Raw genomic sequence first — 107,431 nt, 5'->3', positions numbered from 1 at the left:
ATAGACGGAATCAGCCCATACATTTTCAACATTGTCTTGGAAAACGCCGCTGTCTTCTCATTGACTTCAGCATTGGTTGTGATTCTTGGATGTTGTAATAGGTCGTTAGGCCTTTTATACCACAGGCAAACAATAGTTATCCTTGGAACTTGGCGTGCAGTGTGTTCAACCAGAGACCATATAATAGATGTAATATAATATTTAATATTTATTAAATGGTGTCTGGTTTAACGGAACAAACGGCTTCGGGATGGGGAAAATGCGCAAAATACCTTGGTTTCGCGCGCAGGTTCTTAATTATTCTTAGCTGAGAAGTTAAGAATCAGATCTTTTACTTTCAACTTGTGTGAGTCGCCTCAATCCATATTGGCAAACTGGGCATCATGGTTGTTCAGAAGTGACAATATGTAAGTAGTCTTAGGGTAATGATGATACAGGTCAAGGAGACCGTCAGGTATCTGACAACTCGAATGATCAACATGAAGAGTTATACTTGTGGGGAACGGTTGGTCCCTATATGCCCACGATGCAGAAATTAGCAATCAGATCAACTCTGTCTGGACAGTTCATATGCAAGGAGAGACAGACATACATTCGCATGTATATAGCGTGTCAGCCTAAATTATCCAAGATACAATGTACTGTTTGGATAGATAAACAGAGCGTGTTCATTATAAAGTGGAGATGACGGTGTCATGGTGTCCCTTGATGGTGTTATCGGTTGTCATTTCATAATGTCATAAACGAATATAAACACTTTTATAACACTGTAAGTTCAATCACTATCCTGGTAATAAAACATATCATTAACATATAAGATCTTCAGGCCAAGTTTGTAGAATACATCCATGCCAGACAAAACCCATGCTGAATCCGAACATGTAGGGGAATGGCTGGCGACGACAAAACGTTGAAACGAACAAAAACGTAACTTGCACTCATATCTGTAGTGAATTGCTTAAACGTACATTATACGAAATCATGAAATTGTGTATCACTTTGAGCTAAATCTATGACTGTACCTTTCAAAAAGTCACACCAGTGGTGCTCTACATGCATTGCTTTAAGCCACCATAGACGACAAGACAATGAAAAGACTGGCAGAAGCTCAAGGACACAACACCATCGGCGTTTCAAGAACGGGCATCGCGGCACGAGGCAGCAAGGCACTTCAACGTCCACACAGGCCATCTAAAACATATGAACCCGATACAGCAATACTGGTAGAGTTAATGACAGATCCCACTTCAGGTCGACCTGGAGTTAACATCGCAGCCCAGGATCTCTACATCCGGTTGAGGACGAACTCTGAGGCGGCAAATAGAGTCATTTGTGCCTTATCACAGTCTCCCGTGTAGCTCTTCGAATATAATCCAAGCAAAGGGTCTCAGCTACTGCCACAACCTACACATTTCTTTGAGTGGCATTTAGAACCTGGTACGGGGAACAGGATGGAGTTTTGATGGATAGACAGCTTCTTTATGGCAAGGAACCAATTGTGTCAACCAATTTCAGGCATTTCTGATCACACCTAATCCCACCCGAAGTACACCAGCGTTTGGAACAACACCACCATCCTTGAAGACAACCGGTCAGAATGTAATATATAAGAGACTTCTCAGAGGCTATCAATATCAAGCTACTCAAACCGACAATCAACAAAGATCAGGGTTATAAAATACTTACGACATCATCTAAATAAGACTTGTCTAGATGAAGTTTCATTTACCATTTGTCCATCAGGTTTCTAGACTTATAAACATGGTATCACGCTATACATCAACCCCGTTAATTGTATAAACTGCAATATCCTTCAAGCACATGCTTCCCTTGACCACAACGCTTCCCTTGACCACAACGCTTAAAGCATTGCAATGTGTAAGTTCCGTTGCTCTAACCATGACTTAATGATTGAGTTCGGAAGATGTTGGAATCTTGACGCTAAAATCGTCTATGCCCATTCTGAGTTGACCCACTCATTGAATCAGAATTACACTTCTGTCTTGAATGTCCATTTTATCACGACCTGCGATCAGATCTCTTGCAAGAAATTCATTTTCTGTCAATCTTGCAACGAACTTATTTCATTATTTACATCAAGAAACAAAGCTGTCATAAACAATGATAATTGTGGATAAATAACCTCTTTAATTTCACAATAGATTCTTATACCCTTTCAAGCACACACCTCCTTGTGAAAATAAAGAAGTTGATCATACGTAAGTTTTGTTCTCACTATACCACCAGCTTCCAAAGTGCCACCATCATAGACGTCTATCCATAACACGTCTACCCTGTTCAAACGTCCACGTGTCGGTGAAGTGAATAAGACTATGGACAGACCGGCCACTGGACCAGCAGTTCATATAAACACATTGTTACATCAAAGATACGTCACAGGCCTTGCGTGATCCGAAAGGTCATAATCAGCGGACCTTGACTCGGAGCGTGATGGACAAGAGGACGTATTCACTGATAGCAGCTACTGGATTTTTAATATTGGGATGCATATTGAGTCGATCAGGGGTTAGTTTTTGGCACTAATGCAGACCCCGAAACAAAAAAACATCGAGCAACTACACAGTACTACAACTACAGGTGTTTGTGTTTGTGTTCTTTCTTCTATGAAGGGATCCCCAATGTCTCCTACATTCTTCCTTAAAAATACGGGCATTTAGATGAATGACTGAGTGAGTTACTATTTAACGTCACATCGGCAATATTGCAGCCATATCGTGGCGGAATGAATGAATGAATGAATGAATGAATGAATGAATGAATGAATGAATGAATGAATGAATGAATTAATGAATGAACGGAGACAATCTAGAATAATGACATTCATTTCTTCCAGAGACTAATATGGAATGAATAGCCTAAGAAGAGAATAGCCTGGGGCGCTGCTGGAATGTCTGGATAAACATTTAAGAACACAATGTGGACCATGGTTCAACAAGGGAGATAATGCATGGACCACAGGTGTGAAACCTCGCGGCGTAGTTAATCCTTCCGCCTTTTCGACCGGTTGGAAGACATACTCTATCGCTAAATATGCAGATGACAGAGGGGTGTCGGTGGGAAGAAACAGCACTACCAGCTATTGTTTATTATAGAGACAATCATTCGCAATCAAATGGGACTATCTACATTTTATATTGTAAACATTTAAAAACTTAATGAGGGTAAATAAAACCCATAAAAACTGTTCCTCTTCGCCATTCTAGCTTCTAAATTCCACTATAGAGTAAAGTATACCAACAATTTCCCTGACCACCTTCCGACATCCGAGAAAACTGAAAAAATATTAAAAGTGTTAACAGCAATATAACTTGTAATGACATGTAACACCCCACCCCCACCCCCCAAAACAACCAGCCAAACAAAAAACAAAAAAACAAACAAAAAACACGCACCATCTGTGGAGTATTTTGTTTAACGGGAGGCGAAGAGTTCTGCCGAGTTATGCCCCTTAGAATATGAAGATCGAAAAGTCAAGCACTTCCGGGACATTGTTTGCAGCTTGAAAATGTGCGAGGTTGACACACATTTTCTGCTAATATTATGGTAAATATTTGCTGAAAATTAATTACACTGGCTAAACTGGCAATTTTATATGTTGTTTATCTTACTTCGGGGTCAGATGTTTGCATGACATTGGATATTCAAATGAATCTGGCTTTTTATGCGATTTTCAACGCCAGATTTATTGTCAAAACAATCACCAAATGTCTGTCAAGATGCATGTCATGAATACACGTGTTTTCTTATTTGGGCCTTAAAGATCGAACTAATTTTTACGATTTTCGTTGAAAAGCAGAGATTTACTGATCTGAATGAGCCACGATTGATCTGTTTACTGACTTTTGATCTACATTCACCTGTATGGTTTCAACCTTCACGGCCGAAATACGCTAGTTTAGAACATTAAAAACTAAACAGTTACTTGGAAGTACTCACTTAGATATTTGCACACATATGCAGTGCAACCATAAAGAACTGAAGTTACATTTTGAATATGACAATGCTTTCACATGCTCTTCCATTAGGTTATATTTCCATGAAATTGTAGCACCATTTTCTACGTGACTTATGTCATGTAAGCACATACACTGGATACAAAATCATTCATAACCTTCAATAATCACTCATTTGCAATCGGGTAATATCCCATCTTTCTGTATCTTAGTTTTCGGTAGAAATTTAAACCCTTAGGTTTATTAACATCTGCAAACAAATGTCTATTTCATGGTTATGATTAAAATTACACTAAAACCTAGTCATAAAGATACCCCCTAAATTGTGACTGGTGGATAGAAAACAATTTCATTGACAAATATGTTTGTTTTAGCCTGGGGTTCATTTCACTTAAATGCATAGCTGTCCTTATCAAGCTACATGCTTATTCATGCTACATGTAAATGCATATTTTGCCCGAATGTAATATTTTGTTATATTTTGGGGAAAATATTCATCTCTGTCAGGTATATACATTTGCTATCACAGGCTCTCTCTCATGTGCTACATAATTTTAGTGTGAATAGCTTATTTTGATTTCATGCATAATAGAACATATTGTTGTCGTATGTGTTTGCAATGAGAGTACAAGATTATCAATGGTTATTAGACATGTTATTATGGAGTGGTGAAGAAATGTGTTCAGATAGTTGCAATATGTGCAATATAAAATGTGTCATTTATCTTCTTTGGTGTAGTTTTTAATCATGTAAATGTGTAGATAGTATGGATATTTTCAACAGTGAGATAATTTACCATAATTGGAATAATGGCTGGGTTTTACGTGACATACAAATTTAGAGAATGGATGCAGAAAAAAAATCATTGCATCCTGAGAGACACACAATATTATTCACTGTACCCATACCACATCCATGACAAGCTGATATTGATAAGTGTTTGGTTGGACCACCAACCCATGTACATAAATGTTCTGAAAATATGAACATTGGAAACGTTCACTTCAGTGTTATTATTCAATATTATTAGAAATTTTATAATTTTTGTCCAGATTTATCCATTTGATTTTAATTTTTATGTTATCATTCTTGTCATTCAATAACTTGTACAAGTTCCAGAAGTCCAGATAAGATGTGCATCCACAATATGCATAGAAAATTTCCAATTACACATTGAAAAATATTTGTCACGTACCAGTTACGCATGTAAAATGTTGGATACGAAAAAATATTAAAACTTATGTATATGGAATATGCTTATAAAAAATTGCTTACATAATGAAAGAGACATTGGTTTCTGTCACGTACTGTTAGTATAGGATGAGTGTTGCAGTGTCAGATGGTCGATTTTTTATTAACTCATTTCCCTTATAAATTGGTCCTGATTTGTTTTTACAAGGCATGACATACCTACTGAGTAAACTTACTCAATGACATATACTAAGCTGAGTAAAATACCCACATATCTGAAAGAAGCGGGTACAGTACTCACATAAGCTAAATCTTATCTGCCACTCTTTGGATAACTATTTCAGTTTGTTTCTTAATATTCATCAATACAACTTGCAATTGTTTTTGTGTGCCACACAGAAATCGGTTGTCTGGTAGTCACATGTTTGAGTAACCCCTGTCAGGTTGACACTTGTAAATACACCAGGGATCATTTCACATACATGTTAGGCTGTCTAAGAAAACTTAAATGTTTCTCGGGCACATTTTTTTCAAAAGTGACAAGGGCAGTAGGACATTTTAAAAACATTTTCATAGAAAAAAGTGACGAGGGAGAAACACATTTTTAATTTTTTCTTTCAGAAATACATCTTGGGAAGTTTAGCACATATTAATCATGTTAATGAGTTGTAGGTTCAGTCACCCTCGTTCTTTCAAATACTCATTCTTATCGTGGACAAATGGATGATCGGGACATGGCCAAGTCAAAATTATTTTTTCAAATGGCTATGAAAATTGTTACGCACACAAATAAAAGTAACACGCAGATGCCTGAGAACATTTCACTTTTTTTATTTATATTTTATTATAATGCATAGATTTTGACAAAATGATTCAATTTCTAGATATTTTAGAAGAGGTTTATAAAGGTAAATAAGATGACAGTGTGAAAACCAAAAATACCAAATTTTTTGTTTGAATTATGATATGCTAAACCGAAGGCAAAATACTGTGGTATGCCCTTTCACTCGTAACAAATATATTGTGCAATGGTCTTCCTTGTTTAAGAGTGGTGGGATAGCCTAGTCGTTAAAGTCATCGCTCGCCATGGCAAAGATTCGAGGTTCATTTCCCCATTTGGGTACAATGTGTGAAGCCCATTTCTGGTGTCCCCATTGTGATATTGCTGGACTATTGCTAAAAAAGGCTTATACCTTAAAACTCACTCAGTCATTCTTCAATGTCTGTGGTGTGTTATGACATTATACTAAGGATGTGCTGTTCAAACAATACCAGTGATAAATTCACATTTGATGTTTTCAGTTTAAAGGTTTCAAATTCTAATTTGAAACCTATACCAATGCTTGAAACCAAATATATTATCAGATGACATTTCAAGGTATCAAGTCTGCAGGATCATGTAAATGTTTCTGACAGTGCCAGGGTGTGAAATAATTTCCTCATTCTTCTAGTCAGTCATGCTAGCTATGTTACCAGTGCATAAAATAATTCATAAGTCAGAAATTTGAATGTAGATACAAGTTTAATCATGAAGCTTCTGATAGGATGAGCGTTTTTATCAGGCCATAATCATTTGATTAAAAAGTGTGTTATTACTTAACAAGTTGGAGAGCGTGATCTGTTTAGCAAATGACGCCATGAAATTAGGGGCCAGTGACTATGAAGTTTACTAGCCACAGGCTAGCAGGCCAGTTGTTATATAGCACACTAATGCCTGTGGCTGTAAATACAGTATATCACATGATACAAAGTTACTATCGAGAGAATAGTAGCACTTTATCTGGCAGTTTACCCATGCAGGTTAAATCGACACAAAGACCTCCCGACACAAAGTACCCTTAAGTTTTACTTCACATTCTGGGTGAATAGTATAGGCATAGATAGTTAAGCTTAACAAAATGACCCATGAAAATTTACTTACAGTGACTGGCCCAACTGGAATTTTACTAGCCATGGGCCAGTAGCTGTTCCACACACTGGACTGGGCTGATGTTGCAGTGTCAAATTACACTTGTAGCTGATTTCCATTAATATTCATTCTGAAGACAACTCTGGTGATAATTTGTCATCAGTATTAATATTATCAACAAACCATTATTATACATTTATGAAGGATATTTGTATGTGTCCCACTTGTGTATTTTGCAGTAAACCCTAGAGAGTGCTGTATCAACTGTTATCTGTGAACTCATACAAGTCATGGAATCAGGCAAAATGCCTGGTGAAGGAAGTAAAAATAATGGTCATGATGCTGATGTTGCAGTAAAACGGTAAATATACGCACAACAGTTGTACAAATTCATAACATCAGAAATATGAATGTAAATAGCGACTATTCTTGTCGTAAGAGGCAACTAACGAGATCGGGTGGTCACGCTCGCTGACTTAGTTGACACATGGCATCGGTTCCAAAATTGCGCAGGTCAATGTTGATGATGTTGATCACATGATTGTCTGGTCCAGACTCGATTATTTACAGACCAACGTCATATAGCTGGAATATTGTAGAGTGTAGCGTCAAACTAAACTCACTCACCCTACTCAAACTGTAACTTTCTCCAAGTCATGGTAGTACTTACAATCTTTAGTAAACCTTTAGATTACATATTTCTGTTTGGTTTCTTGTTTGTAAGCACAATCTGCGATATTCCAGCTACACAAGGAAGGTCTTTGAGAAATCAAATCGTCAATCTTTAAACCTGTTCATGAAGAGCTGACAAATGTTTATTACAAATATTGAACATATTATTGGATGAATACCATGTCAACCACTGCAAGAAATTGCCGTCATTGCAGCTTGTAATGTAGTACTGTGCTGCCAGTACTGAATTACAACATTCATTTTACTACAGCTTCGGGGGCAGTGGGGTAGCCAAGGGTTAAAGTGTTTGATCATCACACTGAAGGCAATGTGAGATCTAAATCCTGTGTTTAGGTTAGGTGCACAAATCAGATATGGGTATAATAACGACTATATTTTGTGGTTTGAAAGATCAGCCATTTTCATAATATCTGAGACCTTGCATGCTTTTGAGGTAGTGTTTTTTTGTTTTTATGTTTTCATAATTTGAAATGCTTGACCATTTTTAGATCAGGCCGCTGTATTAAACGCAGTGCAAAATATGATTCGGATGATTGTGAACCTCTGGAGAAGGCGTCTGTGAATTTTAAGCCAATAAAGAGATGCCCAACAAAAGGATGTGCAGCAATAACTCCAATATGTTTTGCCAAATCTACAGAAAAGTAAGTAATTGTAATATTATTGTCTAAACCTGTGACCCCCAAGACCCCTGTTATGATCCTCTTTGTTGACTTGTACCCATTCTCATCTTACATGTTAACAAGCTCATCATTAAGTACTTGACATCTGAAATTGGTGTGTAAATTTGAACCCCTTGTAGTATGCAGCATCATTAGAAGTAATGACTTCAGATCCTTCAGATCATTTATAAACTATCAAAACAAGGAATATGTGTTTAGGGGTTACATAAATTCAAAATTTCTGTTGTACAAATTTGCTTGCCTGACAGAATTAAAAACACAGGACTGGAACGTTGTGCAGTGGGTTATTTCCACTTCAGTATGTGTGTGTCCACTCTGTCTGTGTTTACTACTACTGGTGTCTATTTGTGTCTGCAGGTGTTGCGGAAGTGGCTACACATCCCGGTGGTACCACATGTCGTCAGGGGAACACTTCTGTAATGAGTGCTTTGAACATTTCTACAGAGGGTATGTGTGAATTTTATGTGTGAATATTTTTCTCCAGTTCTGTCTTCTTTACTGCAACTGTAGATGCTCTAATCATGCTTATGATCACTGCTGTCCCCTCATTCTGGTGTGTGTATGTATGTGTATATGCATGTATACATGTGTGTGCATATATGCATGTATGTGTATATGTATGTATAAGAGTGTATGTATATATGTATGTATGTGTATATGTATGTATAAGTGTGTATGTATATATGTATGTATGTATGTGTATATGTATGTATAAGTGTGTATGTATTTATGCATGTATGTGGATATGTATGTATATGTGTGTATGTATTTATGCATGTATGTGTATATGTATGTATAAGAGTGTATGTATATATGTATGTATGTGTATATGTATGTATAAGTGTGTATGTATTTATGCATGTATGTGTATATGTATGTATAAGTGTGTATGTATATATGCATGTATGTGGATATGTATGTATATGTGTGTATGTATTTATGCATGTATGTGTATATGTATGTATAAGAGTGTATGTATATATGTATGTATGTGTATATGTATGTATAAGTGTGTATGTATTTATGCATGTATGTGTATATGTATGTATATGTGTGTATGTATATATGTATGTATGTGTATATGTATGTATAAGTGTGTATGTATTTATGCATGTATGTGTATATGTATGTATAAGTGTGTATGTATATATGCATGTATGTGGATATGTATGTATATGTGTGTATGTATTTATGCATGTATGTGTATATGTATGTATAAGAGTGTATGTATATATGTATGTATGTGTATATGTATGTATGTATACATGTGTATGTATATATGCATGTATGTGTATGTATAAGTGTGTATGTATGTATGTATGTATATTCGCATGTATATGTGTGTATGTATATATGTATATGTATGCATACATGTGTATGTATATATGCATGTATGTGTTATTGTATGTGTACGTGTGTATTATATATGTATGTATGTATGTGTATGCATACATGTGTATGTATATATGCATGTATGTGTAAGTATACAGATGTACATATCAGAATATAAGTATAAAATGTATGGTACCCACAACAGGAAATAAAGTTATCAAAAAATAAAAATATATTTTATTGGTTGGTCCTTGCCTGGCGGTCGACATTGAATTAATGGGTACAACAAGGACTGGTCGGATTGGAGTCAGTATAATGTCTGAATGAGGTATTCATGCTCAACTGCAGCTAAAGTCTGGGCTAGTACAAACAGCCATACATACACATGTATGCATGTTGTCATATGAGTGAATTATTCTAAAGTACAACGTTAAACCCCTTGTCAATTTGACCTTTGTGGAACAGGTAACTGTTTTGACGTGAGACGCACATTATCCTTTGATTATACTAAGGAGGATTTAATTCACATCATTGTCAAAAAAATTGATTCTCCATGATGGCCATCTTTCTTAATATTGATATCAGTGACATTTTCTATTTAGAAATACCTATGCTGAGATATTTTTTGTAACCATTAATATCAGTAATGGTTTTATCTCTGTTGCAGCCACAAAGATGGGTACAATGCATTTTCTGAGTGGAAAATGGACTGGTCAACCTATGGCAGATCAGAGCCCTCAACCAAGGCATTCATGAGTGACAAGATGCTGCCATATTGGTTACAGTGTAATAAGCCTCCTTGTCGACGTTGGCGCCAAATGACACGTGACGCCCATATAACAGCAGATTTGGTGCGCAACTATGTGTGTGGCATGTCACCTCTAGGTGTGAAGGTGAGTGTGGAGAGGCATTTCATTAATGTTGAAATTGTCTTCATGACACCTAAGCATGGACTGAATTGTGAGTGAGTGAGTGAGTGAGTGAGTGAGTGAGTGAGTGAGTGAGTGAGTGAGTGAGTGAGTGAGTGAGTGAGTGAGTGAGTGAGTGAGTGAGTGAGTGAGTGAGTGAGTGAGTGAGTGAGTGAGTGAGTGCCATCTTCAGTAACCCATGCTTGGTGTAAGAGGTTCAGGTGGTTGGTTGTGTCATCATACCAGAATTGCATAGGTCAGTGCTTATGCTGGATTGTTTGGTCCAGATTGTTTACAGACTGCCGCCATATGGCTGGAATATTGGTGGGTGAGCTGTAAAACTTAGTACTGTAGTACTGTGTAATTTCCTGATAAATATACTACATCTACCTTAACTTTGTGTTTTCCAGAAAGAAAAGCAGTACCAGGCTTGTTCAGTACCAGAAGATGAGGTAAGACCACATTTTGTCTTTGTGTTTTCTTGAGGTGCTATGAAGGAGCTGGGTTGGTGTGTAATTGAGTGGTAACACTCCCTTTTGTGTGGTGTATGCAGATGTGATACTTGGTGATGATTCATAGGCGGATCCAGAGAGGGGATGGGGGGGTGCAGGAGTGCGCACTTCCACTTTTGTTTTGAAAGTTTATCAAATGGCCATTGAAAACGGGGGAACATTAAGTGTGCACCCTCTGTTATCAAGAGAAAGAGCTGTATCTGTCCCGGGTCATGTTTGGAAGTCTCTAAATGTGACATACGCTCTTTTAGGTTTGCATTTATTTACTGGATGAAGAATTCGCATCATTTGTTCTGAACTTGTCATGATGTAATTTCATTAACAGTAGTCAACTGTTGTGCTGAAAATTCCCTCATGTCGTATTTGTCATCACACATGTCAAACGGTTTCTAGATCTTCTTCAGAAAGATGGTCAAAACATGTCTGCAGCTCACAAACACTGTGTTGCTTTCTGGCCCACAAAATCAACATTAATCACATTGCAGGTCTATTGTTATGTTGTCATCTCACAAATATTCCAGATCATTTTCTAACATCAGGAGTCCATACTCCATATTTTTTCAATACAGGAGTACTGGAAAACCTTAAAAGTACATTTTGAGCACTGAATGGAATATAATGGTATATCAGTAATCTTGTGTTTCATGTCATATATGCATCACAACGTTGCTACTCTTGTGTAACAAACAATAAAACAATACTTTTTCAAATAAATATATGTGTAAATGATCCTAAGACCATACACCACTGCTGTGGTTTGCTCCTACCATATAGTGCATACTATTTTGTCTGTACACATACCAGTATGACCCTTGTCTGGCGTGCTGATACCACTCAATGCTAGTCACATCATGCGATTGTTCTTTTGCAAGTAGACTCCAATTTACCAGGTCAGCACTTAAATAGGGTTTCTAGTCAAAGGATATTGATTGACCACTAAGTGAAAGAATCTTGACGGTGCAGAAAAATTAGTGTTGAATCATTCAGACAGATGCATTTATTCACAGTTTTTGTAGTTGTGATATGAATACACAATACCTTTTAGGATGATGTAATATACTCAGAGAAACAAATAAAGGAACTCAGGAAAATCAAACGTTCCTTTAAATATTTTCTAGTTTTCATCACCAGCTTAGAGTAGCTCTATGAAAGGAAACCTGAGAATAAATCAAGGAACACTGCCGTATAGTGGTGTTCCTTTATATATTTCCCTCAGTATATGTTATTTTCTGGATTACAGTATTATGGGTCCCTGTTTGTTGTAGCGGGTGCAGTTGCTGCGGAACCAGTCATGGTACTGCCAGCTGACCTACCAGGTGTACCTGCACAGCTTCCCAGGGGTGGGTCTCCTGGCAGACACATTCCCCGACAGTATTGGGCTCAGCTGTACAGATCCTGTCATCAAACAGCTCAAGTCCAAATCAGTTGGTAAGCAGTTGTTGTGCCCTCATTGTTACTCCTGTAGGTGACCCCCAGTGTAAATTTAGTTGTCATTGTCAAGTTCTTTACAGTTATACAATCCAGACTTCTGTTTAGACTCATAGGCTGTGTTGTAGCTTAACGGTTAAAGCATTTGCTTGTCTTGCTGAAGACCTGGGTTTGATTCCCCACATGGGTACAATATGTGAAGCTAATTTCTGATGTCCAGTGCTGTGATGTTGCTGGAATGTTGCTGAAAGCAGCATAAAACTCCCTCACTCTCCAACTTGAAATTCAAGACAACTGAAGTACTGTTTATAAGAATATTAAACCAAAGTATCATATCCAAGTTCTAATCTGTTCTACTACAGTTTGTTATATCATGAATAATCATGTCCACTGGAGATGTTGTGTATATAACAAGTAACAGCTGGCAGAAAAGACACTGATGTGTTCTCACAGAAATAACACAGAGCAATTCACTATGTGATATCCCATGGGTGGTATTTTTTTGTGTGTCCAGATTTTTCTGAATGTTCGGAGTATGCCAGACCATTCTCCCACCCAGAGGAACCTCAGCATGCTCTGAGTTTCCATGCCAGTATTATGGAGAATGATGAGATTGATGAATTTCCGGTAATGGCAAATGAACACTCCATCCTCTACCTGGCTCTCAGAAACTTTGTCATGGCACAGTGGGCACGCAACACCAAGGTAAACCCCCAAGATACTTTTGATAACAAGCATCCCATCATACTATGTCAGTACCTCATCTGCTAAGTGTTTTCCAAATTTAGGACAGACCAATTCTATTTCTTGTTTTACGGATGTTTGCCCTCAGAAAACTTAAAGGCAAGCTTTACTTTTTATTTCAAAAATAAGTTTGCATTCATCACACTGCTGGAAGTACAGTTTAACATTGTAATTGGATCTTATGTCAGCAATTACTGTGATGTTGTAATAACAGATGTTTGATTGGTTTGCTATGAATCTTGATTTACAGGAATGGTTGACACTGGATAAAATTGTTCCGGACCTTATCTGTCGTGGCATCACGCGTATCCGTTGTGTAGAGGATCTTGATCGTATCATCTGGTTTCTAACTCGGAAAGGTTACATTAACACTGGTCTTCTGTCACCTCCAACAGAACTAAAACCACAAACCAAGCTGCAGAAGGTTAGTTGATGCGAAACTTGTACACGATATGTTCGCGATTTTTACTGAAACTTCTTAGGTAAAGTGATAAAAAGTTGGAAAAGCATTTGGTAGGAGATTTATGACAAGTGTGTTTTTATTGTAAAAATGCACTTTGCAAATGTCTCAGATGTCTTGTCTGCTCTTGTCTAGAGTTTAAAACCAAAGGTAGATGTCTTTCATTAGAGACTCAAGAAATTTCAACTTTGTCTTCAGTAACACATGGCATTGTAACCCAGTTGCATAGATCAATGGTCATGCTGTTGATCACTGGATTGTCTGGTTCAGACTCAGTTATTTCCAGACGGCAGCCATGTAGTTACAATACTGCTGAGTATGGCATAAAAAACAAGAAACCAACCAACCAATCTTATTAGATCCAAGGGCTTTCCGGACGAATTTGAGATTTGAGATTTCTATTGAGCCAAGTCATGACAGGTAGCCTTTAGTCTGAGGATACTTTGGAACAGTTTATGAATGAAGCTTTTGATAGTGCAGTCCAAAAAATGTTTCTAACCATGCAAACTGAATTAAGAGTTTGTTTTTGCTGATTTTCTGATGTTGTATTGATTCCATCACCAGGAGGTGTTGATCATTGGAGGTGGGATGAGTGGACTGTCAGCAGCAAGAGCTCTCAAGAACTATGGTTGTAAGGTCAGTAGGAAAAATACAGAGCTTTATGCAACACACAAATGTCCAGCATTTTAGAGAATGTATTATTCAATGCAATCACAACACATCCATGATTTTGCTTTGTTTGATTATTTCTTTCAGAGCAGGTACATGTAGAATTTCATTCACCAGTCCATGTGATCATTAATTCATTACATGGTCAAAAGAAATTATTAGAATGTACAGTTCTATACAATCACTTCACAGGACCCCTAGTACTAGTAAATGGGGATGCCCGGGACACCCATGTTGCAATTCAAAACCCTGATGTCACTTGAAGTTTCATGATGTTTGACTGTTCACTTCATCACAGGAAACAATCAAATGTTACCCAAAAGCCTGAAGACCCAAAGCATAACATGACCTAATACGTCACAGCGGAATGAATCTTTCTCCATGCAGCTAATGTCCTAACCACCAATCAGGTAGAGTACTTGCTGCATACCTTTAAATAAGAAATATTTTCATCATTTAGAGAAACACCTGTTATACTGTTCTTGTAGGCGGTGGTGTTGGAATCACAGAACCGGCTTGGCGGGCGGGTCCATGATGACATGAGTTTTGGAGCAGTGGTTGGTCAAGGGGCACAACTCTTGGCAGGATGCTATAACAACCCTGTTGCGATAATGTGCAGTCAGGTAAGTGAAACTGCCCATCAAGCGAAAAGTTCAACCAGAATTCTGTTGAGAATTGGGAACTGTTGTACTTGAGACACCTGAGGCATGTATTTGATGGCACCATGTACTCTGTTCCCCAGAAAACAACTGCATATATTTCAAACCACCAGAAAGTTTTAATATGGCTGAGTGCAAGCATCCTCTGTTCAGGTGATAAAAGCTTCCATTACAGCAACTTTGACTGATATATGGCATAGAGGCATGACTGCTCTCCAACAAACATTTTGCCATCAATAGCTCTTAAGATATCCATGCCATGTTGACTTGTACTCTATGTGGCTGACTTGTACTGTCTGTTGCTGACATTAACTTTCTGTTTCTGATGTGTACTGTCTGTTGCTGATGTATACTCTGTTGTTGACATTTACTCTCTGTTGATGACATGTACTCTTTTGCTGACAAAGTGACATACTCTGTTTCTGATGTAGACTCTATTACTGATAACGTTTACTGCCTGTTTATCGTGTGTACTGTCTGTTGCTGATGTGTACTCTGCTGCCCACACGTACTGTCTGTTGCTGATGTGTACTCTTTTGTCGACATGTACTGCCTGTTGGTGATACTTACTCTCTCAGGCTGATGTGTACTGTCTGTTGCTGATATGTACTCTGTTACTGATGTTTACTGTCTATTGCTGATGAGTACTGTCAGTTGCTCACATGTACTCCCTGTTGATGTGTATTGACTTTTGTTTGAGTACTCTCTGTTGCTGATGTGCAATGCCTGTTGCTGATGTGTAATGCCTGTTGCTGATGTGTAATGCCTGTTGCTGATGTGTACCCTCTCTTGCTGATGTGTGCTGTCTCTTCCTGATGTGTGCTCTCTTGCTGAAGTGTACCCACTCTTCCTGATGTGTGCTGTCTCTTGCTGATGTGTACTGTCTCTCTTTGATGTGTACCCTCCCTTGTTGATGTGTGCTCTCTCTTGGTGATGTGTACCTTCTTGTGTACCCTCTCTTGCTTAAGTGTACCCTCTCTTGCTGATGTGTGCTCTCTCTTGCTGATGTGTACCCATTCTTCATGATGTGTGCTTCTTGCTGATGTGTTCTCTGTCTCTTGCTGAGGTGTATCCTCTCTTGCTGATGTGCTCTCTCTCTTGCTGATTTTACCCTCTCTTGTGTGCTCTCTCTTGTTGATGTGTACTCTCTTGTTGATGTGTGCTCCCTCTTACAGTTGTTTCATTCTCTATTGCTGGTGTGTATCCTCTCTTGCTGATGTGCTCTCTCTCTTGTTCATGTGCTCTCTCTTGCTTAGTACCCTCTCTTGTTGATGTGTGCTCTCTCTTGGGATGTGTACTCTCTTGTTGATGTGTGCTCCCTTTTGCTGAAATGTGCTCCCTCTTGCAGCCGTTTCCTCTCTCTTGCTGGTGTGCATCCTCTCTTGCTGATGTGCTCTCTCTCTTGTTCATGTGCTCTCTCTTGCTGATGTGTGCTCTCTTGTTGATGTGTGCTCTCTCTTGCTGACATGTATACTCTCTTGCTAATGTGTACTCTTTTGCTCACAGGCTGGACTTGAGCTGACACCAGTAAGGGAACACTGTCCACTCATCACAGAGGAGGGGCATGTTGTTACAGAGGATGTTGATCGCAGAATTGATTTCCACTTCAATGCAATGCTGGATATCATTGCTGAGTGGAGAAAGAACAAAGACATCACAGCTGATGTCAGCCTGTTTGGTGAGTTTGTGGACAAAGATTACATCGTCAAATAAACATTCACCACAAATGTAGAAGATATAATGTTCTAATATTTCAGATACCATGCACTGAGTTGGAAGTAAAGATATTGATACCATGTCTTCTAGTGCTGCTACATGATACCAGGTCATCACACACAATTTCATGCTTTCAGAAAAATTCTATGAGATGCATCAACAATTTGTGGATGAGTCCCAGATTATGTTCACAAAGGTGAGTATCAACTGGTGACATATTTTCAAGTTCTTTAAAATGAAGGTTTCAAGATATTCTTAGATTACTGAAAGGTTTAAATGATTTAATGTCTATTTAAATGTAACAGTGGCAGATGACACTAGTGGACACAGAGATTAATTGAAATAATCAAAGATTGGTTGCAATGACAAAATGAATAAACAGTCAATCATGCTTCCTCATAATTGAACACAAACCATTTTGGAATGCTTGTTTACAATAACAATATTTTTCACAAGGTTGGCTTTGTCTGTTATATTTCATAAGCACTACAAGCTTGTTCCAAGCCATGAGTTAATATATCTTAAAGACTCCAGGAAAGTCATGTTCCCAACGTACTATTCATCCTTTAAAGATCTGAAAGTTGCAAATGCATTTTGTGCAAATTTGCAGAAAATAAAAAAAAACTCTATGTTTTTTCTTTGTTTTTTTTGTGCGGACAATTTTGATATATGACACTAACCAGTTATTTTCAATGATTGATGGGATGTCATGAGCCAACCATCAATTATGTAAATAATAAACCAGTTCCCAACACTAGTTGACACACAGTATAAACACTAGATGCAGGTACATTCAGATGGGAATTTATCAGGAAGGTTTTATCCTAGTGTCTGCAGCAAATGTCAGTGCAGAGGTCCTAATTAGAACAAAATATATTTGCATTCATGGATTTATGGTTATACTTTTGTGAAGTAGATCTCTGTTTCACTGATCACACAAACTTACAATGCTTTAATGCTCAGCTTGTCTTTATGGTATTGATTGTATTCTCAAAACACATTTTAATTACCTGTGACTTCATGAAAATCACATGAATAGTCATGTTAATTATATATATTCAGTGAACAATCTGGGCAGGTATATGAATCCCTTTCGACCACAAAGCATTGTTTATTGTCCTTGTTGCCTTCATATGTAACAAATGAATGTTCATTAACTTCTCTCCTCAGCAAGAAGAGCAGGTTCTTCAGTTCCATATCAGTAACCTGGAGTATGCCTGTGGTGGTTCTCTTAAGAATGTATCAGCTCTCTCCTGGGATCAGAATGAGGCTCTGCCCCAGTTTGCTGGATCTCATGTCTTTGTCAAGGGAGGTTACTCTCAAGTGCTGAATAAGATGGCAGAAGGGCTTGATGTCCGGTTAAACCATCATGTGAGTACAAACAAGATGTTGTCTAATGTTGATTAACTGTTCATATATCGATAAATGTAAGTTGCCATTGTTGATATTTTAACAAGTCATAGATACACTGAAACTGTGATAATCTGTGCAGATTTGGTCTACTGCAACCCAAGCTTGTTGTAAGAGGTCATTTGGTTGACACATGTCAATTGCTTTGATAGATGCTCGTGCTGTAGATCACAGAATGGTCTGGTCCAGGCTCAGTTATTTACAGACCACTGCTATATAGCTGGAATATTTCTAAGTGTAAAACTAAACTCACCTTACTAGAGTGTTTGAAATCTATGATGACTATTTCAGGTATCTAAGATTGACTTCAGTTCCGATCCAGTTGTTGTGACCACTACCTCAGGTCAGGTCTTCCAGTCTAAAGCAGTGAGTACATCATATTTCATACTAACTGGAGTATCAGATCTGTAACAAGGTCTTCACTTCACACTATAAGTCCTTTTGTCTCAGGTCATAAATGTTTATGTTAGTCTTGTATGTCAAACAGTGTGTTTGGTGATGGGGATTTCATGTAGAGAGTTTAGTTGTGCCCCAAGCATATCTATGAGGTGCAAAGGCCAAAATATCAATGACAGGCTTTCATTCTAGCTTTAATCTGCACATGGGAACTTGTAAAAGTTAAAAGTTGAAATGAGATGAAGGAGAGGGTTGTGATTCAGGGGGGATGTTTTCTTGAAATTTCAGTTTCCTCATCTTCTTTGTATATGTTGTACAGGGAACATTTCAATGTTCTGGAAGCATTTTTACACCCCCGGCATGTAATACGGGGGGATATAGTCATCACCCCGTCTGTCCATCCCTCCGTAATCATTTTGTTTGCGGAGCATGACTCCATTAACCGTTCAATATTTTTAGACCAAACTTAATACATAAAAAAATCTCAACCTATAGTTGTGCCTTTTGCTATTTACAGAGTTTTGGCATTTTCTTTTTTGTTTGTTTTTCCATGGAACATTTTGGTGGTAGTCTAATGGTGGGGTGGGCTTTGTTTCCGGAGCAGAACTCAAAAACCGTTGAATATTTTTCTGCAAAACTTGTTACATACATCAGTCAGAACCTAAAGTGGTGCCTTTTGGTACTTACAGGTTTTTGTGATATATCATTTTCTCGGTTTCCATGGAAACGTTTCAGACTTAATCTCAAAAGTGAGAGGTGTGTTTCGTTTCCGAAGCAGATCTCAAAAACTTATTATTATTTGTCAGTAAAACTTGGTAGATATGTGTGGCAGACTCCAAAGTGATGCCTTTTGGTATTTACAGGTTTTTGTGATTTATTATTTTCTTGGTTCCATGAACACGTTGCAGACTTTGTTTCCGGAGCACAACTCAAAAACCATTTCATATCTTTCAAAAGATCTTGGCAGATATATGAGACAGATTTTGAAATGGTGACTTTTTCTGATTAGAGATATATGGCATTTACATTTTTCATGAATTCCATGGAAACAATTCAGACATGGTCTAAAAACACAATTAGTAACTGTCAGATGATTTGTCCTTTCAAATATGTTGGATCTGGGGGGATATGTCATCTGCTGATGACTTTTGTTGAAGGAATGTTTGTAAAAGTTATGTTTTATGTAACTTTGTGGCTTTATGTAACTTTAACAATTTATGGGGCCAGGGTTGGCTGTTTGACACAGAGATGTTGTGGATGTTCTTGAAGTTCCCCAAATGTATTTGTCTGCAGGTGATATTGTCAGTTCCCCTGGCTACTCTGAAGAATCATAAGATACAGTTCCAGCCACACCTGCCTGAACGTAAGCTGAAGGCCGTCATTGCCCTGGGAGCTGGACTTGTGGAGAAGGTACAGTCATAATGAAAACAACTTTAATATTCTTTAGGGCAGGAACTCAGATATGACATGTGAGTAGTGAACAGCTTTCTATGTAAATATGAACCCCTGCATACAAAACTTTTTATGGTGTTGCCTAGGTAACATGGTGTCTTGTTAGGCTACTGAAGAATTTTGACTGTGTATTGTTGGACTTTCATTACTGGCACTTATTATGAAATTATCTGAAGGTTTGTCTTGTTATAAGAGGGCCCTGGCCCTGGCACTTGTTATGAAATTATCTGAAGGTTTGTCTTGTTATAAGAGGGCCCTGGTGGTGTATACTGATGTGCATTAAACAATATTCTCTAGTAAAAGTTTAGTAATGTTTCTATCATAAAAGATTGATTTGGAATATACCCTATCAAAACAGTTTATCTGTATGTGTACTGTAGAAGTAATTGTGCTAGAATCTTTTAAAATTGGTAAATAACTAGTCCTTTTGACATAACAGGAGTTAGTCAGTATGGTCATATGCCAGGTTTAGCAATGTTCCAGCAATATCACAGCAGGGCACACCAGAAATTGACTTGGCACATTGTACCCATGGTGAGGAATCAAATCTGTCTCTTTGGTGTGACGAGCGAATACTTTATCCTCAAGGCTAATCCACCGCCTCAGAGTTAACAAGACAAGATTAAGTTTGGTATTGATAAAATATGGGGCTGCACAGTATTACCGGTATACAGCAATATGAAATTGTAACAATTATGTATCGTGATGTGTTCTTGATGTACTGGCATACCGACAAAGATCTGTTTGTTAATTTTAAACCATTCAGCACTGCAGGTAAGACTTCCACCAGTATATCCCCTGAATTTCAATGGTGAAAAATAATATACATGGATATTCTTTAACTGATTACTAGGTTGCATTGAAATTCGACAAGAAATTTTGGATCAAGAAAACCAAAGGTGAAGATTTCTTTGGCCATGTTCCTCCCCATGAGTCAAAGCGAGGACTGTTCAGCACCTTCTACGACCTGTCTACCTCAAAGGTGAAGCCTGAATAATACAGACCTGTGAAGGAGATAAACTGATTGCATCACATTGTCAGCTGGCACAACCATGTTTATCACATAGTATGCACAAGGGTTTCAAATGGTTTTAATTTTAGACCTTGAAGAACTTTGAATTACAAAAATAAGTACAAAAAATGCTTGTGAACAATGTGAATGACATAAGAAACATGTGATAATGCTGTCTGATAATGAGTGATATAAACTGACATATGATCTTGTGATTCCCCCTGGTTGCAGACCCCAGATTGTACAACTAATATCCTGGTAACACACATCACAGGGGATGCTCTCACATTGATAGAGGGGAAAACGGATACCGAAATTGTCCAAATGTGTGTAGCAGTGCTGAGGAAACTCTTTCCTGAAGAGGTGAGAAATGATGTGCTTAAGTTGTGGATGAGTGCAGGTATGTAATGAGGTGAGAAATGATGTGCTTAAGTTGTGGTTGAGTGCAGGTATATAATGAGGTGAGAAATGATGTGCTTAAGTTGTGGTTGAGTGCAGGTATGTAATGAGGTGAGAAATGATGTGCTTAAGTTGTGGTTGAGTGCAGGTATGTAAGGAGGTGAGAAATGATGTGCTTAAGTTGTGGTTGAGTGCAGGTATGTAAGGAGGTGAGAAATGATGTGCTTGAGTTGTGGATCAGTGCATATATGTAATGAAGTGAGAAATGATGTGCTCAATTTGTGGTTGAATGCAGATAAACTTAGTGATGGGAAATGCTATCTGTGAAAAACTATCTGTCCGTTTACCATTTGTGCAACTATTGATAGCTTTGTAATTGACTTCCATTAGTAGATATTCAGTGCAAAATGCAGGACGTATTAGATTCATTCACTTTGATTAAGAGTTATACACCTACCCCTGTTACCTATGAACCAGTTCATATTGATATACATTCATTTCGGAAGTGACTTCAAATGTGACAATTCGAGGAGAAAAAAGTATTGCAATAGTTGGTCACAATGGTTACATGCAGGGATGTAAAGACCTGAGAAGAGATGTGCTTAATGTGTGGGTGAGTGCCATGGTGTAAAGACCCGAAAAGTGATGTGTTTAGGGTATGGGTGAATACCAGGATGAAAAGACCTGAGAAGGGGTGTGCTTATGGTGTGGGTGAATGCTGGGAAGTAAAGACTTGAGACGTGTTGTGCTGAAGGTGGGGGTGAATGCAGGGATGTGAAGACCTGAGAAGTGATGTGCTTTGGGTGTTTGTGAATGCAGGGATGTCATGATCTGAGGATTGTGTTCAAATTTAGTACAGGGAATTTAGTATGGGGACATGTTAGAAACGGTGTGCTTCCATTCTAGGAGAGAGTAGAAATTTGAAGAGGTGGAATGTGATTATAAGCATTTTATGGGTTGAGAAATAGTGTGCTTAAATTGGGGGCATATGAAACATGTAAGATGATATGAAAGGATTGTTAAGTAGTGAGAAACAGTGTGTTTTAGTTTTACAAATATGAACAGAACTATGTGATTAAGTTGTTAGTTTTTGAAGAGGTGTAGAGTTATTTAGTTGTAGGACCGAGAAATGTGACTGAATGATTGATAAATGCAAATGACATTGCTGTGTAGTAATCTTCTTGTAAGGAGTGAAGATAAAGTTGCCATGCTGCCAATCCTCTGTTTTGTGTTGGCTAAGTGCCACATGCTTGCATTCTAATGCTCCAGTAAGTTATCAAGGCTGACCTTATGGAAAACCATTGCAGAATGTCCCAGAACCGACCCAGTGGTTTGTGACTCACTGGAGGGACCCGTCCAACACAGGCATGGTGTATAGTTATCTGCCTGTTGGAAGAGATGGCGCTGTCTATGATGCTCTTGCAGAGGATGTGGAGAAGAAGATATTCTTCTGTGGGGAGGTATGCATTTTTGTACTTAGTTAAAAGGTTAATGAAGCAACGACTTCGGACATATTTTTATAGAAATGATATAGTGGAAAATAGAGGTGGGTTCATGAAATAAGCCTGTGTTCTTTCACTACACTGAGTGAGTTTACTTTTACTCCGCTTTTAGCCACATTCCATTAATATCATGGCAGGGGACACCAGAAACAGGCTTCGTACATTGGCAAATCGAACTCAGATCTTCAGCGTGGCGAGCTAACACTTTAACCATTAACCTCACTGCCCCTTGACTGTATTGTCTTTCTGGGAGTTTTGAATGATTGTGCTCTTTTTCACTGTGAAGTGCAGTCTGATTGTGAACACATGACATAAAAAGCATTTGCTGGGGTTTTTAAAATGCACTTGTTCTTTCGAGAGCAGAACTTCAAAACCATTGACTATTTCTTCACCAGTCTCGGCACATAGATAGATCTGGTGGTGTACTGGTAGTTCTGAATTTTTCTCTATGAAATGTATTTTGTGTTTTCATGGCAACAATTTTGACTTTGACTGAATTGAGTGGTACTGCTCTTTTCCAGAGCAGAATTGTATATCGTTCAATATCTATTCACCAAACTTGGCACATAGATTGGTCTGGTGGTGCACTGGTGCCTTTTGGAACTTTTGGAATTCTGAATACAATAGTTTTGGCGTTTTCATGGCAACAAGTTGGACTTCAACTAAAATTGGTCGTAGTGCTCTTTTTTCCGGAACAGAAATCGTTTTCTTCCACTTGCAATGTAGTCACTGACTAGGTTGACACATGTCATTGTCCACATCCCAGTTGCTTAGGTTGATGCTCATGCTTTTGATCACTGCATTATCTGGTCAAGATTCTATTATTCACAGGCCGCTGTCATATAGCTGGAATATTGCTGAATGTGGCAAAAAACAAAACTCACCCTCTCTTATATAGATGCCAAAATATTTTACATAGCTGTAACTAGTTGACATACCCATGAAGAGTATTTTGCCATTGTAGGGGATATTGATGACTTTGTCTTCTTGTTGAACATGCCATGAACAATTATAGCACTAAGCATCACCCCAAAAAATCATTGTTTGGGCTATCATTAAAGTGTATTGAATCTTTTTATATGGAACTTCATGCTGTTGATCATTATGTATTGAATTTTTTTTCTTTTTCCTTTCATAGATATGATTATGTCAAAATCTAAGAGAACTGAACTTTTATTTTCCAGGCAACCAACCGCCAGTTCCCACAAACTGTGACAGGAGCCTATTTGAGTGGAATCAGGGAAGCAGAAAAAGTTCTCATGCAGATGATCTCATGACATCAATAGTGACCACTTACGATGAATATGTTGGTCATGTGACTTTATCATCAATCCGATTTTCAAGTGTATGTCATGATCTCCATTAACCAATCACAGATCAGAACTTGATGGTCATCTGATGACCAGTCAGATGTGTTGTTGAGGATCATGTATATTTAGCTTAGTAGGAACATCAGTGTAGCATTTGGTACATATCTAGTGTGGATATTTGTTTGCTGGTCACAACATGCTAGGGTATTGCCTGTAAGATGGACATTGTATACATGTATCCATATACATGTATCCATATACCGGTCATTTTATTTTTGTAATACAGAGTTGATGTGAAGTGGTAGATCTGAATGAAGTGCTAATGTGAAATGTTGTGAGCTGCTGAGGTGGCTGATGGACTCAGCTTAAGACTGAAAAGACCATGTTTTGGGAAAACAGTTGACTCTGAATCACTGATTATAGTCAGCTAACCAGGCCATGAATGGGTCACTCTTCCTTAGTTGTAAATGGGTCTAATGTAGATTGATACAATGGTTCATGGAAATCAGATTGTTGGACAACACAATTCCATTGTTTGCGACATGGACTGGAAGATTGTTAGAAGATGTCCACAACCTGGATTTATACTGGGAGTATGGCTATTTTTGTACTGTGTACAAATTCATGTACTGAAATATCTTGTGAAGCTGTGCAGACAAATCGAAAAGGAATGATTTGTTGCAGAGTGTGAAGAGATTCCTACGAAAAGGCAATAGGTTTTGAGCATTTCATTATGAAAAGAACAGGAATAAAGAACAGCTGAAAACGGTGTAGGTCCAGGGCCTGATCTACAAAGTAATTGTATTGATACAACAGGTAAGTCTAAGATAAGGTATGGCAGTTCTTGCTGTCACCTTTGTACTGACAATGAGGCCTTCTGTCAGCAAGGGATAATACTACGCCTACTGTCACAAAGCTGTTTGATAACAATTGTGCTGCAGTTCTACAGTTTCTGTGAAACTGGATGGAAGATAATGTTGATTGTCAGCCAAGTGAGTCAATGTTTCCAGTTGATGAAGTTTCCAGGGCCCGGTCCTATTTATTGTCATTCTATGGTTAATCCAGTGTTTTATCCATGTGTCATATTTCTTGTCTAGTGAATTTAATTACCATACATTTTTCTTTGTATGATCCCCCTCAGGATAATTTCAGCATGGCTGATCTTTAAAACATTTCAGTGCAATATGTAGGATATCTTTTGTCTGTGGCTCTTCTTGCTTGCTTTATCAGTTTTAATCTCAAACTGTTGAATGTAGTGTTAAAATCTGCTTCTTCCATGATATGGCTGGAATATTGGTTCCAGCGATATATATTCACCCGCAAGTATGGTGAGCATGGCACTTAAGGTGAAAGTGCTGCAATTTAACATGTAGAGTTTGTGTCTCTTAGTTTTACTAGAAACCAATAATCACAGCTTTGAATCACAGATTTGCCTTAAAGATTTGCATCGAGGCGCTCAGCACCATTTTCGTGGGTTATATTGAAGTGAATGTCCAAATGTTATTACTTTGGACATCATGTCAAGCAGAATAACCTTTATATATGCGAAAAGTGGTAGACCAACTCCCCCTTATATGAGGGTGCCTTTAATGGGCACTGTTAGGAAGGATTTTGGCTGCTGGTTCTGAAAAGTTGTCCATACCTTTCAGAATTGAGAAACAGTGTGACGAGTGCAGAAACTTGGCAATGTGGAATTGGGAATCAAATCCAGTTGACTCTGCCATCATGTTAGAAATTTGGTCTTGCCAAGTAATGCATTTCATTAAAATTACCGCAATGTAGCTGGAATGTTGCTTAGCGCAGCATTATACAGCAATGAGCCATTGTAATTATTCATTTGTGCTGGTCATAAGAATAATGATTTTTGAAAAAAATGTTTGATCCACAAAACAGACCCAGCTAATGGTGAACAAATGGCCCATCTAAAATACATCTCACTATATATGAGGACTGTCATTGTGTGATGTAGGCATTGATTCACCTTGTAGGCCTTTTGACTTTGACTACCAGGAGGCCCTTAGGTTCTTTCTGTCGTCGTTAGGTCAAAGGACCAGTGTTATATTCATTTTCCTTTAAACTGCTGCTACTAGCTTCAGCTTTGACATATTTCATTAGACCTTACAATAGCATCATAATCATATCAGTTAGTGTGTGGTGTATATTTTGTTTGTCAGTGACTAATAACTAGTCATTGAGTGCTATTTGAAACCCTCTTCATATGTACAAAATACAATATGAAATTGATGTGTGTTATGAGGTTCTTGAGAGGCATTTAAAAGTTGGTATTCTAATATAAGGCAAAATGTTATGGATATCAACTTCCTCTTTATTATAATAATCACAAAGAAGTTGACATCCGTAACATTATGTCTTATAACATAATGTGTGTTAATTTAAACAAATAACATGCGGAGTAGCCTCAATTAGTTCAAGTGGCTTACTCCCAAAGTCCACCTTAAACTATCATTAAAGCATAGTTTTATATGGCTAAGACTAATTGTTGTAGCTGAACTAAGTTGGACTTAGTTTGAATATTTAGAATTTGCCACTATTTGAACATGTTTTGCTGTGTGAACATCACTAGTGTACATAGGCCTTCTTTTATTATCCCTATTGATAAAGAGTCATACTCCATTTTACCTCTAGTATGCATAGTTAGAATCTATTAGTGTCAGTCATTGAGATTAAATGGCACTAGATGCTGTTATCATTTGATTAGAGGCAGTAGAACAGTAGCTGATGTTTCTTGAGTATCTCACATTGTTAGAACAAAATCTCGTGATTTTCTTGTATCGTCAAGGAAACTGAACAAGATTGTTGCCATCATATCTGATCAAGGACTGGAGCTTTGAACTTTTTCATTTTAAAGTGTTATTCTTTCTGAAACTCATCTACAAGGAAGTTTATGTCATTATCCTCCAAAGTTGAAATGATTTCAGTGGAAAGTACTTTTTTTGGTACTCATAATACCTGTATATCCAATTCATTTTAGGCTTCAGGGGCCAGATTGTATATTGCAACTGAACCTATTCAGTTTACTGTTTTGTCCAGGTGACACCATGTGGGTGACATTTAGTCTACATTGTGGATTGTAACCAACATTTGCACAAAATTATAATGGTGAGAGTATTTTAACTGAAAGAATTGCAAAAGCAATATGATAAGCAATAATGTGCTGTCCATTACATTACCATTTATAATAGAATTATTGTTTATATGATCATGATGAGAATGAAGATTGGGTTGTTATTTAAAACAATGCCAGAGGTTTGTGTTTTGAAATGTGAAAAAAATTATTGTAAAGATTGGTTCTTCCTGTTATTGTCTTATACCTGTTCCTGAAATGTCCATCAAATAATTATATTTGTCTTCAGACTTGCCAAGGCATCTGTCTTCATGCCTTGGATGCACAGTGTCAGAAATTAATTTGTGGAACATGCAAAAATATGTCTAGCTTTCACCAAAGGATGTGTTTTTCCCTAGACATTCCTAAAAGTCATTTGCCATGCTGAATCGTTTTTGTCTTGTTTGGCTTGTTTGAACGTCTGTCTCAACTGTTCACTAAGACTTCCTGTCAGACCATAATGATGTCAATTTATGAATCCATGTGTTATACATTTGCAGAGCAACACATAGGCTATGTAGTGAGGGCACTGTATCAATAGGACTGCCAATTTCATGGTATACTGCAAACCACTTTCCATTCAGAGAGGCTAGAAGAGCTAGGATAAAACAGGCATCATTTAAGTGTTAATTCCTCTAAATTGTCATGCCAGTGTTGTTCATGGCTGACACATGCATCTCTTCTCGAGTTCCCATCACTTGAATGCCTCATCATGCTTTGACTGGGATAAATTTAACTCCCTCACACGTCTTGATTTAAGTCCGCTGCTTACAAGCCAAGTTACAGTACATTTGAAACTATTTGAAATGATATACTGGCGTGGTGAGGTATCTCATTGGTTAAAGCACTGAAGACCCCGAGTTCTGTTCTCCACATGGGTAATGTGTGAAGCCCAATTCTGGTGTCCACAGCTATTGTATTTCTGGAATATTGTTTAAAGCAGTGTTAAACCAAACTCATTCCACTAAATTGAAAGACTGGCTAAATGCATTTTTCTTGTGCTTCACCTTGTATTCCTGTAACCATGTCCTGATGTGTTCTGTGCTAAAAACAATAGATGTCAGATTTCAGCTTTGGTTCAGCTATCATCTATTGGAGATTTTTTGATGAAATGATGTGTACAAGGTTGTTGAACTTGTATTTGTGGTAACAAAATATCCCACATCACCTTTACAATGATGTACCATTTCAAGATTTATTAGAACTTGGCGGTTGTAATGCGCTTTTTTTATTGTCATTTATGTACATAAAGTCATAAATTCGTAACATCCTAACTCATTGTCATACTGAAACCTAGCTGATCAGACATTTCTTAAGTGTATAATATGAAATTATCCGAACTGATTAGGATAAAATAACAATACAATTAACATATATTGGAACTAAATCTTTTCTGGCCCAAGTTTTTCAAAGAACAAAGCTGCAATATTTTGTTATCATATATTACTGCATTGTAAATTCATTTACCATATTTTCCATATGCAAACATCAGTAGATTTCCTTTTAAATCCACTGTGAATAAATAACTGAAGCATTGTGTTTGTTTCCTCTGGTCATTCATTTTTTTTCCAGAAAATTTGTCCCTTAGTCACCTTTGTGTGACCTATCAACAAACTATGTTTACATCTGGCAGAATTAAATCATCATTTAGTTGTCAAACCCCTTTTGCAATTAAGTTTATTAAATGACCACTGAAAACAAAGTGTGTCCCTTCCCCATAAAGCTGCACTCCTAAAAAGAAATCTGAATTGGACGTTTTTTTCTCAACGTAACATTAGCAAGCTGTCTGCAGGTTGTGTTTTTTATCATTTCCAAAAATGGCTAATTGAACCAATCTCCAGGTTTCATGTGTATAGAGCAGATCATGCCTGTTGAATACTGCACTTCATAACATTTGATGTATAAGGTGACACACTGACACTCAAACTCCAGAGACTGACATGAGCATCTATCTCAGCAACAGGAATACAAACATATGCCTCAATCATGTCAGTGAGCCCAACCATCAACCAGAGCATGAGTCGAGTCATACCATACCACCAAGCACATTAGAGAACATGACCACCAAGAAATATCCTTGTTAGTTCTAAGATCTTGGGCCAAATGTAGAGATATCATGAAAATCAGGCAATATGATACACCCAGCCTTATCACCCATACTGCATATCTTGACCTAGTTGAACACCAGTGCTTGTCACCACACATTAGACAATGTGATCAATTCCCAAGCAGTTTGTTTATGAACATGTGGACACTGTTTCAACAGTGGACTGAACCCAATTAGTCTTTAGTAACCTGATACCTCCTGTAGCTAGTTCCACATCAACAAGAATTTTTGGAGGGTGGGAGGTGTCATACCAATTACTGAATAAGGCATCTACTGCTGCTTAGAGATCCTAAAAGATAGGGACTTTTCTAGCATTTGGCCTAGGACTAAAATGACACTTGGGACAGATTCTTCAAAAAATCAAAGGGGTACTTTTGAAACAAAATTAGTGGAAAATTGCCATCCCTGCATAAGTTAAGTTGAAATAGAGCTGCAGAAATCCACACCTCAATGGAAAATAGCCATCCCTCAACCGATGCCAACAGATCTAAAGGGTTGAACCCATGATCCCCGACCTGCAATCTTTCTGGCAAACCATGCTCCCGATCAACTCTGCAAATTCCCATTAACAATGACAGCCTAAGTAATCAAGCCTGGGAAAAATCTTGTGACTGACAACGGATCCTGTCAGTTGCCTATTACAATGAGCAATGGTTGCTGAAAACGAATTGTTGACTTCTTGTGAGATGAAGACTTTGCAGAAACCCATACATCTTACCAAACAGTCTTAACACAAGTAAAAAAAGCGTTACTTACAAGTATGTAAGCACTAATTCAACCAATTACAACAAAACATTCAGATTTGCTTCAACCTTTATTAAGATGTTACATATTTATGAAGCCTGTTGCTGCTCTGTTGGCATGCTTCTGATGATGTCAGAATCACCTGAAATACAAAAACATGCATTTAAGTCATGTCCTTGAAGCAACAGCCATGATGAGAAAGACTTTTCATTTCAACTGGCATCAAGAAACAAATCAAAATAGTTAGGTCACCTTGCTTTCAGCAGTAAATTCGCTATGAAAAAGAACATGTCAACCATTCAATGCCAAATCATCCTACCTGGATCTGTGATACTGAGGGTGCAGACTCTGAAGTACTTTCCACAGGCAGTTCCGAGCTCAATATTGTTGCCAGAGTAGTGGTGAACGCCTGTTTTTGCCAACATGGCATAGTACTCGATCTCACTTTTCCTACAAAGGAAACGTTGCCATTATTATATTTAATAACAATCTTGCAGATCAGGTACATGAAAATCTAGAACTATCAGCAAAATACAGGTACTAAATATGTTTTGTTAGACTGTTTTTTTTGCTAATTTGTAAGCGACTGTACACCTGCTTTAACCAAACAAACCAAGTGCAACAACCCATGAATGACATAACACACTCCACTTTGCTGTTTCTGACAAGCAATGGTTTCTCTCAAACTGGGTCAAACATCGTCCCTTAAAAACAATCTGAAAAGAACCCTGATTTCTCTAATGAAATTTCCATTTCAAACATTTCATTTTCAACAGTTTAACTTACAAAGTTTGCCCAACGCAGAATCAACTGTGAAATGCACCAGGACATGTTTAGTCTCTTGTTTTACAAACCTGATCACCCAACACACGGGAGCAAACTTCAGATAGAAAGAAGACTAGAGTTAATATGGTGTGACTCCATCTTCGCCAAACCAGGCTCCGAAGTCAAATACAAAACCTACTAATTTATTATAAAATTAGGTATTTAAATTTTATTTTCTTACTGTAACATCATCTCTATAAGGATTTGTTTTTTTTTCAAAAAAAGTAAGCACTTACATTTTTTTTAGCATTTCCTGCCAAATGAGTCAGTCCATAAAATATATATAATGATTAGTGGAAGTACAAACACATGAATTCTTGAAGCATTTGAGTTTTATGAAGTGTAAAACCTGCCCTTGATCACTTACCTGAGAGGAGGAGTGTTGTTGGCAATGATAACCAGCTTGGCCTTCCCACCTCTTAAAGTTTTCAAAGTTTGCTTGTAGCCCAACACATATTTCCCACTTTTCATCACCAGGGCCAGGCGGGCATTGATGTTCTCTGCACTCTTTTTCTGTCATTGATGAAATAAAATCCATAATTAACACCATGGATTGGGTTAGAAAAATTTGACATGGTTGTCCTTACGTTTCCCCATCGACACTCGGATCCTGCTACAACTTCAATTAGCAACTGTCGATGTCAGCGCACCCCAGAAACACCAAATGTATTATTTTTCTGAAGACGTCAATTTATTTTTATGGTAAGTATCATAACCACTAAAATGAAGCAATCATAAGGTTATCCGGCGAAAATAATATCACTAACACACCTACAGTTGCGGACATCTCGCCACATAGCGTTGTGAAACACACCACGTGGTCATCATGCTTACCGATTTCTTTTGGGCAACCATTTTCGCGGATTTACTTCTCTCTGTCGGCTAACCCTGCAAAAAATGACAGTGAAAATAAGAAAACTCGCTTAAAAGTACATCTTTTATTTGGATTCTGTTTCAAATAGAAGCATCGGACTCTCGAAAAGCTTTCTAAGGTATGACCAGTCCCTTTCATTACCTTCCTCGACGAGCACCTTGCGCTAAAAGGACGTTTACCCACAATGCTCTTCACAACTCTCGCGAGATCTCCCTTCACATTCCTGTGAAGTATGATGGCGGCGTACTGTAACATTTCTGTGTAGTCTGTTTGATTCATTCTGTGCCTTTGGAGAAATAATCCTTGATCATCAGCAATATGTTTGTTTATCTGAGTAAAAAGGTAAGTTTTGTATACAGCAAAGTTAGTAATGTCTACAAATGCTTATTGGCATTGATATTTCTGTTTGAGTTCAGAATCCGTTGCCAATGAAGCTAACATGATTCTCTTGGCAACTGACATTTCCATTTCCTACTCTTCTGTCTAACAGTGTTTAAACTGGAAGTTATTCGGTTGCAAATTATTTTCAACATCGGAATACTTTTGCAACCGGTTACAGACACAATTAAAAAAAGATCGAATGCAACAGCAGGTTTTCGCTTTCACACAGCAAATCCACACACCGAATTGACTAAAGTGATTCTTATCGCTGTTTTTGATGCTGTGACGTTCCATGAGCACATTGTTTCAAATCAGTAATGGATATCATTATTCACTGGGGTATTTTGAGTTGAGGGCTTTGTTAGTGTGTGACTTGCAACGCCACATTTGTTTTCTACTATTTATTTACACAAGGAATAAGCACCCATGATTAAATGTCTTTTACAGATAGCTATTCCTAACAACACCCGACTGCGGTGTGTGTCATGGAACAAGGAGCATGGCTACATTGCTTGTGGTGGTGAGGATGGTCTCCTCAAGGTGCTCAAACTGGAAACCCAAACTGGTAAATATTAAATATTTGTTCATATTAAACGTTAAACAAATTATTGAAAAATTATTATTCTTATTCTACAGTATATGTATCATGATATTTGACATAATTTACAATTATCTCTTTAGTCTTTAGCAGTTAGACTTAGCAGTAAACCCATGAATTTGTTTTGGCAAGTCATAAGGAGAATAATGTAGTAATAGAAAGTATAATTCTATTTTTATTATAATACCACATTTATCCATCTTGTTTGTATTTGTTCACAAAATCATGATATTTGTAAATAACATTTTGTGGATATAATTTTCCTTTGAACTAACAGCTTGCATGACCATGCGCATCAGCATATTAGATTGTTAGAGTTATCACTATTTTCTCTTATCTAGGGAAAGACATGAAAGTGAAAGGCTTGGCAGCTCCAAGCAATTTGTCAATGAACCAGTCACTTGAGGGACACAGTGGTATGTAGAACTTCATTAGTGTATTAAAACATACAGCTTGACTAACAAGATCTAACCAATGAAGAGATAAGCATTTATGAACACACACACACATTAATTAGTCGTTATCATCACTCTCATTATGAATCTCTGGCTCATCCTATTAAAGAATTAATAAAAGAATTCACTGACACGAATAAAACACACACATGCATGCACACACTAATAATGATTTTTCATTGCTACAAGGAATTGTTTATCCTCATTGTGGTGATCTACAATGTATTTAATAATTCTTGGCATACTGACATACCTGCAGTGATTTGCTAGAAACTTATTGCTTGATGACATGGTAATTTTTATCTTTTGAGCAAGTGAGTGAGTGAGTTTGGTTTTATGCTGCACTGAGCAAATATGTTCCAGCTATTTGGCTATGGTCTGTAAAATAACTGAGCCTTGACCAGACCACACAGAGACCAACAACTTGAGCATCAATCTGTGCAATTGGGAACCGATGGCATGTCTGTGAGCCTGACTACCCAAGTCCCATTAGTCACCTCTTATGACTAGCATAGTTGCCTTTTGTGGCAAGCATAGGTTGCTAAAGACTTTTATCTTTTGAGACATTATTTTTTTATCATGGCCTCTTAGTCCTCTGAGGGGCCACTATCTTCTGTGCAGAGTTGCTTCCCTTGCTGGAGTCCTGTGTTGTCCTGACTTTTTTCTAGGTTGTCAACAAGATACTAATGCCCGTGGGTTTCACAAAAGTGGTAGACATCCAAAACCCACAACACCTCAGGCTCTTCTCAAACATGGTCAAGTTAAAACACAATTAGAGACCATGCATAATTTCTGGTTTGAGGGGTTGATGGCTTCTATGGAGTAGCATGTACAACATGAAAGCCACTCCCACCCTGCACCTCCCCCAAATAAAAATAAAAATAGAATTAAAAATAATGAAGAAAATTGAATAAGTAAGTGACCTTCCCTGCATGTCATGTACAAAATCAATGACACCCCTCTTATATGTGTTCAAAATTAATGACCAACCCCCGCTCACTCCCTCACTCCCATTATCAACAATACCTTACATATTTGGGGTACTGCTGAATGAGACATTAACTTTAACCCATGCGCATGCTGACTTTATGTCACAGCAGTTCAGTTTTTAGCAGCAACTGTATAGGTAGTTTAGATGGCGATCTGAAATCCAGCGTTTGCAATTTCATAACAGGTGCTGTCCAGTGTGTGACATGGAATGAACATTACCAAAAGCTGACCACAAGTGACCAGTATGGCCTCATCATTGTATGGATGCTCTACAAAGGTAACTGCCCTTTTTGCTCTGTCCCCTGTATCATCAATCTGTTCAAGAATATATTCATATTTATTATTTACCCTACCAAAAAAGTCCGAAATAATGGGTTTCTTTTATACAGTGGCAGCAGCTAGAATAAAGTAACGTAACAAGTAAGAGATGATTGTTTGGCTAATCACATCAAAGTCTGATAATCTCATCGTAGGTGATAATGATTAAAGTACATCCTACTTGCTTTGTCAATAGGCAGCCTGGTTGTAGTGGTGGTCACATTGCTGTGTGAACATTCAGTTTGATGCTGATGTTGGCAGGTTCCTGGTATGAGGAGATGATAAACAACCGGAACAAGTCTGTAGTCAGGGGAATGAAGTGGAATGCTGATGGACAAAAGATCTGTATTGTTTATGAAGATGGTAAGTCTATTGTTGTTGATGACATCATCACCATCATCATCATCATCATCATCATCATCATCCCTATATCATTAGATGTCTTCACTTGGTTTAAGGAAGGCATGGAATTAAACATGAAACTGAAACTTCTGTCTTTGTCATTTATCTGATGTTTAATGTTAAATAATTAAGGTGTGCCTTGATGCAAATACAATGGCAATCCCACCCAGGACTCCAATGCATGTCATTGCATTGTTTGTGGAATTCAACCGAAGTTTTCAGGAAGTTACAGCAATGCAGTGAAGTTGACAAACTATAAAACCGACCCCTCACCTTTTACATGTTTAACTATTTTATTTCATCTCTAACTCAATGATGTCCAAGTGACTGCTAGAAAATTAGTTCAGTACTTCAAATTGCAAAGTTGAATTAGACTCTGTGAATACACTTCAGAAAGTGTGCTGTTAAGACAGTGGTCTGTTTCAGGTGCTGTGATTGTTGGTTCGGTGGATGGGAACCGCATCTGGGGGAAAGAACTGAGAGGTTTGCAGCTGGCATGCGTTGAGGTGAGGTGCTCATTGTGTTACACTACACCATGGAGACACATCAATCCAAGTGCTGGGGTTGACCTGTTGTCAGTTTTACATCTACAGTTAATTTGATCACCCTATGTACTTTGTAGTTTAGCAGTTATCATATTAAAACTGTTCATTACATATACCCTTATTGTGATGTTCTTATCCTGCTTTGGGGATAGTGGGATAGCCTAGTGGTTAAAGTGTTCACTCATGCCCAGGTTCGATTCCCCACATGGTTTCAATGTGTGAAGCTCATTTCTGGTGTTTCATACTTTGATATTGCTGGAATGTTGCTAAAAATGCAGAGATGCCAAAAAATATGATTTTATTGTATTCATTACGAAAAAGAAACCCCAGAAAATACACAACTATGTTAGCAGTAAAATCATAGCAGTTTTAAAAAAGAATACATTAAATCAAATTATCAAATATTATACTTACCGTACACAATAAATTAAAACCAGTATCAAGCTATATGTGGATACTTAAAACTGATTTGGTTGAGTACTCTCTTATTAACAAGCACTTAGAATATTTTTCTTTAATAAGAGAACCCTTTGGAAAAGTTAGTACTAAATACTTTGGTCAAAAATACCAATTTTTGCACACGTATTGGGCCAAAATACTATTTGGCTTCAATTGGCATCTCTGAAAGACACATGAAACTAAGCTCATTTACTTACCCTTATGCTGCTTTGAAAGAGTCAAGATCTTAGGTACATTAGTTTGATAGGGCTGTTTCTGCAATCTAAACAGCCTCCGTGGTGCAGTGGATTATATACTAGTAGGCTGAGCCAAAACAACCATTGTGTATACTACTTGCAGTATTACTGTCAGTGTTTAGTTGAGTTTTCCATGCAAGCCTTTGCTGAGCATTAACATATGTTAACAATGTATGTTTAATGATCTTGAAACATACAATTATAATACATGTTTAAATTTGTAATGGATCTTATTGTGTAGGAGTAGAATGTACCTTTCATCATGAAGAAGTGAAAATTATTTGCAACATGTTGACAGAAACGTGCAGACCCTTTCTGACCATATTGACATTGCACAAGTGTATAGAGATTAATGGTAGTTACTGCTTGGGGGCTATTTTTTCATGTGGATCATGATACCAAGTTATCAGGCTAGTGTATAGCATTGATTATTTATCATACCGTAATGCTTTGTATTTGCATTCACATATGCTCTTGTTTCAGTGGTCCCCTGATGGCAAGAAGATCTTATTTGGAATGTTGAATGGAGAAGTTCATATATTTGACAACACTGGCAACTTCATTGTGAGTGTTTAGTTTGTGGCATTCCTATTGCAGTGTTGAGACCTGGGAACATCCGGCTTAGCAGTATTAGAATTGATCTTCAGTAACTTATGCTTGTCACAAGAGGCGACTAACATGATCAGGTGGTCAGGCTTTTTTGAATTGGTTGACATATGTCATCACAGTTGCATAGATTGATGCTTGTGCTGTTGATCACTGGATTGTCTGATCAAGACTTAATTGTTTACAGATCGTCGCCATATAGCTGGAACTGAATTCACTCACTGTAATGATGGCCCAGTAGTTTCAAGCACAGAAACTTTTGATCATGTGTTTGAGACTCAGTTCATTCTGGTTATGGTTTTAGACCTTTGAAGGACCAGGTCAGAAGAGGCCTTCAGCAACCCATGCGTGCCATAAATTGTGACTATGCTTGTTGTAAGAGGCAACTAACAGGATTGGTCAGCAGACTTGGTTGACACATGTCATAGGTTCCCAGTTGCGCAGATTGATGCTCATGCTGTTGATCACTGGATTATCTGGTCCAGACTAAATTATTTACAGACTGCCGCCATATAGCTGGAATATTGCTGAGTGCGGCGTAAAACTAAACTAACTCACTCACTGATTATGGTTTGTCAGCACCAACGTTTGCTTGTTTCACTAACGCAGTTCTATGCACAACCTGCATAACTTTGCATTCTCCTCACTAACCAAGATGACATGTTGTAATGTAAGTGAAATGCTGTTCAAAACAGTCAGTGAGTTACTCTCACATCTCTTCAGGGAAACTCATTTCATTTCAAATAGCAGGACCTTGAGCAAGCAATAGTTGCATGGATATGTGTGTGCTATATAAATATTCTATAATAATAAAATAATTTCAGATACTATTGATTGCCTGGAAACTGTGTTAGAGAAAAAATTATATATAAAAAGGTGAGGTGAAGTGAAATGTGGTTTAATGTCGTACATGTTTTACTTAAATGGCGACGTGCATGCATATAGGTGTGTGGCTGCTTGTACAAGCCTAGACTTCAGCTGGCTTTATAGTGCTAGCTCACTGAGAGACCAGGCTACAGTTAAACATGAATGCCCCACTGAGACACATTATACTGACTTCGAACCGATCATTACTGCCCAGCACTAGGCAGGGAACAACAAGTACCATATTTTAACATCTTTTGGTGTGACACATCCAGGGATCAAACTGTCCTGAAGTAATTGGTTGTATTTGCGTCCATGAACTGTCCCACATCCCCCCACTGTCACTGTTCCAGACCAAGCTCCAGGTACACTGTCTGTCTAACGTGACTGGCGCTATCCACATTGCTGGGCTGCAGTGGTATAATGGGCTCAATGGATACATGGAGGCTAACTGCCCTTGTTTTGCACTCTGTTTTGACAATGGCCGTTGTCAGATAATGAGACATGAGGTAGATGAAAGTAAGTACAAATCAGTCACTCACAGTTACATCAAAAATGGTAGGTTAAATACTGAATAGTAATAACAAATACATCATGGAAACTGAAGCTAGAGATACACTGAATGATGTTTGTTACTGCAAGTGGTAATTGTAGTGCTTACTTGTACATTTCAGTGTAAGATGGTATGTCCTGTAGTTGTTTCTACTGCAAAGATAATCTATGGTGTAAGTGAGCGCCTTCAACTAGTTGTGTGGACATGTGCGCTAGATAAAATATCCTTTACTACTATTACTCATGGTAATAAGCCTACAATGTGTCTTTTATTGGTTTCCCCTGGGCCAAGGATAGCTGAAAATGTTTTTGTGCTGCAGATCCCATCCTGATCGACACTGGTATGCATGTAGCCCAGATAGGCTGGAACCACTCGGGGAATGTGCTGGCCGTGGCTGGCTCCCAGCATGCAATGGGACAGGATAAGGAAGTCAATGTTGTCCAGTTCTACACACCATTTGGAGAGGTAGATAACATGTCTTCACAAACCATTGTATCAATATAGAGTGATAATACGTGATGTTGTACTTTTTCATGTTTACTGTAGTTTTTTTTATTGTTTTCACTTTTCAATTTTTTCAAACTTTGGTTAGGCTGTATTTTCATAACAAATTTACATTCATATTTTTGTATTGAATTGTGAAGTCACCTCCAGTAAACATCCAGATTTTCTTGTGGTGGTGGGGTATTCTATTGGTTAAAGCATGAGTTCATCATGCCAAACACCCAGGTTTGATGACCCATATGGGTACAATGTGTGAAGCTCATTTCTGGTGTCCTCTGCTGTGACATTGCTGGAATATTGCTGAAAGCAGCATAAAACTGAACTCACTCACCACTTCATGTTTTCCGCTCACATTGAGCTGACATGCCATGGAAATCGGTGTAATTATGTGATACTGTTACAAAAGTAGTCACCAAACATAGTCACTCACTTGTCCAATCTTTGTAGTGGCATATCATTTCTTTGTCTGAAGCCCATTTGTGGTGTCCCCACTGTGATATTGCTGGAATGTAAGCTATGTAAAAACCATACTCACTGACATATTGTTACTTGTAATCAGAAACAAAATGATAAGCTATGACTGGATATTTGCAGCACCTGCGGACGCTGAAGGTTCCGGGCAAGCAGATGTATGCCTGTTCATGGGAGGGAGGCAGCTTGAGGATAGCTCTGGCTGTTGACTCCTTCATCTACTTCGCCAACATCAGACCAGACTACAAGGTCATTCAATCAGCTCTTTTCCCCCATTAAGGACATGATTTTAAGAACATGTCCATTTTGCACTATTAGTTATAATCGTCCAGTTTACACTGATAGTTATGATCGTCCTATTTGCACTGTTAGTTAGAATCATCCAGTTTGCACTGTTAGTAAGAATCATCCAGTTTACACTGTTAGTTAGAATCGTACTAATTTGTACTGTTAGGTATAATTGTCTGATTTGCACTGTGAGTATAATTGTCTCTTTTGCACTGCTAGGTACAACTGTATTTTGCACTGTGAGTATAATTGTCTGATTTGCATTGGCTTTAGTGCATTATTCAGTGGAGATGCATGCATTCAGCTAGTAAATTAAGATCTGAAAAACATGATGCTCAAACTGAAAAGGTTCCATTTGGTTATTGCTTACAGTGTTGTCATCTTATTGTTTGTTTAATACAATACATATTTGCATACAGATGATTCACAACTAGGTTATAGTGTTATGTTTGAGTGTTAAACACATATATGCTGTGGTTTTGTACATTCTTCATCCCAACATGTGACTTGTGTTGTTGATGGAGCTGTACTTGTGTTCCAGTGGGGGTATTGCTCCAACACTGTCGTGTACTCCTTCACCAAGCCTGACCGCCCAGAGCACTGTGTCATTTTCTGGGACACAAAGAACAATGAGGTAAAACCTAAAGCCACAACTTCCTTTTTTTAATATGTTCAGTACAATGTATTTTGTGTCTCTCCCCTTGGTGCTGTTGATTGCTGGATGTCTGGTCTAGACTCGACTGTTGCTACATATTGCTGGAATATTGCCGACAGTGATGTAAAACAATGCTCACTCAGTCATGACCTTGAAAACAAACTCGACCCCCCTGTACAAATGTCTAACTTACTTCATGACTTAACTGCTTGATTAATGATAGAGGGTTGTGACCTGTAAAGGTTTAATCAAGAGTATGTGGTTTGATTGTGACCTGTGTTTTCAGAAATATGTGAAGTATGTGAAAAATCTCATTGCTGTGACAGCCTGTGGAGATTACTGTTGCTTGGCAACTAAAGCTGATGAGATAGCAGGCCAGGTATGTAGACTGGTATTAATGTATTGCAATGAAGATTGTTTTATTGTTTGATATGATTTCTAATGTTCAGAAATATGTTTTGTGCTCACAAAGGGACATAATCTTTACTTATCTCCACTTCTTAAAGACTACATTTGTGTTTCATGATGGTTCTCTGACAAAAAAGATGCGAATTATTTTGAGTTATTAAGAAGTAGATCAACTGTCAGCTCACTTCTCCCCCAGTACGTGTTGGTTCTGTGCAACTCTATCGGCACCCCTCTGGACTCCAAGTACATTGAGATGGACCCCATGTACCTGACAATGACCAAGACTCACATCATCACGGCATCAAAGGAGGCCTTCTATACATGGCAGTTCAAGAACCCCAAGAAACTGGCCACCCTGGAGATGGCAACCAAGAGGAAGGCTGGTTCAGAGAGGTGAGTATACAATAACAATATCGTAGACAGCTGCTTGTAGAGATACCAAGTATGAAGATGATTGCTCGTTACACCAAACATGTGGCACATGGATGGATTGGAATGTATTTAAAACTGTGTTGAAAAATATCAACAACTATGTGAAGTCATATTCCATGCTAGTATTTAGTACCAGCTTTGGGGATTATGGGGTAGCCTAGTGCTTAAAACATTTGTCGTCATGCCTAACACCAGGGTTTTGTTCTCCATGTGGATACACTGTGATAAGTCTATTTCGGGTGTCCCCCACTGTGATATTGCTGGAATATTGCTAAAATCAGTGTGAAACCCAGCTCTCTAACTAGTGCCAGTATTATCAGTAGTTTCTTATTTAAAAGGCACAAGTAGTTAACCCATCTGAGAAGCATCTCTTCTTTCCCCTATGTCATCTAGATTATAAATGTTGGTTTGTCCATGCTTGTGAATTTCAGTGTCAAGCACCTTGGTGAAGATCTTAGGCCAATAATAGTCGGTCTCGATCTTAAAAATTGACACTCCTTTGTGCAAGTGATAGAAAAATGCAAGGCACATGTCATCTCCCTTTGATTAGTCTATCTGACAATGGAAGAAGTTTTTAAACCAAGATACCTTGAGCAAAGTCTTAGGGTAGTGAGCATCTTGGTTTCAACTGAACACAGGATATCTGGCATAACACATGGCTGAACTTTGTTGATCACCATAAACAAGGAGTGCCCAGGCATCCTGTACCTTGAAACAAACACATCAAGTGATAATGTTTCTAGAATTTGTTGTTGGTCTATAAGTACAAGCTCACTCCTCTTCACATAGCTTGATGAAAGTCACCATTTTGGTTTCTCTACGATTGATTTTAGGTATTTGTCATGATCAACTTACACTTTGTGACTGATTTGGGTAAGATCAGTCAGTCATAATGTAATGTCAGTTTTAGGGGTTGGTGTAGGTCTCAGATCAGTGTAAAGACACCCTGCTCTTTTCTCTCATGCCATATTATTTCATATGGGACATGTCACACTTAAAGTTGTTACCATAGTTACATATCTAGGAGAATAAACTGTTGTTCTTTTATTGTTAATTTGTTTCCATGCACTTGTTAAGTGTTCATCATGTTACTCTCTTGTCAACAAGATGATGTTACTAATTGCCAAGAAAATCCACAATAGCACAAAAACTGCCGATCTTCGTTTTGACAAGTATTTTTTTAAGTTTTAAGTGTGTTGTGAATCTTAGTTGTTAACACATCCTATCAATTTCAGATTGTACCACATTGATGATATGCCATCGGGAACAGCTCCACAAGAAGATGTGGATTTCAGCAAGGCTTTCACTGTGAGTCACAATCATATATTCATGTGTCTGATTCTTTCGGGATTGTTGGGAAAGGCTTGAAGACCCAGGTTCGATTCCACTCATGGGTACAATGTGTGAAGTCCATTTTTGGTGTCCCCCTCTGCAATATTGCTGGAATGTTGCTAAAATCAGTGTAAAACCAAACTCAAACAGTGTTCATCAGAGCATTTATCACTTGATACTGTATGAATGTACTGTATTCTTGGCAACTGCTCAGGCTTGATTACATTGACTACATGAGTCCTGTGGTAAAACTTCTTAGACCATCTAAGGTAGCACAGGTAGCCATCCTGCCTAGCATTCGGCATTCATCTGATGAAGGAGCAAGGAAAAACCTAGAAACGTGTATGGGATAAAGAAGTTATCCCTAATATTTTGTCTTATAACATACTGCTGTTTATCATGGATTACGATAATTTCACCAACGTGGGAATGATATGTGTTAACTCAGATTCACTTTTGTTGTGAAACAACATGTCATGTTAAATATCAGGGTCCACTTGCACAAAGCGATCTTAGCGCTACAACTACCTTAAGCCTATGTTGGAGAATGGGAGTTATAATCATTGTAGCGCTAAGATTGCTTTGTGCAAGTGGGCCCTGGTATGGTTATTTGATACATTAGCTCAAATGTCTTTTTAATAACAGGGGCAGTAGGGTAGCCTAGTGGATAGCGTGTTGACTTAGCTTGCTGATGACACAGGTTCAATTCCTCTTTAGTGTACAATATAATTCACCCATTTCTGAGTACCTAGACCATAGATTGCCGGAATATTGCAGAAAATGGCTTAAAACAATGCTAAATTTAAAACAGTCAACTGAAATTTAACCTGTTCAGCTGAGGTTCTATTTTGTTTGTGAATCACAGTTTACAAGTCACCATGGAATGTGCTAGAATCATGTTGACCATGGTGTAAAATGTCATTCTTTCACTCCACTTTCTTAAGGTACTTCGTTTGCTATGACAGTGATGTTTGTGAGTTTTCAGTCATGTGATAGTTGCCTTAGCCTTCAATACAGCATGTCTTTTATTTGCACTTAAGATGCTGAAAGGAAAACTCCAGGTACACTCTTAATACATTTTGTTTTGTTTTAGTTTGGTGGACTTAGTGGTTTTTGTCTTGTTGGGTAGAGTAGTTTCACATCTCATAGAATCGTTTATTTTCAGCTAATGTGGTGGAACAAGAAAAAGGGCATGCTCTTAACACTTTCAAATACTTTTTTCACATTTTCATTGTATTGGTATGCTTTCTTTTGTAATATGCATAAGTTATCAAACATTTAACATTGTAAAATCCATCTCTACAGGTCAGTTATGAAGAAATAATTAGCTTTAAGCCTTTAGCAAATAGACTATGCAGATGTAGCCATATTCTTAGTTGCTTTTATTTGGTATTGACATCCATATGCATTAATTAAATAGAAAGAATCTTAGTGAAATAGGGTTACACTTGAATTGGTAACGCATGTGTTTAAGTAGAATCCTTCAGTGACATATAATTGCTGTTATTTGACATTATGTTGCTCCTAGTGTATGGTACACAACCCTGTGCGCTTAAAAAAATCCTCTGATACACTGGTATATAACCAGATAGTGGTCAAGTGAATATGAGCAGTCACCTAGTTGTGGATTCAGCAGTGTGCAGTAAACTTTGACAAAGTACTGTGGCTATGTGTCCCAGCTGTGGATGAGTACCTCTAAGGATGGGAGAGTTGCTATAACTTAGTGCACCTAGAGGCTGTTAGACTTGTATGACTTCCCAGGGATCCATTGATAATATGATGTGTAGTTGATAATGATATCCAATGATCGAGGGGGTAAAAACCCTAGCCAGTTGAGCATGTACTAGTTGCATGGGTATGTGCTCTGTATAAATATCCTGCCCTGTCCTTTTCTTATGCAGTACGCCAGTTCTTTATGTGCCTAGCTAGGATGAGTCACTGTCCTTTACGGACTGTTTTTGATTTAGAACATTTTTGGCAACTAATGGGATCGTGAGGTCAGGCTAATAAACTGCAGTATCCCAGTAGCATGGATTGATGCTGATGCTGTCGATCATGGATTGTATGGTCAAGAGTCAATTATTTACAGACAGCCACTATAGCTGGAATATTTCTTAGTGCAACTACAAACAAACAAAGCCAACTCACAATAAAACAAAGCATTATCTCTGAACAGTGATAACAAATTATTCCTGGTTGACTGTTGGGATAAAAAGGCAGTGAATAACACAGTGAAATGACTCATATGTGACTACAAGACCTTTAATGAAAAATTAGGGATTGGTGCCATTTGATGGCCCAGTCATCTGCAGCACAGTAAATCACTCTGCAGAGTTGCATCCCTTATCAGAAGCCAATGATTTGGGATTTTAATCCAGATTCAAAGTGATTCTGTAGCTAGATTTATACCTTGTGTTTAAAGAATGCTTCTACATCTGAGACCAGCATTACTTTGGATTTTCCTTCCACGTTAAGATGACACACTGTGACATATCAAGATACACTGTGATATATCTGGATACACTGTGATATATCTGGATACACAGTCATATATCTGTATGCACTGTGATATATCTGGTTACACTGTTATATATCTGGATACACTGTTATATAACTGCATGCATTGTGATACAGCTGGATCACAAGTAAACTGTAGCCCAAATGGGTTGCGCAGCATAGAGAAAATGACCAGTCCTCTTACATGCGAGCAAAGTGAGCAAAGGTTGGCAATGTACTTTCCTCGTTTTGGTTCGAAAAATATTTTTCATGTCAAAAATAAATATCGCCACCATCAAAGGTGGCCCATTACTTCACTGGGTTGTGCTCTCACATTTCCAACCCCATCTTGAACTACTCACTTGAAATATTTTTAATTAAACATTTTAAGCGCATCTCGTGGCAGATCAGACTGTTCTTTGCCTCCATTCCCAAATCCAGCTTCCGGTTCAACTGAGTGAAGGAACAGGAGGGTATTATTCCATATGGAATCCTTACAGTTACCTCCCCTGCTTCATTCCCCCATTACACTAGAAGTGGTTTTCTTTTTAGAATAAATGTTATGAAAATTCTAACAATAGCAAGAAGATATAAGACGAATAAACTCCAATGGGTTCATGATCAAATTAGGCTATATGATATTTCTTTTCAATTTCTGCTTATTCTTGTTCTGTCACTCTGTTCAACCGGAAACTGGTAAGGGTAATGGAGGCGAATAATGATCTGAATACCACGAGCTGTGCTTAAAAGGTTGAATAAAGCATATTTCAAGTGAGTAGGAACATAGGGTAGGAAATCTAAGAGCACAGCCAAGTGAGGAAATGGGAGTGTACCTTTCACCACATTCTCTTCCCACAGAGGTTACTTGTCATATCTTCCTACGAACCTCTGTTCTAATATGGCCATACTTCTCGGTTCTCATAAAATTCCCTAGTGACAAAAAATGGCAAAAGATTTATCTCCCTTTTTTTCTGTCCAATCAGAGCACATGTTACATCGAGTTAGTTCAACTTGACAAATGCAAGCAATGTGGAGAAACAAAAATGACATGACTGAGTTCTGTCTCGAAGAAACATTTGAGTATCACACTCGGGAAGAGGATCTAGTTTTCACAATGCATCCGGAAATTACCGAGATCTTTCGAACGATCACTTTTGAAACAAGGTCGCTGATTGCACTACTAAATCTGATTGCCTCCAATCATGAGTCTTGAACACTCGCACCATGAAAGGGTCGTATTAAAACAGAGGTTACATAGGAAGATGTGACAAGTAACCACTGTGAGAAGAGAATGCTTTCACTGTGGCAATATTTTATTTTGACATGAAAAATATTTTTCGATCCAAAGATAAGGTAGTGTGCTGCCAACCTTTGCTCTCTTCGCTCTCATATAACAAGACTTGTCATATTCTCTATGCTGCGCAACCCCATTTGCACTACAGTTTGCCTGTGACTGGATACATTGGAATATATCTGGATACACTGTGATATATCTGGATACACTGTGATATATCTCGAATAATGTTGAAGCAGTATAAAACTCTAGGGCTGTAACGATGTATCAAACTGTTAATGAATTGCAAATTCTCAGTCTCTGATACAGTGTTTCCCATAGGCACAAAAATTCACCAGTCCTTGTGACTCCTGGTGTCATGAGTGGCAGTCATGAACGTGATTTTGGGAGTCAACTTTTTTATCTGTGTCTGCTTTTGGCGTAAAATGTTAGGAATCATCATGATTTCCTTGTGTCATGAGCAGGGTAATTTTTTGAAATTCCGTGGAAATCTTCAGATTTCAGTACAAATCATTCGATCTTGAAATATGTAAAAGTTCAGAGAGAAACTATTTAGGTGGTAAGGTTCTGCTTATCAACGCCATGTACCCACATCTGTGTCTCATGTATCAAGTTTCGAAATTTCACTGTAGCCTCTTTAGATACATTTTGGCAGCCCCCCGACCCCAGCTGAAACCACTTTCACCTGTTGCCATCCCTGCATAAGAGGGAGTCATGGACATGTTTTTGGGAGTCAAATATGCAGTTTTTTTGTGTCGTGGGAAACACTGTAGCAATTAATGCATGGTAGAAATGAAAAACTACCAATTCACTTATAGTATGTCTGTCAATAGTTTAATAATTGACTTACGTTGATAAATGCAAAGGGCAAAATGCAGAATGTTTGGTACAGACTTGCAGTTTTGTCGAGTTTATGTTTTAGCACTTTAGTTGATCTGGATTTCAGGTTTCTTGTCAGTGATTGAAAGAGATTGAAACTTGTATTTGTTTTACATAAACTCTACATTCATTTGAGAAATGACATCAAATAGTATTGCAATAGTTGGTGGCAATAGACTATTGTTATTGCAATACTATGTTGCAGTGGACTCTTGCCAGCACAATAGTTGCTTCATCCTCAATAGTCACCCCTAAAAAAAAACGCCCACTCAAGGATTAACGATCTAAAAGTTGCAGTCAGGAATGTTTTGTGTCCTGCCAGTCAGAATGTGATAAGCATACCATATGCATGTACAAGTTATGACCAGAGTACTGCTTTCTGGTTGCCTGCATGACATTAATGTAATGAGGCAGTTGCTTTCAGATTCTGATAGTTTTAATTACTGGTAACAGTAAGAACCTTACTCAAACCTTGGAGTAATAGTTAATATTTGATCTTAATGTATTTCTTTCTAACGTCACAATATGGTTGAAATATTGCAAAGTAAAATTTTAACTGTTTGAATAATTTCACTGTAACTGTCTAAACAGTAACATAATATATTTGAGGCTCTTATAGGAGCATTACCTTCATTGATTGATGTAGGTAAGTATGAAGAGGTCCAGCCTTGTATGAAGTAATGTGACATGGTTTTAATGTTCCAGGGTACGGAGGATCCAGTCTGCTGTATTTGTGCCTCAGACAAAACCTTGTTTGTTGTGAGTACTAACTGTGGTAATACTATCCTGTGTTTATCAGTAATTTAGGATTTGAAAAATATCAATGTAAATAGTTGCAGGGTTATTTCTATACATATTTAACATGATTGTGCCTGAGATGCATGAGAGGAAAGATTCTTTTGTGATTTTGAAGTACTATGACAAGGATCCAATCACAGGGGTCATTTGTATGAAATGTACCACTTTGATACTTATCTAAGGGTCAAGATAGGGGGTTGGCTTATCTATGAGATTGGTTTATCTGCGGTAATAGTTTGTAACCTATATTTCATCCCAGTTAGAGGTTGGTGGGTTAGTCTAGTGGTTAAGATGTTTACTCATCACGCTGAAAACCTATGTTCTATTGCCCATATGGGTATGTGTGAAGCCCTTCTCTGGTGTCCTCTGCCATGATGTTGCTGGACCATGGCTAAAAGTGGGGTAAAACTAAACTCACTCACTCATCCCAAGTGGTGATGATTAAGACTTGGGGTCTTGTTATACAAAGTGATCCTAGTGTTTTGACATTTGTAACTCACATGCTTTATCATGTGCTGTGTGAAGTGGGGCTCTTGAGTATGGGTCTGGGTTCACGCCACACTCTAGTTACATCTTGGAATATGAAGCAGGGGTCCAAATTTAACTGACTGAAAAGTGGAGCGAGAGTCATTATGCATGGAGAGCAGTGAACAAAGTTTCAATTAGGAGATAAACATTATTTGATGGCCATTTGCTGGGTGTTATTTAGCATTTAAATCACAGGAATTCATTTGGAATCAATAGCAATGATGTCAACCATTTAAATGATGTCACTGCTGCTGACTGTGCAATATTGTAAACCAAACGTCACCTTGTTCTTAAATCTTTAGTCAGGGAATCAAATACCATTCAGTCATGTTTTTCAACCAATGAAATTAAAGACCATAGTGACTTTTGATATGCAATTAGGAAACTGGTTGTTGAGAGAGTGTTTTGTTTAAGGGAAGTTTTGTAGTCATAATATGGCTCCATGTGTGACTGAGACTGATCATATGGCTTGAAGAATGCCCAGGCATGGACTCATATAATAAGAAAATAATTAACATTACTTGTCAGATACAAGAAATATATCTGTAATTGTTTACAAATTTGATACTGCGTGTTTGAGATGCAGCTGCAGGTTTGTCACCTTGAAGTTTGTCTTGCCAGGGGAGGGAATCTGGAACACTGAACCGCTACTCCATGCCGATGCTGGCACTCACACACAAGTACGCTTTGAACTGCAGACCCCACCAGCTGGCCCTCAACTGCACCTCCAGGTTAGTAGATTCGTGGCATGCCCTGGGTGATTCTGATTTGGAACATATCAGCAGCAGAATATACTTTTCATGGGAGTCAACTTTATGGATCAGAGGCAGACTCAGTGACTTGGTTGATAATGTACTAACATTGTGGATGATTGCTCATAACAGCAATCACTGGTTTTTGTGATCCAGACTAAGTGATTTGAAGGTATCTATCATGTAGCTGGAATCAGTGTGTGAAATAGTTACCAAACTATGCCAGCAAGTCGGGCCAACTATGCCTGAAAGTTACAAGCCCACATAATAATTCACTAGACCGAAATTTGAATGTAGAAAACTAAACAAAAGATTGCAAGTATATATAATACAATAATATTGTCCACATGACACAGTTTTCATTATTGAGCAGCTAATATGATGAACATTTTTATCAGGCCATAATCTTGCATGATTTCAAGTGCACAGTTATAACTTAACAAGATGGAGACCATGATAAATTTCCAAAATGACCCCATGAAAATTCAGAAGCCAGTGGGGCCAGTGACCAGAGATTTACTGGCCTGACTGGATTTTTACTAGCCACAGGCTAGCAGGGTAGTGGCTATTTCACACAGTGGCTGGAATAGATAGGTAGAAGTAGTGTCATATTTCTTGCATCACATAGAAGCTATGTTGCCAATAGCTTTGTGGGTTTGTGCAACAACAACAAAAAAGCCAGTAAAGTAGACTTTTATTATTTTTGGCACATATATATGAGGATATACATTGGGGGCTAACTTGGCTATACTGTGTTAAAAACCTGTGGAGTGTAGTGGGTGTCCTGGTTGTTAAACCTGGACACGATAGTGAAGCTGCCTTGGGGGCTTAGCCGGTTCCTAAGGGAAATGGCTGAATACCCAAGCTGGCCCAAAGTTGGACGGAAACGTTGCTTAATGGAGGTACCGTTATCTGTATTGAAATTGGTATAGACCAATACAAGGTATGACAAATATAATAGATACTATGCTAGATAAGTATGTTACCTGGATAGGCAGTGGGTGTTAGGTATGGAGCCAGCATGGACTGATGGAGAACCATTGGCGTTGTGAGAACCTGTAGGTCAGGTGTGCAAGGCCCGTGGGCAGGCAGTGATACATATGGCAACTGGTAGAAAGCCAGCGCATAGGAGATTAGACCTGTATGGCAGCTGGTGTAAGGCCAGCGCGGAGGTATGTATTACCCGTATGGCAGCTGGTGTAAGGCCAGCGCGGAGGTATGTATTACCCGTATGGCAGCTGGTGTAAGGCCAGCGCGTAGGTACGTTTGACCTGTATGGCAGCTGGTGTAATTTCCAGTGCGTAGGTGGTATGACCCGTATGGCAGCTGAGGCGAGGTCAGCGTGTAGGTATGTATGACCTGTATGTACAGGTAGGTATTACTAGAATGGGATTGGTGGAAAGGCAGTAACTATATGAGTACTACCTATGACTGAAGGATGCGGAGGGGACGGATGGTGGAATGATAAAAACAATGGCGAGACGGAGTAAGAGGGTGATCACCTGGTAAAGTGGTGTATATATAGATGTAGTGACATATTTCTGGTACCGGGGAGTACAAAACTAAAGACGAAACATAGATGAACATGGAATGAATTATAGTAGAACTGCATCTGGTTGTTGCACAGCTAAAACATAGAATACATGGACAAAGACGCAAATAGAATGCATTATACATGACATGAGGTCTAGTTGCTGCACAAACTAAAATATACAATTTTCTTTATTTATCTTCACAAAAGGGAAATACATGTACATTAGTCTGGATGACCAATATACCCTAAGTCCTAAAAATAACACTTTTGGAACAACTTACCATTTGGATTATGTGTCACGTTGAGAGTTATTCTTTGTTGCTCCTACAGTCGGCTTGCCATCATCGACATTGCTGGTGTGCTGACCTTCTTTGACCCAGACACACGGGTGACAGATGAAGATGGGCGGGAAGTTGTAGGAGAACATCTCAAGTTTGAGAGGAAGGACGTGTGGGACATGAGATGGGCAGAGGTGAGGTCTTTACTAGAGTGTTCCATGCTGTCTGTTTAAGCATTTAAGATATGTCTTATCATTTCATTTACGTTTTACTCACATTTTGCCAGGGGTATGAAAATGGACTCCATCAGTTCATGTGTACCTAGTTCCTTTCTGGAGCAAAACTTTCAAACCTTTCAATACTCCCCTTCCACTTTCCTATATACAGGGATGAGAATTTTCTGCGAACCTGCGGAATTCCTCATATTTGATGACACTGTCACTTGTTCATAAAATATAGTATATTGGTTCAATTAACAAGACTCCAAAGAGGCCTAGCCCATTTTCCTCTGTTTTCACTTATACCTGTTCTCATTCCTGTATATATACACCAAAAACTTTGACATAATCATAACTAATAGACATATTCATGGAGAGTATTTTGCTATTGCAGGGGATATTGATGCGTTTGTCTTCTTGTTAATCATTTTATGGAGTTTCTTTTTACAGTGACATTGAGACTCCATAGTAGCAACATTCTTAGTAGTTTCAGCATGAAAGTTATTACTTTTTACATCAGCTATCATTTCGAATGAAGCCAAGTCTGATTTCAAAATGGGAATTTCAAAAGTATCTTTTTGTAATACAATATCATCACACACTAATTTGCACAAAGTTATGGTGTGTTCAAAATAAGTCGCTTTGCGTATTTCTGCACTCATCTCTCCTCAGCAAAGTCCTTTTTTTAATGTTTCCTGTCTCCCTACCACTGAGAACAATAACAAATAACAACAAATAACAAATAACAGTGTTTTGTGTAAGAAATAATGATCACCATCATCATCCTGTCATGTCTAGGACAACTCTGAGCTGTTTTCTATGATGGAGAAGACAAGGATGTACATCTTCAGGAACCTGGACCCAGAAGTGAGTACATTACTGATACCAACCCCAAAAGTTGGGAGACTTAAACATTGTTGTTAGGATGTCCACAGGTCGCTTTACAGAGCCTTTATATTTTTACTTAAGGTATTTTTACTTAATGATTACATCTAACTTTCCAGTTGAAAAAGGAACTGCTGAATGAGAGCATTGTAATGTATTGGGCACTCTTTTTAACAACCCAACCAAACTCATACCTTGTTACTGAGGTTTATAGGGAAAATCACAGTGATTAAAACATGTAGCAACATTCATATTGGTTATGATTATGCACAGTGGTCTGCAGGTCTGGGGACCTACTTTCATGGCTTGTTATCAGTCTGGCTTGTAAACATGATGTAGTGAGTAATATACATCCATCTGCTTACAAAATATGCTAGCACATGTTACCTGTCAAATCAAATATTAATTGTTGGGATTTCATTTTTTAAAGAGCACCTCATCCTCTTCTGATCCTCACATTATCATTTGTTCCCAAAAAATGTTACCCATCGGTCACACAGTAACACAGGGATACAGTGAAATGTGCATTATTATGAGTGTAGTGATCCCATGGAATCTGAGCAAGAAAGCAGTGCTACAATCCTTGTGAAACATCTACTTTACAAAAAAGAGATAACTCAGATGTCTTTCAAAGTGCATACCACTAGGAAATACAACTGAGACATTGCCATTTTTGTGACTATGTTGTGTTGATTCCAGGAGCCCATCCTGTGCAGTGGCTACATCTGCCAGTTCAATGACCTCCAGATCAAGTCAGTCCTGCTTGATGAGATCATGAAGGACCCTGAGAACCCCACCAAGGAGGAAATTGTTGAGATGGAGATCAAGGTAGTAGACGACTTTTGGACATGCTGAAGATGTATACTTAGATTCAGCTGGGTAGCACTGTTATAGTTAGCTATGGATAATGTACTTCCTCCTTCATTTGTTTAATATCTAAATCCCATGTCACTCCTGGGTCTACAGATCGATGAGTTTGAAATGTATGCACTCTAGGATTTTCACCACCACAATTCACTGTGGTTGGGTTGAAATCATTTATCAAGCCACAACAGTGTTCACAAATGGTGTTTCTCAGTAACAGGACATTTGGGTCCTGTCAGTTTCAGATGTCTGTCTGACTAACTAAAAATTAACAAGACATGCCAGATTGGTCCAAGGCTCAGGCATTTAGCACCACATTTATCTGTGAGTGAAACCATATACATACTGATCACAACAATGTTTAACCCAACACTCATTCATTCTGGTGCCATTCTCACTGCCTTTTAAGATGCTTATTACAAAATTTTCAGTCATTTTGAATGACATGGTTGATTTTTCTTCCAAATGTTCTGTTTAAAAGTCAAACAGTATGTATGAATGATGTTGGTTGCAGTCACTCCGAGACACTCGTGACTTGCTGGACAAAGTGGGCATAGCTGATGCACAGCAGTTTATAGAAGACAATCCACATCCCAGGCTGTGGTAGGTAGCAACTTCTGTCTATATTTAGGGGCATTGTTTTATTAAGAGCAAGTGTGCAGAGTTGTGTCCCTTATGTGTACCAGTATAATCTATTTGACATTTGTGCCCACTATGATACTTGGTTTGATAGCTCCAGCCCATTTTGATGAGCTGCACAAAATTTGTAACCATTAAAGAACCACATCACATCTGGAATACTGTGAAAGAGACATTAAAAACCAACTCGGCCATTCATTTGCAATAGGTGGCCTTGATCTGTGAAAAATCTTGTCCTAGCAAGAATCATTGCTCCAACCACTTTAATTTAATCAGGTTTCTTGAATTTTGATGTCAACTTTGATGTTAATGCCGGCAATTATTGGCATATTATTATTTAATGAAAGGATCATTCATTATATTATTCATTAGGGTTTTTTGGTCTGATAAGATGTAGAAAAAATTTGGTCTTCCCAACCTATACTACATATTTGGCTGATGTGATTTTGGAATAACATCACAGAAGACTGTTCAAGTGTTTTAAGAACAATGAATGTGACAACCTGCTGCAGTCGGCTATTTCCAGACTGTCGAACATTTGGCATAAACTAGTCAATCAGCATGAAGCAAACAATACAACATCACTTTCTTGATAACGGTGGTAGAACCAACTGTTATAAACAAGTTGTTCATCTATATATTGTTTTCCTTCCTTACCACTGCCTCTCAGAGAAGTTACTATGATGATCAGGGAGAAATACCCATACAAGAAATATTCCCAAATAATTTCCCCAGGCGGCTGTTGGCAGAGAGTTCTCTAGAGCAGCTGAACCTGAAGGTGGCGGAGACAGCATTTGTCAAGTGTAAGGACTTCCAGGGTATCGAGTTTGTCAAGCGACTAGGAAACCTACAGGTACATATTCTCAGTCCTATATATTTTCTGAATTCGAAAACTGTTCGGGCAAGGACATTAATATGTTATATCAGTACTACAATGTATTTGTGTTGTATTAAATGACGGATTATGAAACACTGTTTAACTTGGCTCAGATTTGATTTCCTGTATTTTAAGTCTCATTATTCATAGCAGATCGAAAACACTTGTACCTGTCTGCCAATGTACTGCAATGTCAGTTTCAGTAGACTTTTGTCTCAACATATATATTATATTATTGTATTGCTGTAACTGTTACTAGACATGAGTTCTAGATTGTTTTAGGTTTGCAGACCAGTGAATTGACCAGCGTACATGTTTCATTTCAGAATGAAACAATGAAGCAAGCTGAGGTAGCAGCCTATTTCCGCCGCTTTGAGGAAGCTGAGAAAATATATGTCGAGATGGACAGAAGGTAGTGTTATAGTCATTTACTATAAATCAGTTAACAGAACTGATAGTATCTTTATTGGTATGATATGAGAGCATGTTCAGACTAGTGATCTAAGATGCTGTGTCTTAGTTATGTAGGGTGTGACTGGTTGTTTATTCTTGTTATCTGTCTGCCCAGAACATTGGTTTATGAGCACCATAAAGTTCCTGTGGGTTTCAGGATAGTCATGAATGTAAGACCTGTATCTTTTTCAGGTTGCCTCACACTCAGCTGACATTGCTTTCTTCAGGTACAGCTGAAATATTGTCTGTATCTGCTTATTAGAGCTGCATGCTAAATAGTTCAGTCAGCCTGCCTGATCCTGTGGGGTAGAATTTGTTATATTGTTTATTATTATGTCCCATTTAGTGAACTACAATTCATTGAACAAAACACTGATGTTGCGAGCATTGTAGATGGCAGTTGTGGTTGGTGTGCTATAGACATATTGTTGGAGGTGTTGATGAGAGTTGCGACTGGTTTGTGTTAGACATCTTGTTGATGGAGTTGATGAGAGTTGTGACGGGTGTTGGACAGGGACCTGGCAGTGAATCTGCGTAAGAAGCTGGGTGACTGGTTCCGGGTGGTACAACTGCTGAAGACTGGGTCTGGAGGAGATGATCTACAGCTGGAGGAGGCCTGGAACGCTATAGGGGACTACTATGCTGACAGGCAGAAATGGTATGTTGAATCACACATGCAGTTGTGTTATGGGTCTTTCTCTGCTCAGTATTTTGAAACAGATTTAAGGCCGCGTGCATGTAAGAAGTGGGTTTAATGTTTTGTCAAATCCTCATTAGGGACACAATTTTTTGGTAACCACTATGAATGGAGTGACCAACAGTGTATACCATGAAGGAAATCAACAATAGATCAAATTTTAAAACCAGCATTGAGAATTGATATTTGACCTAAGTGGCCCTTGCCTTATATTTTCCATGATCTATGTGATTATGCTTTTTTCACTAAAGAATTTTCTTGGCCTAAGTGCCAAAAGGTCAGTAAAAGGTAAGAAAATTGCTGCTTTGTTTGTTTTGAGGTTATTTACTCAGATAAATATTTACAATAATCAAAATATCCTTTTTGATACACTTTGTTTTACCTCTGTATTATTTTGTGTAAAAGTTCACTGGTAAAACTAAAATTAGACGTGTATGAAACTGGAAAACAAAAATATATACTTAACTTCAGTATCATATGTGAAAGTGATGGGGCAATATCATTTGATGCATCATACGCATTTCCAGTGAGTGTTTACCCAAGTTACCAAGGAAAGTTGGTTACATATCTGTAGATACATCTGTAGTGACAGTATAATGGTGTGTGGTTCCAGGCAGCAGGCAGTAACATACTATGTGCAGGGCCGGAACCAGGAACGTCTGTCGGAGTGTTACTACATGCTGGAGGACTACTCAGGGCTGGAGAAGATGGTGCAAGCTCTGCCAGAGAACCACAAGCTGTTGCCAGTATGTGGTCATGTTCGTCACTTCAACAATTATCACAAGGAAACACTGCACTGGGGATTATTTGTTTCAGCAAGTCTCCTCAGTGGTTCTGGTTTTCCACTCCCCATGAGGGTGTTAAGATGGAATAGGACCCAAAACTCCATGGTTGTAATAACTTTGTGATCATGACATTTTGACATGGATGGTAGTGTGGCTTATAATTTGCATGCTTTCATCAACTTTAATGTTTTAATGGCTGCCATAATATAGCAGGAGTATTGCTGAAAATGGCATAAGCACCTTCGTTTTATCACACAGTTTAGAGTACATATGCATGTATACTGACAAAATTATATTTGTTTTCATTTTGCTTCAAAAAGACATATTTATGTGACTGTATGCCTGTAACGTGTTTGTTTTGTTGCAAGGACATTGCAGGGATGTTTGTCAGTGTTGGCATGTGCAAGCAAGCTGTGGAAGCCTACATAAGGGTAAGAGAGTAGTATTTAATCACTGATAAGCTTAGTTATGGAAGACAGGCTTACTTTTGTTTTACTCAAATGTTTATCCTAGGGTCCAGAACTGCTCTGTTATTGAAAATGGTAGGTCTAACAAGGTTATTTGGACCTACTGTTTTACATGTGTAGTTAAAACCACATTGTAATATTTGAACAAATTAATGTTTTGGAAAATATGTATTAAAACATGTTTCCCTAGTAGTAAGAATTTGGTATTTAAAGACATGTAGCAAGAATATGTTGAATGATAGGTTCGGTATTTTTCGAACAGTTTTCAAGCCTAAACCCAACCAGACTGTGCACATTGCAGCAATGCTTCCAATGAAATTATTCACATTAGCAGACTATCAATTGAAGTAATCGTTTATTGCTTATAAACATACTTCATGACCAATGTCTGAGGTAGATTTACCTCCCCTCCCTTATAGGGAATCCCTTGTTAATGAAGGTTGACTAGGCGTTATTATATGGTGAAAGTTAAAACAGTAAAGACATTGTTGTTTTGATTTTCAGTTGTTGTTATCTGTCAGTGCCAAAAGTTTACCCAAACCTTTTTGATATATGAAGACATTGTTTTCTGAAACTAATTACTAATTCAGTGTTTTATATATCTCATCATGATACTTAGACAAACTTGTACCAGTATTCATCCTGATTACAGTGTAACCGAGTGAAAGCTGCCATTGACAGCTGTGTCCATCTCAACCAGTGGAACACAGCTATAGAGCTGGCCAAGAGTCACAATGTACGCGAGATTGACTCTCTCCTGGCAAAGTATGCTAGCCATCTATTAGAGAAGAACAAGATCATCAATGCTATTGAGTTGTACCGCAAAGCTGGACACTACTTCGATGCTGCCAAACTTCTCTTTAAGGTGAGTGGTCAGTGTGTATGGTCTGTGAAAATTTAAATTCTCGATTGGAGACAATGATAGAGTTCAGATCACAGGTAGTGTTGGAATAGGAGACATTTGTTGGTGGTATTCAGATGTAGCAGACATTTGTCATAGACATCCAGGTTCATTGGATCATTTTTTGTGTTTGAATTTTTCTATCATGCAGCATATGGTTTTCAGCCTTCAAGAGATGCCAACCATTACAGTTTAGGTGGAATAATTATGGCATTTTTAACAAAATTCAAATTATTATATATGAAATGTTGTACATTTTGTGAAAAAAATATCAGCAGTATTTTCAACCAATTATTTTCTTTGCTGCAGACATTGTCACACATTCAGTCGGATCATAGTCACTTGTTCTAGTTTTTACTGAGGACGGTAAACACATTTTGTGGTGTCAGAACGCTATGCAGTATATGCAATGCAGACAATGATGGTGATTATTAGTTGCTTTAAAATAGCTTTCGTGGCCTCAGCTATTTCCTTAATGTTTCTGAAGTGGAGTTGGTATGTCTGGGTGTGCCGTGCATCAAGCACAAGTATTTTGTCATTATCACTCAGATAGCGGACGAACAGATGAAGCAGGGGAGCAAGCCTTTGTATCTGAAGAAGCTGTATGTCTTGGGAGGCCTGCTTATCGAGCAGTACCATGAGATGATGAAACTCACATCCAGGAATAAAGGCAAGAATGCTGGCAAGAAAGCTGTAGAGGTGAGTAGCATAAGATGTGCAAGACAATTTGTGTTATGTAAGACATATGTCATGCCTTGAAAAGATGAATGCATTTAATGGACATAGCTACATTAAAGTATTGTCTGAAGCTTGAGAGGAAACTGCACAGAAATCTGCATTAAAATAACTGATTAGCAAGTTAATGTTGTTCAACATTATACTCAGCAATAGAAACACTATATGTCTTGTGGCCTGTAAATAATCCAGTGAAATAACTGTGGCCCAGTTAAAATGATTTACTGCCAATGTAATACAGCGGGAACATACTGACTGCCAAATGCTCCTCCCCTGCCCCACCTCAATGAAATAACAAAAAAAAAAGGTTTAGATACAGGAGTTTCAGTTACTGTAACAGCATATCTTTAGGAGCCCCAAATCTTTTCTAATCTGAACTCTGCTCCCACTATGAAACATGAATTTCTGAATCTCATAGTAAAGCCATTCCCTGTATGTGAATACCTGACAGGCCACCTCAGCTCTGGCTGGATTCTTGGAAGAAGACTCAGCAGCCATGTCCGATACCAAGCTGATCGACAGCGCATGGCGGGGGGCTGAGGCCTACCACTTCTACATCATGGCTCAGAGGCAGCTGCATGAAGGTAGGGTGGGAGTAATTACAGGACTAGAAACACACCTATGTCAATGAGTATTGACATGATTGTATATGTTGTAGGCTATATGGATGAGGAATACCATGACTGCATATGTTGTAGACTGTATGGATGAGTGATACCGTGATTGTATATTGCAGGCTATATGGATGAGTGATATGATTGTTCATTGTTGGCTGTGTGGATGAATGATACCATGCTTGTTTATTGCACTCTATGTGGATGAGTGATACCATGATTGTTTATTGCAGGCTATGTGGATGAGTGATACCATGATTGTTTATTGTTTATTGCAGGCTATGTGGATGAGTGATACCATGATTGTTTATTGTTTATTGCAGGCTATGTGGATGAGTGATACCATGATTGTTTATTGCAGGCTATGTGGATGCTGCTATGAGAACATCCCTGCATCTGAGAGAGTATGAGGACGTCATCAATCCTGTTGACATCTATTCTTTGTTAGGTGAATATTGTAACTGTCAAGACTTTAGATGACCAGTGTAACTCTAAAAATCACCAATATCTCTTTTGTACATACAGGTAGATATTGTGAAGATCATTACACAAAATATGACAATAAAAGTGCTTTTTACTGATGACATAGAGAAGACATCTCAGGCATGCAATTGTTCTGCAAGCAAATATAGCCTTGCTGACAAGAATGCTGTGATTTTCTCTGTGATCCAAAACATTCAGGATCAGGGGTGCATGACAGAAATACTGATGTCAAGATGTTGTTGGGAATATGGATTAGCTACAATGACTTGATGATATACATTATGATTATTACCTTGTCTGTCAGTTTGAAAGTTTCACCTTGTTTTCCAGCTCTGTGTGCATGTGCTAACAAGGCATTCGGGACATGCTCTAAAGCTTTCATTAAGCTGGAGTCCATCGACGTCCTCACACCAGAACAACGACAACCATATGAGGAGCTTGCTCTTGAGATATTCACAAAGTAAGTAGAACTGTACAGAACACTTCCTGGATTTATCGACCATAGTCCATACTTGCAGTGTTTGGTTACACTAGCTCTGTAATACCTACGCTGAAATGCTTATCAGTACATAAAAAAAAATAGAATGCATGTTTTGTTCTGGAGATTAAACTGATCTCCAAATGTTTATTTCTGTGTGTCTTGTACACAGCTATCTCATTGTTTACAATGTATTCTAGACATTCACCTAAAGACAGTCGAGTGAATCGCATAGAGTGTAACAGTTGTGCCTCCCAGATCCCGGACTGGTAAGTAGGGACCTTCTGTTCTCGAGGTCACAGTTGTTTTGCTGCTGTAATGACCAACATTTGGTGAGGGTCTTTTGGGCCTTTTCATCATTAAGTTAGAAAGGCCGATTGATGATACTCATATTTTATCGAACTGAAATCCTCAGTGCTCAGTGAAAATCAGCCTTATGTCTGACAGAAAAAGGCTGAGTTTATTTTCATCAAATGTATTGAGAAAACACTGATAATGGGGAACTTAAGTGAAAAGTCTTATGTTATGTCTGTCGTAGAATTTATGAAAATGTTTTGAGCTGTCCAAATATGGTATCAAGTACTGTATGTTGTTGACGTTAAGTCTAATTAGTTACCATTACTTCCTATTTAGTTTTTCTTGAAAACTGAAATTTCTCAGTTCTGTACTATCATGTGCTTTGGATCTTCTTTTGAACGCCATTTTAAATAGACACAGTTTTAGTGAAAGCAGTCCAATGTCCTTTGATATTATGTAAAATGATCTGTAAGAGAAAGGGAGAAGATATATTTGCAGTTTGATAAATTCATTTTGTCAGGTCGACCTCCTGTCCAAGCTGTGACACCAAGTTTCCAACCTGTATAGTGACAGGTCGACCTATCATGGAGTATGAGTACTGGCTGTGTAGCAGCTGCAAACACAGAGCTATACAGACGGAGATCAGCCAGAAGTCCACATGCCCTCTGTGTCATGTCAAGGTCTAGGTCAAGGTGAAGGACTAGGTCAAGGTTGTGGGTGAATAGGTAGCACAGTTCCTAATATGTACAGCTAGTGACATGCTGTACTGCCACATGTGATATATAAGGTCCAGAGTCCAGACTCTATGACAGCAGAAAATGATGCCTCAACAATTCATGCTACTTTACTTCAAGCCATATTCTGCAAGTGTTCTACCTTCTTATCAAGAGTGAAGTTCCTTCAAATGTCCTACAACTTGAGTCAGATGTGAATGCCACATGCTGTGTGTCAACTGTGATAAGTTTCGAATCTCAATCATTCAGTAGCGTGTTCGTTGTTGCTGTAATTTCTGTACCTCTGCTTATGGAATGTGTTAAGATGTACAACATGAGAATCCCATGGTCACATCACATATGTGAAACTTACGTCACTGCTTTATAGCCGTTTTGGATATTTCCACTCTGAGACTCTCAAATGTTAACCAGTGCATGTCTTACCATGTGCAAGAAATTACACGTTTGTTGGTAGATGCACCAGATCTTTCAAATTACCAATCCTTAAAATTAATTCATTATAAATGGACAGACCAAACTGTTTAACGTCTTACCGGTTTGTGATATATTTGTTATTTCAGGGATAAGCTGCCATTGAAATCAAAACTACAAACTCAAGCATGTGTATGTTGACGTTTGAGTTCAGCAAAAGCTGCAGATACCCATCTACATGTTCAGGTTTATGAGCGTATGCTACCTATGCAGTGACTTGTACAGTGTTATGCTTGTTGTTATAATATTGCTTCTCCGTCCAGTCTGAAAATCATAAAGAAATAACATGTCATGCAATGTATCAATATATATGAAACATTCCAACCTAAATATCTAGTTATTAAATATATATCATTCATATCATTACTGTTTGTTATTATCTTCAGTATTTAGTATCTAAGGTAAGTTCATTAAATTCTTTGCAATTACGCATCTTCAAGAGGAATAGTATCCTTAACTTTATGTCTTATGTTGTCACCCATCTTTGGAACTGTGTAGGAAAGATCAATGGTCAGGTTACCCTTCACACAAATATTTCAGTGGTGCAAGCATTGGTCATATAATGCATGTGAGTGAGTGAGTGAGTTTAGTTTTACATCACACAGTTATCCAGCTATATACAGCAACAGTCTGTAAATAATCAAGTCTGGTACAGACAATCCAGTGATCAACAGCAAAAGCATTGATCTAAACAATTCAGATATGATGACATGTCAACCAAGTCAGTGAGCCTGTCCACCCAATCCTAACCCCTGATCTTTATGGGTTCTGTAGCATGTAGCATTATAGCACCAGAAGCACTGGAAGTTAAAAAACCGAACAAGTGAAATAAACAGGCTGCCATGTGGCTGCAGGCATTTGGCAATTTCAGCTTTCACCAGTGTTAGGGATAATGTAAACTTGGATAAATAATAAAACCTCAGTGGCATAGGTTTTTGAAGCTTCTTTCAAATCAATTCCACTTCCATTGTCTCATTTGGACAAAGCTAAAGAAAAAAAACCAAATACTGATGGAGACCTTTTTAAATATATTTATTCCTTTATATATGACTGTCCAGAAATCTGATGAATCACATTAATCATCACAGAAATGGTGATGCACACACTAGCACTAATCCAGAATCACTCCTCTCACATTGAATTTACCCGCATCATATATGGTTGGAGTTCACAAAACAATGTTACATTAAACAATTCGAAAAAGACCATAACAACCCTGGATAAAACAGGCTACTTCGAAACTATCACAAAGGAAAGGAAACTCTTGATGGTCCATGCAGAGACGAACAAGATACAGTGGACACATTCCGTCTGACCATCTGGACACATCAAGGAAGGACAAGAATTACAATTAGTCTTCTTTTTGGCATACTGGAAACAAAAATATGTAAACCAGTATTGGACATGTTCATATGGTAAAAATAACACCCTTTTCTTTCTTTTTTTTGACACAATATAAACTATGGGATACATAAGAAAAACAAAGGTTGTATTCAGAACTCATGGCTCTGATTTGTCCAGAGACTTCCTGTTGTTGAAATATCAGAAAACACTTCCCGATGGTCTCTTAACTTACTTTCACTCATTACAGTCATATTGGGTCACTTGATGTAATTTCCATAGACTTATCTGGGTTTTTTTCAGTGTAGTAGAAATAGTTTTCTTGGATTTGGGTAAAATTTGACTGACAAATGTGAAATGTCAGTTTTCCGACCACTATTTAACTAATGACATCACATTTATCAATTCATGTATGATTCAACACTGCACAATCCCATAAGCCGCCATGTTAAAGGAGTTCTTGGCACTGTACACATGTTGATGAACTTATTGCCATTCAATAAATAAGCAACGGAAAATTAAACAAATTATGATATTGTAGGTAAGATGATTCCCCACAAATGTGCAAAATTTGACTTGGATCTTAAAGAGTTATATTCCTGAAAATTATTTATGCTGCATTTAATGAACATGAAAGTCTATGGAAATTACGTAAAGTGGCCCAATATAACTGGCATGAGTCTTGATTCATTTTGATTCATATGAACATGTCAAATAACTGCCGGTTCTTGTTATTTGATAGTGCAATGGTCATGGACTTAGGGGAGTTCTTACACTTTTATCCTGTCTTGTTCAACTTACAACTGTTGTCAACAAATGTCAACAAAATACTGTCTATATTGTACATCATTACACTTCTTGGTAGAAATGTTCATGAACAATCAAAGCAGCCTCCAAATTCCATCAAGTACAACATGCAAGCATACAAACCTCTCACAAAGTGAAACACATTTCAAATGCTGATGCTTGACAGTCAAGTATAATGATTTCTATAATCAACACAAGAACATTCTCTGAAGAGTGCTAAGCTGGAAAATGCCTATCCCACATCAGTAGCACAATGTTCCTACCAGAGGTTACAACACTATAGCTGCTCCAGAATGACTGACAGTATGTGATGAGGCTAGAGAAAATATTCACAATAGTGATCAGCTTGGAATATGACAAAGCTAATGATTTCATCATCACCTATAGACATCGCATGTAAAATACAAAAAGGTCTATGCAACAAGAGATTGATCAGCGTGGACAAACCACTTGATACAACCCCATGTTCCATGACCTTCAATTCTTGAAATACATTGTTGGTTCCTATCAAATATTTGTTGGGTTTTCTTGTGGAATGCCACACACCAAATGTCAGTTCTATGACAATAAAACAGTCAATTCCAATACATCATCATAAAATTCTGGCACACTAAGGGAGGTAACTCTGAATGACAATCCAATGACCCGACAATGGACTTACCCTATCCAGCTTTTAAGTGTAACGTGTTTACATGATAAGTGTAATAAGATGTGTCACTCATGATAAAGAAAATGACAAAACTTTCACCGGTATGGCCCCTCCCTACTAAATGGAACTGTGGTGAATCTGCAGCTTTGACCCAACAAACAGCAGATCTACATGTAACTGATGTTCCAAGACAAACTGCAGCATGTTGAACCACTGGCCACCCTGAACAAAAATTTATTAGAAGCTTGTAGCATCACAGTTCAATTTCTATATTATGCTTATTTGACCAGGAAATAAATACTGAATGGGTCAGGAAATTTGCATACATCTATTTGAGTATATATGATTATATATCATTATTACACAGATAGTTTACACTTTTTGATTAAATATGGAGCTTGCCCAAATGAAATACATTTTAGGATGTTCTCCCTTCAGAGAAGAGAAGGATATATTGTTGTTGTTTTTATATCAGAATGAAATGGTTCAAGGAAACACTGTGTGACAAATACTTAATTCAAAACAAAATGGTGTGATCCTATTTGAGACCACATGAAATTTAAAGAAGAAATAAAATAAGTAAGTAGTTGTCCTAAAATCAATCACCTCAATATCTAAATTTGTTCACTGGCTCAAACTAGCTCCTTTTTGTAGGTAGCTGCATCTCGGTCCTGTAGGTTTCTTGGCTATTCATATTTAAAGATAGTGACACTGAAAGCTGTCAAAACCGGCATCTGTCTAATCCGGCAAGTTGTCAACATTGGCATAAAGTCCATGGCTTGCACAGCCACAGCTGTACAATCCGACACATTGTTTAAAGAGGTTTTTCTTCAGTCCCAAATGACTGTCGGTTTAGACAGCTTCTACTGTATTTTCAATTTTGCTTCAAGTTCCAATGTGCTTGAAATACAAAGGTCTGTGTCCAAACATTTTTTATGAATACTGTGATGATAGACATCACAGTTTAAATAAGGCAATCATTGTCCATTATTGTACACAACAAGATATAAATCCCAGCCACAGTGTAGCAAAAAAAAGGATCAACAAAACAAATTACAAAGAAATACCAAGTAATTTCTATACCCATTTTCTGATTTCACAGAGATGACTGAACAATAAACAAACCTGAAAGTATTCTAATTGACAAATATAAACCAAACCAAACCTAACCACAAAATTTCCAACAAATGAAAAAACTGCAATCAAGATGAAGAAGAAAACTGTGGTCAGCCTTTCCAAAGATCTCATCCGTCAAAGGGATTGAGTGAGTGAGTATGATTTTACATTGCTTTAACAATCTTCCAGCAATATCATGGTGGAGAACACCAGAAATGGGCTTCACACATTGTGCCCATATGGGGAATCGAACTCAGACCTTCAGTGTGGCAAGCAGATGCTTTAACCATAAGGCTACCCCTTGTCAGATGCCCTAATACAGTTCCGTATGTGCAATGATTTAAGATGTGATTTGTCCACACATGGAATGATGAAAACCATTGCAGGAACAATATATGTTCTATACAATATCTTATTTCAAGATATTATTTAGATCTATAGTTCAACCAACACCCAAACTGATGTTATGTGACAAACACATTTCATATTTGCATAGAGAAGTAAATAACATTTTCTGAGTGTTGGGTTCACTCAGCGACACAATTTCATTCAAAGTCAATGGAAGATGTTAGCACAAGTGGTCATCCAAAAACACAGACACAAGATGGCTGGAAAATGTTGTTCAACAATTACATGCCAGCCATGTTAGAAACAGAAAGTTGTTAAACTCAAAGTGGATTTCAAAGTAACAAATGTATGATACATGGTCTACTGTATGATGTAACCGCACATGAAGATTTAACATAATCCAATCACTGAACTCCTGTCACTGCCGAGATAAGGCTCTGTCAGTTCTTGATATTCTCTTGACATTGTCAACATGGTCTCAAGTTAACGCTTCCTAGACTAGACACTAAATACTGTCTTGACTAAATATGATCAAGAAGTGAACTGTGACAGCACGAAGCATTCCGTAAAACTATACTATCAAATCTTAAATTCATAAATATACTGAGAGAAACAAATAGGGAACAGCACTTCACAGCAGTTATCCTTTATTTTTTCTCAGATTTCATCCCAATGTGCTAATCAAAGCTGATGATGAAAACAGGATATTACTTGAATTGAACACTTGAATTTTTCTGATTTTCTTTATTTGTTTCTCTTATGCATATTAGTTTTGATTAAGTCACTGTAATTACACAAGAACATGCAAGCAGGTTAATGAGCAGTATCTGGGTACATGAAGAAGTTGTCTGACACACAAGAGATTGCTGACACAATACAGGGTCTGCTACTAAGCAGCAGCTACAATGGCACTGTGTATACTTGTATCTGTATCCTGTATTAGCACTTTTAATACCACAATTGAAATACATTTGTCAAAACGAAAATAACAGTCCCTAGCACAATTGGTAGTTTATGCTGCAACAGCAAAACCTGTTCACAATTTTGTTTGATTTGCTGTCTAACACTTGACAAAATATGTATGACAATTTTCATCAAATACGTCAACACGTAAAGAAAAATAAAATGTTTCTGTTACTAGTTTATGAACAATAAGCTCATGAGATACTTACATTCACAATCACTCATTTTACTTCTTAAATTTGACAAATTACATTCATGAAAACAAAGGACTGCTCTTTAAACATGATTTTCATTGCAAAGAAGAAAAATATAGTGTAAACTCTCCATAATTCACAAATCCCAAAGATTAAATCCTGTCAGATGAGATGCTTATCTCCACAGTCTATTCAACCCCAAATCAATTACAGCTTACTCTTCATCACCATATCAACAGGAGTGGTATTGATGCATCCATGCCAACAGGAGTGGTATTGATGCATTCATACTGATGAGCGATGATGCATCCATATGAAGAGACTCAGATCATTCATACCAACAGGAGCAGTAATGATGCATCTATACCAACAGGAGTGGTGATGATGCATCTTTACCAGCAGTAGAGGTGATGATGCATCCATATGAACAGACTCAGATCATTCATACCAACAGGAGCAGTAATGATGCATCTATACCAACAGGAGTGGTGATGATGCATCTTTACCCGCAGTAGAGGTGATGATGCATCCATACCAGGAGTGGTGATGATGCATCCATACCAACAGGAGTGATGATGATGCATATATATTCGCAGCAGAGGTGATGATGCATCCATACCAACAGGAGTGGTGATGATGCATCCATACCAGCAAGAGCAGCAATGATGCATTTATACCAGCAAGTGCGGTAATGGTGCATTCATACCAACTGAAGCAGTGACAATGCATCCATACCAACAGGAGTGGTGATGATGTTTCCATACCAATAGGAGTGGTGATGATGAATGCATACCAACAGAAGCAGTGATGAGGCATTCATACCAGCAGACTTGCATCCATTCCTGCCTACAGGAGTGGTGATGATGCATCCATACAAAAAAGAAGGTTCCTGATAAATTTATACCAACACGATGATGCATTCATACCAACATCATTAGTTTTGATGCATCCATACCAACTGGAAGACCACTGATGCATACATACCAACATCATTGGTTTTGAAGTATTCATAACAACTGGGGGACACAGACACACCAATACCAACATCATTGGTTTTGAAGTATTCATTCTAACAAGACGTGCATAGATGCATCCATACCAACATCATTGGTTTGAAATATTCACACCAACAAGGAAGGGTGTTGATACATCCATGGTGCAAGGAAAGTTGCATCAATACAGACAGAAAGATAGCAGAATGTATCTAATCTTGGGTCCAAATATGAAAATATTAATTTTGTTCATTGTTTTTTTTTTATTAATTTGTAAACATGATATGATGAGATTACATTGCACAAAAAGTTAGAAAATAGATTTTCCAGACTGACAAACACTCATGATCAGATCAGTTGATCAGAGTCAGTGGCACCAAGTCAGCGTTACAACAGTTGTATGTCACAGTGAGAAGTGTTTACCCTCATTTTTGCAATATTTCAGCAACATTTCAGCAATACCACATTGAGAGAATGGGTGAACTCATCATAACCTAGATCAAGGTATGATAAGCATACGTTTCATAGTTTAATGAGGACCAGTGGTATTTTCAATATTCACTGGACCAACAGCTTGACCTTTGAAAACAAATACTTTACTTGATGGTAGATACAATGAAAGATCATTCACATGGACGGCACGTCAGTGTTCTGGATTAACAATTCCCCAAATAAATATTTCCCTTGAAAATATGAAGTTGTTGATTCTTGAGATCTTGAGGGACAGGTTCCCAAAGCATTTTCTTTTACTTGCTGAGCCATTATCTGTGTCAGTTGTGGAGCGCAGAGTCTACATTACATTAACTGAAGTCGCATCTCATGGACATTATCTGACAAATTGTAAAGAAAATAACTTAAGAAGTTGTAAAAAGACTTAGGTGTGTCTACAACTCGTCCCTCTTTATTCTATGCTGTTCAACAAATGAGAAGAGTGACTCCAAATCTCTAGCACCATTATATTCACTGATCTTTACACCATTGTTGAATAAGATCAGTGTCGGATAGCCTCGAACCTAGAAATAAATAAAAAAAAGATCAGAATATGTAATTTTCTGAATAAAATTGATATTTTATACTTATCCTGGCTCATGCTTTATTGCTTATCTCCTCTTCCCTGGCAAAGGTAGTGGAATACCTGAAATCCCTTGAAGTTCCCTTCTAAAAGAAGCGGACGTTAAAATACACTCACCCTCAAGTAGCCTCCCTTTACCTGCGCACATGGTCAGCTGATCGGCCATGATAGTCACTCCCTTCTTAATAATCGCCCGACACGAGAATATAAGAACTCAGCATGCCTGTGAGGGGCGGCTGAGAGGGTTTGCGTCATGAGTCAGTATAAGTATCAAATATCAATTTTATGCAGAAAATTACATATTTTTCCTTATCCTGACTCATGCTTAAATTGCTTACAAAACCTGACAAAAACGGTGGAGGCAATAACTTGGTCCTGTTCTTCTAATATTCACTGTAGATTCGGGGGATCACATCCAGTCAAACTTGTGTTCTGCAGAAGACTTCGTTGACTGGAATGTGATGACACCGAAAGTAGCTAGTGTCCCGTTTCTGATGCAACTAAATGTCACGATATTGTAATGAAGACTAGATGTGACCCCTCTTTATCTACAAGTATCTTCGTTGCAAGTACACGGTCATAATCACTCATGCTAGTCTGTTAAGAAGTGTGCATAGATTTTCCACCATTATACTCTGCAGTGTGTCTGGCTTCCACAAGTCACGTGATAAAACGCCTTCAGAGAACTGTTAGGTGCTGACCAAGGACGAGAGGCCCAAACTGATGAATGCCAGTGACATCCTCTGTGGCTATGTCTCATAGGTAGTGGTTGGCAAACACTGTGTTTGACTTCCAAAAGCAGCCCTCCATTATAGTTGATAGCAAGCAATTCCCATGCAGCGCTAGTGTAGAGGCCAAGGCTCTGAATTCCAATCCTGCTGTTTTATATTCTCTCAATATAACAGCTCTGATCCATACTGAGATAGTGTTGTGGCATACTTCCATAGGTGTCTCAGCAGATATAGGGATAAACAGGCACTTGAAATGTTTCTAGACTTGGTATGAGCGATGTATATTTTCAATGCTCTAACTGGACATAATGATAGATCTTTAGTATCATGAGGTCCAAGGATTGAAGACAATGCCAGTATGTGGAATTATTGTCTATCCAGTTGACCTGGCAGTTGATTTTTCGCAATAAAATCCCATCTTACACCTAGAGCTTTCTCTTGATGACTTGCATCAAACCTCGTGCAGTTGAAGTCTTGAGCATGAATTTCTGACATTCGTGCAGCATTCTAGTCAAGGCAAGTAAAAACAGCGTCTTCTGAGTTAGTAGTTCATATGAGGTCCGGTCAAGCAGCTTGTACGCATCACTTCTGAGATGTTGGAGTACGATGTATAGATCCCACGCTGGAGCTCTAAATCTACATTATTGATCTTCCAACTTAAAGGTGAGTAGCTTGGGTACTTCAGTCAACTTGATCCCCGTTTTCAAGGTGACGACTGAGCTGAGCGCTGCTAGTGCTACATATGTAGATAATGTAGAGCCTTTCAGACCTCTGGAATGTCATAGATGAAATAAATAATCTGCTATCAGCAGATGTGTTGCTTTCATCACCGTGAAGCCTTTCTTCTTGGCGTATTGTCTCAAATCACTTTCACTTGTCATCATATAGAGTGCGAGTGGATTTCTGTAAGGCTAAAGTAACTGCTTTCGCTGCTGTGTTTTAAGCAGGTCTTGATATGGTCCATACATGGAGTTAGATAGCAGATGGGTTGCCATGTGCCTGTTTCGTGTGGGGGTGGACAAGAAGATTTTTCTGATCTGGTAGCTGTAGCCCTGGTTTTCATAACTCTTCTATAAGCAGTGATCGAAATAACGGCCTGCCCGACTGCCCGTGGCCGGTAAATTTTGAGTCGGGCTGCCTGGAAATTCTCTCCACCAGCCCGATTGTCTGGCTGAAATTTTTAAGGTTGACCTACTTTCAGTTTTCTCTCAGGACGACCATTCCAATTGAATTGTCATGTCATATTTTGATTTAAGAAAGTTGAATGAAAGCTACGAGCATATTCCATAATTCCAACATGGACACCTCTTCAGCCAGTAAAGATGGCAAAACTGTCTGGCTTAGTAAGCTACGTTGTGTTTGGATATCTGTAGAAACATGGTTCAATAAGAACTAATCAAAGAGAGGGTTACTTAAAGGTTGACAGGCAACTTTCAAGATGGGCAGGCAACATTTATGGGCCACCAGCCTGGCTGTCAGGTTGAGTTGAAAAATTATTTCAATCACTATCTATAAGTATTGGAAACCAATGTCTCGTTGGCCAGTAAGGCGCGATCAAAATCAGTTGTAGGCGCTTCGTCTGTTTGATCTTCTCGACTACCTTTGTTAGCAGGACTGGAGGGGGAAATGCAAACCTGTTTAGTCCTTCCCATGGGATGCCGTAAGCATCTGTTGCCCTGGCTAATGGATCTGGTACCGGTGATACAAAGGTAGTTGTTTATTGAACCTTGTTGCAAATAAATCTATTTGCAGCTATCCGAATTTCTGGCTGATTAGTTGAAACGCCTCCCAATGCAGCATCCACTCTGTTGGTGATGGACGAAGAAGACGAGATAGGGCGTCTGACATGATGTTACAGGCTCCTGGTATGTGACATGCTTATATTTGGAGATTCAGACTGTCGACTATGTTGAAAAGTTTAAATGTCAGGTGTAGTAGAGATGGAGATCTCGTTGACCCTTGTTTGTTTATGAAGAAAGCTACTGTTGAGCTGTCTGTATGGATCATCAGTAGCTTGTCTCTCAGTGTTGTCTGAATGACCGCTTTCATCTCCAAGTTGTTGATGTGAAGAGCTTGATCTTCTTTGTTCAAGATTCCTGCTGCTACCGCGTTGTCAAGATGGGCTCCCCATCCTTGCAGAGATGCATCTATGTAGAGATGGTTGTTGAATGCTGGCTCTAACATAAAAGTCCCAAGACATTCGATCAGCGAGTCCACCGAAGTAGAAAGGGCTTCACACTGTCTGGGAGTGGAATCTGACCTGTGTTGTTGAGATGAAGATTCAAGAAGCGATGTAGCGGACACAGCTATAGTCTTCCTCTTCTGGTCATATATTGTGCTGACGTGAGGAGACCTAGTAGACACTGCCATTGTCGAAGTGCCAACCGAGAGAGTAGAGCCTGCTTTATCATGTCTTGAATCTTGACCCACCGGTCCGGATGACAATCTGATTCAATGTTGTGATGAAATGAATCCCGAGGAACTTGAGTTCTTGTTGAGGTTCCAATTCCGACTTTAGATGATTTACTAACCATTCCAGTTGTGTTAGTAGCCTGATGGTGAAGTCAAACTGTAGTCTGAGTTGATTTTTCTCTGGATGCACTTGTATGCCGTCATCCAGGTAAAAAGTGCCCCTCAGGTGTACATAGTTAAGGATGGGCTTGGTTACCCAAGATATTCCAAACGGTAGGACTGTCCACTGGTAGTGCTAACCATTGAAAAGGAAGCGCAGATATTTCCTGGATTCTCAATGTATCGGGATGTGTAGGTACACGTCTTGCAGATCGATTTTGGAGAGACAGTCTTCTGGACGGATGAGGAATCTTAGTTGAGGAAGATCTTCTTGAGGTGTTTCCACAGAAAATTCTTGTTGAATTCCTTTATGTTGTATATGAGCCGGAATTTTTCCCTTGAATTCTTCTTCAGTACTAAGAAGATTGGGGAGCAGAAGCCAGGTGTCAGACTCTGCGACTGTATTACTTCTACTGCTCCCTTCAGCAACAGCGTTGATATAGCGTCAGTCAACTTGTCTAGTTGATTCTCTGAATAGACGATGGGAGCTGGTAGTCTTGTGAGCAGTGGGGTATATTCCAACAGAATCTTTTAGCCGTCTCTCAGAATCTTCATGACGTAGTCGTCTTTGAGAATTCCCCAAATTTTCCACTAGAGGTGAAGATGTCCACCCTCTTGAGACGGTTGTATGGGAACAGCTGGGGGTGGAAGACGTTAGCTACGTTGGATGATATCTTGCTCGCTGCATAGAATCAATGGCGGCTCGTTGAAGATGTGTCATTCTTGTAGAGGGACGATTTATTCCCCTAATGAATTTCTTCATCGAAGAATGTTGATTCTGTGATGATTTGGAAGAAGATGACAGCCCTGTCTCTGAAGAAGATCGCTTCTGTGGTTTAGGGTACAACTTGCCGGACCCCAGACATAACCCCAGAGAAACGCCAGACATATCAGTGGCATGAATCTCAGCAGACACAGATAAACGGTTACCCGAATTTAATTCACCCGCTTTAGACATGGCTAATGCAAGCCGACATTGCCTGTCCCTCATACATCTGTACACAGACCGAGTACATAAAGTAAATTCTGAATCAGATAAACTTCTGCAAAATTTACGGGTATCAGACAAACATGTGGGCTGTACACACCGGACAAACAAAGTGTGGGTCAACCGCTGACAGCCATAATGTACACTGTAGACACAATTTCATCAACTGAGATTAAGTCTCAGTTAATGAAATACGTGTTAAATAAAGACACAATAATCACAGATTTGATAAAATATGATGCATATACTAAGCCAAATACCACATACAATGTAAATTTAGTTTAAGGACCAAAATAATTGAAGAACTTATGCGGGACCCCAGGTGCCTACAGCCGCCCTTGTCGGGCGATAGGGAGAGAGTGACAATCATAGCCGATCAGCTGACCATGTGCGCGAGTAAAGTGAGGCAACTTGTGAGTGTATTTTTACATCCGCTTCTTTTAGAAGGGAACTTCAAGGGATTTCAGGTATTCCACTACATTTGCCAGGGAAGAGGAGATAAGCAATTAAGCATGAGTCAGGATAAGGAAAAATTAGTAACTATCAGTGAAAATTTGGGAACATCTCAATGAAAAGATCTAATGTCATCTTTGATTGTCATAATCGTTAAAGGCTTGACAAAATGTCATCTGTGGTGAGTAAGTATTTCAATATATTGATAATGTGAGGTACAAACAAATCTGTTAAACAGCAACAGATTGTTTAGAGATTAGAAGTTTGTTTGTTTGTTTGTTGCATGATATCCCACCCACAAATATTGAAGCTAATGGTGCCATGTAATTTATCTGGACCAAACACTCCAGTGACCGATATTATGAATGCCAAATCGCACTATTCGGGTATGGGAGAAGATAACATTTATTTCTTCTAAACTGGGGGCGGTGGGGTAGCCTAGTGGGTAAAGCGTTCGCTCGTCACGCCAATGACCCGGGTTCGATTCCCCACATGGGTACAAAGTGTGAAGTCCATTTTCTGGTGTCCCCCACCATGATATTGCTGGAATATTGCTAAAAAGCGGCGTAAAACTAAAGTCACTCACTCACTCTTCAAAACTGACCATACAATTTATTAAACCAGTATAGGTTGTGGAGGGCTTAACCTGGAATGACCATTAGGGCCATATGTCATGGTACTCACAATTAATTCTCAACAAAACATGATATTAACCATCAGTTTATTCTGCTCAGGTTTGGAAAGAATGAGTGAGTTATTGGTTTTGTGGCACTTCTAGCAATATTCCAGCGATATCATGGAAGGGACTCTTGCAATGGGCTTCACTAATTGTGCCCATGTGGGAATCGAACCAGGGCATCTGGTGTGACAAGTGAACACCTCAACCGCAAGGTTACCCTACTGCTCCAGATTTGACCATAGGCCAAAACGATACAGCACGAACATACTGAACAACCTGAAAGTTACAAAACAAACAAACAAACTGTAACATGAAAGCAGAACATATCAACACAATCTGACAATACCTCGTGTTTCTTGCACAGTGCCCCTTGTACAGTGCAATCAACCTTAGCAATATTCACATCTCCAACATCAAAAAACTTCTTGGACAGTTCTTCCCATACTGGTGCAAGCCGTTTACAATGTCCACACCTGCAGAACAACAAGACAGTGGGTGGGTAATGGTGGGGAAGGAGGAGCTACCTTCAGCAACTCACATACATTGTGGCAAAGTTGGGATTTTGAAGATAAAAGTGAACAATAACAGGATACCTTGATAAGCAAGACATCTAGGTGTGGATGTAACCTGCAACATTTAGACTGGGTATGTCCCAGCTCTCCAAAGGATGAAACAGCATTGAAAGTTGCTGAATTATTCTGACATCTCATGCAGTTTACACAGTTTAATCTTCTAACTGATAAACTTAGGCATATTTTATCCTGGATTCACAAACTACCCATCCATTATGGAGTAGCAATATTTAATTGGGCATTGCTCAAGTCTGTCAAAAATCTGGGACTGTAGCTCAGTAAGAGTGAATAGGTTTAATTTTACACCGTACTCGGTAATATTTGTTTTAGAGTCTGGACTCACCTAAGTATAACACCAACAGTTTATCAGATTTTACTCACTGTATGAATATTCAAATATTTTCTGCATAAATACTTCAGATTAAAAAACAAATTTTCACAGATAAAGTTTACGGAGTGAAGAAGATACTTTGTGGGAATTAACTTGAAAATATGTTTAGGTCCACTATTTGCAACTCATATCCAACATTTCATCACACTGTAAAATATATTAACATTAATAACAACACATGGCTTTTTCAATATGGCCGTCATGATGGCAGTGTCGAAAATCAGATTGTAAACCAAAAGTCACTGTGTTCTGTAATCTGATTGTTTGAAAAACATGATCAAATGGTATTAGATTCCCGGAAACTGCAAGACTATTTACTGCGTACTGACACGAAGAAACCTCGCAAACAATTGTTTTCTTGCGTCATCAACAGTGGTGACATCATTCAAATCATATTGTGACGTAAAATTATAATGACGTCACCAATGAGCAACTCCAGATGCTACCATGGGAACCAGCTGAAACGGCCAGCTGATGACACTTCACTGCTGTACTCATTCTCGATGTAAACGAGTGCAGACAGTAAAACCCTTTGGTTTACTTTTGTGTTTACAATGTCGATAAACATCATGTGTTGGCCAATTTCCGGGTGTTATTGAGTATTTGAAGCACGGGAATATTTCATTTGAAACCTCCGGCTCACGCCGTCGGTTCCAAATGCATTCCCATGCTTCAAATACTCGACAACACCCGGAAACTGGCCAACACATGATGTTTATCTCCTAATTCAAACATCTTTTTCAAATAAATATTTCATCACTGTTGCAGTTTCAGCTTCAGCAGTTAAGTGGAGTAGACGGTTTAGATACATGTTGTAAGGAGTTGAATACACTGAATATCAAGTCCTTGAATGGGTAGAACTGACACAAAGCATTGTATTAAAATGACATTAAAGACTGATACTAACCATGGTGCAAAGAACTTGACAAATACCATTCCCTCCGCCAAAACATCATCAAAATCATCAGCTGTTAAGTCGAGCACTTCAGGCTGCAAATCACAAACATATCTAAGACACTTACTAACATGTCAATCATTCAACAAGCATTATTTACCCATGTGCATCTTGTTACACACTTTCAATAGGGTGTTACCAACTTTATGTCTATTTATTATACATAATATAATTAAAAAGGAATCATTTCCAGTTTAATAATTCTGTAATACAAGACTTTGACATTTGCCCCCTGACCTCTGGTTCATCATCCAGACTACCCTCCACAATCTTCTCATCTGTCCTGTGTTGTTCTGATTGGTCCTGATCAAGCATCCTCGACACATACTGTTTCAGGTCATCCAAGTTGCGGGCTCCCTGGTACTGGTCAACCTGGTCAAAATAGGCAAAACTGACCATATGACATGAAACCACTCAAAAAGGGGTTCAGAGCTAATTCATTTAGCCACCTTATCACGGTGACACAGTGTGAAACACTCAAATCTGTTACACCACTATATGTGCTAAATTGTCAAACAAGATTTGTCCAATACAGGATGTTATAACAAATGCATGTGTGTTTTCATACGCATCCAATAGTTTTTTACATAAAAACAATTGAAATTGAAACTATTTCAATTACATTTCAACAAAAATCATATCTTGTGTAGTTCATGATTGTTTGGTAGGACTATCGTATGAAGTTTTGAATACCATACAAATTTGGATATAAGTGTTTACTTGAGCTTCAATAAATGCTGTTGCATCACATACACATGGTAAATTCTTGAATGACATTTTGTGTGTTTCGAAGGTTAGTGACAAGTTTTGAGCTGTTTAAGTGATTAGAAAGATAACAACAAAAGTGTCTCTCTAAAATTGTAAAATCCAATATACGAAAATATATCAGCTGTACATAGCGGATCCCAGATTTGGGAGGACAGGCGCACATATCTCATGCTCCTCAGGGAAAACAATTTTGAGAGAAAGGGGAGCTTGTGCACCCACAACTGGACCTGCCTGTGTATAGCGTATTTCATTAGTAAGAAACAATTTCAACACATGCTGCATCAGTACATACAAAGGGACAAGAAAACAATGTGAGGTGGGGTGTTTTCCAGAGACTTAAAAATAATCAGGGAGACTTTACCTTCTGCCCATCCTTCATCCACAAGAGGGTAGGATAACCTCGCACAGAATACAAGTCACAGACTGAACCAGTGGCTGTGCAGTCTATCTGTAACAGAAACCAGAAATCTGTATTAGTTAGTCTGTTTTGCAGTTTACAATCAGCCACTTTTGGTCACTTGTTTAAAGCTGTATGTTTCACTGTTGGTCACCTTGATATATACACCTGGAAATTAATCAAGCAACACCCCAATTTTTTCTATTGGAGCAACTTTGAAGTGTTCTGACAATCAAAATATGCCGGGTTGATATAGTTTGACACTTTTTTATTCAACAGACGATCTCTGACAAACAACTTAAAGGGAAAAAGTATCAAGACTTTGCTTTATTGCAACGAAATCCAAATTCTTAAAACTGTCTTAAATTCATGAAAAAATGGACACAATTTACTATTCATCCACAGACGTTGTTGTCAGGTGTATTAACACAAATGTCACATGGAAAGAAAGAACAGTCATCTGAGAGTCTGCACACCGACTTTCATCAATATCTAGTGTGTCCTCCCTGCGCACGCACCACCGATTCCAGACGCCTCCTCATTCCTTGGATGAGTCTCCGGATCTGATTCTGGGGGATCCTGTTCCACTCCTCATGCAGGGCAGCCGTCAATTCGTTGAGATTATGGACTGGTGGGTCTCTCTGCCTCACACGACGGCCAATAAAGTCCCACAAATGTTCAATGGGGTTGAGGTCAGGGCTCATGGCAGGCCATGGAATTCTGTCAATTGCATTTTGCCGCAAAAAATCATTTACAGCATGCGCCCTGTGAGGTCTAGCATTGTCGTCCATAAATATGGGTCTCGTTGCCAGAGGATGGTTCTCAAAATGAGGTACCACAGCCCTGTCAAGAACCTCCTGTTGGTAACGAACACCGTTAAGGTTGCCACGGATGGTAATGATATCCAACTTGCAGTTCATGGAAATGCACCCCCATACCATAACGGAACCTCCCCCAAAGGCCACAGTCTCCTGGATGTTCCGTGGAGCCATTGCTGTGTTCCTCTGCCTCCAGACCCGAGTACGACCGTCCACCATGTGCAGCAAGAACCGGCTCTCATCTGAGAAATGGACCTTCCTCCAAGAGGCAATGTTCCAGTGCAAACGGTCATTACACCAGGCCAGTCGGGCTGCCTTATGGGCTGGAGACAGTCTGGGTCGCTTGATTGGCCTCCTTGCCCGGTATCCTGCAGCTTTCAGACGATTCCGAACAGTCCTGTTCGAGATGGGTCTCCCTGGAAGCCACTCCTGTCTCAACCGAGAGCTCGAGTCGAAGGACCTGCGCCGTACAAGTCTCAGTAAAGCTCTGTCCTCCCGGACTGTGGTCTTCCTGGGTCTTCCTGGTCTAGGCAGGTCTTTAACTTCATTAGTGGCCCGGTATTTTTTCAAAAGTTTTGAAATTATGGAATGATGTCGTCCGATTTGAGTCCCGATTTGTCTTAGAGACATACCAGCATTCCTCATGCCGATTATTTGCCAACGAGTGGCCTCTGATAATTTCCTACGTGCCATGACATTGAAATGAATGAAAAACCGAATGCAATCGACAACCTGCGCTTGTAAACACCCCAGGGAAAAAGTGCATTTTTCGAAAGTTGAGGTTAAAGCAATGCACGTGCGCTGTGCAAGCTTCACGCGCGTCATATCAACCCATGAAAAGCTCATGCTGTATGTCAATACATCAAAATTGAATAATCAATCATCAAAATTACTTCGTTAAACTTTGTTAAGTTTTTATGTGTCTTTGAATTTGGTGTTGCTTAATTAATTTCCATATGTATATATATATACATGTAGTTTGAACAGACAGAAATGTCTTTCACAACGTGCCTGCCAAATAGAAGACAAACAGGCCAAGACATGGACAACTCTTGAGTTCCTGATTGTATCTGCTAGTACTAGCCAGTGTAATCATCTTGCTTGTTGAACAGAAAATGATTAAAGTATTCAAACCACAATATATGTTCACTGTAACAAAAGAGTTCAACTGCATTTACATTAAAGTGAGACATCAGATCAGAAAGTGACACATTTGGCATTTAACACCTCATGGATTCAATAGAAAATAGCATTCAGGTCAAAACTGCCATAGTTAGGGTAGTTTGTGCTCTAACCCAATGGACAGGATGTTGCTCCCTATAGCAGTACCCTGATAGCTTGTCATATTTGTGATAACATGAACCACTGATACATCCTGCTCCACATCTACACTAACAGTGCTGTTGTAGTGCAACCAGAATGAATCCAGCACTTACCTTTGCTATGCTGACATCTTCGTTGTACTGGAAGCTTTTGGCCAGGTCCTCCCACGTGGGTGCGAGGCGCTGACAGTGACCACACCAGGGGGCGTAGAACTTGATGAAGTGTTGGCCATGTTTGATGTGGTCTTGGAATGTGTCCTCGTTTAGCTCAACCAGTGTCCGAAGAGGCTCAGGAGGCTGTGGGTCACTTTCCTCTCCCTGAGTGAGTTTCGCATTTTGCTGCTTTTAGCAATATTCCAGCAATATCATTGCAGTTGATGCTAGAAGCGGTCTCCACGCACTATAACAACTAGGCTACCCCAAAGCCCCCTCATTTGAGTAATATTGATACTACTATTAGATAAGAAGGAATGACTTGTTTAATCTGACAGATATTGAATGTTGACCAAACTACTGAGTATGCTTACTTTTGATTACACATTTTCATGAACTTGAACTGATCTTGGTGGGTTTCACTATAGAGAAAGTGGTAACACTTTCTGACAAAGTCAAACAGGAGATAGTGACATCTGAAGACCGAAAAAGAGCCCCATAAAGAGGCTTTGAAGGACATTTAGAAGTGGAAAGCATAAGAAAGCCAGATTTATGGATATCAACTTCTTTAGTGAGGATAACATGTTGCGGAGTGTGTGCTTGCTCCTGATGCTTCATCGAAGCATATGCTCCGTTGTGTTATCCACAATAAGGAAGTTGATATCCATAAATCTGGAGGTCTTACCATAGAGAGGGTTATCAAACTAATACTGTTAATACTACATCTTCTGTTCTTTTTATCTTGATGCACAAGTCTTCAATTCACAATCTGATGTCTTCTCAGTGAGACTTGACAGTTTCATAAAGTCAACATTCTTTTAATGTAATGTTGAGTTCTGATGTGTGAAACCTTTGCGACAGTCTCAAAGTAAAAGTTTTACCATTGCAGACTCCATCTTTATTCGTCAGTTTCACCTGTGTTGGGGTCGGGTACAGCTGAGTATTTCCACAGGTCATCAAAATATTCACATTTCATCACTTGATAATACTCAGAAGTGAACACACAAACATAACTTACCTGACTGAATTGCTCCTCCACAAAAGCTTTGAGAGCATCCAAGTCCCTTGGACCCTTGTAGCGTGAAAAGTCGGTGGAAGACTCATAAAAGAACTTGAGTGTTGGATATCCAGTAATTCCCTGTGCAGCACACACTGCTGTCTCCTCTGTACAGTCAACCTGCACACAGACAACGTATCACCAGTGTTGGAACGTGAGCTACAATCAATGCCACTACTTTACAGGCTTGTATATGCTTTGACTCCATAACTTGTAACCATGGACTGTGAATATCCAAAGTATTTGAGATGCATGACATGACTTTCTCTATCAGGTAATTCAAGCCTGTGTAAAACTCAGAGAATATTGTACTCCACACATGAAATTTGTGTTAATTATAAGTGAGGATAAACGCCGCTAGCTGTACCTTTACCCCTTCATTCATTCCCATTAGCCAAGCAAATCCTAAATCATATGTGCATAATTTTCATTTAACTTCACTGACAAATGAACGGTTGAGATGAAAAAAAGGAGAAATGGGTAGGGGATGACTTGACACTGACTGTGTCTTATTGACATAAAGATACACTTTCTTAAAATAGATTTTTCAGAGCTTTCTTTTGTGTATTACTCGGCTTTTAAATGTTGAAATTTTGGCCAACTCTATTGTACTGAATGAGAGAACCTGCCATGTTGTTGATATACCCAACCCAACACTGATGCAGATTTTTAACCCATATTTTCCTTAGGCTGAGTGAAACAGACAAAAAATAGGCAAATAGGAAAGAAATTTGAGATTGCATGCGCCACGAGAATGGATAGAGTAGTTAGTGTAGCTTTCCAAAATGAGAACCCTTAAGATATCGAGAATATTCATTTGTTTGTTGTTTAAATGTTTGTTATTTAAATGTCATACTGAGGAATATTCCAGCATAATGAGAGTTGTTTGTAAATAAGAAAGCCTGGGTACTGATCCACAAACCTTTCGTAACGCTATGACTTGTCATAACTCTATAGTTTATCATGGGCTTGTGAATGTTGTCGCATAACAAACATTTTGTGAATCAGGAACCCTGGACTGGACACTCTAGTGATTGATATTGTGAGCAATGTTCCATGCTGTATGGTATGAAGTCCACTACAGACTCAATCGAGATCAGTTCTTCTCCGGTTTCAGCAAGTAGAAATTGTACAATTTGTACCCACCTTAGCAACAACAACTGGCCTTTCTGTTGAGTCTACATTATAGATTTTGGCAAGTTCATCCCATGTTGGAGCAAGCCTCTTGCAGTGACCACACCTGCACACAACAAATATTGATTTTTCGTAAACATTTGTGATATAACAGGTGGTATCTTGTATCACTTCAGTGAATTGATATTCATGAGATGAATTAATCAACTCCCACCTGCTGGGGTCATCTGTGAAATACATGGATTCGTGAACATCTGAGATATTTCAGATGACATCTGTTAGCCAACAGTCTGTAAATGAATATATTTCACATTTAGGTCGTGATTTGCAGGACTTGAAATCACAAATGATAATTGTGCCACAGTGCTGACACTCTCCAGGTTGATTAATTTGAATTGAAAAATCAAACTCTTTACCCATCAAGTCACAAGGAGGGCGTAGCTTCTAGTTACATTTTAATTGTGGACTTTCTGAGGCGAAAGAACCTAATGAAATGATAATGCCTACAATAAACTTATACAAACCTGTAGAGGTTATGAATTCTTTGAAGAATGTCCTCCTTGGGGTACATATAAACATATATGCATTTTTATGTCCATTAAAAATCCCTACGACAGTTGTAACTATTTTGATAATAAAATATTTACAAAACAAAAAACTCGTTTTTGTCTTGTGGGACCACCTTTACAGGGCCCCCCAGGCCCCCTACAGCCAAGAGCAGGTAACTCTGGCCGTCTACCTCGCACCTCACTTTTCATGCTGAACGTATCAGACAGAATGAGGGGAGGCGGGTGGCCGTACCCCAAGGAGGACATTCTTCAAAGAATTCATAACCTCTACAGGTTTGTATAATTCTTTTTCAGAAGAAGTCCTCCTTGGGGTACATATAAGCATTAAACAGACTCCCGAAGAGAAGCAATTGGGAGTGGTATTCTGTCTGACAGCAACAGTCCATTCGATCGAAGTGCAAATCTACAATCACACGGAAATAGAAAAGGCACCGACCTGGTCACCTGACCGCTGATGTCAATCAAGGCGGGGGCGTGACAAAGCTGAGGACCCGCTTGTCAAAGCTTACATGCCCATTGGCTAGAATTTGGGAAATCCCAAATGAGAAACCCCGCCCACCCAAATCAAAGTTTGGAGACCTGGACGTACGGGACACTCGCCAAACTGAACCTTGTCCATACCGCACTAGCAAGCTAAGCAGGGAAATGGAAAGGAAAGTAAGGCACCCAGCCAAAGAGGGCGGGACTAAGAAACCATCACCAAATATCACCGCCGATAAAATGGGAATGGATAGTTACCCAACACCGAGTGCAAACAGATATATAGTTATCAAACAAAGCTTAATCAGCTTGAGCAGAACTATTCTGTCTACTGCAGGGAACTGACTGACCGAACTGAGCACACTCTCGTGAGTGTCTGTTCAGTTGGTAATGACGGTTCTGACGTGGCCACTGCTCTCACTGAGTGAGCTGACAACCCCTTTTGGGGGAGATAAGCCTTTATGTATATAGACCTTGCAGCCTGCCGATACAATCCATCGGGATGCCGTCTGTGTATCAGTCGGATAGCCAGCCATTCCGCCACCACAACAGCAAAATAGCTGTTTCTCCGTACGGAGCAAGGCTATTCTCTTAAAATAACTTTAAGAGGTTTCATAACGTCTAATACACGAACCTTACGGTATGTATTATCAGACGACGCAGGCAGCATGCACCCAGTTAGATCGATAGGCGCGGTAATTCGAAGCGAATGATCGAATTTTTTGGGCGGTATGAATCCGGTAAGCGAATGCTAACCCGATCCTTATGGAACATAGTAAGATCCGGGTCTGAAAACATGACGTGTAAGTCGCTAACACGTCTACCAGACGTAACCGCCACTAAAAAGTCGTTTTCCAACTTAACAGTTGTAACGACGGGTTGGCCAAGTCATAAACGAGAGGAGTGGGTAACCATTCCAATACTCGAGACAAATTTCACGACCGGACGCAGTCTGTCCACGCCTGCAAGAAAACGCTGTACCCGGGGGTATTGTCCCAACAAGGCACCCTCAACGGGTATGTGGAAGGCTGAAATAGCCAGGGAGTAGCCTCGAATCGTAGAAGCGGCTAAGCCAGATTCTAAACGAGACGGTAAGAACTCCAATACTTCAACTACAGTCGAAGAAAAGGGATCGAGAATCCCTCTATTTCCACACCAGCGCGCATAACAGGCTCATCTATCCTCACACTGTACATTCGTGGAATCCGTCCACGAAGCCAGAATTGTGTCTGCAACTGATGCAGGAAATCCGCTCTTTTGGAGACGATTCCGGACAGTGGCCAGGCCACCCACTGAATCCTGGGGATTGGGGTGAGGCTGGCCGTCCTGGGATAGTAGGTTCGGTCGCCGCGGTAATAGTACCGGCGGCTACACTAGCGACCTGAGTATTACCGGAAACCAGCGTTGAGACGGCCACAGAGGTGCGAGAAGCACTAGTAGCCGCGCTGGTTGGGTGGCAAGCTGAGACAGAACTTTGGAAATCAGGGGAATTGGCGTAAACGCCGACACCACCCTGTCCGTCCAGTCCCGCTGGAAGGCGTCGGCGGCAATCGCTCTCGGATCAGGAATCCGCGAACAAAAACCCCGGAATCTAGTTCGTCACTCCAGAGGCAAACAGATCCACCTAGAACGACCCAGACAACTGGGAGATAATCCCGAATATCTCCCGATCGAGCAACCACTCGTGGGGAGCCAGAACACGTCGTGAGAGCGCATCTGCACGCACGTTGTCGACCCCTGGGAGATACACAGGCATAACCCGTATGCTGAACTGATCGCACCATATTAGAAAACTGCCACGCCTCCTGAAGGAGCGACGGAGACACAGTGCCGCCCTGCTTCAGAATGTAGGACATCGCCGTCTGGTTGTCCATCTCTAGACAAACCACTCGGCTTCGAACCTGATCCACGAAGCGTTCGAACACCAACGTCACAGCTCTCAACTCTAACACATTGATGTGCAAGGTCGCCTCTTGGTCGGACAATAGTCCCGACATCGCGAGGTCGCCCAGTGAGGGAGGCATCCGTCTGAACTGTGAGCGACGGTACCGGGGTCATCAGAGGTAAACCTTTGAATAGATTCCCGGTATCTGTCCACCACCGCAAGTGACGTATCAACCACTGGGGAATAGCCAGATTCTTCTCGTAGCTCTCCGAGTGGGACCACTGTTGTGCTAACGCCTGCTGAATGGAACGCATTCTCCGACGTGCACGCCAGACTATGTCCACCGTCGCCGCCATGTTGCCTAGCAACTGAAGCCACGTCCGTGCTGAGGCAATATGGGACTGAAGGAACCTTAACACTATGCCCTGTACCTTGAAAATGCGCTCTTGGGACAGAGAAACCACCCCTCGGGTTGTCTCGAACCTCGCCCCTAAGAAAACCAGATACTGCCTCGGCACCAATTGATTTTTAAGATAGATAACCCAACCTAGTCTGGTGAGAATATCCATCACCTGCTGTGTGGATTCTCGACTTAGGTGTTGGGAGAGCGCTCTGAGGATCCAGTCGTCCAGGTACGGGAAACAAAAGTTGCCCTGCGCCCTGGCGACCTGAACTGGTACTAGCATGAGTTTGGTGAACACCCTTGGCGCCGTGGAGATGCCGAAGGGGAGCACACGAAACTGATAACAAACCCCGTCGAAGGAAAACCGAAGGTATTTCCTGAACTCGGGATGCATCGGTACATGGAGGTATGCGTCTTTGAGGTCGATTGACGTAAGCCAATCCCCTGCCTCTACAGACGAGATCACTAACCTCAGGGTCTCCATCTTGAAAGACGGCAGCTCTATCAAGTTGTTCAAACCCTTGAGATTTAGAATGGGTCTGAACCCTCCGTTCTTTTTGGTTACCAGGAAAAAAGTGGAGTAAAACCCCATAGTCTCCTGTCCTGATGGAACCATCTCTATAGTTGCCTTGTCCAGTAAAGACTGAATTTCGGCACGGAGGATTGCCACCTTTTCCGGCGACTTCGGCACCGGAGTGCAGCGAATCCCGGCAAAAGGAGTAAGCTCTCGCTTCCACTGTGGCGTGTGGCCATCCCTGAGTAATAACGGGAGGCGACCACCCACAGGAATTTCGGGTAGAAGGCAAAGTGTCCCGGCCGACGGCAGAGATTGCCGCTTGCAACGGGACAACTGAGGGCTCCGGAGGTATTCCCTTTACCCCTGCCCTTGCTCTTCCGTGCCTGTAGTGGAGCAGTCCACTTCGGCGCATCCTTAGACTGAGTCGCAGGATAGCTTGAGCTGAGGACCGAAGGCCGCGAGCGAGAGGTGGAGGGTTGTTCAAGAAAAGACTTAAGGGTCCTTGAATTAACTAACGGCCTCCGCAGCCTCACTAACTCCCGTCAAAGCCCCCGGGAACAGGGTCAAGCCCAGTCGGAAAGGCAGAGACAGCAGTGCCTGCTGTGTAGCCGGTGAATACCTGGCGACAGCCATAACCTACGAAGGCCAATCACAGCATACATCATCTGACTCGTGAACGCATTGAGTTGCGCGTCAAATGTGAATGCACCTCCGTCCGTAAGTTGCCGCTCTAACGTGGACGAGGAAAAATCCTCGTCCCCGTCCTCATGCGACACCACCTGCCTCTGCAAGACAGAGAGGTAGGCTGAGTGCACCGCAACCTTAAGTTGCTGCACGGCGTTCCGATATTGCTCCTCAAAGGAGCGGAAACCGAGCGCAACACCTGGTTCGATGAGGTACAAAGCGGTAAGCGGCGACCCTGACAAGCCGACGCCTGGCAGTGGCCAGACGACCCCCCAAGCGCGATCGAGGCGTACACGCACTCGTCGACAGCGGGAGGGTCAAATAGCGCATCGTCCCCCATCAAGTAGCCGGTCAAGCTCCGGGAGATCGAACCGCGAACGGCTACCCTACAGGAGCAGATTAATTACCTCACTGAGGAGTGAAGGTAAAATAGGCAATTGAGCCTCAGCCACCCTACACGGAGCAAACGCTTCCCCAAGAAGACGAAACTCCGCGGGATCGGGGGCGTCCGCAGGGACGACCACCTGCGGCACAGCCCCTTGATCTCGGCTACCCTGCACGGAGTAAACACTTCCCAGGAAGACGAAACTCCGTGGAATCGGGTCAGTGCTACCGCGATCCATTCGCGTACCTGCCCCGGGGACGAACGGAGCGAAAAGCTCCGAATCGGCCTCCGTCGGTTCGCCGAAAAAAGAAGGCGTCGAGACCTCGTGAGATCGACCGCCGAAGTAGGGACCCCGATGCACTGAGCGGAACCGATGCAGGCGGCAAAGCCGGTGCTCGAACCGCCAGTTTGGTTGCCGGTAACCCCGACGCACAAGGGACCCGTCAACAAGGACAACAGACCCAGAAGAGCCGAGTTGTCGGAGTCGGCCTACCTCTGGTTCACTGAAAAACCAGGGTGCCGAGACCCCGTGGTGTCGACTGCCGAAGCAGGAACACCCGATGCACTGAGCGGAACCGAGGCAGGCGGCAAAGCCGGTGCTCGAGAACCACCAGTTAGGTTGCCGGTAACCCCGACGCACAAGGGACCCGTCAACAAGGACAACAGACCCAGAAGAGCCGAGATGTCCGAGTCGGGATACCCCTGGCTCATTGAAGAACCAGGGTGTCGAGACCCTGTGGGGTCGGCTGCCGAAGCAGGGACACCCGATGCACTGAGCGGAACCGAGGCAGGCGGCAAAGCCGGTGCTCGAGAACCACCAGTTAGGTTGCCGGTGACCAACGGTACGAGACCCGATGGACCGGCGCCGGCAAGCGGAATTGCACCCGAGCCGGTGCTCGGTGCAAAACCCCTAGAGCCAGCTGGGAAAACGACACCAGAGCCGTAGCTTGGATCTGAGATTCCCACAGGGACAGCACCCGTGCCTGAGCCTAGACCCAAGACTTGGGTGCACCCCGAAACTGTAACAATCAGAACCAACTAATGGTAACTGATGTACAGAAAACATACGCAATTGAACACACAATATGCAAAATATAAACGCACGGGCGATAATAAATTGCCAAAATACATTAACCCAGCTAAACAAGAAAGTATAAGCGGATAAATGCAGTAACAAGTGTGCACACACAAGTGCGTAATGCAATGAAAAAGACGAAAAGTCTTAAAAACCAACATCCCCATTTTGACTGAAACAAGAACAAATGGGTTAAGACATCTTAGCATGTAAAACATACTAATAAGAAACACGTAGGAATAAGTGAGACGCAAGCGAAACACTTCCCGCACTAAAAAGAAGCCATAAAGACCGCCATCTTGCCTGCCACATGACAGGAAGATAGGACCCGACCGGCAAAGTTACAACAATATATGAATGAAAATTTCAGCCAAGAAATTCCAACTAACGCCCGTGCGAAAGAAAAGGAACCATACATACAGTAGCTGACTCTTTCTCACTCATAATTCCGTAGGCAGATAGCACAAAAACTATCTAAATGGACCACACACGTCTTTCTAGTCGAACGACAGCATGAAAAGTGAGGTGCGAGGTAGACGGCCAGAGTTACCTGCTCTTGGCTGTAGGGGGCCTGGGGGGCCCTGTAAAGGTGGTCCCACAAGACAAAAACGAGTTTTTTGTTTTGTAAATATTTTATTATCAAAATAGTTACAACTGTCGTAGGGATTTTTAATGGACATAAAAATGCATATATGTTTATATGTACCCCAAGGAGGACTTCTTCTGAAAAAGAATTGTAAGTTACACCTTCAGCAAATTATATTTCAAGAAAACAAACTAAAATTCTTATTGGTAAACCCCACCCCAAACAAAATAAAAAAATACAAACTGACTTCCATACCTCATGGTAAATATACATTCAATAAACTAGAACAAGTATAAAAAACAATCAATAAATTTATGTCAGTGTTGGAATATTATATCAGGGAAGGAGCAAATTTACTGTGTAAAAAGAGATGAAACAGGCGGAACTCTTTCCTTCTTTATATATATATGTGTATATATGTGTGTGTGTGTGTGTGTGTATGTGTGTGTGTATTGCAATGTACCACTGCAGACCTAAACATGGCAGATATCCACTCCACGCCTGCTATCCAACTGATAACAACAATAACTGGGCCCGTTCATAACTTATCAGCAAATTATAGAGCGTTTATTCATAATCTGCCTCCACTCTCCATACAAATCATCACCACCCGTGATTGCACTCCCTTAGACAAGTTAGAGCAGGAGGAGTTTTTCCCATTTGATGTGTAGAGAACATGTCCTAAAAAGTAACGCCCCTTTAGCTAACGTGTGCATTCCGGAGATCTGTGCGAAACATCACACTGACAACAGGACAGTTGACACAGGGCACACACACAGTGATCATAACAAGAAGCCTGACGTGATTTCTGTAAAAATAAACTTTGCATACGGAGAAAGGATGACAAGCCACACACATCTTAACTTGTTTACCTAACCAACTGGGTCCATTGATCGGCGTCAACTTTGAACCGAAGTCATAACTTACCAAGGTGCATAAAACATCACAAAATGTTTGTTTTTAATGACATTGTCATTAAATTCCTCTGCCGAGTAACTGTGAGCTGCTTCACCATGTTCTGCATCGGCTACAACAGCACCGAAAACAGCACAAAAGGATAGCACCACGTACACGATGCAAGTCGCCATGTTGATGTCGTATTGTAGTCTGAAGATCAATTACGACTTTGATTTTTTCGGCCACGTTTCTACAGACACTTTTCATATCACAACCATAGTTGACAATGATCTTATGTTCCAGTGTGTATACCGTTATGCAATTAAAACTTTATTCTTCAATGAAGAGTAGTGTCGTAAAGGCGGAAGTTATTGCACCAGATAAGAGCAACTTCCTTTCCAGCGCCATCACATTGTGAAAGTGCACGGTTCTCAACGAGCTAAGGCCAATCCGGCGACTTGCACTCTTTGCAATAAGCATCCGTTACAGAAAACACAAAGATAAATCACAATGGCTTCTAAAGATGAACTTGCCTGTGTTTATGCTGCCCTCATCCTCGCCGACGACCAAGTTGCGATCACTGTAAGTAAGGATATCGACACGTGAAAATTTCTGCTGGCTCGTGAAATAGCTGACAGAATGATGCCTGTAAACAAGCAACCAGTAAGAAGGACAAGTCTGATAACGAACTTATGCTGGTTGGAAACTGTCATTGTTTTGGTAACTGTTAAAATGAATTCATGTTTGAAGTGTGTACAACATGAATTACGTGAATGAGGTCCATTTTTCTTATTTTCAGGCAGACAAGATCAGCACTATCCTGAAATCTGCAAGTGTTTCTGTTGAACCTTACTGGCCTGGTAAATATGTTTTATCATCACAACCTAGCCAGTGTTTCACTTTGTTGTTTAATGTGATGGGTGTACTGCACTTATTCAGATAAATTAGCACTCCCTAAAGATCGGAACTGATGGCCCTGGGTGAAATAGGCCTTCAGCAACCCATGCTTACCACAGCAGGTGACTTTGCTTTTCGTAGGAGGTGACTAAAAAGATAGGGTGGTCATTATTGCAGACTTTGACAAGTCATCAGTTCTCAGTTGCGGAGATTGATGCTCATGCTATGATCACTGGATTATGTGGTCCAGAGTCGATTACTTACATACCACTGCCATATAGCTGGATTATCGCTAAGTGCAGCCTAAAACTAAACTCGCTCGCTCACTGTCCCTAAAGATCGGAAAGGGCACCAGATCCTAACACCAAATCCTCACCCGAAAGATTTTAAAGGTTGCCAAACGTTAACCCTAACCCGAAGGATCGTAAAGGGTGGGGGTGCCATATAGTGAGATATTGCTCTGCAGCACTGGCTGGTGCATCACCTGGTAAATAGCGTTTTAGCCAGTGTGACAATCAGTACTTTCCAGTAGTAATTATGACAATGATCTGTGAATAATGATTCTTCACTATTAGTTGACATGAGCATCTATTTAGTAATTTACGCAACTAAAATCCAGTGACATTCCTTGGTCATGTGAGTGATCCTTAAAGTCAGATCCTGATGGTCAATTCTTATGGCCAGCATGTGTTCCTAAAGATATTTCCTAACAGGAGTGTTAGAAAAGCTGTGCATATAGCTTATGTAAGCTGGCACATCATGGTCAGAAGTAATTGATGGCTTGTGCAAAATATTAACCTTGTTATGGATTGTTTTGAATTTCTATCAGACCCAATTCCCAAATGGAACTCGCATTACCTTGAGGCAATGTATACTAGCTAATCTAATAAGCAAACCCCTTCACATGGAACCAACAACTAAATAGTTTTGTTTACATAAGTTAACATTTGTGTTGGGAATCTACTGCTAAACACATAGTTGATCATCAATGTCTTCTGTTAATTAGTTATCAATAAATGATTTACTGCAATCATGGATTTATGAACAAAAGATCAGTTGGATGAGCCTGCTTCAAAATTGTGTGTAGATAAAGATCTGTCATATGACACAAAATCTTAACCCATTCTTCTCAGAAATTGACTAAAAACACTTTGACGAAAGAGTATAAAAAATCTTGGAGTGTTTGATAACAAATATGAATTTACATCACACTTTCTACAATACATACATTGATAGTTTTTGTGTGTGAAAATTGAGAAATTTGAACTCAATATCTATTTGTTGACTTTTATGCACAAGTCTGAAAAGAACGGCTATGGATCTTAGCGTATATGTGACAAAAAGCAAAAAAGCTGTCCATTCCCAATATTGTTTTGTGAATTCGAGGAGAATTGAGCCTTTTGAAATGCAAATGTTTCCTCAAAGCAAACATGCGGGAAAGCAGACATTTTGTGGACTGTCTGCCTCTCCAATGAAATAGCTTGGTTCGATCACTTGGTACAGTTCTTTGGAGTTTTGTTGTTTTTAGAACTATGTTTTCATAACATGCTACATTAACGAAACCTTCATCAATGCTTGCAGATTAAAACATATACTTAAACATGGGTCCAAATAGTGTATGCATCCACACTGAAATAATTCATGCTGCAAGCCACTACCAGCACAAGAGAAACAGCTGCTTCCTCGGCAAGCTGTAGGAAGACTTGACTTCCTGAATTACGGTTGTGATCTTGAGCCTTGCTAGGGGTATTTACATATTTTACATGTACATTAGCCACTTGTTATGCTTGAAGATAGTGTACAGTATCATCGATTGGAATTTCAATCAGTAATTGAAGTTTGATTACTTTCACATTGATAAATTTGCAATGAAATAACTTTGAACATGTAAATCCTGGAGGTTTGATGATAATGCCCTGTCATAGTGACGGTAAGAGAATGCCGCAGTAATCACCATAGAAGGGTTTGTGATCCAAAAAGGGCATTTCTGAGCAGAGGACTTTCCGTACTTAACCTATCCAGTGTAATTGTAAGGATTCAATAGGCATCTTAATCAGAGAGGCGAGGCACCTGGTCCAGTTTGCCTGTTATTCTATGGTGTGATGTTGCCAAAATGTAATTGACTTCTGTGACAATTGCTCATCGATTCCCGGAACACTAGTGTGTTACTGGCTTTGCCATGAGCAAAGATTACTGCTTTCTCATCGGATAACAGTGACACTATTGTAGTGTATTCTGTACTAGAGAATGCTACAGACTAACACTTAATCTGGCTCGTTTCTCTTTTATTCACATCTATACAAATGGCTACAGAGATATACTGCAACCTGTTTGGCATTTTTTTTCAGATTAAACTGATATGTTCAGATATATTTGGTGCACTATTGGCGGTCTTTCAAGCAGCTAAATTCCATTTCTTCCAATATTTATGCTTGGTTTCAGGCTTATTTGCCAAGGCCTTGGATGGTGTCAATGTGAAGGAACTCATCACCAACATTGGTAGCTCAGCTGGTGCTGCCCCTGCTGGAGGTGCTGCTCCTGAGGCTGCCGACGCCCCTGCTGCTGGCGGTGGTAAGGGTGCAACTAATGTAGTCACGTACACAAGAGCCATGGGGATAGGGAGTGAGGGACAAGGAGGAAGGTCCATTTGCCATGAGTACAACTCATCTGGACTTGATTTCAGACTTTCCATCTTGGCTGGAGAGTCCAAACGTTTTAATCTGGATGCTCTCTGGAACTATCTGACTCGCTTTCAGTTTAACAATATTCAAATTACTCCCAGGAGGAAACATTCAGTAGTAATGTGTTGAAGAGTATTTTGGGGGCGATATTCTGTGATACTAAATGAAGTTTTAGTTTGAGGACAATGTGTTAATCAGATCCAATGAAGATTCATTTGTTTATTTTTCTATGTATTTCTATTGTCATTGCAGACAAGAAGGAAGCAAAGAAGGAGGAATCCGAGTCAGAGGATGAAGACATGGGCTTTGGACTCTTTGATTAAAACCCTCAAGTGCTGTAAATAAAGTCCACGTCTTAACCATGTTTTTTGTCATCTTGTGAGGAAAGTGCCTATCTGCATTACTGAAGCATTTACTGGACCCATGTGTACGAATTAAGAACCTACAAAAACTCACCTCCCTCGGTAGCTAGCCTGGAACATTTAAGTCTTGGTCTATGAAGGGGATCCCTCAGTCGTGATTCATGGTTAGTAAAGACTCTGGAATCTAAGTTGGAAACAGCCTCTTTCAGTCTTTCATTTAAGGTACATGATGAATGAACAGTAAGTATGGAGTCAACGTCCTGCCCAAACGTGTTTTCCCATAGCAATAGAACAAGCCAAAGCTTCTGATATTTATAACTGGAAATGTTCCTGTTATTCTTGAGGCTGAATGTGTCAAGACAAATGGGAAATACATTTAAACTTACTAGCTTCGTAAAACATCCCAAGCAAGAACAACAAGTTGTTAAAACTCAAGGTGCTCTTAGAACCGCAAGGATAGCCTTCGCTGACGTTGGTGTCAACGAATTAAAACTACAGCCCTGTCCATGCTCAACCAGAAGTCCGTCATCAGCGACGTTGATTTTTTCCCCAATATATTCGATCCCAGCTAGGGCCTTGACACAGCTGCTACTTACGGTGTCATGACTAAATGGTATAGTGGTCATGATCCATGAACATTCTGCATACAAGGCAGGTCGATGTCATAAACATTTGCTACTCGGGAATTTCAAAATCTTCCGAAGTTTGGGACTTCCTGTCTATTAGGGAAATGGTAGCTGATGACGACCAACTTCCGGTTGAGTATGGACAGGGCTTGACCCAAATATATGCTACATTTTAAGCGGGTTCATGGGTGGGACTCTCACCGATGTCTCTCCAGCAGCCAATTTCTACCGATTCTATGAATGAAACTGGAAGTCTTCGCTGGTGCCAGTGTTTCCAGGCAAATCACACAGGTTATGCTCAGTTAGTTTGTATACTTATCCAGTCTTAAACCAATGACTTCCCTAGAACTGGTACAGAAATGTCCTTAAAGGGGCACTGATGCGGAGCGAATAATGTTTCTCGGCAACGGTCTAATTACGAAACCAAACCGCAAATTGGTCAGCGCCCGCTCCTTCGACCGTGACGGACAAAGGAACTGGGCTCCTGTCCATATTAGCACAATTTCTTCGCCTAAACAGTCAGGAGGCCGGATGCCCATCATATGCCATTTGTTTAAAAATATCCATGGTATTCCTTGTCTGATCGTAACCAAATATCCCAGCAGTGTAGTTCTTTTCGGATGCTTTGATGGTATAGTTACTGATCCAATTTGATCCTATTTCTGTGTTTTTAACCTCGATATTTAATCATGTTACATGAAAATATGATGTCTACAGGCACGTAGCAAGTCATTTGTTTCAGTACGGAAGATTGCAAAGCTTTATATTTAGGTAGTTTTGAGTGTTGGTTCAGCTGTGATAGCAAATATCGCACGTAAATTTTGGTAGCTATGGTAGCTACAATGGTTTATTATTTATGATAATAAAAACACACAGTTGATTTATTTGAATTCGTAAACAAAAAACGATGACTTTGCCTTTGGTAGAGAAATCTGAAAATTTTCTTACGTAAAAACCATTTATTTCACCTATTTACCCAAGTACACAGCAAATGCCTGTGTGTATTCCTTATGTAACGAAATTCAGTTGGTATCCTCAAAACAGTATCGGCCCATAAGTGTTTTCAGGCTGCATGCGACACAGAGATTACATCTTCCTTGCTGTAACTCGCGTTTGAACCTACACGTGTTATTTGTCATCATTCTCTGGATGGTCAATTAACGAATTTATAACAGGTATAATTAGTAGTAACACCACTTCGGTTACTCAACAAAGGTTCCCATTTGGCATTTCTCCTGTCTGGAGTAAATACTCAACATTATAAATTAAGGTCTGTAATGGCAAATGTATTGCATGTTATGTAATATGTGCATGTAAGTGATGCAAGAGGGTTTATCAGCTGAGTTGCGAAAACAAACATCGGTCAAAGGATTAACCGATAACACACTGATTGATTAATTACTTTTATCTCCTAGCGGATTTGTCAAAAGGCAGTGTGTGTAGATGACTACACCCTGTCGTAAAGAGTGAGAGCAAAAACAACATCCTCCCTTCAAAGAATTAACCACCCTTGCGCTGATTGATTGATTGTTCATTATTGGTTAACTAAATTACTTAGAATAGTGGACATCATACAATTAGTTGCCAGGTGTGCTATCTTGGGAGACCAATGAAAGGTTTATCTGGTTTTCACTAACGAAAGACGTGAAACGATGTGTTACTTTTTCGCAAACTAGACAGTTGTAAGACGCGACACAGAGCAGGATTATTTACCAGCTGAAGATGAATGGAATACGATTTCTTTTACGTGGATATTGATGGATGCATTCCTGAACAAGGTAGTAGCCTGACATTGTTGCTATAAAATTAGTCTGTTTTACTTTCATTATTTGCATTTTGTTTTAATTTATTTGTTGTAGCATTCAGCAGAATCTGTATGACAGAAAACACACACTAGATCGCGTATGTGTGTGAAATAGGATCCAAATTGACAATGTATAAATGTTGCTGTTATGTTAGAAATTTACTATGAGTATAAGCAGATCGTGTGTTCTTTCATTAATTTTCAGAATCATACAAATATGACAATAAACTAATCAGGGTTATGAGACAAATATAGAGACGTACATTGGCTTCGTTATTGTTCTGTCCTAATAGTTTTTTACCATTTCTACCACTGGCAGATGATTAACCTTCAAAGTGTTTCATTTGTTTTCATAATACATTTGCAATGAAGTAAAAATGACTTCACCTAAGTTGATCTGTCTATAATTATACTATCAGTTGCGTTTACGGAATGCGCAGCAGAGGTCACGAACCAGTCACGAATTCTGGGATATCATCCGGGTACTCACGGGAGAAAAACAATAACAAACGTTTACACCAGTCCACGGAAATTGCTCCGCATCAGTGCCCCTTTAACTTTGGATGATATGAAACAAGCTCCACGCGAGAGGTGGTCTGTACTACCAAACGGAACAAACAGGAAACCGGTGATGTGATATAAGATATTTTATTGACCAATACCTATGTAACAATATATGTTTTTGACATTCTTTGAACAATTATATCACAGTACGAAATGAGTAGAACAAGACAAAATAAATATTTTTCATAACTTTGTGTAAACTTGGCGAGCACCAGTCAAAGAATAACAAGAAAAAGATTGGTTTTTTTTCATAAATAAATTAGAACAGTTAACGTTTTTTTTGTATATGCGTTTCATGTAAATGTTCACAAAGATGGTCGCAACATAGCAACAACAACATGGTTTTCTCCAAGGTAACCATATCCTTTACGCTCTTTCCACGTCACTTCCTCCTGTGCTCGTCTGTGGGAAGCTCCTGGGTGCTCCGCTTCATTCTGCATCCCCTATCGACCACCCCCTCCTGTGTGCCCTTTTAGACTATTCCACCTCCTCCCTCCCTGGTAGGGTGCCTCGAGTTCCAGGTCCCCTACAGGACTAATATCGGCCCACTCGGCACCTGCTGGTATACTGAAGGCATCCTCCCAGCTGAGGCCATCGATTCCACTCTCATTTCCATCCTCCATCCATGGGGGTAGCCCGTACAGTGGGTTGTAATTAACCCCCTCCCTGTGGGCCCAGGCATCTCCCGTCACCTCGCTCCATAGCGTCCCAGGGAGAAGACACCATTCCGGGTCGTACAAAGAAGTGTCGTGTATCTCTTGAGCGTCAGGATGAAGCTCCTGAACGCTCAGATTATGTTCCCGAGCTTCATGTTGGATCTCTACCGGGCGTGTGTCTTTGGATTTCGATTTCTCACGGAAATATTTTCGTCTAACAGACGACCCCCCAAAAGCGTTCCAAAGATGGTACGTTATTCCAGCAACACCTGAAACAAGAGTTACAATGCGTTTGCAGCATGGCTGAGAAGTTGTCTCCCTTACCAGTTTTGGCCTGGATTATTTTTCTTTCTTCATTGTTCTTACATATTTTTGTGACCTTTGACATGGACTGTATTTGGGATCAATATCATGTAGACCCGTGATGATTCGGTTTAGAATTGATCTTCAGTAATCCATGCTTGTAAAAGGCGACTAACAGCATCGAGTGGCTAGGTTTGTCTCTTGGTTAACAAATGCCATCGTCTCTTAATTATGCATATATCAATGCACATGCTGTTGATCACTGGATCGTCTGGTCCAGACTCGATTGTTTACAAACCGCCGCCATGTAGCTGGAATAATGCTGAGTCCTTAAATCAACCAACTAGTATCAGGTGGTTTCACGTCACCAAACAATGACAAAATACATGTCAGACATGTTTTGTGAACGTGTGACCTAACAGTGATGGCCTGCTGACGGTAAGATCTGCATTACTTCGATGTTTACTTCACAATACGTGGTGTAACTGTAAACTGTTCAAAGTGACCAATCTAGTCCAATAGTATGCAATATTTTCACATCCAATGCACAAGGCTAGAGATTCGAAATGGTGGTGTGATCAGAAGGATTATGACAGGATACATTACTTACACAAGAACGTAGCCCCGCCAGTGAAGAAACCTTTCGCAAATCCAGAGTTCATTTCTGCAGAAAATATGAAAGCGCTTATTAAGGCTTGCACACTTGTAAACAAATGTCAGTTGCATATAGTCTCTATTCAGCTAATTTTGAGGCAAACAATTCTCCGTTATTGTCCACGGTCCACGAACATTTAAAGATATTAATGTATTATTATGTCTAGTCTCTAGAGGTTTTACCATGGTAGAACAGTTCCCCATATGCAGTATTTCCTTTATGCAGCCTGCACTCTAATTAACTAATGTTCAGCCAGGTCAGTGTTAGAGACCGGGTTTTGCTGGACAAGAGGGCTCTACTATAATTTCAAAACATCCCGCTCGACCCGACCCGAATGAGATACCAGCACTTCTTCATAAATTCATAAGATTCATAGATATTAGCAGGCGACTTACTAAGATCGATTTCAGCGTTTTGAACCACAGAGTGGGGCAAAGTAGAAAGTATAGACCTGAAAAATAAAATTCTTAAACTTGAAATGTATCTATCTATATATATTAGTATTTGAAAACGTGAATATTACTCGCAAACACGCACACACTAAGTGTGTAGGTATATATAATTTCAGGTATGCCATTCTGTGTACAGTGACTAAAGATATTAGTAATGGAAAATATAAACCGAAGCCTGTCTGTGCTTTAAACAATTAACTGTATGTTTTTTATGCTTTCTGTAATACTTCACACAAGTGCAAGGAATATATGAAAATTGTAAGAAAGCTGTTCATCCATATACTGATATCCTTTCTTACTGCCTTTCCAAACAAAAGTTATTCATAAAAGCGCGTCTGTTCCTGCACGCTTAAGGACCGATTTAAAATCCATCGGCATCTTTTGATACATCTTTAAAACATTTTACCCTGCTTCTTGTAGTGTTCTTTCAGCGGCAACATCTCCACCACGCACACACTGCAGCGGCAAAGCGGACACATTCTGTAAAGCACTAAGCCAGGCCATCTTCACGGCAGTCCCGAAGGCAAATGATTGTCAAAGTGTCACGTGACGCTGTCTGTGACGTCAGAGTAACAACGACATACTTGATGACGATGGGTGAAACTCCTCACAACGACGGAAAGTGCGGAGCTCTCTATATTACTGATGGCAGGAAAGGGGTCGCGTGCATACAAAAATGGTTCTGAATATGAACGCTGCTATTTAGTAGAAATAAACATGTGACTAAATATTATTATTAAGTTCTGTCATATGTCCACCAGTTCTTTTTTCCCCGACATGGAGTCAAACCCGAGTTAGTTTCTTACAGACTGCGGTTCACGGATAACTGAAGTCGAAATGGATGCATACTATTAGTCATTTCCGGTGATAAATTGTTCAATGAGTTTACTCTGTTGTCAAATACGATCACTTGGAACTCATCAGTGAGTTTGAATTTTATTTATGTGTGAGGAAAGCCTGTATCACGTAATGTATTACATCTCCATTATGGTGTTATGGTGATGTATATCATTCCCAGAAATTACTGAAAAAGATCTACATGCCAAGGGTATATAAACTATAGAAGGTTTTCTTAATTCAATACGTTGAGATACTATTCTCTTAAGTGTAAGCGTCTTTTCAGTATTGTGAAAACTGATTATTGTTCCGTAATACATGACACAATACGCCTAGGTACACTACCGATCAAAATTTGTGGGACAGCGTATCCAGATATTCGATTACACCTAAGTATAAGAAGTCCTTTTTTGTTTTTTCTGTTCTTCATTAGGCAGAGTACAGTCATCCATCAATCTTTCAGTATCACGAGTCACGAGCAGCTCGTTAGAACAGCGTTAGGCAAGTGTGTTCTTGTAGCACGTAGACAGTTGTTTAACGCCACTGTCAACAATATTCCCGATATATGGCAACGGTCTGTAAATAATCAGTCTGGACCAGACAACCCAGTGATCAACAGCATGCGCATTGATTTACGCAGTTGTACTACGATGGCACGTGTCAACAACATCAAGACAGTGCCTTGTCACGTTGTTTGAGAAATTTTGTTACCAAATGTCAAACTGTTGCTGGGTTATCGAGTGTGTCCAATCTCCCTCAGAGATCTGTGGTCTCAATTTGTTCTCTCACTGTCTCTGAGTAAGTCAAGTGCTGTAGGGGTTTGTGTGCTAAACAAACGGCACATTTTGTAGGAAGCTCCAGTTTATGAAAATACTTTTAATTTACACATATTTGCTATTTCGCTTCAATCTATAACTGTCGACGATAACAGTTTATTCACTGTGCAGTTTGCAATGTACCAGGATTTCTTTGAAGATTATGGTAAAAACGGAAAAAATAAAGAAATAGCTTTGCTATGTTGCACCACAGAAATCCAATGCAAACATGAATGTCTTTAAACAGACCAAATAATATGAATTGTTATATTTGCTGATAGATATAGCTTGAATGCATGAAAATATGATGAGCAGACGATAATCTGCCATCTTATGATTACCGTAGTTGAGCCTTACAATATTTAGATTAGGTAAAATTACATACCTAACATACAGAAAAATATAGTTTCACATGTTAGTGAGGATGTTAAAAACATGATTAGATTACTTACATCCTCACGGCACCTAAGGGTTTTTCTTTTTATAAAGGAAATAGTTTGATTAAACTTCGCAGATCTGAAGCGGTAGACACGCTTTGTGCTTTATGAGGTACGATGTTAGTTGCACGGTGTTTTCATCAGGCCTTCGCTGACGACGGTGTCAACGAATTAAAATTACAGCCCTGTCCATGCTCAACCAGAAGTCAGTCATCAGCAACGTCGATTTTCCCCCAATATATTCGATCCCAGCTAGGACCTTGACACAGCTGCTACTTCCGGTGTCATGACTTAATGGTATAGTGGTTATGATCCATGAACATTCTGCATACAAGGCAGGTCGATGTCAACTTGCTACTCGGGAATTTCAAAATCTTCCGAAGTTTGGGACTTCCTGTCTATTAGGGAAATGGTAACTCATGACGACCAACTTCTGGTTGAGCATGGACAGGGCTTGACCCAAATATATGCTACATTTTAAGCGGGGTTTACGGGTGGGACTCTCACCGATGTCTCTCCAGCAGCCAGTTTCTACCGATTCTACTGCTTGACACATATTAGATGACCCTGCGCAGTAAACGCATTTCTGACAAGTAGGCGGGGTAGGTAATGTAGACGAATACACTGGTTGCTACTGGTACATGAGGTAGATCGGGGATTAAGCACGTGCAATACACGGCTAACCGTGGCGTGAAATCAACGGCGTTTCTGTTTAACACGTGTCCAGTAATATGATATAACAATCAAAACATGATTCCCACGGGCAAATTGAACTTTTCAATATGTAGACGACAACCTGTTTCCCTCTTATCTGAAATAGAATGTTCTGGAGGGCGTCCCATATATGCAGATTGGGGTCATTTGTCAGGTCGTGGCTCATCTAATACTTGTCAAGCAGTATGAATGAAACTGGAAGTCTTCGCTGGTGCCAGTGTTTCCAGGCAAATCACACAGGTTATGCTCAATTACAGTTTTTATACTTTTCCAGTCTTAAAACCAATGACTTCCCTAGAACTGGTAAAGAAATATCTTTAACTTTGGATGATATGAAACTAGCTCCACGTGAGAGGTGGTCTGTACTACCAAAAGGAACAATCAGGAAACCGGTGATGTGATATAAGATATTTTATTGACCAAGACTGATGTAACAATATATGTTTTTGACATTCTTTGAACAATTATATCACAGTACGAAAAGAGTAGAACAAGACAAAATAAATATTTGGCATAACTTTGTGTAAACTTGGATGGTGAGCACCAGTCAAAGAATAACAAGAAAAAGATTGTTTTTTTTTCATAAATAAATTAGAACAGTTAACGTTGTTTTTGTATATGCGTTTCATGTAAATGTTCACAAAGATGGTCGCAACATAGCAACAACAACATGGTTTTCTCCAAGGTAACCACATCCTTTACGCTCCTTCCACGTCACTTCCTCTTGTGCTCGTCTGTGGGAAGCTCCTGGGTGCTCCGCTTCATTCTGCATCCCCTATCGACCAGCCCCTGCTGTATGCCCTTTCAGACTATTTCACCCCCTCCTTCAGCTGGTAGGGTGCCTCGAGTTCCAGGTCCCCTACAGGACTAATATCGGCCCACTCGGCACCTGCTGGTATACTGAAGGCATCCTCCCAGCTGAGGCCATCGATTCCACTCTCATTTCCATCCTCCATCCATGGGGGTAGCCCGTACAGTGGGTTGTAATTAACCCCCTCCCTGTGGGCCCAGGCATCTCCCGTCACCTCGCTCCATGGCGTCCCAGGGGGAAGACACCATTCCGGGTCGTACAAAGAAGTGTCGTGCTTCTCTTGAGCGTCAGGATGAAGCTCCTGAACGCTCAGACTGTGTTCCCGAGTTTCATGTTGGACCTCTACCGGGCGTGTGTCCTTGGATTTCGATTTCCCACGGAAATATTTTCGTCTAACAGATGACCCTCCAAAAGCGTTCCAAAGATGGTACGTTATTCCAGCAACACCTGAAACAAGAGTTACACTGCGTTTGCAACATGGCTGAGGAGTTGTCTCCCTTATCAGTTTTGGCTTGGATTATTTTTCTTTCTTCATTGTTCTTACATATTTTTGTGACCTCTGACATGGACTGTATTTGGGATCAATATCATGTAGACCCGTGAAGATTCAGGTTAGAATTGATCTTCAGTAATCCATGCTTGTCGTAAAAGGCGACTAACAGCATAGAGTGGCTAGGTTTGTCTCTTGGTTAACAAATGCCATCGTCTCTTAATTATGCATATATCAATGCACATGCTGTTGATCACTGGATCGTCTGGTCCAGACTCGATTGTTTACAAACCGCCGCCATGTAGCTGGAATAATGCTGAGTCCTTAAATCAGCCAACTAGTATCAGGTAGTTTCACGTCACCAAACAATGACATAATACATGTCAGACATGTTTTGTGAACGTGTGACCTAACAATGATGGCCTGCTGACGGTAAGATCTGCATTACTTCGATGTTTACTTCACAATACGTGGTGTAACTGTAAACTGTTCAAAGTGACCAATCTAGTCCAATAGTATGCAATATTTTCACATCCAATGCACAAGGCTAGAGATTCGAAATGGTGGTGTGATCAGAAGGATTATGACAGGATACATTACTTACACAAGAACGTAGCCCCGCCAGTGAAGAAACCTTTCGCAAATCCAGAGTTCATTTCTGCAGAAAATATGAAAGCGCTTATTAAGGCTTGCACACTTGTAAACAAATGTCAGTTGCATATAGTCTCTATTCAGCTAATTTTGAGGCAAACAATTCTCCGTTATTGTCCACGGTCCACGAACATTTAAAGATATTAATGTATTATTATGTCTAGTCTCTAGAGGTTTTACCATGGTAGAACAGTTCCCCATATACAGTATTTCCTTTATGCAGCCTGCACTCTAATTAACTAATGTTCAGCCAGGTCAGTGTTAGAGACCGGGTTTTGCTGGACAAGAGGGCTTTACTATAATTTCAAAACATCCCGCTCGACCCGACCCGAATGAGATACCAGCACTTCTTCATAAATTCATAAGATTCATAGATATTAGCAGGCGACTTACTAAGATCGATTTCAGCGTTTTGAACCACAGAGTGGGGCAAAGTAGAAAGTATAGACCTGAAAAATAAAATTCTTAAACTTGAAATGTATCTATCTATATATATTAGTATTTGAAAACGTGAATATTACTCGCAAACACGGACACACGCACACACACTAAGTGTGTAGGTATATATGATTTCAGGTATGCCATTCTGTGTACAGTGACTAAAGATATTAGTAATGGAAAATATAAACCGAAGCCTGTCTGTGCTTTAAACAATTAACTGTATGTTTTTTATGCTTTCTGTAATACTTCACACAAGTGCAAGGAATATATGAAAATTGTAAGAAAGCTGTTCATCCATATACTGATATCCTTTCTTACTGCCTTTCCAAACAAAAGTTATTCATAAAAGCGCGTCTGTTCCTGCACGCTTAAGGACCGATTTAAAATCCATCGGCATCTTTTGATACATCTTTAAAACATTTTACCCTGCTTCTTGTAGTGTTCTTTCAGCGGCAACATCTCCACCACGCACACACTGCAGCGGCAAAGCGGACACATTCTGTAAAGCACTAAGCCAGGCCATCTTCACGGCAGTCCCGAAGGCAAATGATTGTCAAAGTGTCACGTGACGCTGTCTGTGACGTCAGAGTAACAACGACATACTTGATGACGATGGGTGAAACTCCTCACAACGACGGAAAGTGCGGAGCTCTCTATATTATTGATGGCAGGAAAGGGGTCGCGTGCATACAAAAATGGTTCTGAATATGAACGCTGCTATTTAGTAGAAATAAACATGTGACTAAATATTATTATTAAGTTCTGTCATATGTCCACCAGTTCTTTTTTCCCCGACATGGAGTCAAACCCGAGTTAGTTTCTTACAGACTGCGGTTCACGGATAACTGAAGTCGAAATGGATGCATACTATTAGTCATTTCCGGTGATAAATTGTTCAATGAGTTTACTCTGTTGTCAAATACGATCACTTGGAACTCATCAGTGAGTTTGAATTTTATTTATGTGTGAGGAAAGCCTGTATCACGTAATGTATTACATCTCCATTATGGTGTTATGGTGATGTATATCATTCCCAGAAATTACTGAAAAAGATCTACATGCCAAGGGTATATAAACTATAGAAGGTTTTCTTAATTCAATACGTTGAGATACTATTCTCTTAAGTGTAAGCGTCTTTTCAGTATTGTGAAAACTGATTATTGTTCCGTAATACATGACACAATACGCCTAGGAACACTACCGATCAAAATTTGTGGGACAGCGTATCCAGACATGAATGTTGCTTTAAACAGACCAAATAATATGAATTGTTATATTTGCTGATAGATATATCTTGAATGCATGAAAATATGATGAGCAGACGATAATCTGCCATCTTATGATTACCGTAGTTGAGCCTTAATTACAATATTTAGATTAGGTAAAATTACATACCTAATTCGATGATATTTCAGAAAAATATAGTTTCACATGTTAGTGAGGATGTTATATACATGATTAGATTACTTACATCCTCACGGCACCTAAGGGTTTTTTTTAAAAAAGGAAATAGTTTGATTAAACTTAGACACGCTTTGTGCTTTACAATGTTAGTTGCACGGTGTTTTCAAAGGGTATACGGGACTGCAATACCCTTACTAAATTCCGCATTTCAAGTCCCTTACATATACTCTTTAAAAAATAGGGGAACCTGAACTTTCAACTTGGATAGCAAGTGTGAACGTTGACACACGTTTCAAGGACAGGCATCTTATAAACGCACCACCATTGCCCTGTGTTACCACCCCTAAACACAACGCATGATATGCAGGTGCACAACGCAGTAGCCCTATACACGTGCATGGGGTCCGATCCTTGATTTTGACGTTTTAGCAAGAAGGTCGAGAAATCACTTAGAACATAAATTTTGACACTCTTCTTGCATCACACATTTGTTAGTGTTTGTTACTAGTTGTTTGTTTAAAATGAAAATCGTATATTACATGGCATACACCAATCATCTTTCAAAAGCGACTACATTCCAAATACCTATGGCTGTAAGGAAGTGCAAATGGTGATGCACTCTCAAAACATTCAATAATATCATATCAACATTGATTGACTCCGCTAAATCTCCTAAATATTTTTAATCGTAAACAAACAAACAAACAAACAAAAAAACCCAAACAAACCGAAGTTTCCCTACTTTTTGTGAAGAGCATATTTTCAAAACACAGTGTGAGGAATTTATTGCCCTTGAGATCTGTTTATTTAGCTAATCTTTAAATTCCAACTTTTTATAGAAAATAGCAAAACAAAACCAAAAAGACAAAAAATAAAAAACGACATGACGTTTATATAATATTATTATATGTTTAATCACACCGTCTACCTTCACATTTTTATGTGTAATAGTGGTACATTGTTTTCAACTCCAACGTTAAAATCTTCAAATGTTCAACACTAAACACTAGTGTTGAGGTATTCAGTTTGTGCAATGAAATATGAAATAAAATCAGGACGAAGTTGATACATTGAATACTAGACTAGACAGCAATCTGTTGCTGGTGTTCAAAGATTTAATCATGTAGTGTTGTTAAAATAATGTGTACATATATTACTTAATTAGAATAACTTCAACGAGAACACATGTGAATTCACTGAAAATGTTATCGCTATAACCAAATTCACAACAACGAAATCCCCCCAGTTCATTTCTGTTTCTGTTGAATTAGGATCAGCACATCAGACCTTTCACTCATTGAGTATGGGTGCTGCCCTCTTTCTTGAAGTATTGTGTTGTAATTTGACACTATTGTCATGGGATTCGAACCAACGTCAAAGTCGGTAAACAGGTTTTCCAGGTTGAACCCATCCAACTGTTGAAGTCGGGTTGCTCCCTTTACAAAGGGGCATCACTCCCACATTGCTCCTTGGCGTTTATAATGGCCGATGATCTGTTTCGACGTTGTTTTTTTTTAAAGACTAGCACAGATCCTGATGTTCCATGGATGATGACATTTATGATTGTGCTCTTTTATTTTTTCATCAGAGTCATTGTGGCATATCGCCACAGATGATCTGTGAGAGCCACGACCGGAGCCAGCGAGAAGTTGTTCTTGGTAATTGTTGTCACACCTGTGGTTCTGATGGAGTGGTTTGTGTATATATGAGACAATCCATATGGTTTGCTTATATTCTTCATGAACTTGGTGATAGTATCTTTGCCTGTGTGACGCTTGGTATCGCCGAACTAGTCTTTCGGAGGTTGCCACAGCCTGTCTAAACTAGGTTCAAGATTGGATAAGAACTTCTCGAAGGACAGAGCAAGGCTTAAAGATGAGTTCTTTTTCAGGCATGAATGCGGTATGGCTTTCTTAGTTTCCTTTTGTTTTTCTCGGCGATTTTCGTCAGTTTACCTTTCGTTTTTACTACGTACAGAGTCGTGCAAAAACCATTCGGACAAATTGGCGACGTCCCGGAAGTGGGTAGATCAAAATTCAAGATATTTTCTCCAACAATGCGAGCAATAAACTGAACCTCATCTGATGTTTATTTAGATGTCCCTTCAGTCCGATAACATTCATAATCCCCCTTGGAATGGACAAGGATTGCATGCATACAGCCGTGATAGAGGCCCTGGAATTTTATGTCCACGC

General features: G+C 39.4%; 5 protein-coding genes across 7 annotated transcripts; 3 read left to right on the top strand and 2 right to left on the bottom strand.

Annotated features, from left to right (window-relative positions):
- Positions 1 to 3,492: 3,492 nt before the first annotated feature.
- LOC137277900 (lysine-specific histone demethylase 2-like) lies at positions 3,493 to 29,010 on the top strand. Its single transcript, XM_067809894.1, has 20 exons — positions 3,493 to 3,564; positions 7,314 to 7,435; positions 8,256 to 8,408; positions 8,805 to 8,894; positions 10,447 to 10,672; positions 11,098 to 11,139; positions 12,465 to 12,627; positions 13,142 to 13,332; positions 13,622 to 13,795; positions 14,396 to 14,467; positions 14,989 to 15,123; positions 16,666 to 16,837; positions 17,013 to 17,071; positions 18,046 to 18,246; positions 18,577 to 18,651; positions 19,975 to 20,091; positions 20,987 to 21,115; positions 21,377 to 21,508; positions 22,852 to 23,004; positions 24,231 to 29,010. Exons 2-20 carry the CDS (start codon positions 7,365 to 7,367, stop codon positions 24,321 to 24,323), a joined length of 2,448 nt encoding a protein of 815 aa, XP_067665995.1. The 5' UTR covers positions 3,493 to 3,564; positions 7,314 to 7,364; the 3' UTR covers positions 24,324 to 29,010.
- A 1,378-nt stretch (positions 29,011 to 30,388) lies between these two features.
- LOC137277899 (large ribosomal subunit protein eL30-like) lies at positions 30,389 to 32,234 on the bottom strand. The gene is made up of 5 exons (XM_067809893.1): positions 32,172 to 32,234; positions 31,991 to 32,044; positions 31,524 to 31,669; positions 30,651 to 30,781; positions 30,389 to 30,473 (listed from the first exon to the last, which is right to left on the bottom strand). The coding sequence occupies exons 2-5, from the start codon at positions 32,009 to 32,011 to the stop codon at positions 30,421 to 30,423; spliced, it is 351 nt and encodes a 116-aa protein (XP_067665994.1). The 5' UTR covers positions 32,012 to 32,044; positions 32,172 to 32,234; the 3' UTR covers positions 30,389 to 30,420.
- A 13-nt stretch (positions 32,235 to 32,247) lies between these two features.
- LOC137277898 (WD repeat-containing protein 35-like) lies at positions 32,248 to 62,047 on the top strand. 2 transcript variants are annotated; one of them, XM_067809891.1, is made up of 33 exons: positions 32,248 to 32,372; positions 32,859 to 32,976; positions 33,351 to 33,425; positions 34,639 to 34,731; positions 35,034 to 35,135; positions 35,601 to 35,680; positions 36,898 to 36,978; positions 38,238 to 38,403; positions 38,757 to 38,902; positions 39,536 to 39,661; positions 40,242 to 40,334; positions 40,642 to 40,734; positions 40,960 to 41,156; positions 42,431 to 42,503; positions 43,568 to 43,588; positions 47,902 to 47,955; positions 49,144 to 49,253; positions 51,139 to 51,280; positions 52,103 to 52,171; positions 52,889 to 53,017; positions 53,568 to 53,656; positions 54,428 to 54,545; positions 54,896 to 54,981; positions 55,537 to 55,680; positions 56,333 to 56,465; positions 56,873 to 56,935; positions 57,624 to 57,836; positions 58,422 to 58,571; positions 59,059 to 59,191; positions 59,583 to 59,669; positions 60,035 to 60,164; positions 60,383 to 60,451; positions 61,000 to 62,047. In XM_067809891.1, the coding sequence occupies exons 1-33, from the start codon at positions 32,349 to 32,351 to the stop codon at positions 61,163 to 61,165; spliced, it is 3,573 nt and encodes a 1,190-aa protein (XP_067665992.1). In that variant the 5' UTR covers positions 32,248 to 32,348; the 3' UTR covers positions 61,166 to 62,047. The 2 variants fall into 2 exon arrangements, with proteins under 2 accessions (XP_067665992.1, XP_067665993.1); XM_067809892.1 differs by lacking the exon at positions 43,568 to 43,588.
- A 6,290-nt stretch (positions 62,048 to 68,337) lies between these two features.
- On the bottom strand, positions 68,338 to 89,848 carry LOC137277897 (thioredoxin domain-containing protein 5-like). Its single transcript, XM_067809890.1, has 9 exons — positions 89,667 to 89,848; positions 82,168 to 82,261; positions 80,983 to 81,141; positions 79,926 to 80,129; positions 77,636 to 77,722; positions 76,744 to 76,878; positions 76,459 to 76,541; positions 74,935 to 75,061; positions 68,338 to 69,107 (listed from the first exon to the last, which is right to left on the bottom strand). Exons 1-9 carry the CDS (start codon positions 89,825 to 89,827, stop codon positions 68,979 to 68,981), a joined length of 1,179 nt encoding a protein of 392 aa, XP_067665991.1. The 5' UTR covers positions 89,828 to 89,848; the 3' UTR covers positions 68,338 to 68,978.
- A 143-nt stretch (positions 89,849 to 89,991) lies between these two features.
- LOC137277896 (large ribosomal subunit protein P1-like) lies at positions 89,992 to 93,574 on the top strand. 2 transcript variants are annotated; one of them, XM_067809887.1, is made up of 4 exons: positions 89,992 to 90,218; positions 90,436 to 90,496; positions 92,976 to 93,104; positions 93,467 to 93,574. In XM_067809887.1, exons 1-4 carry the CDS (start codon positions 90,147 to 90,149, stop codon positions 93,535 to 93,537), a joined length of 333 nt encoding a protein of 110 aa, XP_067665988.1. In that variant the 5' UTR covers positions 89,992 to 90,146; the 3' UTR covers positions 93,538 to 93,574. The 2 variants fall into 2 exon arrangements, with proteins under 2 accessions (XP_067665988.1, XP_067665989.1); XM_067809888.1 differs by having other exon boundaries at positions 90,029 to 90,218; positions 92,976 to 93,101.
- Positions 93,575 to 107,431: the final 13,857 nt, after the last annotated feature.

Source organism: Haliotis asinina, chromosome 3, assembly GCF_037392515.1.
Source record: "Haliotis asinina isolate JCU_RB_2024 chromosome 3, JCU_Hal_asi_v2, whole genome shotgun sequence".
NCBI lineage: Eukaryota > Metazoa > Mollusca > Gastropoda > Lepetellida > Haliotidae > Haliotis > Haliotis asinina.
This window is presented reverse-complemented; position numbering and strand designations above follow the sequence as displayed.

Coding starts and splice junctions, on each gene's coding strand:
- LOC137277900 (XM_067809894.1), top strand. CDS start 7,365: ATGGAATCAGGCAAAATGCCTGGTGAAGGAAGTAAAAATAATGGTCAT. Junction 7,436..8,255: donor GCTGATGTTGCAGTAAAACG/GTAAATATACGC, acceptor GACCATTTTTAG/ATCAGGCCGCTGTATTAAAC. Junction 10,673..11,097: donor TGTCACCTCTAGGTGTGAAG/GTGAGTGTGGAG, acceptor TGTGTTTTCCAG/AAAGAAAAGCAGTACCAGGC.
- LOC137277899 (XM_067809893.1), bottom strand. CDS start 32,011: ATGGTTGCCCAAAAGAAATCG. Junction 31,670..31,990: donor TGGTTGCCCAAAAGAAATCG/GTAAGCATGATG, acceptor CATCAATGACAG/AAAAAGAGTGCAGAGAACAT. Junction 30,782..31,523: donor AACAACACTCCTCCTCTCAG/GTAAGTGATCAA, acceptor TTTCCTTTGTAG/GAAAAGTGAGATCGAGTACT.
- LOC137277898 (XM_067809891.1), top strand. CDS start 32,349: ATGTTTGTTTATCTGAGTAAAAAG. Junction 40,735..40,959: donor CTGATGAGATAGCAGGCCAG/GTATGTAGACTG, acceptor CTTCTCCCCCAG/TACGTGTTGGTTCTGTGCAA. Junction 59,192..59,582: donor TCAGAGGCAGCTGCATGAAG/GTAGGGTGGGAG, acceptor TGTTTATTGCAG/GCTATGTGGATGCTGCTATG.
- LOC137277897 (XM_067809890.1), bottom strand. CDS start 89,827: ATGGCGACTTGCATCGTGTACGTGGTGCTATCCTTTTGTGCTGTTTTC. Junction 76,879..77,635: donor GGATGAAGGATGGGCAGAAG/GTAAAGTCTCCC, acceptor TATTTTGACCAG/GTTGACCAGTACCAGGGAGC. Junction 69,108..74,934: donor CACTGTGCAAGAAACACGAG/GTATTGTCAGAT, acceptor ATTTATTTCTAG/GTTCGAGGCTATCCGACACT.
- LOC137277896 (XM_067809887.1), top strand. CDS start 90,147: ATGGCTTCTAAAGATGAACTTGCCTGTGTTTATGCTGCCCTCATCCTC. Junction 90,219..90,435: donor ACGACCAAGTTGCGATCACT/GTAAGTAAGGAT, acceptor TCTTATTTTCAG/GCAGACAAGATCAGCACTAT. Junction 90,497..92,975: donor TGTTGAACCTTACTGGCCTG/GTAAATATGTTT, acceptor GCTTGGTTTCAG/GCTTATTTGCCAAGGCCTTG.